Here is a 144,179-nt window from a genome sequence, read left to right on the forward strand (position 1 = left end):
GACAGACTAAAATTGGCAAAAAGGCCCAGCCACCCACATAGTTATAGCTGCCAACTAAACTTGCTATCCCAGGGTGTCACTGATAAATCCCTTATAGAACAGAAGGAGCCATCCAGTTAGTCCTATCCCCACCACTTTTTCTTTATAACCCTGTCATTATTTTTTTCCTTTTCAAGTACGTGTCTAATTTCCTTTACAAGAGAAGGAAACTACATTTGATGGTGGTGGTGGTGGGGAGGGGGTGGGTGCAAGGAAGGGGTTTGGAGGAGGCCAGCAATGCCCTCAAATCTGGCTACCTACCCATCATGCTCCACATTTAACTTGCACTTTTGAGCATGAGCAGGACACTTGGAAGAAGGAAACATGCAAAGCATGTTGGGATTTTTTTCATCCACTCCCTCACCACATTGCCACAAACAGCAGCAGTCTCCCTCCTATGGCCAGCTCCAGAATGCTTACTACCCTTTTGGAAGCCAGGCATGTCCATCAGGTGGACTCCTAGGCTTCCTGACCAAAACTCCCACCCACTTCAAAACCCATTCAATGCAATATTGGTAGTTCTTCATGAACTCTCTAATAAGATAAGCAGAAAACTCTGTGGTACAGACCTGAGCATGTGGTGACTGACTTTGTGTTATTGGAGTGGACTGGTCTGGTTTGAAGGGATCAAAGTCCAGGTCGAGTAATGACTCCACTGGTTGAGCACCAGGTTGTTCTGGCTGTAAAATGGATAAAAGATAAATTGTCAAAGCACATTTTACTTTTGGCTCCTCAGCATCTGCCATCATTTTGCTCATGCATGTCTACTCAAAATAATGATAAGAAAGTTCCAGAATGACAGTATTTTGTTAAAACATGGTTCCACTGCTAATGGTCCTGGCACCACTGGTCCTTGTACCAATGATCCCCACAAAGGTGGTTCCCACACCACTTGTCCCTGCACTGGTATTCCCATACCTGTGCTCCCCACACCACTGGTCCTCGCACTGGTGGTTCCAACACCACTGGTCCTTGCATTGATGTTCCCTGCACCAATGGTTGCAGAACTGATGGCCCCAGCAGTGATAGTCTCTTCAGTGATGTTCCCTGCACAGGGGCAATATTATCATTCCTTCCACACTATCCAATGAATGAGTTAAATTTAGGTTCCTCTCAGAACACACTCAACTTCTTGAACATTTAAGTCTGGAGTGCAAGAAGCCATAACTCCATCTTTCAATACTGCACAATGATTCTTAAAGGTAATTCAGCCAACTGCAGTCAGCAGTGCAATCTGAGCGAATTCATCCTCTCTGAGAATTAGGGAAATACTTTTTGCATGTTTTTCAGGAGAGTCATGACCATTTTTAAAAATAGTGTCCTAGAATACTTTGGGGTCAGAAATCATGACCCATCTGGTTGCAAAATGGCTGCAAATTAAGCCAGGTCATAGCATGACTAGGTCCTGACCTTCCCTGTCAGTCTCTGTGGGCCTTCCAAAATGTAGAGGGCTTAGCCTACAGCCACCGAAGGAGCATTTTACAGATGCACCATAGAAAGCATTCTTTCTGGTTGTGTCACAGCTTGGTATGGCTCCTGCTCTGTCCAAGACCGCAAGAAACTATAAAAGGTCGTGAATGTAGCCCAATCCATCACGCAAACCAGCCTCCCACCCACTGACTCTGTCTACACTTCCCGTTGCCTCGGAAAAGCAGCCAGCATAATTAAGGACCTCACACACCCCGGACATACTCCCTTCCACCTTCTTCTGTCAGGAAAAAGATAAAAAAGTCTGAGGTCACTGACCAGCCGACTCAAGAACAGCTTCTTCCCTGCTGCCATCAGACTATTGAATGGACCTACCTCGCATTAAGTTGATCTTTCTCTATACCCTAGCTATGACTGTAACACTACATTCTGCACTCTCTCGTTTCCTTCTCTATGTACAGTATGCTTTGTCTGTATAGCGTGCAAGAAACAATACTTTTCACTGTATACCAATCTGTGTGACAATAATAAATCAAAAAAATGAATTTGATTGCTGGAGAGGGAGTTGTAGTGGAACCAAAGTGTCTAGCCCACTGTTTAGCTGGAAGAAGTTATGGCATATTGAGGAATGAGTGTCAGACCAATAGTCTGTCAGTACTGAGGCAGCAGAGAGGTTGAAGAGAATATTGAGAACTGTTATCAAATGATATAGAGAGTGCTCCTATTCCACATAGAAGCACCTTAATAGACCAAACTGTGGCTAATCTCCATCAAATAATCAATAACTTAAGATTTGTGAGCTACCCTTCATCAACAAATTCAACACATGAAAAATGACTAAATGGAACAGAAGATAAAAATACTGAGTTCCTGGGTCTCCAGTAAAATTTCTGCCTGCTTCATTATATAATCCTGGCAGATATACAGATTAAGGGAAGAATCACTACTCTGGTGTGTCAAACAAGCTAAGGTGATGTAAGACACACTCTACCCTGTCTAATACAATTGGGTTTTTTTCCCCCAGAAGGATGGTTTCACATCAAGTTATATTGACCAGAAATATTTAAAGGTTTGTGGAGCAGCACACTCTGTGTCTGAGGGCTTTAAACAAGGCAGATTGAGTGTCAGGGTTCTTGGAAGCCAAGCTCACTGTGACGCCACAGGTTGATTGATCTGTTCATTACCACCCCTGGTTGTATTGCAACTGAAAGTGACTGCTGCTGACATTTATTTTACCCTGAGACAAGAGATATCTCAATCTTGGATAAAATTGTGCTCATATTCATCAATTATCTTGAAATGGTTATTGAGCGTTATGGAGTACTTTAGGCATTAATACTATTAAATCACTTTTATTCTGTCATAATGTGTTTGCATAAAATTAGTTCATTATCAATCATGTAATGGTGGAAATGAAAGAATGATTCTGTAGCAGTTTTCATGAACTTATTGTAAGTCATTACGGTCCATTCAAAAATTTGCACTGTAGTATCCAATAGCTCAATGATTTTGCAGCTGATATGATGAAGGAAAGGCCATATGCCTCTGCTTGTTTGTAAAGCAATGAACATTTGCTGCACTCCTACTAGTTTAATGTGCACTCAGCCTTTCCTTCTCTGGATTCACATGGACATTACTTTCAATGATGGATTGCAGACCAGAAATCCCTTGTTTTGATAACTGTAAGTTGAGATGTAAAGATCTTCATTAGGTGTTAATTAGGGTATCTAGAGTGCGAGTCAAGAATATAATAAAACCAACAAAATGGAGTATTGAGAGCAATAAATCTTACATTTATGAAAAGCTCAGATCAGCACTCGACTGAGACACCGCAGAGGCAATAACTCTCTATAATGGATGTGATATTGTTTTAGATTGGCAAAGTCAATTAAGTGGAACCAAGGAATATTTTGTTATCTTTCATTATCAGAACCAAATGAAAACAATAATTATAACTTGTCAGAAAATATAGGAAAAATGTTCAATAAATTATGCAGCAATAAAAAGGAAACTGGGACATGATAAAGTTACAGAATAATAATATGATAGAATGTGTTCAAATGGAGAGCAAAACAGTCCAATAAAAGCCCCAAACTGTGAAAGGTTCCTTGTGAGAGGAGTCAACAACAACAACGTGCATTCAGGTAGCAGCTTTAATGCAGTAAAACATCCCATGTGCTTCACAAGAATATTATCGGAAAAGAAAATTCCCCTGAGCCACATGAGAACAGGTGACAGAAACCTTGATCAAAGAAGGAGGTCTTACAGAGAATAGAGAGGCAGAGAGGTTAAGGGAGAGAATTCCAGAGCTGGAGGAAATACTAGTTGAGTGAGAATGAAGAAGTGCAGAGTTCTCAGAGGGCTGCAGAGCTGGACGAGGTGGCAGAGTTAGGAAACACTGGAACAGGAATGAGCCATCACAGCTCCTCAAGTCTGTTCACTATTCAATAAAATCATGGCTGATACATATCTTAACTCAACCGACCTGCGTTGGCTCCATATCCTTACATATCCCTGGCTAGCAAAAATTTATCAACCTCAGATTTAAAATTTATAATTGAGTGATCATCTGCTGTTATGCAGGAGAATGTGCACCATACTTTGACCAGCCTTTGAATGAAGAAGTACTTTTTACAATCTCCTGAATGATTTGGGTTCTGATTTCAAGATTAGGTTCCCTTATCCTAGAGCCTCTCACTTGCAGGAAAAGATTCTTTCTATTCACCCTGCCAATTCCTTCCAACATCCTTAGAGCATCAATCAACCTTTCAGATTCCAGAAAATACAAGCCTTGTTTATGTAATCTCTCTTCATTATTTAACCCTTGGAGCCCTGATAATATTCTAGTGAATCTGTGCTGCAACTCTTTTTAAAACTAATAAATCATCTCTGGGATGCAATGTTCAGAACTGCAGATAATACTCCAGATGAGGTGTTGTGAGGACTTAGTAGAGAGATTGCAAAACTTTCTCCCCTTTATATTTTAGTCTGCTACTTATAAAGGCTAACATTTCATTAGCCTTTTTGTACCTCTTTTCTGCAAATACAGTTGATGATAGCTCAATGATAAATTTTAAATCTGAGATTGATAGAATTTTGCGATGCAGAGGCATTAAGGGATATGGGGCAGGGTGGGTTTATGGAGTTAGATTGGAGATCAACCTGATCGCGTTGAATGGCAAACTACACTTGAGGGGCTAAATAGCCTGTTCCTATGTTTTTAAAAATTTATTTTACAGGATGTGGGCGTTGCTGGCTGGGCCCAGCATTTATTGCCCATCCCTAATTGCCTTCCATTTCATTTGAGAATCCACCACATTGGATTTAGAGTCACATATAAGTCAGACCGGGTAAGAACAGCAGATTTCTTTCCCTAAAGAACATTAGAACATCCTATGTACCTGACTGCCACATTTTAATGACCTGTGACTACCATTCCTAACTTTTCATCACATAGGTAAGGCTCACGTCTATTCCTTTGTTTGGATTATCCATAGAAACATACATAGAAAATGGAAGCAGGTGTAGGCCATTCGGGCCTTTGAGCCTGCTCCACCATTCATTATGATCATGGCTGACCATCAAATTCAATACCCTGATCCCACCTTCCCCCCATATCCCTTTATCTCTTTAGCTCCAAGAGCTATATCTAATTCCTTCTAGAAATTCTTTCTCACAGCTCACCCAACTTTGTATCATCTGCAAATTTGGAGATAATACATTTAGTTCCCTCGTCTATGTCATTAATAGATTCTGTGACAGTGAATTCCATAGATTTAATACTCTCTGGGTGAAGAGATTTTTCCTCACGTCAGTCCTAGAAGGTTATCCTCAAACTATGACCCCCTAGCTCTGGACTTCCCCACCATCGGGGACATTCTTTCTGAATTTACCCTGTCTAATCCCGTTAGAATTTTCTAAGTTTCTATGAGATTCTCTCTCACTCTTCTAAACTCCTGTGAATATAATCCTAACTGACTTAGTCTCTCCTCATATGACAGTCCTGTCATCCCAGGAATCAGCCTGGGGAACCTTTGCTGCACTCCCTCTATAGCAAGAACATCCTTCCTCAGATAAGGACATCAAAACTGAACACAATGTAGCCTCACCAACGCCTTATACAATTGCAGTAAAACATCCCTATTTCTATACTCAAATCCTCTCGCTGTGAAGGCCAACCTACCATTTGCCTCCTTTACTACCTGCTGTACCTGTGCGTTTACTTTCAGCAACTGATGCATGAAGACATGAAGGTCTCGCTGAGTGTCCACCTCTCTAGATTTACACCCATATAGATAATAATCTACCTTTCTATTTTTGCCACTGAAGTGGATAACCTCACATTTATTCATATTATACTGCATCTGCCCACTCACTCAACATGTCCAAATCACACTGAAGCATCTCTGCATCCTTCTCATAGCTCACCCAACTTTGTATCATCTGCAAATTTGGAGATAATACATTTAGTTCCCTCGTCTATGTCATTAATAGATAATGTGAACAGTTGGGGTTCTAACACAGAACCCTGCAGTACCCCACCAGTCACTGCCTGCCAATCAGCAAAAGACCCATTTATGCCAACTCTTTGCTTCCTATGTGCTAACCAAATTTTATCCATCTCAAGACATTACCTGCAATCCCATGCACTTTAACTTTACATAGCAGTCTACAATGTGAGACCTTATCCCTTACTAGTGCGATTAGCTGGTCAAAGGATTTTTTATCTGGTGTCTCCGGAGACATATGTCTTCTTATGAGGTTATATGTTTGAGGGCCACAAAGCATGAGTAAAATAACTTTCTGTTTTTCTTTAGCAGTTGTTTGGCTGCAAAAAAAGTATTGATGTTTTTTGATGTACTGGCACCAACTTTCAACCTCCGGATCAAACAGATCTATTTTCCTGGCACAACATTTTACCTTCCTTGCAGATTTTACAAGGATTCACTCTTCCCTTCCAGATGTTGACATCTTAGTAACTGTAGGCCAGTTTATTCTCGTCGCCAATATTGTAGCACGAGCTTTCACGATGAGGAAGCTTTGAACCACAATGGTGATTTACTGAAGGATAGTTAAACTATAAACAAACCAGCTCAGTGTAGATACAAGTCTAGTCCCACTGACTGCTGGGCTCACACTGAAGGTTCCCTCCTACCAGGGCCTGGGCCTAACACCCAATAGGCGAAGGTTTGCGTGCTTCTTTCTGATAGGCCCCAGGTGATGGAGTTATGTGATCCACAAACAACTGCCCCTTAAAGAGGCCACCCTACCACACACAGACAACATCCTCACACCGAGACAGATAATTGAAGTATAGTGGGAGTGAGAAATAAAAACCTGTGGCTGTGCATTTTTACTGTAAGCAATAGTGAACTACTGGTAGAAATGTAGAGACATGGTATCCCATTGTAAGGTGTCATCCTTTGGCTCAGCGGCAAAATCATTGCCTCTGAGTCAGCAGCTTGTGAGTTTAAGTCCCACTCTGGAGTTGTGAATGGCCTAGTTTGGAGTCTAGTATGGAGGAAGTGCTGCACTATCAAGGGTGCTGTCTTTTGGATGAACGATTAAATGAAGTCTACCCTCTCAGGTGGATATAAAAGATTCCACTGCACTATTTCAAAACAAGCAGGGAAATTCTCACTGGTGTCCTGACCAATGCTCAATTAGTGTTATAGAACAATACAGCACAGAAACAGGCCCTTCAGCCCAGCTGGTTCATGCTGACCATAGTGCCCTCCCAGCTGGTCCCAATTGCCCGCGTTTGCCCCATATCCCTCTAATCCTTTCCCATCCATGTACTTATCTAAATGTTTTTTAAATGTTGCTATTGAACTTGCCTTAACCATCTTCTCTGGCAGCTCATTCCATATATGCACCACCCTCTGCGTGAAGAAGTTACCCCTCAGGTACTTTTTAAATCTTTCCCCTCTCACCTTAAACCTACGCTTTCAATTCCCCTACCCTGGGAAAAAGACTGAGTGTTCATCCTATCTATGCCTTTCATGATTTTATACTCCTCAATAAAGTCACCCCGATTCTCCTATGTTCCAAGAAATAAAGTCCTAGCCTGGCCAACCTCTCCCTAAAAGCTCAGGCCCACTAGTCCTGGCAATATCCTCGTAAATCTTCTTTACACTCTTTCCAGTTTATCAATATCTTTCCTATAACAGGGTGACTAAAACTGTACACAATACTCCGAGTGCAGCCTCACCAACGACTTATACAACTATATCATAATGCCCCAACTCCTATATACAATGCCCTGATTGATGAAGGTCAGTGTGTCTTCTTCTCCACTCTGTCTATCTGTGACGCTGCTTTCAACAAACTATGTACTTGCACTCCTAGATCCTTCTGCGCCTCAATTCTTAAGCAACATCAGGAAAATAGATGATCTCATTACCTCTGTATTACTTGTGAGACCTGCCTATGTTCAATTCGGTGTTAGCATTTCCTAGGTGGCTAAAATTGGCTACAAAGCACCTTGGGGCATCTAAGGTCATGAAACATGAATAAATGTAAGTTCTCAATTTTTTAAAAAGAGGATTGCTGCGGGCAGAGCATGGGTATGTTAGAATACTAATACCCCAAGTATGAGGGTTTGGGAAAGGGCTCCAGCTCAGAAAAGATCATTTGGAAGGATAGAGCTGAGATGGTGAGGCTGTAAATGGAATGACCCAAATGGAAGAACAAAAATGCAGAGGAACCTGCAGGAGCTGACAGAAGTGGGAGAATAACAGCCAGGGTTGTGTGGCATCAAAGGCAAGTCCATTTAAGAGATCTGACTGTCTGGTTTGTCTTCTATCAGAAAAGGGTAAGTCATCATCCTCACAACGAGAACAAGTGAGGAATGAGGCGATTTGACATGAGGTAGGTGTAGCTAACTTATTTCATTCTTGAATCTGTGCTTGCAAGATAATTGAGAAATACCTCAAACAGTGATGGCACTTTCTTGGCAAGTGTTCAATGGTGCATAAGAAAGAGGAAATTTTAAACAAATTTATTTTGTCTTGTATTAAAAGAAATTATTCATTTTCCACTGCAGAATTTTTATTGCTGGTATCGATCATGTGACAGTTCCAATTGCAGCTAATCCTGCAGCCGGGTTATTTTGTGTTTGATGCAGAAAGCTCTGGGGCAATGGCAATAAAGGCATGCCAGATGTGGATGAGTTATGTTGGTCTTTGGTAACCATGTAACTGTTTCTATGGTAACCATTGCTCTTTGAGCTCCGATTGGTCTATGGGAAGCAGAGAATCAGAAAGCACGACATAGGGCATTTGGCCCATTGTGCCTTTATTAGCTCTTTCAAAGAGCTATTCTATCAGTTTGACTCCCTGCTCTCTCCACATGGCTGTACATTTTTTTCCATTTAAGTATGTATTCAATTCCCCTTTGAAAGTAACTGCTTCCAGTATCCTTTCAGGCGTGCGTTGCAGATCATAACAACTTGCTGCAGAAAAAAAAATCTCATCTCTCCTCTGGTTCTTTTGCCAATTATCTTAAATCTGTGTCCCAGTACTGATTATGTAATCAATGTCCCAACCAGCCAATGGTGGGGTGAAGGAAATAGTGGAAGGCCAAGAGGCCAGGATTGGATTCTCTCAGATGGCTGTCGGAATGGAGGAGATTACAGAGATAGGGAGGGGCAAGCCACAGAGTAATTTAAACACAAGAATGAAGAATTTAAATCGAAGTGTTTTGAATGAACTGTTTTTGGTCGGGTGGAAGATCGGCAGTCAGCCAGGAGAGCACTGAAATAGTCTAATCGGAAAGTAGACTTGCCCCTCTAATTCATAGATGGGAGTCCAATTGAGCTGAGCTGATAACCTGCAGGAAATCAAACAGGATCAATTATGAGAGAGAGAGAGTTAGCAGTGCGTGGATTCTGTAGCTGTTGTCCCTAGGAAGCAGTATGGAACACCAGGCTTTGTTTGTCTCCTTTGCGCAATCAGCAATCACCATGTAAGCAGCACGATGACACAGTGGTTAGCATGCTGTCTCACAGCGCCAGGGATCCGGGTTCGATTCCCGGCTTGGGTCACTGTCTGTGGGGATTTTGCACATTCTCCCCGTGTCTGAGTGAGTTTCCTCCGGGTGCTCCGGTTTCCTCCCACAGTCCAAAGATGTGGGGGTTAGGTGGATTGGCCATGCGAAATTGCCTCTTAGTGTCAGGGGCACTAGCTAGGGTAAATGCATGAGGTTATGGGGATAGGGCCTGGGTGGGATTGTGGTCGGTGCAGACTCGATGGGCCGAATGGCCTCCTACTGCACTGTAGGGATTCTATGACTCTTCCATGGAGAATTTTCACTTCATTCCAATCCAAGTGCAAACATTGATATTCTAGCCATTCAAGAATGAGAAGGTGTGTATTCAGGCTTGTTCTCAGACCATGGAGGAATCAGATATGTGAATGATTATCCATGTTTGATTGTCACAGAAATCGATGGGGTGGGGAAGTGAATTTAAAAAAAAGTAACCAATTTAGAAATGATGGAAAATTAATATTGAGCATTTGATGAAACAGAAACAGGTGACGGCAGATCACTGCTATTTACCTGTTGAGATAATTCTGGTACAGCAAAGAAGGATCCACAGCATGTCAGGGCCTAAGGAAAAAGGGGTAGATAATCTACTTAGTCTAATCAATAAGAGTAGTTGCCTCTGCCAAAACAAAACTGTCACATCCCAAAAATAGTAACATCCTTTAATAGATAAATAGAATGACATAGAGTGTACAGCAGACAGGCCATTTGGCCCAACTGTTCTCTGGTGGCATTAATACTCCACTTGAGCCTCTTCACACCTTTCTTCTTCTCACCTAATCCGCATAAATTGCTTTTCTTTTCTTCCGCATACACTCATCTAACTTTCTCTTAAACGCATCGTTATTCACCTCAACTACTCTTTGTGCTCAGCTGTTCCAGCTCAATGTTCGCTTTTAAATACAAACCACCATCTGATTTGTCAAATAGCCAAATCTTTTCATTTATTACCAAGATCCAGAAGGTCTTAACTAATGGTCTTTTCAAGATTAGCAACCCAATGGAATTGAGCGCTTTTTATATCAACCTGGATTTGGATTCACTGGACTGGTCAATACTCATAATGGCTGATGCCTCAATGCCTGAAATTCATGTCTGTATTTCTGCTGAAACTTCTCAGCTCACTGCATGGCATCCAGTGATTGTGGCTGGCTAGCGACAACTTGCTTTACTACTGTTCCACGAGACATCTGTCTTCCATCTGTACAAATCCTCTGTTAAAAGCGCTGCAATATTTGAGTGTGATTTGTCACAGATTTAAGGTCACTTTGACAACAGAGTCAGAGGTGAGATGTGGAGTTTTTTTTACGCAGTGAGTTGTTCTGATCTGAAATGTTCTGCTTGAAAGGGTAGTGGAAGCAGATTCAATAATAACTTTGGAATTGGGAAAATACTTGAATTAGAAAAATTGATAAGGCTATATGGAAAGACCACAGGGAAGTGGGAATAATTGGATAGCTTTACCAAAGAGCCTGTATGGGCACAATGGGCCTATGGGATTCACTGATTTAAATCACATCCATGTGAACTGCAGATCAGAGTTGCTAGGCATTGGCCAATATATGGAAGGTCATGGCATACCTCATTTTTAAAGACTTGCACAGTCTCCCAACCTTGCAAGTGTCCAACCCAACCTGTTTGCAAATTCTCACCGGGAACAATTGTCTTCAAGGAGAATGAATGGGGCCATTACCTACATATTAATAAAGCTCAACTGTGTGGAGGCAAACCATTAGACGTAATCAGTTGGACAATGGGACTCTGGCTGTGATAGGAATTTGTCTAGAAATTATCTAATCCTATAAGCCCTGCACCTGGAATCCACTACACCACAACCATTTGTGGGGTGACTGGGCAGGTGGGGAGAGTCATGTGACAAATGTTTGTATGCTTAAACCATTTTTTTTCTGCAGACCAGCATGAGCAAATGAGACACTGAAGAAGCAAGATCACTGTCTCTCTTTCTCTACATCATTTGCAAGTTTTGAACCCTGTCTGTTTCTTTTGACTATCCATGTGCTGCAGACAGAAATTTTTAAAAAGAACCCACGGCTGCCACCTTCAGAACAGATAAATTGTCTGTCTACATTTTTAATCTCAACACCGAGAAGGTCCAGTCCCCCAATCAGGCCACAGTCAGAACCTTTCTAATATGCAAAATTAATAAATAGGATCAGGAAATTTTACAGAGTATTTTTGAGATGTAGTGGCAGGGCTGTTGGCATCCATTTAATGCCCTTGTTATACTTGGGGTTCTCAGCATCTCCAGCTGTTATGATGAAGATGAGACAGGCATTATGCCATCTGCCTAGTGTATCTTGCCAGAAGTTGCAGGGGAATAAAATATGTTTGAAAAATAAAGTTTAACAGGAGCTTTCATTAAATGTACAATTTTCTAATATCTACAGCAGAGAAGGAGGCCATTATTTTCATCACTCTTCTGTCAGTGCCAGCTCTTCAACTGAATCTATTAGCCAAAGTTTCCTACGCTTCTTCTTGCCCTAGGTTGGGCCTCATCTCTGAGATGAGTTGTGGCCAGAGAGATGCCACACTGACCCTTTTTTAAAATTCATTTATGGGATGTGGGTGTCACTGGTTAGGCGAGCATTTGTTGCCCACCTCGAATAGGCTTGAGAAGGTTTTGGTGAGCTGCCTTTTTGAACCTCTGCAGTCCACGTGGTGTAGGTACACCCACAGTTCCAGGGTTGAGACCCAGCGACAATGAAGGAACGCCAATCTATTTCCAAGTTAGGATGGTGAGTGGCTTAGAGGGGAACCTCCAGGTGGTTGTGTTCTTATGTGGCTGCTGCCCTTGTCCTTCTAGAAGGTAGTGTTTGTGGGTTTGGAAAGTGCTGTCTAAGGAGCTTTGGTAGCTTTGAAGTGCATCTTGCAGATGGTACACACTGCTGCTACTGTATGTCAGTGGTGGAGGGAATGAACGTTTGTGGAAGGGGCTCCAGTCAAGTGGGCTGCTTTGTCCTGGATGGTATCAGGCTTCTTGAGTGTTGCTGGAGCTGCACCCATCCAGGTAAGTGGACAGTATTCCATCACACTCCTGACTTTTGGCTTGAAGATGGCAGATAGACTTTGTGGAGTCACGAGATAAATTACTTGCCATAGTATTCCTACCCTCTGACCTGCTCTGGTAGTCACAGTATTTATATGGCTAGTCCAGTTCAGTTTCTGGTCAATGGTAACTCCCAGGATGTTGACAGTGGGGGTTTTAGTGATGGTAAATGCCACTGAACATTAATGGGAGATGGTTAATTTCTCTCCTATTGGAGAATAGCCATTGCTCGGCATTTGTGTGGCATGAATATTACTTGTCACTTGTCAGCCCAAGCCTGGATATTGTCCAGGTCTTGCTGCATTTGGACATGGACTGAGGAGTCACAAATGAACCTTGTATAATTATCAGCAAACATCCCCAATCCTGAGCTTATGATAGAAAGAAGGTCATTGATGAAGCAGTTGAAGGTTGTTGACACTACTCTGATGAACTCCTGCTGTGATGTCTTGGAACTAAGATAATTGACCTCAAACAACCACAATCACCTTCCTTTGTGCTAGGCATGACTCCAATCAGTGGAGGACTCCAAAATGCCATACATAGTCAAATGCTGTCTTGCTGTCAAGGGCAAGACTGTCATCTCCCCTCTGGAGTTCAGCTCTTTTGGCCAAGGCTGTAATGAGGTCAGGAGCTGAGCGACTCTGGCAGAACCCAAACTGAGCATCAATGAACAACGCCACTTGATAGCATTGTTGATGACCTCTTCCATCACTTTACTGATGATTGAGAGTAGACTGGCGGGATGGTAATTGGCCAGTTGGATGTGTCCTGCTTTTTGAGTACAGGACATACCTGGTCAATTTTCCACATTGCTGGGTAAATGCCAGTGTTGTAGCTGTACTGGAACAGCTTGGCAAGTTCTGGAGTATGAGTCTTTAGTACTATTGCCAGAATATTGTTAGGGCACATAGCATTTGCAGTATCCAGTGCATTCAGCAATTTCTTGATATCACGTAGAGTGAATTGAATTGGCTGAAGACTGGCATGTGTAATGTTGGGAACCACTGGAGGAAGTCGAGATAGATCATCCACTTGGCACTTCTGGCAGAAGATTGTTGCAAATGCTTCAATCTTATCTTTTACACTGATGTGCTCATCATTGAGGATGAGGATATTTGTGGAGCCTCTTCCTCCAGTGAGTTTAATTGTCCTCCAACATTCGCAGGTAGATGTGGCAGGACTGCAGAGCTTAGATCTGATCCGTTGGTTGTGGAATTGCTTAGCTCTGTCTATGCTGTCTGGCACACAAATAGTCCTGTGTTGTTGCCTCACCAGGTTGTTTTTAGGCGTGCCTGGTGTTGCTCCTGGCTTGCCCTCCTGCACTTTTTATTGAACCAGGGTTGATCCCCTGGTAATGGTGTGGGGATATGCCAGGCCATGTGTTTACAGATTTTGGCTGAGTACAATTCTGCAGCTGCTGACGGCCCATAGTGTCTCAAAGTTCCCAGTCTTGAATTGCTAGATCTGTTTGACATGTATCCCATTTAGCATGGTGGTTATCGTGCCACACAACAAAATGGAGGGATCCTCAATGTGAATCATAAAATCATTGAATCCCTACAGTGAAGATGCAGACTATTCAGCCAATCAAGTCTACACCAACTCACCAGAGAATCTTAACCAGACCTATCCTGGAAACTCCACGTGTTTACCCTGCAAATCTCCCTAACCTACACATCTTGAGACACTAAGAGGCAATTTAGCTCGGCTGATAAACCTAATCTGCACATTTTTGGACTGTGGGAAAAACCAGAGCACCCGGAGGAAACCCACACAGACCCAAGGAGAATGTGTAAACTTGCAAACTCCACACAGACAGTCGCCCAAGGCTGGAATTGAACCTGGGTCCCTGGCGCTGTGAGGCAGCAGTGCTAACCACTGTGCCATCGTGCCTCCACATGCACCAAGCAGTGATCATTCCTAGCAGTACTGTCATGGACAGCAGCATCTGCAGAGAGCAGGTTGGTGAGGATGTGGTTAAGTTTGTTTTTCCCTCTTATTGGTTCCCCCACCACCTGCAGCAGACCCAGTCTAGCCGCTATGCCCTGTCGGGCTTGGCCAGCTTGCTCTGTAATGGTGCCCCCCTCCCTACATTTCCCATTCTCAATGAATCAAAGGTTATTAACAGTACAAGTCCATGGGTGTTCCTGGCATAAAAAGTCACTGTACTCAGCTACTAAGAATGAAAATCAAAGTTAATAATGCAGAATTTACAGAGCAGTATAAGCCATCCGCAAATACTTCACAATATGCTGTAACTTTAGTTAAAAGTACACAATCCAGGAAGAAGATATCATAGCACAATGTAAAAAAACATGCACTGATACTACTTAGATCATGGATCACTTACTTCTAGCAAATATATGGGTATAAGCCTTGGCTCAGTTGTACTGATCTTGCCGCTAAGTTAGAAGGTTGTGGGTTCATGCCCTGTTCCAGTGATACAAAAAAGAATTTGCAGGATATAGATGTTGCTAGCCAGGCTATAACCCTGCCCTACAGGAAGTGATGGTGAGCCTTCTTCTTAAATCACTACAGTTCATTTGGCAAAAGAGTTATAGTTCATAGAATCCCTACAGTGCAGAAGGAGGCCATTCAGCCCATCGAGTCTGCACCAACCACAATCCCACCCAGGCCCTATCCCCATAACCCCATGCATTTACACTAGCTAGTCCCCCTGACTAAGGGGCAATTTTGCATGGCCAATCCACCTAACCCGCGCACCTTTGGACTGTGGGGAGGAAACTGGAGCACCTGGAGGAAACTCACGCAGACGCGGGAGAATGTGCAAACTCCACACAGACAGTGAACCCAGCCGGGAATCGAACCCAGGTCCCTGGCGCTGTGAGGCAGCAGTGCTAACCACTGTGCCACCCCTATTCATCAGAGTGTCAGGCTCTGACTGAAAACCGGTGTGTTTCTCTCCAGATGCACTGCCGAGTTTTCTGACCATGTAATTCCAGGATTTTGAGAGTACAGTCTAAACTAGTGCCTAAATCTTCCAGTCTCGCCTGCCATGGGAATCGTCATAGGTGGGACTATAAATATGACGGACAAGCCAAAGATCCATTGATCTCAGATGGGAATTTCCTGTCCCGGGATGGGCAGGATCAGAAAACTCCTCCCTAACACTCAGTACTAAGGAAATGCTGCTTTATTTATGAGACATTAAACTGACGCCCTGCCTGCTTTTTCAAGTGGACACAATCACTTTTTGAAGAAGAGCAAGATGCTCCGACCAACACTTATCCTTCAATCACCATCTCACAAAACAGGTATCTGGCCATTTATTTCATTTCTGCTGTGTGACTTGGCTATGATGCAACCGCTTCCTACATTATAATAGCGACTATAATTAAAGAATATTTAATTTGCTGTAAGCACTTTGAGATGTCCAGAGGTTACGAAAGGCATTAAAGGTTTTTCATTCATATCATTAGCTCTGTGGATAGCAAGCAATTACCAAAAGCAAATGGTAATGACATTTCCTGTCTGTGACTGAAAAGTGACACGTTTTATCCACCAATGTAATTTCTGCCACTGACTGGAAAGGCATCAGGGAATATTGCTCATGCACACTCGGCCCACACGCATCCTACACACCTTCTGTGATATGAAATAAACCCTAGGTAGGCCTGGCTAAACAGTACAGTTGCAAAGTCAGCTCACCTGTGATGGACTGGTGACATTGATCTTGGGAACAAAGTTGTCCTCAAAGAAGTTGATAATGTTTTCCTGGTGCAGCTCCTTTGTTGGGGTGAGTTTTGGAGGTGGTGGGACCGGAGGTCCTTTTCTTAGCTAGACACAGCAGGAAGAAAGGAGAAGTTGAAGGGAGAGGAATGAGAACAAGAATGGCACAGAAACAACAGCCTAAGAAGACAGATTCCGTAATCTTGCACGCCTGGAAACCTCACTGTGAGGAATCATAGACTGAATTCTATGTAAACCAGTGGGTTGTGTTTAACTTCAGGTTGGCACATAAACTGGATCACAATACTAACATCGTTTAGCTGAAAACACCGCACTTTAATGCAGCACAAAATCGAGCTGTATAATGGCACAGTAGCACAATGATTGGCATTGCTGCCTCACAGCTCTAGGAACCCAGGTTCGATTTCAGCCTTGGATGGAGTTTGTACGCTCTCCCAGTGTTTGCGTGGGTTTCCTCCAGGTGCTCTGGTTTCATCCAGCAAGAAATCACCCCCAGGGGCTCTGGAATTTTGATGTGAAGAAAGGATGTATAGTTTATTTTTGGATGGAACTCGGGTTTGGTGGAATTCCACTCTTGCTGGGTGGCAAAACTAATGGATATTCAACCAGCTTATACCTCTCCCCACGTCAAACTATTTATGGGGAAGTTCTTCAACTGCCCAGGGAGTCCAGACTATCAGGAGGCCCAGTGGAAGTCATACCACTGAGAACAAAGTACAACACAGCACAGGAACAGGCCATTCGGCCTACCAAGCCTGTGCCAACATGGGGTTTCTATCGCTCTGTTCGCCTTCTGCTCATGTATCTATCAAGCTACCTTGAACGTTGCTAAGATGCCTGCTTCCACCACCTCCACTGGCAGTGCGTTCCAGGCACCCACCACCCTCTGTGTGAAAAACTTTCCCCTAAACTAAACCTTAAACCTGTGCCCTCTTGAGAGCTGATACATATTCTCTACTGAGCCTGAGAAAGGCCTCGTAAAGTTCCTGGGTATTTGTAATTGATCCCATCACAGGATAGATTATCTTCAAACTAAACCTCACATTTCCCTGGTATTTTCCACACTTCCATCAGGACAGCATAGCATTGTTCTCATTTCCTAGCATGCAGTCAATTCTGGGCACGTCATTAAACTCATGCGGGCTTTCATTTCTGTGCCAGCTACTTAAATGGCCCAGTCTCTGTAAATCAGAACAGGAACCAGGTCATAAGAACATAAGAACATAAGAAATAGGAGCAGGAGTAGGCCATCTAGCCCCTCGAGCCTGCCCCGCCATTCAATAAGATCATGGCTGATCTGACGTGGATCAGTACCACTTACCCGCCTGATCCCCATAACCCTTAATTCCCTTACCGATCAGGAATCCATCCATCCGCGCTTTAAACATATTCAGCGAGGTAGCCTCCACCACCTCAGTGGGCAGAGAATTCCAGAGATTCACCACCCTCTGGGAGAAGAAGTTCCTCCTCAACTCTGTCTTAAACCGACCCCCCTTTATTTTGAGGCTGTGTCCTCTAGTTTTAACTTCCTTACTAAGTGGAAAGAATCTCTCCGCCTCCACCCTATCCAGCCCCCGCATTATCTTATAAGTCTCCATAAGATCCCCCCTCATCCTTCTAAACTCCAACGAGTACAAACCCAATCTCCTCAGCCTCTCCTCATAATCCAAACCCCTCATCTCCGGTATCAACCTGGTGAACCTTCTCTGCACTCCCTCCAATGCCAATATATCCTTCCTCATATAAGGGGACCAATACTGCACACAGTATTCCAGCTGCGGCCTCACCAATGCCCTGTACAGGTGCATCAAGACATCCCTGCTTTTATATTCTATCCCCCTCGCAATATAGGCCAACATCCCATTTGCCTTCTTGATCACCTGTTGTACCTGCAGACTGGGCTTTTGCGTCTCATGCACAAGGACCCCCAGGTCCCTTTGCACGGTAGCATGTTTTAATTTGTTTCCATTGAGATAGTAATCCCATTTGTTATTACTTCCTCCAAAGTGTATAACCTCGCATTTCTCAACGTTATACTCCATTTGCCATATCCTCGCCCACTCACTCAGCCTGTCCAAATCTCTCTGCAGATCTTCTCCGTCCTCCACACGATTCACTTTTCCACTTATCTTTGTGTCGTCTGCAAACTTCGTTACCCTACACTCCGTCCCCTCCTCCAGATCATCTATATAAATGGTAAACAGTTGCGGCCCAAGTACCGATCCCTGCGGCACGCCACTAGTCACCTTCCTCCAACTGGAAAAACACCCATTTATTCCGACTCTCTGCTTCCTGTCGGATAGCCAGTCCCCAATCCACTTTAACACACTACCCCCAACTCCATGTGCCCTAATCTTCTTCAGCAGCCTTTTATGGGGCACCTTATCAAACGCCTTTTGGAAATCCAAAAACATCGCATCCACCGGTTCTCCTCCATCAACCGCCCTCGTCACATCTTCATAAAAATCCAACATGTTCGTCAAGCACGACTTTCCCCTCATGAATCCATGCTGCGTCTGATTGATCGAACCATTTCTATCCAGATGCCCTGCTATCTCCTCTTTAATAATGGATTCCAGCATTTTCCCTACTACAGACGTTAAGGGGACCTGGTCACAACTAGTAGAGAATCAGCGTGCCCGGGGCCTGAGGATATGGAAAAGTGACAACAGGCATTTGTGATGTATAGATGAAGTGTTAACATTTATCAAGAGCCTTGCATCCAAAACATCTGCCTCGCAGCTGCTGAATGAAATGTTGTGCATTTGCAGAATTTTCCATATTTGCAGCCACAATTCCAATGGTTCAAACCTGACTGTAGCGCAAAGTCTGTGCAGCAGGTGGGACACAATATATGCAAAGGAGAAAATGTTCATTTTGTCTGCGCTGTTAAGTACAACAGAATACTATCTGACTCCAGCATCCACAACATTTTGCCTTTGTTTTCAAACTTTACCTGAGATGGTGACTTGGGGCGAGTCGGAGTATGAGCTGGTGATGCTGTCAAAGGTGCCAAAGTATGATTAGGACTGGTCACTGGGCTACTGGGTGGAGACGGTTCTTCCGGTGGTGTCGGGGTCTTGGAAATTCTCAATGGTCCCGAGTCACTGAACAGCAAATGATAAATTAGCTAGTGAATAGTGTAAAATTGTTCTATATACCTGTCAGTGACATTGGTTTTGACCAAAAATCTGGATCTAAAATTGTGCCATCCTCCTCCAATCTTCTGCCACAACACCTTTCACACAAGCTTCCGGGACTGGTGCTGTTGCTATGTGAAGTACTATTCAGATTAAAGCTTCATCTATCACTTCACTGTTCCGTCATGCACACTGCAAACATCTTCCCCTTGTGAACACAGCCACAATATAGCCATTTACCCTGGCATGACGATAACATGTAAATGGTTTGGAGACATTTATCAGGAAGGGCAGTCCTGATGATAAAGAGTTTTGTTTTATGTCTAAGCTCTCTACTTTTAATTCTAAAACACAAAGAGGAACATTAAACTAATCATAAAGAGATTGGATATCTGTCAAACTAAGCACGAACACAAGCAACAGATATATGTCTAGGATAAATGCATAAGCAACAAAAGCAGGCTGATACTTACAATCAGCAGGGGCAAGATCAAACACTAATAAGATTTACCACCTGGTATTAATCTTGCTTCATCTTAGTTTTTGACAGAAGGCCAAGAGCTAAGCCTCCTAGCAGGACTAAGGCTCACATGATTTGGTATTCCTAGTCACAATCAAAAACTAATCATTGCTACTAACTGTGTCTACATCACACACACTCCAAACCTACCTCCATCTCCTTTGTAACAGTAGCAAAAAACAGTGTGAAATAACATCAAACATTTGATCATATCCAACTAGTAATCGTTTAAAACATGAAACACTCTTGACTTTGATGTCAGAAAAACCTACAGTACTTCAGTGGTAAGAACCTAGTAGTAATCAAATTAGATTTTCAGAAACAATTTAAGAACACAAGGAAGCCAGAAATGAGAATCAGGATTACATGTAACTGAACAGTTCCATTTCAAAAACTTTTTTTTTGTCACTTTTCACCCTCTGGAATTTTATATGCAGCCGCTTGAATCCTCGGTCCATCCTAAATGAGAAGCAATGTTTACGTGTGGACAGAAATCCATCCCACAGGGTTTCACCCCACTTCAAACAGCCCTTTCAAGTCTTTTGACATCCCATGGACGCCACCATATCATTGTCACCACTAACCTACTTCATCTCCTTCCAGCATGTACACTCAACCCTGTCATGGACTCTGCCCACCCATTTGAACACCTTCCACAGACCATGTACATTCTACTCTATTGTGGACTCTACCCCAACCATTGAAACTAATTCCCATAGCCTGTGTATGCTCTAAATTCTTTTGTTGACTCTACCCCACCCACTTAATTTCCTTTTGCAGCCCATATTGTACCCTGTCATGGATGCTTACTGGGTATTCTTTTCCAGCAGCAACTAGGAGATCCTGTGGCCTACCGTCAGGCCCAGAACTCAACACCTTGTGCTGTATTCCAATTCCTTGATGCAAAGCCCACTAGAAGACAGACAAGTGCCAGTGATATAACTGTAGCATGCCAACATCCCAACTAATCCAGGCATCCTTATCTTAGTCAGGTGCACTGTATTTCGATTGTACTGTACTGTGTCAACAGCTTTGTAACCAGGTAGGGGGAGGAACAGACTATTGAAATAATTGTTAAAGAAGTGCATGTATTATCTATGGAAAAACATAACAGGATTTTCCAGTCCTACTGGCCAAAGCCAACGGACCTTTTGTTGTTCTGTCAACTTTGCCATCCCACCCGCACTGATTCCCATAGCAAATTCCCAGCCTCTGTGTCATCAAATCATGAAAATGTGCAAACAGGATTCTTTTGGGCAATCAGGTGTATGATACACTGCTTGTGCACACTTACATGCATGCACACATGTTCAAACAGATATACACAGATTGGTTTGATATAGAGTGCATAGTCTCCCCCATTAGAAGCCTAACTATCCACAGTCATATCTACTAGACGATGAGAATGCATTAGTTGGAAACATGCTTTAATATGAAAGAAACTCTAAAAAGAATAAGGCCTATTAAGGGGAGGTTCAGGAGCTCCACTCTGAATGTTGCTGAATCAGTTTTGGATAATGACATCTGCCCATTAATGGCAATATGTTCTGTATACACCTTTATGCTTAGTGTATTTTCATATACTGGGGGATTCGGAACTCTTTAGCTTCAGGCATAGTGAAAATTGAGATCTCTCTGCAGCCTTTAGTTTAGGTGCTGATATTAGAGGGTCAATACTGATCCTAATTTTACTGGAAGGTTTGAACACTCAATCAATTACATGAACAATAGGACAAGAGTTAGCCATTTAGTTTCTCAAGCTTGTCACAGCTTTCAATCAGATGATGACAGATCTGATTGCTAAACAGTACCAATAAAAATGAGGTTTTTCAAAAAGGATTCCCCCCCAGTGGTAAGTGAAGGAGGTAAACAATTCCCACTAGGACTGTCAGCAGGGGCAGCATGAGCAAGGGACAAGTGTAAATGGAAAGTAAAATTGAGCAGATATAAAGTGAGCAGGTTGGCCTGATCCCATCAGTTTATCCATGGATGGGCTGCATTAAAACTACTCCCTCCATATCTACAAAATCCAAAAGTCCAAAGATGTGCTGGTTAAATGGACTGGCTATGCTAAATTGCCCTTTAGTGTCCCAAGATGTGTAGGTTAGATGGATTGCCATGGTAAAAGTGTGGAGTTACGGAGATAGGGCAGGGGAGAGGGCCTGGATAAGATATTCTGTCACAGAGTTGGTGCAGACTCAATGGGCTGAAAGGCCTCTTCTCGCACTGTAGGAATCCTATGGCCAGAATTTTACCGTCCCGCCCACCACGGGAATCGGAGCATGTGAGGGGCGGAGCATGGGAATGTCCATTGATCTCAGGCGGGATTTTACGGTTTCGGGACAAGTGAGGCCATAAAATCCCGAAATATGATTCTATAAAAATCCACTTCCATGAAGAAACTCTGATTTGTAAAACTGTTTCTTAAGTTTGTCGAGAAAGTTCTGCAAATTTATCTTAAACTAAAGCGACAATGATTTAAGTTTTCATGAGGTACAATACCTGGGTGCACCTTGGATGGTAAATGCTTTGTCAGCATGTTGCTCTCCGAGCTTACTCATTATTTCATACAGTTTGTGACAAAGCTAGAAAACAAAAAGGAACAAGTATGAAACGGTATCTCCAAACTAACATTCATAATGGCATCATAATAATGAGGCACTCTCATTTCCAGAATCTCAAAATATTCCATCAAGAAGTAACAAAATGAAACTGAAGTCTAATTACTGGTGCTTCCTCCCAATGGGGCCCATCTCATGTGAGATAATGATATAACATGCATGTTATGAAGGATTCCTCTTTAAGCCACACCAATAGGAATTGTAAGTGAAAACTATAAGACTCAGTGCATTAAGTAACAGGAGACTATATTCAGGCACAGATATCAGAGGGTCCATGAAACTCACAAGCCAGGAATTAATATCTTCAACAGCCAAATTCTGGATATAACCTCCGGTTTTGGAAAATTTTATACTAGCAGTCCCAAATCATTCAATTTATCTCAATGTTTTCAATCCTTTAACTTTGTAATATTTTCAAGGAATAGTTTTGTTTAAAATGTCAAATAAATTATATTGCCATCTAAACTGCACACTATACAAACTGTGAGAAACAAGAGCAAATTTACTTGGACTAGTAATGGAAAATTCATGGGTAATGATCCATTTGATATGTTCAAGTATAATACCAAGTATAAAAGAGATGGGATATGAAGAAATATTAGAGAGATCAGGATAGAAAATCTTTACAGGAGATAAGCCTCATGAAGGATTAAATGATAAACCCAGAATACCACTTGGCAGTAAATGAAGGAAATAGAACTGGAGTAAATAAGGGAGTGGAAAAGTACATTTTAAACAGTATTACAAAGGGCGGCACGGTGGCACAGTGGTGAGCACTACTGCCTCACAGCTCCAGGAACCTGGGTTCGATTCCCAGCTTGGGTCACTGTTTGTGTGGAGTTTGCACATTCTCCCTGTGTCTGCGTGGGTTTCCTCCGGGTGCTCCGGTTTCCTCCCACACTCCAAAGATGTGCGCGTTAGGTGGATTGGCCATGCCCAATTGCCTCTTAGTGTCCCTGGATGCGTAGGTCAGAGGGATTAGCGGAGTAAATATATGAGGTTTCGGGGATAGGACTTAGATGGGATTTTTGTCGGTGCAGACTCGATAGGCCAAATGGCCTCCCTCTGCACTGTAGGGTTTCTATGATTCTAACCTCTTTACTCAATGCCATGTATGATCAGAAAAATTTGTCAGACAGACAGTGGTCAGATAAATAGCTGGAAGAATGAGGATATTGGAGTGAGAAGTTGATTAATACATGAGGCAATGAGACACATGTTCAGGAGCCCCAGCTAACTTTGGGCTCCCTGCCAGAATTTGTGCAACCGGTGCCCAAGGGAGCTCAGAGAGCAGAGGGGAGTCAGTGGCAGCTTCATTGGGCACCTCAAATACAAAGGGTTCAGTATGGGTCATCTGAGAGTGACGTGCAGTGCCAGGAATTTTAAAAGAGATTGAGGAATTTACAAATTTGATAGTATGGTTTTTGTCACCCATTGTTTACTGTGTGCTCGGTTGAACACTAAACCCACTTGATATTAATGTGCACACACCACCCTCGCTGCCTCAACACCCCCTGTCAAGCTCAATGAAATGGTTTACTGTAGCAGAAAGTGCTTCAATTAGTTCAATGCCAACTGCTCATTTAATAGTAATATTTTCTCATAAGTATCAACACCCATCTCAGGCCACCACCTTAAGACATTTCAGCCATAGTACAACAAGGCACTAGAACTGTGTCAAGCCCCTCAGGCTTTGTGCTCGACATGTAATGAATCTTGTAAATATTAACTGTAATTATAAATGTTGTGAGTAACATGCAGCGATGGAAGAAACTAATTTTGTTTGCACCCTATGTAATGGTAACTTTGAATGTTCATGTAATTTATTTTTATAGATGTTATGCATAACGTATATTTTTGGAAAAAAGCAGCCACAATGCTTCCAGTTGAATACACCCATTCATACAGGCTAACTTAAAGATGGAGATAGACAGTAAAGGTGGATCTTAAATAATTACAAACTATTAACAGAGGATAAAAGCAAAGGAAAATATATATTTAAATATTTGGAGGTAAAAGCAGTTTTGCAGTGTTGTAGAATTGAGCAAAGAAGGTTAAATATAAGACTGATGAAAAAGCATTGTTCTATAATTTTATTGTTCTATAATTTTGAGGTCAGTGTTGATGGTCTGGTGCTTGAATGCAAAAGCACTGAAACAGAAGTAGAGTGTTTGAAGAATGAATTAATTTAGAGGATGATTGTAATGAGTCTTCAGAGGCAGAAGTCCCTTCACCAAAATCCCTTTATTTACAAACTCGAACAGCAGTACACAGAGTGCTAGCAGTCAGCAGTTTATCTCCAGGGGTAACAGAGGAACTGACGCGCCCGGTTAAGCACAAGGCAAAGACTCCTTGATTGGCCCATCAGTTGGATGCTTAATCAGGGAGTTCATACCCCAATAGGTCAACCTCAATGGCCTGATGGAAGTCATTACAATGGTAGTCTTTTAACTATAATTACAATTGGTCAGGATAAGGCTGGGAACTTCAGACTCCCAGTTATAACATTTTCAGGGGCGATGGAGAGATAGAAAACAGGAACCTCTCCTTCCCCACATGCTTTTATATTTTCTTGGCACAATCTATCTTTCTAATCACTTGTTGCCCAAGTACTATCAAGCTCAGTCTCATTGAATGCTCTTAAATTTCCTTCTTTATAATAGGAATCACCAAGGTTTTTCTTACTATAAAAGACAAGTGGCATATTTTAAAAATTTGTTCACAGAAAGTGGGCATTGCTGGTTAGGCCATCATTTATCGCCCAATCCTGATTGCCCTTGAGAAGGAAGTGGTGAACAACCTTCTTCATAGAAGAAATCATAGAAACCCTACAGTGCAGAAACAGGCCATTCGGCCCATCAAGTCTGCACCGACTACAATCCCACCCAGGCCCTACTCCCATATCCCTACACATATTATCCGCTAATCTCTCTAACCTACGAATCTCAGGATACTAAGGGGCAATTTTAGCATGGCCAATCAACCTAACCCACACATCTTTGGACTGTGGGAGGAAACCGGAACACCCGGAGGAAACCCACGCAGACACGAGGAGAATGTGCAAACTCCACACAGACAGTGACCCAAGCCGGGAATCGAACCCAGGTCCCTGGAGCTGTGAAGCAGCAGTGCTAACCACTGTGCTACCGTGCCGCCACTTGAACTACTGTAGTCCACATAGTGTAGGTACACCCACAGTATTGTTAAGGAGGGAGTTCCAGGACTTTGACCCGGCATCAGTGAAGGAAAGGTGATGAAGTCCCAAGTCAGGATGGTGACTTGGAGAGGAATTTTCAGGTGGTTGTGTTCCCATACATCTGTTGCCCTTGTCCTTCTAGGCGGTAGAGTTTCTGGGTTTTGAAGGTGCTATTGCAGGAGCCTTGATGAGTTCAGGCAGTGTATCTTTTAGATGGTACACACTGCTGCATCAATGGTGGAGGGAGTGAATGTTTAAAGTTGTGAATGGAATGCCAGTCAGGTGGGCTGCTAATTCCCAGTATCCTGTTTCTCTTTCAAAATTGTAGCATTAACTCTTTTTTAATCTTTGGGTTATACATCTGTGTTTAATAAAGCTATTTTATAAAGTACGTAAGCTGTAGGACTTCTGTATCTAGCATCAGACCCTTAGGTATTTTCTAATATATTATATTTTTTCCATCTAATCTTGTTGTTTTATGAATCTCAACTGCTTGAATATTTTAATAACCATTTATTACAAGTCTCTATTTTCTCAATGACTTCCAATGTATTTTCTCCCACCCCCACAAGCAGGGATCACCAGCATCGATAGATTTCACCAGCACCACCCTGTCCTTTGATCTCCAGGACTCTGAGAAGATGAGGAAGAGGAATATTCAAGGACTATTTTCAAGTTCCCCTCCAAGTCACAGGCCATCTTGACTTAGGAAATATATTGGCATTCCACCTTCACCATGGAGTCTGTGCCTGGAAATCCACACTTCTCACCATCGTGGGAGTACCAACCCCATCCTTGGGACATTTATAGGAGTGGCCTGGGAGGTGGTGGAGCCTTTATAATCCAGTGGGAAAGCATGGGGTGGAGAGCACTGCACCTTACTGACACCCCCTAATTAAGTCAGCGGTGGTGAAGATCTTTCTGCTGGGGGGACCAATTGAGGTTCAAATGGCTAATTAAAGGTCTCATTCTGCTGGTAATCTACTAGTGGCGTGGGGAGCCGTACGCCACATGGGGAGGCTGCTGGATGCACTCTGGTGGCTTCCCTATGGGCTTATGGTGGGTGGGACTGATGATTGGGAACTTTGTGGTCCAAGGAGGATCCTACCAGTGGCAGGTGCTGCCCCCTCTAAAGAACTCCTGTCCTCCAGAATGATCCCCCCCCAACCCTCCCAAACCCTCTCATTGAGGTCTGCTTGCCTGGCAGTGTCAAGCCTGCTCCACTCACCAGTCTTCTCGAGCCTCTTTCATGCTGCTACTCGGGGCGGGGTTGGGGGGGGGGGGGGGGGGGGGAGAGGAGTGGGGGGGGGGGGGGGAGTGGAGTGGGGGTGGGGAGTTGGGGGGGTGCATTTACTCCTCTCGGGACTCCTGAAAATGAAGATGGTGGGGATGCCATTGGCTTTCCACCAAAGGACAGTCCACTATCATGACCATTAAATTCAGCTTCAGGTGTGCCAAATAACCAATCAGGATGATGGTGCTGAGGTACATAAAGATTACTGGAACATAAAAAGCTCCATTGGTCAGTTGAGGGCGCGGGGGTGGGTGTGTTGACTGCCTGTCCCCTTGTCATCGTTGTGCTTCCATTTTGTGTTGCCCTCCCCTGCTCCATTCAGATCAGCAGCGCACAGACTTCACAGTTGGTTAGCTAGTCTCCCTTTGCCTTTGGCACTCTGATTGGCTTTTCCGCCCCCGCAGGCCACCTGGCATCCCTTCTAACACAGACACAGCCTACTAATGGGCTACTGGATGCTGAAATGTACGAGGCCAGGGCCCGGAGGAGGTCAGGACCCGGAGAAGGTCCCGACATCATGTTCTCAGTGCTCACAGCAACATTCAACCCCTGATTTCTCCTCTGACTTACTTCCAGGTCACTGGGGTCTGCTCCACTCTCCCACATTTTTCCATATTGTCTGACCTGCTGATCATTTCCAGCATTTTCTGATTAGGTTTTTGTTTTACAGACAGGTATAATTTATTCAGGAACTTGCTGGAATTGCAACAGTTAAAAGCGCACGAGGAGGATTATTTAGATAATAGGAGGACCAAGTCTGGGAAAAGAAATTGGTGATAGAAATTAATCAATATCTTTCTTTATTCAAATATCCAACTCACAACTCACATCACTATTGGAGTTGGCCAGCAACTGAAAGGTTTAAAATATTGCTGTCAGGATGTGGGCGACACTAACAGCACGACATTTATTGCCCATCCATACTTTTTTGATTTGATTTATTACTGTCACATGTATTGGGATGCAGTGAAAAGTATTGCTTTTTGCACGCTATACAGACAAAGCATACCATTCATAGAGTACATAGGGGAGAAGGAAAGGAGAGGATGGAGAATATAGTGTTACAGGCATAGAAAGATCAACCTAATACAAGGTAGGTCCACTCAAAAAGTCTGATGGCAGTAGAGAAGAAACTGTTCTTGAGATGGTTGGTATGTGATCTCAGACTTTTGTATTTTTTTCCCGATGTAAGAAAGTGGAAGTGAGTATGTCCGGAGTGCATGAGGTCCTTGATTTGATTTATTATTGTCACATGTATTAGTATACAGTGAAAAGTATTGTTTCTTGCGCGCTATACAGACGAAGCATACCGTACATAGAGAAGGAAAAGAGAGGGTGCAGAATGTAGTGTTACAGTCAGAGTTAGGATGTTGAGAAAAATCAACTTAAAACAAGGTAGGTCCATTCAAACGTCTGATGGCAGCAGGGAAGAAGCTGTTCTTGAGTCAGTTGGTACATGACCTCAGACTTTTGTATCTTTTTCCTGACAGAAGAAGGTGGAAGAGAGAATGTCCGGGGTGCGTGGGGTCCTTAATTATGCTGGCAGTGAGAAGTGTAGACAGAGTCAATGGATGGGAGGCTGGTTTGAGTGATGGACTGGGCTTCATTCATGACCCTTTGTAGTTTCTTGCGGTCTTGGGCAGAGCAGGAGCCATACTAAGCTGTGATAAAACCAGAAAGAATGCTTTCTATGATGCATCTGTAAAAGTTGGTGAGAGTCGAAGCTGACATGCCAAATTTTCTTAGCCTCCTGGGAAAGGCATGGGCTTTTCTAACTATAGCGTTGGCATGGGGGAACCAGGACCAGGTTGTTGGTGATCTGGACACCTCTAAACTTGATGCTCTCGACCATTTCCACTTCGTTCCTGTTGATGTAGACAGGGGAATGTCCTCCACTATGCTTCCTGAAGCCGATGACTATCTCCTTTCTTTTGTTGACATTGAGGGAGAGATTATTGTCGTCGCACCTGTTCACCAGATTCTCTATCTTTTTCCCGTACTCCGTCTCATCACTGTTTGTGTTCCGACGCACTACGGTGGTGTCATCAGCAAACTTGAAAATTGAGTATCGCGTACTTACCCAGAGATGGTGACATTGAATTGAGTTCACTCTCACAAGGATGTTAAGCAGAAAATTTCAGGAGGACAGAACGTCAATATATGTTAAAATCAGGATGAGTGAATTGACCATAACTTGGAGGTGATGATGTTCTCTTGATATTCCTGCTCTTATCCTTGACGATGGGAGAGCCCAGGTCCCAATATCAGGCATCAATTTCAGGGTCAGTCGAAATGATCATTGAGAGTGATCCATAACGACAGCTGATCCTATCAACCAAAGTCAAAATGACTTCACACAACACTCAACCCCATGGCTCATCAGTTGGTAAAAACTGCTGCTTTAACGGTAGCAGTGGACAGTACAACCCGCGATTGGTCAATGGCGAGTGCCAGATGGCTGTGAAGTTATCTGGCCACCTCTAAAAAGTGCCAACGTCTGCAGGCAGAAGGACATTGGGCAGGATTCTCCCATTTTGAACCAAGTGCAGTGGTGGGCAACTCCAGTGATGCCTGTCCCATCGAGTAGAATCGTGAGATCCCGCGCCAGATTCAGTGCTTGGAAGCTCAATCATTATGTCAGGTTGATTCCCTCCGACTCTCTTGGCGGGCCAGAAGCTCCCGCTTTAGCTGACAGGTTTGAAGGTCCTGGCACCATGTAAATACCAGTCTATCACACTCCTGCACTCTCTTCAGCCCACCTGTCCTCACCAGATTGTGCAGGATGTCAGCAACCCAGAAGCAAAAGGCTAGCAAACTTAAGAAGAAGTTTTGTTCTTTGATTCAATCGCCTTCCATCTGAGTCTCTCACCTGTGAGGTGTACATTTCTACTTCGATCTCCACAAACTGCATATGGAGCCTTTGTGCACTCTCTTCCAGTAAATAATGTGGAATCCTTTAATTCCTCCACTTGTGAGCTTTTAATGCAGCCTTGTTGGGGGTCCTGCACCTCTACCTTCAATCTTCTCTCTCCCTTCCATTATACATCTTCTTCAGTCCTTGCCCTCTGTATGCCATCATGAGCCCTCAATCTCCCCCACTCTCCTTGCCTAGCCCTTCTTCCACATTGCTCTCCTCGTTTTCATTAGGCCACACCACTTATTCCCCCCACCTCGCCAACTGCAGCCTCACTTTGCACTCTAAACTCAGTCTAACTTCAGACCTTTGTTGAGGTAGCAGCATGAGTCCCGCAGCGCAGAGCTGATCAGATAGACACTGGTGCGTGGCACCAGGGGCAAGGAGAGTCCTGTACTCCCCAATCCCAGACACAGTATTGATCTGACTCGGTGATACAGGAGGGGTCGTGGGTCCAGCAGTACGGTGCTGTCCACGAAGACCAGCTTGGCACGGAGATGGAGGCTGGAACCAGGTTGCCCTGGCAGAATGGTGAACAGCACATTGGCAGCAGCACAGAAATGCTTTGTTACGCTCACGCCGAAGGTTGTGGTGAACTGAAGAATACCTTGTGCACGGCATCTTTAGCAATCGGATTAGACGCAGATATAAATTCCCGCTGGTGTGACACAAGATGGAGAGACCTGAGGGGATGCCAGGGGACAGCTGTTTTAATGAGTATTCATGAATGTAAACGGAATTTGCACCAACTACCAGTGGGAAGAGCACCCTGCCATTGTGAGAATTGCAATGTGATTTTATGCCAGTTGATATCTGTCTTTTTGGCTCCTGCCGGATTCTCCTTGCTCACCTGCCACCAAACCTGCTGTGGGCTGGTTGGGAGAATACCACCCATTATTTTTATTCTTTCTACCGGGACGGCAAGGTGGCATAGTGGTTAGCACCGCTGCCTCACAGCGCCAGGGACCCGGGTTCACTTCCCGGCTTGGGTCCCTGTCTGTGTGGAGTTTGCACATTCTCCCTGTGTCTGCGTGGGTTTCCTCCGGGTGCTCCGGTTTCCTCCCACAGTCCAAAGATGTGCAGGTTAGGTGGATTGGCCATGCTAAATTGCCCCTTAGTGTCAGGGAGACTAGCTAGGGTAACCTGTCATTACAGGAAGGATGTGAAAAAGATTGAAAGGGTGCAGAGGAGATTTACAAGGATGTTGCCTGGATTGAGTGGCATGCCTTATGAGGATAGGCTGAGGGAGCTCGGTCTTTTCTCCTTGGAGAGACATAGGATGAGAGGAGACCTAATAGAGGTATATAAGATGTTGAGACATAGGATGAGAGGTTTTTTCCCAGGGTGGAAATGGCTACTACGAGAGGACACATGTTTAAGGTTTTGGGGGGTAGGTACAGGGGAAATGTTAGGGGGAAGTTTTTCACACAGAGGGTGGTGGGCGAATCGGCTGCCGTCAGTGGTGGTGGAGGCAAACTCAATAGGGTCTTTTAAGAGACTCCTGGATGAGTACATGGGACTTAATAGGATGGAGCGTTATAGGCAGGCCTAAAAGGTAGGGATATGTTTGGCACAACTTGTGGGGCCGAAGGGCCTGTTTTGTGCTGTAGTTTTCTATGTTTCTAAATATGTGGGGTTACGGAGATAGGGCCTGGGTGGGATTATGATTGGTGCAGACTTAATGGGCCGAATGGCCTCCTTCTGCACTGTAGGATTTTATGTTTCATGGGATGTGGGCATCACCAGCAAGGCGAGCAAATTGTTCTCCATCGCTAATTGCTTGGGCAGTTAAGGGTTAACCACATTGCTGCGAGTCTGAAGTTACATATAGGCCAGACCAGGTTAGAAACAGCAGAGTTCTTTCCCTAAAGCACATTAATCAACCAGATGTGTTTGAGGTTTAATGGTCATTATGAAGCTTTCAACTCCAGATTTATTCCTTGAATTTAAATGACACTAACTGCTACTGAAACCTATGACACCAGAGCATTAGCCTGGGCCTCTGGGTTATTAAGCCAATGATACTACCACTACACCATTATCTCTCTCTACCAGGCTAATAAATTAATCTTTGACTTGGTATGTATTGCAGTAGCATTGACCAAGACAGTGAAAGAACAATTAGGGATAATCAGGTCCCCTCCTTATAAAAAGGACGTGAAAGACAAGTACAAAAAAAAGACAAATGCAGAAGCTGAGAAGAAGGATGACCAATGATAATGAATCTGTGATGACAGGATTGAATGAGCTAAATTTTCGATGTCCAGATGATGAGTTTGGAGGTTGGGGAGCTGGGAATATAGTGTGGAGTTGTTTCAGGACGCATTCCTGCCACCAGATATGTTTCTCCAGGCCGGGTAAGAATGTGGATCAGCTGCCTGTTGCTTAGCAACGGGTACCCAGGTGAAGTACTTAAGTTGCCTATTCGGGGTTATTATTCATGCTTGCTGGCATTTTGCCAGGGGTGGAACAAAACCTGCCACGTAGAGCTTAGTGGAAGGAGCCTCCCTGAAGCAGCCCAGGGTGCCATCCCAGCCAGAGGCTTCACCTCCCAAAGAACAGGCTGCAGGCAGTCCCAAATCCAAACAGAGGCATTTCCCTCTATATTGAAACCCAGCCTCCTTCTCTTGTTGGGGCAGCTGAAGCCCTATAACTGCTGGCCCTTTGATTGTGCCAGCACCATTGGGATCTTATCTTTAACTGGACAGCAAAGGTGGAGAGCTCATCAAGGAATATCCCTGAGCTGTTCTCATTACTGGCCACGCTGGCTCAGCACCTCAATTTGGAAATTTATGTATTTTTAAAAATCACGACAAAGCAAATGCAGATTGCTTTTAGTGAAGACCGCTATTCTTGGAATAAAGATTGCTCCAAGTTCCACAGCATAACAGCAAAGGTTTTTTGTAAAAGTTCATGTACAAAAACAGTAGAAAAGAAATGAGCACACTTACAAAATAAATAAAGGTATAAAACAAAACCGATTTAACATTTGTGAAACTAAAATTTGCAATATATTGATAACATTCAGCCAAATCAAGCCACTCAAGCTGGAAAGAAATGCACCAGAATTTAGTTTACATCATCCTACAAATGTCCAAGTTGTTGGAAGTTAGTCAAGGATTCAGATGAAGATTCAGCCCAATGTGGGCGCTAGCTTAGAGACGTGGATGTAGGTGATGCATGTGCCAACAAATATGCAAGTGGATGGAAAATATCCATCTCATATTGTCACAAAAGGCATCCAAATCAAGTGTCAAAAATCTGATCAATTTTCTGCCTCTCCTCCAATGCACAGCCTCACCCACCACCGAAAAATGTTGTGGAAACATTAACAAATAGATAATCCAGGATTGATTTCACAATATGTGCTCTTGAAGGGTGAGGCTCCAAGGTCAATTTGAAACATCTGATGGGAATGGCGATTCAGAGGGGTTAAGATTGTCTGAGTCTATTTACAAGTCAATTACAGAACAGTAACAGACTGACCAATCCCATCCAGCGACACTGACTTTGAAGTTGGTCAAGGTTCAGCTGCAGAAACGGGTTTAATTTAAATCTAAACCTCATGCCCCGATCTCAGTGGCATCTCAACAACATTCAAGAAGTCCACATGGGGCCAACCCTGACAGCTGGAACAGATGAGTGGCCAGAGAGGCCAAAGTAAGATGAATACATTGTGTGGTAGTGAATTCCACACCTTCACCACCCTTTGGGTGAAGACATTTCTCTTCGCCTCAGTTCTAAAAGGAGTAAACCTTTTAGAACTGAGGTGAGGAGAAATTTCTTCATCCAGAGGGTGGTGAACGTGTGGAATTCACCACCACAGAAAGTACTTGAGGCCAAAACATTGTCGGATTTCAAGAAGAAATTAGATACAGCTCTAAGGGTTAAAGGGATCAAGGGATATGGGAAGAAGGGGGGGATCAGAATATTGAATTCCATGATTAGCCATGATCAAAATGAATGGCGGAGCAGGCTCGAAGCGCCGCATGGCCTACTCCTTCTTCTAGTTTCTATGTTTCTATGAATAGCATCACTGTGTAGCCAAATGGCGAACAGCTAAAGCATCCACAAAGTACGATGGGAAAAGTAGCCAAGCTTACACAAGCACAAGGACTGTGAAAACAGCTGTTGCTGTAGGACTGCTGAGTAAGCAATATGTGATAAGTTGTTCTCGACATAAGAGTTGCTGTGACTGTAAAGATTGCTAAGCAAGGGGAGCAGATATGTCCTGTTTTTGCAACTAGTACTGGGCAAACCTATGACCACAGGTCATGGGTGTCCTCGATGCTGGAAGAAACTGGATAAAAAGGGAGAGGTTAGCAGCCTCAGCTGCAAAAATCTGCAGGACCAACCATCGTGAAGACTGCCCTAAATGCGGACTCTAAAGAATGCAACCCACCAAAGGGAGACTGATCATCTCACCTTGCAATGGGCAGTATTTGACTCCAAGCTGTGAGTCTTATGATTTATTGTGACTAACAAATCATCAGTAATCTAACAAGTGAAATAGAGAGCAGTTCAGTGATTATGGTGTTTCTCTAGTGTTTTAAACATTACTAAAGAATAAGTTGCCTTAATTTTTTTTATTCATTCATGGAACGTGCGTGTCGCTGGCTGGATCAGCATTTATTGCCCCTTCCTGAGGGTATTTAAGAGTCCACCACATTGCTGTGGGTCTGGAGCCACTTGTAGACCAGACCAGATAGAGATATCAGATTTCCTTCGCTAAAGGACATTAGTGGACCAGATGGGTTTTTACAACAATCAACAATGGTTCCATGGTCATCAGTCGACTTTTAATTCCAGATTTTTATTGAATTCAAATTTCACCATCTGCCGTGGTGGGATTCAAAGCCGGGTTCCCAGAGCATTGCCCTGGGTCACTGGATTACTCAGTTAGTGATAATACCACTACGCCACTCCCTCTCCCTATATCTCATGTAAGTATTTCTTTAACCGCCACATCAGTTGATACCTAGTTTGAGGATCAACAACTGCTCTGTGGAATCCTTCAAGTTCAGGAGGAACAGGGGCTCTGGGGTCTCAATTGGAGTCAACTGGCCTACCAGCCTCAGCTTTGTCTCTTTCTTAAACAGTCAGATTCACTTCCAAAGTGACTGTGTGCCAAGTACTGTTTCCTTGGATGACCTTGGGTTTTTCAATCCAGTTTCTGCTTCGCCCACCACTGAATGCTCCATAAGTGGTTTCTTTTTTACCTGAACACATTGCGCACGTCCCCAGTTGCAATTGACACTCCCATTGCAGAATTTACCCAAGGAGAAGCTATCCCTAGCCCCCTCTAGTGACAGTGAAGTCTCATGCATGTGGTACAATTTAATCATTTCTAAAGTTACCATGACACTACTTGGGGTAGGTTAAGGTTGAATGAGTCAGATTGGTAACATCCACGTCCAATAAATTATCTAGTTGCATTATAGGTTTATAATCAACTGGTCAGGGCTTTAAATAACTAAGACACAATTTACTTATTCTGCAAGTTGCCACTGTACCATACAACTGAATAACATCCTTCAGTTGAACACAATTTGAGATTAATGAATCAAACTTCTATGCATTTCACATCATTAGTGCTTATGCTGGACCTCCAACTCTACTGGGCAAATGGTGCTAACCACTGTTCATTATCAAAAGGCACGGTATGATATATTAGATACACTAGCAATTTTACATTGTTCAAACAACTGTTCACTCATTTCAAGGTGTCATTAACAAACGTGTCATTAGATCATTGCAGGCAGTCTCGCCATCTTCAGTTTACAATACAGCAAACCTTCCGCCATCTCCTCCCTGTACACCCCATACTGCGGCTTCTAGAAGTGCTGCGATTGCTGCTTACAAACAATGGGCAGACACATTCTCTCACAGTCTGCTGAAATCTAAGCTGTAGACCATGGAGTGGGGCGGGGGGACTGAATTGGAATAAAAGCCAGGAATCAGATATCAGCATACTAGACAAATGAAAGCTGAGACAGATGGGATTATAACTGCTGCATACTTTAGCTCCATTCAGCTCTCTAACAGTACTGAAGGTGAAACTGGTCAGACTGTGTGTCTGTCTCTCACTTTGAACCATTCCTGCAGTGTGAAGAATCGCACTGGGCCATTTACATAGAGCAGCAAGTGGAGGGAGAGACAATGGAAATTCTTGTCACATTTCAAAACATTTCTCGGTTACACCAACCTCTACATATAGTGGGAAAATTGTATTGACACCAATGGATCCAGTATGAGTGGAGGAGACTGAATAAACAAACTAATAATAATCTGTTATACGAACAAAAGCCAATCTGAGAAGCTCTTTGAATGCCCGTACCATCCCGTGTCTCGGAGTCCACTCACCACTGCAATCTCCTTGTGAAATTTTGACTCTATACATGTAATGTTTCTGAAGGTGTTGACATAGAAACCAACTCGGCTGCGAAAGAAGAAAACAAATGATCAGCGAATCTCATCCTCTTATTTCAAAAATATATTAAAAAACACAACACTATGTCATGTGATTATTAATATGGGGCAAACCATTGTCTTTAGCATGCACACATAGGCCTTCACAGATGTACTGAGGACTGGATTTAACCCCAGCAGAAAAGTCAAGGGTGAGTCCATGTCCATTTGGCAGGCTCGCCCTGAGCCATTTACAGCCTCAGGGCCGTTGGCTGAAAGCAATACTTCTGGGAACAAGTCCTGCCTCTGAGAGCTCATCAAATGGTCCCAGCAGTACCATCAGGTCCAGTGACCACTGATGTGACTGCAACGTGGGGGAAGAATTGGGGGAAGGTGGAGGGGGAGATGTTGAAGGAGGCTCTAAAGGACCCAGGAAGCCAGTATTGGAGGCCTCACCCTAAGTCCCCGCAACCAGGATCAGTGGTTTTGGCTGATGAATCGCAAAAAGGATTGGGTCGCAAAAATGTTCATGGTTAGCATCAATGCGCATGGCATTCATTCCCACTGATGGGAAAGTCTTGGACAATATTCTAACCGCGTCTAACCATTACATAGCACATAGCTCTGTTAGTCTTTGTTTGGATTTTAAAATGCAACAGTACTCCATGTCCTATCTGGTTTGCTGCTGTCATGTGACCTCTGCCTGTGGGAATCTTTCTGGAAGCTGCCATTTTAGATCAGTTCAATAAAGCCCTCACACTGAGAAAGACACTAAGAAGCACTGCTGTCCGAACTTGGAACATGGTGTCAGAAGTGGAGATAAAACAGAGTTTCAAAAACCGAGAAATGCTACAGAGAGGCCACAGCTCAAATAGGCAAACAGAAATGTAGAAATCTGCTAAAAGCTGCTGAAAAAGGACAATAAAAAACAAGCAAAAACTGAAGGTTGCAGTAAAATCCCGGGTGAGTTAACATGACTGCATACTCTCCCAACCCTGCTCCAGTAGAAATAAAAGGCAACGTGTAGAAGCTTTTCCACTTGCAATGGCAAGACTACATGTTTGCAACCAGCCTGAGCTGATATGAGTAGCCATTTTTCTAACACTGCTAGGGAGGGACTGCTACAAATTGTGTTCTATCCTAAATCTAACCGACAGAAAAAAAATTGACAGCAGAGATTTTGAAAGCCTTGAATGTACATTTCAAACCCCGAGTTAATGTAAGTTATGAAAGCTTTGTATTCAACTGTAGAGATCAAGGGGGGAAAACCCAGACATCAGTATGTGACTGCAGTAACACAGTTTGTAGAATCATGTGAATTGGGACAACTAAAAGATCAAATTGTCTTGGGCATACAAAAGCCCTCAGTGAGTGTAAGTCTACTGAAAGGGGAGAAATGTATACTCAAAGTGATAGGTGTGTGTAGAAATGTAAAAGTTGTAAAACGTCATCTAAAGCACATGCATGGCAGAACAAATCAGGAGATACATTATTGCCAAGAAATATTTCAGGCCAAAAGTGCAGAACAAAAGGGCAGGATGCAAACACTGCAGAAAACATTGTACAAAGGAAAAGAAGGATTGTCCAGTTGGGGAAAGCAGTGAAAGAAGGTGAATAACTTCACACACAAGTGCTTGGCCACAAATAAGTAAATCAAACCTAAACAGATGGCCACTGGAGAGATATGAGCAGAAGAGTCTGATGAAGCCTACACACCAAACAACATGCTGCTTCCATCAAGTCAGTAGGTGATAAATGGTTTGTGACTGTTACAATGCTGACCGTAGAAGTAGAATATCAAGTGAATAAGTAGTGTCAGATAGACATTGGTGTGTAAATGCAACATCATGACCTCCACAGGCTTGTGCAAAGTGGCTCAACATGGTGATACAAAGATGAAGTCTTTGAAAGTAGTGTTGTGGCTTTATGATGGCACAATACGCTTACCGAGAGGACAAATTAGTCTGAGGGCAGTGGCAAGAACGAAGATCTAGAGTTCCAGACCATAGATGGAATGCAACAGCCACTCCCACTCATCCCAGCTTGAGCAAGCCTAAAGCTTGGACCGGTTATCCTGAATTTATAATGTGTTGCAGCAAACAAAACCACTGACTGCTGAACAGATCCTCGAGGAGTACAAAGATGTGCTTACAGTGTTGGGCTGTCTACCAGGAGAATCTAGAAGTAGATGAGAGTGTAAGACCAATTCAGCATCTGCTAAGAAGAGTTCCAGCTGCCCTCAAGTCGAGCCTAAAAGACAAGGTCAAAGAGCTGGAAAAGAAAAGGGAGAAATCAAGAAAGTGGCAATTCCTACTGACTGGATTAGCAGCTTGGTAGCAGCCTGGAAAGCTGTGAGGATGCATAGACCCAAAGGATCTAAATAAAGCATGGAAAAGATCCCACTATCTCATGCCAATAATCAAAGGAATTTTGCCACAACATGCCAAAGCAAAAATCTTTACCACCCTAGATGCAAAGGCTGGTTACTGGCAAGTGAAGCTGGATGAAAGCAGCAGGTTTGCACCTACATTCTGGATGCCGTTTGGGAGATACAAATAGCTGCACATGCTGTTTGGCAATTCCATGGCTCCAGAAGAGTATCAATGCGGACAGTATAAGAAATTCAGTTAGCTCCCCAGAGTGGAAGCCATAATGGATGATCTACCAGTCTATGGATGTGGAGAGACAATGGAAGAAGCCATAGCTGACCACAATGAGAATTTATTACAGCTAGAGAGAGATCACCAGATGAATCAGAAGCTGAACAAGAAAAACTTGCAACTGAAGATGCCTAAAATCAAGTACATAGGTCATGTACTGACAGCAAAATATCTTCACCCGCATTCTGACAAGGTGAGAGCCGTAGCAGCGAAGGAGCAATCAAACAGATGTGAAAGCAGTGCAATGATTTGTTGGATTTGTGAACTATTTAGCAAAGTTTCTGCCTTCTTTATCAGTGGAGGGTAAACCATTATGCAAGCTCACTGCCAAAGAGGTGCAGTGGTATTGGGAACAGGAGAAGCCATGTTCACTAAAATCAAACAACTAGTGTCAATGATGCCAGTGACATCAACGATGAAGTTACCTTGCAGCGTGATGCCAGTGAGACAGGTCTGGGAACAGCTTAATGCAGCAAAGACAACAAGTTGCATTTTCATCCAGGGCAATAACGCAAATGGAATGACGCTATGCTCAGATTGTGAAAGAGTGCTTTGCTATTGTTTCTGCTTGAGAGCATTTTCATCAATACCTGCTTGGGAAAGACAAAGTAACAGTGGAGTCCGACCACAAGCCACTTCAAAGCATTTTTTGCAAACTTTTCTAACTGCTCCAAAGCATCTGCAAAAAAATGTGACTGCATTTATGGAGATACCGTCTGGACGTGACATACAAGCAAGCAGCAGTTCACCATGGTCTGGAAATCATCAATCCAGCAGAGATATTGGGCGGAATTCTCCCATCCAGGACCAAGCCCCATGCCGGGTGTGGGGATGGGTAATATTTCCCGTTGTGAAGGCTGATGGGAAACCATGCCATATCTTCTGGCCCTGACGTAATTAATCATGCATCCGGAGGTTTGGTGCCATCGCCTGTGGCAGGGTGGTCTTGATGGTACATGCCCTGCCATCGTACCTGGGCACCATATTTAAAAGATACTGGACATCCACAATGTCAGGTCACAGAGAGATGTCTGCAAGGTCACCTGCCAACCCAGCTCCGAAATTGAGTGACACTTCCCTGCACATGTGTAGGTGAGCAGGAATATGCTCTACCCACCTGATGGAAGGAGGAGGCCAAGAGGGCAAACAACACTTGGGTGCATGTGGCCGATGCCATCTGTGCCCAGGGGTGCACAAGACATTGACCATTTAGTGTCAGAGAAGGATGAATGATATTAGTCGCTCTGCCAGGGTAAGTCCCATCAGATGGACGCATAAACCACAAAGATTCCAACATGTCAGGGTCCAAGGCCCAGTGGCAACGGCATGAGCTGCCTTACAACCCCACTTCAGTGTACCCAGTATAGCCAGTGAATTGACTGTGCCTCCTTCACCCTTCAGGAGAGATGGAACACTGTATAGAAGGGTAGGGGGAGGGTCGAAGGAAGGGGGGGAAAACCGGAGTAGGCGCAGATGGGACCTGCAACCTCTGCAAATCACGTGCCTGGCTGAGGCTTCTCCTTGCATTGTAGATGTGCCCAGTGCTCTGGAGGGAGATGGTCCACAACCCTTCTGCCCAACTCGCACCAGTGATGATCTGCCTCACAGAAGTGGACTAGAGTAGAATGATCATTGAACCAAATTCCAATGCTCTAATCCATGCAATGTTGAACTCCCCTCAAACATGTTCTCTTCTTTGAGCGGAAGCCCTGTCACAATAGCAGTTAATGTCTGAAGGTGTGGCTAGGGGCTAGGGTAGAGGGGTGGCCATTTTTCAAATCTCTGATGGAATTCGCGTCAAGGACATCGGAGATCACAGGAAAATGGCCTTGGCCATCCACCTGAAGATGCCTAAAGTCAAGGACATAGGTCATGTACTGACAGCAAAATATCTTCACCCGCATTCTGACATATTGGAGGCAGCTGATGCAGTTACTTGCACTCGCTCCTCTTACCAACAGAGACCAAGGCCTGAGGAGAAGCAGGAAAGGAAGACTCCCTGTCAAGCCTCAGTCCTAGCCCAAAGATGTTCTAGGAAGAGGAGAGTTCCATACCTGTATAGGTATGACAGCAGTCACTTGCACCCCCCACCAGCTCAGAAGTGCACACCTCAGTGGGCATTAGTGGTTGTTCAGGAAGTGTCTGACAATCTGACGGTCGCTGCACGGATGTGTGTCCACGGCTGGAGGAGGCAGGTTGAGCCAAGCGCCCTGGCTCTTGGAGGACTGCTGAGAAAGAGGCACCTGTGAGGTCCAAAACAGATAATGAGCCTCTGGAATTGGCCTTCCTTGCTGGAGAGTGAGCAGGAGGCAAGGCAACATTAGGCAGAGCTGTTGGAAGCCCTCAACAAAGTGGCATACGATTCACGGGAGTCAATCTGCCTATTCTCTGCTGAACACATGGAGGTGAAGATACCACGGAGACTCTGGTCCAGCAGAATGCCCAGTTTATGCCAGAGAAGCACGCCAACCTGCACACCATTGCCATGGGTGAATTCATATAGTGGCAACGCAAGAGAGGAACAAGGCACCTTGAGATCCCTTCATATGCTCCTTCCCCTCAAGGTGTCATGTGGAAGTCCTCAGGTACCTGAAGGAAGGAGCAGCAGCAATTGGACACCCCTGGGTCATCCATTCAAGACTCTCAGAGGTTGTCTGCTTCCTCCGAATCCCCTCAGCCTGTGACCCCTTCAACCTCATCCTCAATCAACACAGGGGGGATAGCCAAATTAAACTGGCGCTCTTCAGGCCTCAGAGTCATCAAAGATAACAGGGCAAAAAACTCCACAGACTGCCTCCACCTGCTGCAGATGCCAGAGCAGCACCTAGAGGTGATAGGCAATGAAACATCAAGACATTTTGATTACAAGTTGTTGCACAGGAGAACATTGTCACTGTATTATCTGCGCACATGGCAAATTGGGACATGTGTACAGACGTTGTCACCTCAATCGTACACGGTGGAAGTGAACAACCAAATATACCGGCGCAACCACAGACATATACGCACAATGAGCGAAGCTGTTCCTTCACCACAGTCATCTGGTCAGGCATAAGGGATCTCACCTGCTGTACTGAGTACAGAACTACCATCAATCCCAAAGCTCTACATGTTCCCAACAAATGCATTGGAACAACAGTTACCACGGCAACAAGTGCCACAGGAACAGCACTCTCCAGACAAGGAACATCACCCAGACAATCAACCAATGACAACACATATAGTGCCATTAGGAGATCTGTGCAGTGTAAAGACCATATGCAATGCAGGGGTAGAGACTGACTAGTAGAACAAATGGCTGTGAATGCATGAGAACAGTGTGCATGGTGGGTAACTTGGGCAGCTTAGGTATATATGAATGTGCAAGCAAATTTATATTTTGTTCCTTAACAAAAGAGGGATGTTTGCATCTTTCTTTGTTGTGAAAAGAGGGATATTTGGGTTTTGAAATGCAACAGTACAACATGTCCAATCTGGTTTGCTGTAGCTATCTAGCCATGAGGGAGTCTCTTTGGACGCTGCCATTTTACATCAGTTCAATAAAGACCTCATACTGAGAAAAACACTCTGATGCTCTGCTGTCTTTGAACTCTAAACAATACCACTTATAAAGTTCAAAATGCTACTGACTGTCTTTTGTGGCTTTCTCCAGGATTTAATTCCTTTGATCTATCTGGTCATCTACACTCTTAAACATGTTTCCATTGTGGGTGCACAACCATCTTATTTTCATCCCAAGATGATTGATCTCATATTTCTACATACGCATCTGCCACCTGTCGATCCATTTCATTAGTTCTGTTCATCCACTTGGAGATGGCCAAGAGTGAGAGTGCCACCTCCTTCTCTATTCCTCTTGTCTAACATTGGCAAGCATGAAATTGGCATCTCTGCAAGATGGCTCAGCTGCGACCTGCAACACTGTGGAAAAGCATGCACAAGAAATGTATTTCTTCCCAATTTACACCACACATATTTTTGGCCCAATGTGTTGTGTCACTGTGTGTTCATCCAGGGGGAAACATTAACACTGTCAGTCCAGGGGAAATTGGATCTAAGGGCAATTGAAATATCCCAGGTCACTTACCCACTATGGTGCCATCAGAAGCTGACCTGTGCTATTTGAACACACTCCACTGAATATATGGCAAGGACACCCTTTTTGACATGTTTGTCAAGACTGATCCATCACAGGACCAGATTGCAAGTGTTACTCAGAGGCAAGCACAGGAAGTGACTGTGGGCTCTGTGTCAGCATCAAGTGGATTAGCTTCAGAAGAGGCTTGCAAGGGTGACTTTAACTTTTTAAAATTTACTTTCTATGTTGGAGCTGGAAATGAGCAGTACTCCTCTAGCCTCCACAAGGGAATCTTCGTTCTTCACAGGACCTCCACAAGATAGTTCAGCCGCTGATCTATTTGCTTGCTTGGTGGGCAGCCTGTGAGTCACATAAATGTTTGCCACTTCCCACTGACTTTCCATTCGCAGCCGGTGGAAATTCAGCTGACAGCATCTAAAGTTTTTTAAAGTTTATTTATTACTGTCACAAGTAAGACTTACATTAACATTGCAATGAAGTTACTGTGGAATTTCCCTAGTCACCACAGTCCAGCGCCTGTTCAGGTCAATGCACCTAACCAGCCCATCTTTCAGAATGTGGGAGGAAACCGGAGCACCCGGAGGAATCCCATGCAGACATGGGGACTACGTGCAGACTCCACACAGACAGTGACCCAAGTCGGGAATCGAACCCGGGTCCCTGGCACTGTGAGGCAGCAGTGCCTCCCCAAGCACTGTGCCACCCCAAAATCTAAATGAGGCTCATGTGTTAAATTATCCCAGGTCTTTCTAACACCAGTTATTCCACCCCAAACCGATCCCTCTCAGGTAAAATCAGGTCCATAATGATGATTACTGACTGGGACAGAGCTACGTGATGTAGATGCTAAACTACTTGAAGCAGTGACTGAATCAGCTGCAATGATGTGAAAAACTATTGACTTTCTCATTAAAGATATACAAACGAGAGGGGTAAAATGTTTTTATATAACAAGAGTTAACATAAGAAAGAACAGAGTTTAATACCTCGACCACAATGATGGCAACTCATCCTGTAGGTCAGTATTAAGTTCCTCAAACACTTTCTGAGCCTTTTGAAACTCCTCTTCTGCCTAAAAGATAACAAGAATTTGGTGTTTTATTTTTGACAGTTGGAACAGTGAACACAAAGGCCTCATAATCTTTGTTTAATGCTGAGCAGATGATACGTAGCCAATCAGAAGACGTCTCTCCATCAACCTGTCGGTGAAATCAGGGCAATTGTTAGTTTCTCCAGGCCTGTATTTCCAATGGTTAAGCTGGCTGTGGGATTATTACTCTTCAATTTAACCTCCATTCAATGTTCATACAATGCTATCCCTTATACAATTGAAGCTGGCTGCTGATGACAGTAAAGTTTATATCTGAAGATTGTACATCAATGCAAATAGTGCTAGGCTTCAGGCTTTTCTGTAGTACTTTAATCAAATCTGAAACCCATGATTTGATCGATGCTTTATTAGTCCAAAGTGGGTTACCTCTCACATGGCTATATTGAAATCCATCTTATTTTAACAAACTTTAACATTTGCTGCTGTTTATGGATCTGTCTAGCATAAACTCTGGTGCAACAAATGATCCAACCTTCAAATATTTCACTTGTTTTATGGTGAGTGTGTTGAATGTATTTGATTTCACTTTGCCAAGAGGAATGATTTCAGATCACAAGCTGAAATGTTTTCTAATGCCATACCTTGGTGAGCTTGCTATCGTCTCTTCTCTTTGAATGCTGCAAAGATTCTAAGTGATGTCGCGCACAGTCATAATCGACCAACTTTCTGCTGCGTTTTGCAATTCGAGTCTGTTTGAGATGCAAAAAGACGTGAGAAAAGAATTATCATCTTGATCCTTTTTAAACAACAGCTCCAACACCACTGCAGCGAATGTTTCTCCCTCCACATCTGTCACTGAAAACACAATCCCACTTATAACTGAAAGCCATTACGGTTGGAAAAGGAAAACCTATATAAGCTTGATCACGGGACGGACTTTCTCTTTTTGCGCACATATTAGATGATTTGGAATAGAAGGCTTTTTTTAATCTAAAAAGGAAAGTTTTGACTGCTGACAGCTCACATTGGGAGAGAAAGACTTGCATTTATGTATCACATCTCAGGAGTTCAGAATGTTCCAAAATGCTTTTCAGCCACTGAAACACTGTGTGATCACAGTTGCAATGTAGGTAATACAGCTGCCAATGTTGTACACAGCAAAGTTCCACAAACAGCAAGCTGCAGTTCACCAAGAACGGTGAAGCTGGGACCAAAAGTGGAAGCACAACATGGCCAAGGAATTACTCTTGAAGTACATCCATACTGCTACGTAGGCAAACACAGCCACCAAAACAGCTAATGAGATGATTAGTCACTTACTCTATTTTTCAGGGTAGTGATTTAAGAAGGTGACCAGTAAACATTATCCTGGAGAACTACCGGATGAGATCCTTTACATCATTCTAAACAGATCTAAACCATTCCCATTCACGAAGGGATCCAGATCGACTTCCAAAAGGTGACAACATTGAGAGATCAGCATCATTCTGTACTGTGGCTCTGCACTGAAATATCATTTACTAAAATCCTGAAATGGGGCATGAATACATATCTGTGCAAGTCAGATGTAAGTGTAATGCGACATATGAGTCAGAGGGTTAATATGCAAACAGCTGACTTCAGTGGTTTAAAGAACTGTAGGGATGGCTCAGCAAAAGTTTAATTTTCTGCTGTGTCACCATTTTGATGAAAGGCAAACCTCACCTTGCAGAAGGATAGAATTACAGAATCGTCACAATGCAGAAGGAAGCTATTTGGCTTTCGTCTCTGCACTGGCTCTCCCAATGAGCAATTCACTTGGTGCCATTCCCCCTGCCCATTTTTCCTTTTCAGATAACAGTCCAATTCTCTTTTTAATGTCTCGATTGAACATGGTTCCACCACACGCCAAATCATAGTCACTCGGGGCCCGATTTAAAACAGGCGCCAAATTGCGGTAAAGTTGGGCGTCAGGCCTTTAACGCGGTGCGCACCCGATTCCTAGCAGAGCGCGGCTTTACCAACACCCGATTCGGGCGCAGGCCAGGCCCACACCCGGATCGGGCGGCCCGCCAATTTAAATGCATTTGCATGCATTTAAATCGACTTAATGAAGCATGCGCCCAAATCCCACTTTACCACCACGTCCAATCCACATCCGCGTTTTTAACAACTTGGTAAATAAAAGTCGGAAGCCGGCGCTTCCTCAGTGAGGGTTGGCGAGGAGGTAGGCGCGTTGCGTTCGGAGGCTCCCCGGTACTTACGTGTGTCCTGAGTCGCGGCCATTCCGCTGTCCCGGGTCCGTGGCGTCTCTGCGAGTGTGTTGGGGGGGGAGGGGGGGCTATTGCTCTGCACGAACCCCAATGTCCGTGTGGCAGCACGGACCTCGGGTCCTGCAGTGCAGCTGGGTCCTAGCACTGCAGCTCACTTCAGGCTGAAGATGTGCACACAGTGCAGATAGCACTGCTGCAGCCTTCCAATGTTACCAGGGGCTGTGACTGTGTGCTGCATGTGGCTGGGGGGCATGGGGGGGCTGTGACTGTCTGCTGCATGTGGCTGGGGGGGACTGGGGGGAATGGGGGTGCTGTGACTGGATTGTTGATGCTCAAATGTTCAGAGTCTTGTGGTGAACTTGGCAGAATTGTCCCCGTGGTGGAACTTGGTTGGAAATAAGATTCAAGGAGATTACTACATCTGGGAAACCAACCATAGTGAAAAGAAGCTTGTACTGGCAACTCTTCTCTCACATTCCATGGCAGATGTGCCCCTACTTATGAATGTGATTTGCATGGGCAACGTTGGGTGCAGCTACTCTGGCTCTGGAGCAGCCTTGGATCCTTTGTCATCTTGTTTTCATCTGAACATTGCACAGAATTAGAGGAATCCCCTTTGGAAGATAATGTCAAAGTTATAATCGCAGGGACTAAAAACCTGACAGTCAAAAATCTGGGATAATATTTCAAAATGTATATCCCCCCATCCATGTTCTGGAATATTATCCCAGATTTTTGACTGTCAGGTTTTTAGTCCCTGCGATTATAACTTTGACATTATCTTCCAAAGGGAATTCCTCTAATTCTGTGCAATGTTCAGATGAAAACAAGATGACAAAGGATCCAAGGCTGCTCCAGAGGCAGAGTAGCTGCACCCAACGTTGCCCATGCAACGTTGCTAGATGTGGCTAGATGGGTGGAGAACTGGCTTGGCCATAGGAGATAGAGGGTAGTGGTCGAAGGGTCTTTTTCCGGCTGGAGGTCTGTGACCAGTGGTGTTCCGCAGGGCTCTGTACTGGGACCTCTGCTATTTGTGATATATATAAATGATTTGGAAGAAGGTGTAACTGGTGTTATCAGCAAGTTTGCGGATGACACGAAGATGGCTGGAATTGCGGATAGTGAAGAGCATTGTCAGGCAATACAGCAGGATATAGATAGGCTGGAAAATTGGACGGAGAGGTGGCAGATGGAGTTTAATCCGGATAAATGCGAAGTGATGCATTTTGGAAGAAATAATGTAGGGAGGAGTTATACAATAAATGGCAGAGTCATCAGGAGTATAGAAACACAGAGGGACCTCGGTGTGCAAGTCCACAAATCCTTGAAGGTGGCAACACAGGTGGAGAAGGTGGTGAAGAAGGCATATGGTATGCTTGCCTTTATAGGACGGGGTATAGAGTATAAAAGCTGGAGTCTGATGATACAGCTGTATAGAACGCTGGTTAGGCCACATTTGGAGTACTGTGTCCAGTTCTGGTCGCCGCACTACCAGAAGGACGTGGAGGCATTGGAGAGAGTGCAGAGAAGGTTTACCAGGATGTTGCCTGGTATGGAGGGTCTTAGCTATGAGGAGAGATTGGGTAGACTGGGGTTGTTCTCCTTGGAAAGACGGAGAATGAGGGGAGATCTAATAGAGGTATACAAGATTATGAAGGGGATAGATAGGGTGAACAGTGGGAAGCTTTTTCCCAGGTCGGAGGTGACGATCACGAGGGGTCACGGGCTCAAGCTGAGAGGGGCGAAGTATAACTCAGACATCAGAGGGACGTTTTTTACACAGAGGGTGGTGGGGGCCTGGAATGCGCTGCCAAGTAGGGTGGTGCAGGCAGGCACGCTGACATCGTTTAAGACTTACCTGGATAGTCACATGAGCAGCCTGGGAATGGAGGGATACAAACGATTGGTCTAGTTGGACCAAGGAGCGGCACAGGCTTGGAGGGCCGAAGGGCCTGTTTCCTGTGCTGTACTGTTCTTTGTTCTTTGCAAATCACATTCATAAGTAGGGGCACATCTGCCATGGAATGTGAGAGAAGAGTTGCCAATACAAGCTTCTTTTCACTATGGTTGGTTTCACAGATGTAGTAATCTCCTTAGAACATAGAACAGTACAGCACAGAACATGCCCTTCGGCCCACGATGTTGTGCCGAGCTTTATCTGAAACCAAGATCAAGCTATCCCACTCCCTATCATCCTGGTGTGCTCCATGTGCCTATCCAATAACCGCTTAAATGTTCCTAAAGTGTCTGACTCCACTATCACTGCAGGCAGCCCATTCCACACACCAACCACTCTCTGCGTAAAGAACCCACCGCTGATATCCTTCCTATATCTCCCACCACGAACCCTATAGTTATGCCCCCTTGTAATAGCTCCATCCACCCGAGGAAATAGTCTTTGAACGTTCACTCTATCTATCCCCTTCATCATTTTATAAACCTCTATTAAGTCTCCCCTCAGCCTCCTCCGCTCCAGAGAGAACAGCCCTAGCTCCCTCAACCTTTCCTCATAAGACCTACCCTCCAAACCAGGCAGCATCCTGGTAAATCTCCTCTGCACTCTTTCCAGCGCTTCCACATCCTTCTTATAGTGAGGTGACCAGAACTGCACACAATATTCCAAATGTGGTCTCACCAAGGTCCTGTACAGTTGCAGCATAACCCCACGGCTCTTAAACTCCAACCCCCTGTTAATAAAAGCTAACACACTATAGGCCTTCTTCACAGCTCTATCCACTTGAGTGGCAACCTTTAGAGATCTGTGGATATGAACCCCAAGATCTCTCTGTTCCTCCACAGTCTTCAGAACCCTACCTTTGACCCTGTAATCCACATTTAAATTAGTCCTACCAAAATGAATCACCTCACATTTATCAGGGTTAAACTCCATTTGCCATTTTTCAGCCCAGCTTTGCATCCTATCTATGTCTCTTTGCAGCCTACAACAGCCCTCCACCTCATCCACTACTCCACCAATCTTGGTGTCATCAGCAAATTTACTGATCCACCCTTCAGCCCCCTCCTCTAAGTCATTAATAAAAATCACAAAGAGCAGAGGACCAAGCACTGATCCCTGTGGCACTCCGCTAGCAACCTGCCTCCAGTCTGAAAATTTTCCATCCACCACCACCCTCTGTCTTCGATCAGATAGCCAGTTACCTATCCAATCGGCCAACTTTCCCTCTATCCCACACCTCCTTACTTTCATCATAAGCCGACCATGGGTGACCTTATCAAACGCCTTACTAAAATCCATGTATATGACATCAACTGCCCTACCTTCATCAACACACTTAGTTACCTCCTCAAAAAATTCTATCAAATTTGTGAGGCACGACCTTGAATCATATTTCCAACCAAGTTCCACCACGGGGATAATTCTGCCAAGTTCACCACAGGATTCTGAACATTTGAGCATCAACAATCCAGTTACAGATCACAAATGTATCATACAGGTCACTACTTGCTCACGAGGACACTGTAGTTTAATTACCTTTCTCATAGATAATTAGGCAGCACAAAGAGGATGCTACATTATTTGCAGTTTGCAAGATTCTCCCAAGTCCATCCGTCCCCCCCTCTCTGCTCTCTCTGCTGTTTTGTATTTCGCGCCTGGGCGCACTACTTCGGATTTTTTTCGAACTGCGCATGCGCAGTTCACAACTCAGATCAGTCCGCCAGCGCTAAGCACCGCCGACAGCGCGCATCGGGCTGGAGCCGGCAAAACGCGTATGGGCGCGCTGCAAAGAGGATTCCGGGCTCGGATCCGTATTACGCCCGGATCCCGCCCTTAGGCTCCGATTGGTAAAATCGGGCCCTGAGTGCCTGAAGAAGGTTTTCCTCATGTCACCATTGCTTCTTTTGCCAGTTACCTTAAATCTGTGCCCTCTCGTTCTCGATCTTTTTAATGAGTGGGAACAGTTTCCCCCTATCCATTCCAGACACCGCATGATTTTGAATATTTCTATCAAATATCCTCTCACCCTTCTCTTCTCCAAGGAAAACAATCGCAATTTTTCCAAGCTGTCTTCGTAATTGAATTTCTTCATCCCTGAACCGTTCTCATGAATCTTTTCTGCACTCTCTCCAATGCTTTCACAACTTTCCTCATGTCCGGTGCCGAGAATGGGATTCCATAATCCAGGGGCGCGATTCTCCCAGCCCGCTGTGCTGCTCCGGTTTTTGCACAAATTCTGCACTTAGAATTTTTTTGAGAAACTTGGCCGAGATGAGGACAAACTCATGTCTTAAACAAGTTCAACATAATCTCCTTGCTCTTGTGTTCAACGCCTCTATTAATAAAGCCTAGAATATTATATGTTTTATTAACTGCTTTCTCAACTTGTCCTGCCAACTTTAATGATACAAGCACATATATACCCAAGTCCCTCTGCTCCTGCACCCTTTACAGTTGTACTCTTTATTTAATATTGTTTCTTTATGTTCTTCCTACCAAAATGAATCACTTCGCATTTCTCCTTATTGAACTTCATCTGCCACTTGACCATCCATTCCATCAACTTGTCCGTGTCCCTTTCAAGTTTTACACTATCCTCCCCACCATTCACAATGCTTCCAAATTTTGTGTCATCTGCAAATTTTGAAATTGTGCCCTGTACAGGTCATAAATATTTATTAGTGTCACAAAGTAGGCTTACGTTAACAATGAAGTGTGAAAATCCCCTAGTTGCCACACTCCGGCGCCTGTTCGGGTACACTGAGGGAGAATGTAGCACGGCCAATGCACCTAGCCAGCATGTCTTTTGGACTGTGGGAGGAAACTGGAGCACCTGGAGGAAACTCATGCAGACACAGGGATAACGTGCAGACTCCGCACAGACAGTGACCCAAGCCGGGAATCAAACCCGGGTCCCTGGCGCTGTGAGGCAGCAGTGCTAACCACAGTGCCACCGTGCTGCCCATATATCAAGAAGAGCAAGAGTTCCAACAATGACTCCTAGGGAACCACATTACAAACTTTCCTTCAGTCCAAAAAACCTCCATAAGCACTACTCTCTGTTTCCTGTCACTTAACCAGTTTAGAATCCATGTTATTATTGTCCCTTTTATTCCATGAGCTATAACTTTTCTCACAAATCTGTTGTGTGGCACCTTTTGATGTCCACGTACAGCATATCAACAGCATTACCCCCAACAGCAAATTTTGAAATTGTGCCCTGTACAGGTCATAAATATTTATTTATTAGTGTCACAAAGTAGGCTTACATTAACACTGCAATGAAGTGTGAAAATCCCTGTTACCTCTTTCGAAAACACCAGCAAGTTAAACATAAATTTTCCTGAACAAGTCCGTGCTGGCTTTCCTTAATTAACCCACACTTGTCCGTGTGACTAAACATTTTCCATCATCGACTGACCTGGCAACTTGCTTCCTGAGCCATGGTTATGGCACTGTTTGGCACTAGCCATTGAGGTCTAATTAAAAATTCATTTAGTGACCTCAGCAGAAAATATTTTGCCAAAGTTAAGAGAATTAGAAAGAAAGATTTGTTTGAAGGTTGTGCATTTTTCACTATTGTTAAATGTTGGGGGGAATTTTACCATTTTGAGTCTAAGTGCCGAATCCGGGCATCAAATAGATCCGCGCCTGGAATCCTCTTTCCAGGGCGCCCATACGTGTTTTGCCGGCTCCGGTCCGATCCGCGCTGTGGGCGGGGCTTAGCGCTGGCGGACCGATCGGAGCTCTGAACTGCGCATGCGCAGTTCAAAAAAAATCTGACAGAGCGCGCCCGGGCTCAAAAGAAAAAAAAAGCAGAAAGCGGAGAGAGCGGCTCTCTGACGATCATCCTCTGGTCGGGGGGCGGGGGTTGGTGGGAGGAGGAGAGGGGGTGTGACGTATCATCCTCTGGGGGGGGGGGAGTGGGAGAAGGGGGGGTGTGACGTATCGTCCTCTGGGGGGCGTGGGAGAAGGGGGAGTGTGATGTATCATCCTCTGGGGGGGGGGTTCTGCTGCCAGTCTGTGGCCGATCCCTCCTCCCCACCGGAGGAACGATTCCCTCCGCCGGAGTGGCCGCATACTTCAAACACCAAGACTGTCATCATTCACCTCAGCGTTCCGCTGGTCAACTGAGTGAACTTGAACAAGCAGTGGGAATTATCAATGTAAAGCTGCTTCAGCAGTGCAAAGAAAACTCACCATCCTCGCCGGGGCACCAAGAGACAATTCAGATCCAAATGAATAACTCAAGATTATTTATCCTTCTATTTACTCCTTTGGGACGAACATGGCTCATATCACAAATCTTTGGCATTTACCCTGGTCGTTTCATTCTGCATCAGTGCCCTGAACAGATGGTGCAAAGAAAGTGTGGCACTGTTGCATTCCGCTGAGGTGAATGATGACAGTCTTGGTGTTTGAAGTATGCGGCCACTCCGGCGGAGGGAATCGTTCCTCCGGTGGGGAGGAGGGATCGGCTGCAGACTGGCAGCGGAACCCCCCCCCCAGAGGATGATACGTCACACCCCCCCTTCTCCCACCCCCCCCAGAGGATGAAACATCACACCCCCTTCTCCCACCCACCCCCCCCCAGAGGATGATACGTCACACCCCCCCTTCTCCCCCCCCCCCGAGGATGAAACGTCACACCCCCCCTTCTCCCACCGCCCCCCCCCCCCAGAGGATGAAACGTCACATCCCCCTCCTCCTCCCCACCCCCCCCACAACCAGAGGATGGCCTGGGTCAGAGAGCCGTTGCAGACTCTGAGCCTGCTCTTCGGAAGCTGCAGCGACGACTTCAGACTTTTATTTACCAGGTCGTTAAAAGCGCGGATCCGGATCGGGCCAGAAGACGGTAAAGTGGGATTTGGCGGTAGAGTTCGGCGCGCAGTTCATTAAGTCGATTTAAATACATGCAAATGCATTTAAATCGTCGGGCCGCCTGATTCGGGCGCGGGCCAAACCCACACCCGAATCGGGTGATCTGCTCGGAATCGGGTGCAGATCGCGTTAAAGGCCCGACGCCCAACTTTACCGCGATTTCGCGCCCGAAAATGGGCGTGAAGTTCTGTTAAAATTGGGCCGGTTGTGTTGATCTGTAAGTGGAAGGAAGGGGCATCTGTGTAAAATTTTCTGGCTCCAGCAAGATGGGATCTTCCATGGTGGATGTGGCGATCCAGCCAAAAGTCCATTGACTTAAGTGGCTCCGGAAGATCCTGGTAGCGGAAGGGCCGGAAAATCCCACCCTGTGTCTTTCAACTAGAGATTAGAGATTGAATGGTGCAATATCAAAGACTTGTATGGAACTCATGGTAGTTTTGAAACTTGCCCATCCAACCCAGACTCAGATGGGCAGGGTCTTGGGCAGGGAACCCATCCATTCACCTATCAAGGCCCTTAAGTGGTCACTTAAGAGCCTTATCCCACACAGCTTCAATTTTTAGGCTGGCGGGAGCGGGTGCCGGTCGGGTGAGAAAGTGACAATCAAAATTTTCCCCATGTCAGGTGGGAAGTGGACGGGATGTTCCTCAATCTGAAGGCCCCCTCAGAGTTGGGACGCTCTCAGCCCCGGGATGGCGAGTGCCGGTCGTTCGTTATCCTTAAAATCTTACCCATTGTTTTTCAAGATAAAACTTCAAGTAAATGCAACAGGAAAGGAATGTGAGAACAGAAATAAGACAGCTATACTAAAATCTTGCTATACCAGCAGAAACGTAGCTTGTCAGTAAGGAAATCAAAGAATTAAAGGTATTCAGAAGGTATGGGTTGAATTAGATCCTATTTATATAGCATTGTATTGTTGCAATTTGTTTCAATATTGTAATGCAGAAAAGTACAAATTGTCATCCTGAATCAGCCTGAAAATGTGTAAAACAAGGTGCTTACATCCTCATCCATTTCAACCAACAGAAATATTGTAAAGTTACCTACTGTTCCCTACTCTATAGGTTAAAGGTATACATGTCAACAAGATGTGATCAGTGTAGTTTGCTGTACTAAGATAAGATATTTTAAGATAAAATCAATCACTATAAAAAGGGTTTAGAATCATCATGAAGTCAGCAGCAAAGCAGGGTGCTCACCGCTGACCACAGAGAGCATGTCTCACTGAAAAATCTAGTCATCTCTTTGGTGGGATTTTCACCTCCATGTGCAATGGTATTGTAGCTGATTGCAGAGCACTTTACTGGGCATTCACAGCATGAAGCAGCAATCACAAGAAAGGATTTTCACAATCACCCAAACAGAAAGCAAAAAGCACCAAAACAAAATCACTCTATTTTCTAACAATAGAGCAAATTATAGATTGGGACATTTGGGTGAATGTAGAAGCAAAACTACTCTGTAGAAGCTATCTTTAAAAACAAATTATGAAAAATGTTCAGCTTAAAAAATCTACTAATCAATCATATACCAGCTTTTCGCAAACGTAAAACCGCTTTTTCAGGGTCATTTCTGTTATTAATCACATCAGTGTTAAAAATCCAGTTATACCTGATTGAACAAGGTGTTTTTATGGGGTTTGTAGCAGAGATGTGGGGCAGGTAAGTTGAAATTGTTGCTAATTTTGGTCATTGCCAGCTCTCGGAGCAGCGTGTGGGGGCTGGGCTGGGGGAGGGGGGGTGGGGGAGATGCGGTTGGACCCACACCATAACCAGTAGCAGAGAGACAGGCTGAAACTAAAGATTTCTGCAGTACTTTGCACACACCTGACATTGCAGTCAGTTTCAGAGGGTAATGATGAAGAATGCTGAGAGTTTGCCACCAACTGCACCCCTTCCAAACAAAAATATAAGCTCATATTGTTTAATTAACCTGAATACTGAGCTGAGAAATGTTACAGGTTTTAGTCCCAATCTATAGTTGACAATACCAACTATTGTCTCAGCATTACTGCACATATTTCATATGCAGCAATACTGCAAACACTTGACCTCAATGCTTAAAGAACCTTGTCGATTTTCAGGGATAGAACACGCAATCAGAAATAGAAATCAATTATTACACAACAGTGCTGTCAACTAAACTAAACTGGCAGCTTACTGTGCCACATTTTGGGGTACCACGTTATAGGATGTCTAAGGAAAGGATAGGTTTATCAAGATGGTACCAAAGATGAGGGTTATGGTGAGAGACTGAAGAAGAAAGGGCTTTTTGCACTGAAGCTACAAAGGTTAAAGTGTGACCTTGAAGGTGATGATAAAGTAAACAGGAATTTCCACTGGTAGATTTTAATCCACCACATCTTGCAAGAGGGAACAAATTCAATTATAGTCATCTTAGAAAACTATTGCCTTTTTTAAGCTCAGTTTCGACCTGTAATAATTTCAGTTCACTAGTTAAGTAAATAATAACTGCAATGATTATTTACATATAACTCTGATGCAGAGGTATGCAGCCTCATGGCTGCCAGTCAGCTCCCAAGAAGGTTCTGGAACAGGAAGCCGAGCTCACCAGGGTGATCCCCCATCCTGCTCCCCAACTGATACCCCATATCATGTGACCTTACTCTGCAGATTGATCTTTGAAGGGACAATTGCCACATCCCTCCCCCTGTAAGCCATTTTAGAAAGATGTCACAGAATTCTACAGTACAGAAGAGGCCCTTCAGCCCATCAAGTCTGCACCAAAGCATTAAAGACCCTGACCTGCCCACCTGATCCCACTTGCCAGCACTTGGCCCATAGACCTGAATTCGTGTCCCCTCATAACTGACCCTTCAACTAAGGGGAACAGCTGCTCCCCATTCACCCTGTCCATGCCCCTCATAATCTTGAACACCTCAATCAGGTCGTTCCCTCAGTCTTCTCTGCTCCAGAGAAAACAACCCAAGCCTATTCAACCTCTCTTCATAACTTAAATGTTCCATCCCAGCCCGCATCCTGATGAATCTCCTCTGCACCCTCTCCAGTGTGTTCACGTCCTTCCTATAATGTGGTGACCAGAACTGCACACAGTACTCCAGCTGTGGCCTCATCAAAGTTCTATACAACTCCACCATGACCTTTCTGCTTTTGTAATCTATACCGATTGATAAAGGCGAGTGTGCCATATGCCTTTTTCACCACACTAAATTACTCCTTCCAAAGTGTATCACCTCACACTTTTCAGGGTTAAATTCCATCTGCCATTTATCTGCCCATTTGACCATTTCATCTACATCTTCCTGTAACCCAAGGCACTCAACCTCACTGTTAACCACTCGGCCAATCTTTGTGTCATCAGCAAACTTACTGATCCTACCCCCCACCACCCTCCCCCACATAGTCATCTATGTAATTTATATAACTTACGACAATAGGGGGCCCAGCACGGATCCCTGTGGTACACCATTGGTCACTGGCCTCCAGTCACTAAAGCAGCCGTCTGTCATCACCCTCTGTATCCTACCACTAAGCCAATTATAAATCCACCTTATCAGATCACCCTGTATCCCATGTGCGTTTGCCTTCTTAATAATTGTCCCATGTGGGACTTTGTCAGAAGCTTTGCTGAAATCCATGTAAACTACATCAACTGCAGTACTCTCATCCAAACACTTGGTTATATGCTCAAAAAATTCAATCAAATTTGTTAGGCATGACTTCCCTCTGACAAAACCATGCTGACTATCCCTGATCAAATCTTGCCTCTCCAAATGGAGATAGATTCTCTCCTTTAGAATCTCCTCCAGTAGTTTCCCAACCACATATGTGAGACTCACTGGTCTGTAGTTCCCTGGCCTGTCTCTATGTCAATGTCAATCCTCAATTTACAAAGTCCACGACAATTAATACATGAATTTAGTCAATTATAAATTAAGTCCTTCCGGGTGTTTCCAAATCCTTGTGGAGCAGCGTAATTCCTTTGTCTGGGGCGCTTCCACAGGATAGCTGTCAGTCAAAACCACGGTGACAGGTACTCTTCAGGCACAGGCAGTTCAGTTCTATCTGTTTCCATGGAGACATCGGGAAGATTTTTCTTCACAAGGTGAAGGATGGTGGTGATGAAGATGGAGAAAAAGGTGGGAGCATTGACACATCCCTTCTTGACTCCAGTCTTCACTTCGAAGGTTTCTATCATATTTCCATTGGTGAGGACTGTCGCTGACATCTTGTCCTGGAGGAGTTGGAAGATGTTGATGAATTTCTCTGGATAGCCGGCCTTTTACAGGATCTTCCACAGAACTTCCCAATTGACTGAGTCAGATCAATGAAGGCCATGTAAAGTGCTTGACGCTGCGCCTGGCATTTCTCTTGAAGTTGTCGAGCAGTGAAAATCATGTCCATAGTTTGGTTGGAAGTCACACTGGCTTTCCAGAAGGATTTCCTCAAGAGACTGGGTGAAGGTGGCTAGTGCGGATTTGGGCAATGATCTTCCCAGCGATGGAAAGTAGGGAGATTCCTTGGTGGTTCCAACAGTTCGCTTTGTCTCCTTTCTCGGAGATGGCAGTATCTCTGAGGTTAGCAGGGATTTCTTTTCTGTACCAGATTTTCAGTAACAGCTGATGGAGATGACGGGTAATCTCTAATACAAGTTTGAAAATCTTTGCTGGAATCCAGTCACTCCTGCGACATATTCCAGGTGTCATGCTTGTTCCCCCTTTGTTGTTTGATGTGTTCTCCTCTTTGCCTTGCTGGTGATACCGTTAGTATACCGGTTCAGTGATGAACACGTCACTTAATGGACAGCGTCAGGCACACCATGGAAGCCCTGTTTGATAATGGAGCCCAAGAAGATGAAATGATAACCCTCACAGTACAATTCCAGAGCCAGTCTGAGTGACAGAAATGATAGAACGTACAAGTCCTTTTACTGCACTTATCAGACTGGGTGCTTTAAAAACGGCTGAACTGTAACACTCTGCCAATGGTTGACAATATGGGGTGCTTTTTCATTCCTGGTGGAAGTGCTCAGTCGTCCAATGTGAATTGGTGGTCTGACTGATAGTGGGTGCCAGGCCATGTTTAAATCATGTGGATAAGAAACTACAAAGGGTTGGGGTTGTGAACGTAGCCCAGTCCATCACGCAAACCAGCCTCCCAGGCATGGACTCCGTCTACACTTCCCACTGCCTCAGAAAAGCAGCCAGCATAATTAAGGACCCCACACACCCAAGACATACTCTCTTCCACCTTCTTCCGTCGGAAAAAAGGCACAAAAGTCTGAGATCACATACCAATCAACTCAAGAACAACTTCTTCCCTGCTGCCATCAGACTTTTGAATGGACTTACCTTATATGAAGTTGATCTTTCTCTACACACTAGCTATAACTTGTAACACTACATTCTGCACCCTCTCCTTTCCTTCTCCCCTATGTACTCTATGTATGGTATGCTTTGTCTGTATGGTCCAACAATACTTTTCACTGTATACTAAGAAAAATGCTGCTCGTCTCTTTCTGTCAGAAAATAGCAGCGAAAGGCAAAAAGTGGGAAATCCAAAGGTAGCAGAAGAAATACACCAGCACCAAGACAAGACTGGGGACTTGGGGGGCAGTGTAGGCATGGGGAGCTGTTGCGGTGTTCTGAGAGTTTGGTATATGGGGTGGGAAGCCTGGGCAGCAGAGGCTTGAACTTATTTTTTAGGGTCCAGAATAGCACTCCTGCTCCATAGAATCCAATTTATTAATGGCGTTTATCCCATCATCCAATGGGAGCTTCATCTGCCACCATAACCAGCAGTGCTAACATAGAGGGGCTGAATTTTAACATACTGCTCACCACACCGCCTATACCATCCAAAAGGAAAGTCGATGCTGCACCCACTGACCTTAAACAATGCCATTCTACAGCCATAACACACTGTGGGCAGCCTTCAGCAGGTAAGGGTCAGCCATCCACCCCTCAGTAGGGGCAAGACCCGTCTGTGGTGAACCATAGATGGTCAGCACTATGGGTACTTGTACATATGTTACTGTTGTCACTGTTGGGGTTAGGGTTGGGGTGTTCTACCTGTTGGTATTGTTCTGTGGTACACTCCGGTTGGCTCCGCCTACCTGTAGGAGTATAAAGGTCACTGCACTGCCTGGTGACCCTTTAGTCTGGGATTGTATTGTTATATAGTATGCTCCATTCTTGTTACTCATAAAAGTCTTTATTTCCCGGGTACGATCCAGCCTCCCGAGTGATTTAATCGCGCATCAATTTTATTAGTAACAATTTTGGTTAAAAAAAAACCATGGAGCAAATGTTAAACCCGCGATCAGCTTACCTTAGATCCACATGCAGCTGGAGCGTCAAACACTTTCGACCATTGGTTGAAGTGTTTTCAAGACTATATCGATGCCTCAACAGCCATTCAAAACGACGCCGATAGACTGCGGGTCCTCCACGCAAGGGTAAGCGACACTGTATATTCATCAATCCACGATGCCCAAGACTACAAAGGGGCCATTGAACTACTTAAGAAACTGTACAACAAACCGCCAAACGAGATCCATGCTCGACACCTTCTAGCCACTCGACGGCGGCAGCCCGGTGAAACGACGGGACAGTACCTGCGCGAACTTCAGCAGCTAGCCAGAGCCTGCAATTGCAAGCCAGTGTCGGCGACCCAGTATACTAACGATTTGATCCGAGATGCGTTCGTGGCGGGAATCGGCTCATCCTATATTCGCCTGCGGCTGCTAGAGCAAGGTAACCTAGACCTAGCTAAGACGGTGGAATTGGCTGACACGATGGAAATGGCCTCCAGAAGTCTAGAAACTTACCCCACCGACCACGTGGGAACATCGTGGCAAGTACAGCCACCGACTCAACTCTACCCTGCGGCTCCGAGAAACTGCGCGATCGTGCTTTCAACCTCGGACCTGACGACGGCGGCAGCTCCAGGAGGCCCGCGGTGCTATTTCTGTGGATTGGCGAAACACCCTCGGCAGCGATGTCCGGCCAGAACGGTATTTTGCTCCGCGTGTGGGAAGAAAGGGCACTATGCCAAGGTGTGCAGAGCTAAACATCCCTTGAAGCCTAGCACTGCGGCGTGTGATTCTCCAGAATCTGTCTCCTTGTCTCCGGCTTCATCGAGGTCTTCCACCACGTGCGATTCACGAGCGCCGCCATTCCTGACGACGACGACGCAAGACACGTGCGACCTGCAGGGGCCGCCACTTTCAGCGCCACCGACTACGTGCGATCCATGGACGCAGCCATTTTGGTCGGCACCGACCGCAGATGACCAGCAGGGGTCATCATCATCAACCATCTCAGCTGCCTGAAGTTGCACTCAAGACCCAACGGTGGCGTCAATCATCCTGGACCAGGCCAAGCCTCACAGACTCGACAAGTCCTTGATGGGCATAGAGGTAAATGGACACCTAATACATTGTCTGTTTGACAGCGGGAGCACGGAGAGTTTCATTCACCCTGACACCGTGAAATGGTGCGGTCTCCGAGTACAGACTGTCAGACAGACAATTTCTATGGCGTCGAGGTCCCAATCTGTTACCGTTCTTGGGAGCTGCGTGGTCAACCTAACGGTGCGGGGTACAGTTTATGAGAACTTCAGGCTCCTCGTGTTACCGCACCTTTGTGCTCCGATACTCCTGGGACTAGACTTTATGGTCCACCTGAGGAGTGTGACCCTGCAGTACGATGGGCCACTCCCTCCACTTTCAGTGGGAAAACAGCAGCCTCCAATTTGCCCAGCGCGCTCCACGTGCAGTCTCTCGACACTCAGAATCACCCCGCCATCTTTATTCAAGAATCTCGTGCCAGGCTGCAAGCCCATCGCAACTAAGAGCAGGCATTACAGCGCTGAGGATCGGATCTTTATTTGATCTGAGGTTCAGCGGCTCCTCAGGGAAGGGATCATTCAACCTAGCACTAGCCCATGGAGAGCACAAGTTGTGGTGGTTAAAACTGGAGACAAACCCCGGATGGTCATAGACTATATATAGTCAGACCATTAATAGATACACGCAGCTGGACGCGTATCCTCTCCCGCGCATATCTGACATGGTCAACCAGATTGCGCAGTAGCGGGTGTTCTCCACCATTGACTTGAAGTCAGCTTACCACCAGCTCCCCATTCGCCCAGAGGACCGAAAATATACGGCCTTTGAGGCGGATGGTCGTCTCTACCACTTCTTAAGGGCCCCCTTTGGTGTCACGAATGGGGTCTCGGTCTTCCAGCGTGCAATGGACCGAATGGTGGACCAAAACGGGCTACGGGCTACCTTCCCGTACCTGGACAACATCACTATCTGCGGCCATGACCAGCAGGACCACGATGCCAATCTCCTAAAGTTTTTACGCACTGCGTCTCGCCTGAATCTGACCTACAACAGGGAGAAGTGTGTATTTAGCAAGCGCCGCCTAGCAATTCTCGGATACGTGGTGGAAAACGGGGTCCTTGGCCCTGATCCAGACCGTATGCGTCCCCTCCTTGAACTACCCCTACCCACTAGCATCAAAGCGCTGAGAAGATGCTTAGGCTTCTTTTCGTATTACGCACAGTGGGTTCCCAATTATGCGGACAAAGCCCGTCCGTTCATAAAGTCTACCTCTTTTCCCCTGGCAGCAGAGGCTCGCTTAGCCTTTGAAGGGATAAAAGCTGACATCGCGAAAGCCACGATGCACGATGTCGATGAGTCCATCCCCTTCCAGGTGGAGAGTGATGCATCTGATTTCGCCCTGGCCGCCACACTTAACCAGGCGGGCAGGCCCATCGCCTTTTTCTCTCGCACCCTCCAAGGCCCTGAAATTCGGCACTCCGTGGTGGAAAAAGAGGCTCAGGCCATTGTGGAGGCCGTCCGGCATTGGCGCCATTACTTGGCTGGAAAACGATTCACCCTGCTCACGGACCAGCGGTCCGTGGCGTTCATGTTCAACAACACGTTACGGGGTAAGATCAAAAATGATAAAATCTTGAGGTGGAGAATCGAACTCTCCACCTACAACTATGATATCATGTACCGTCCGGGGAAGCTCAATGAGCCCTCAGACGCCCTGTCGCGTGGAACATGTGCCAGTGTGCAGGAGGATCGGTTACAGGCCCTCCACAATGATCTCTGCCATCCGGGGATCACTCGGCTCTTCCATTTCGTAAAGGCCCGGAATCTACCCTACTCAGTAGAGGATGTCAGGTCAATAACCCGAAGCTGCCAGGTATGTGCTGAATGCAAGCCGCACTTCTACCGACCTGACAGGGCACACCTCATTAAGGCCACTCGCCCTTTTGAAAGACTGAGTGTGGATTCCTTCGACAGATCGGAATGTGTACTTTCTCAACGTGATTGACGAGTACTCCCGATTCCCTTTTGCCATTCCCTGTTCAGACATGACCGCTGCCACGGTTATCAAAGCATTGCGGGATCTTTTCACCCTCTTTGGTTACCCCAACTATATCCACAGTGATAGGGGCTCGTCGTTTATGAGTGACGACTTGAGGCAATACCTGCTCTCAAAAGGGATTGCCTCAAGTAGAACTACGAGTTACAACCCCAGGGGTAACGGGCAGGTTGAAAGAGAAAATGCTACAGTCTGGAAGGCTGTCTTACTGGCGTTGAGGTCTAAGGGTCTTCCAGTCTCCCGTTGGCAAGAGGTACTTTCTGATGCGCTCCATTCAATCCGGTCCCTCCTGTGTACGGCAACCAACACTACCCCACATGAGCGGATGTTTACCTTCCCTAGGAAGTCTTCCTCTGGGACCTCACTGCCATCTTGGTTGATGTACTCAGGACCTGTCCTCCTGCGGCGGCATGTTAGGACCCGCAAGTCCGACCCTTTGGTTGAACAGGTCCATCTCCTCCACGCCAACCCTCAATATGCCTATGTGGCATATCCTGACGGGCGAGAGGACACGGTCTCTATTCGAGATCTGGCACCTGCAGGGGACTTGGAAACCCCTGTCGCTCCCGCACCCCTGATTAGGGACCCCTTGCCCTTTATCTCCCCTCCTGACACGACGCGGGCAGTATCGGGACCACCACTTAATCCTCTTACTCCCGTGTACAGCTTGCCTGAGTCCAGGAGATTGTCGCCACCTCGGGGCGTGCTCGAGTCCAGGAGATTGTCGCCACCTCGTGGTCCACCTGTACGTGAGGCACTGGAGGAGTCACTGGAACCGCCTTGGAGAGAGGGTCATCAGGGTCACCAGAACCGGCGCTACCGCCAGTGTTGAGGAGGTCGCAGAGACGGTGCGGCCCTCCAATACGACTGAACTTGTGAATATATGGACAGTTTATACTGTTTTTTTTGCCCCACTGGCCTTTGTTTTAAAGGAGTGGTGAATGTGGTGAACCATAGATGGTTACCACTATGGGTACTGAACCATAGATGGTTACCACTATGGGTACTTGTACATATGTTACTGTTGTCACTGTTGGGGTTAGGGTTGGGGTGTTCTACCTGTTGGTATTGTTCTGTGGTACACTCCGGTTGGCTCCGCCTACCTGTAGGAGTATAAAGGTCACTGCACTGCCAGGTGACCCTTTAGTCTGGGATTGTATTGTTATATAGTATGCTCCATTCTTGTTACTAATAAAAGCCTTTATTTCCCGGGTACGATCCAGCCTCCCGAGTGATTTAATCGCGCATCACCGTCCTTGAGAGATACCAAACAATCTGATTGGACAGCAGCTTTAGCAGTGCAAGTAAAGTGAGAACTCTGTAATGGGTGCTGCTGGGACAGCAAGGAAGCTCCAAGAGAAGAGCAGTGGATACTAGGACCCAAATTAGGCTAAGTCCTGGGTGTTGAGGGCAGGAAGGGATCAGGGAGCTAGGAAGGGGGTGGCGAGAGTATGGGGGGAATGGGTTTTGAAGGCCAGGTGGGGAGAAACAAAGAGGGGATATCATCTTGGGAGATGCCCCGTTTGTGCACAGGGAACTCTCCAAAAGATGTGTGCCCCTCTTTCTTCCCTGTCTTTTCTATAGTTATTTAAAAATGACCTTAATCTCACCAGTCTGCCCACCCAAACATTCTGTGGTGTTGGTAGCACATTATTCAGATCAACTAGGTCAATTGCCCATGAATAATTTTTGGAAATGGGGCAGGGGCTGCTGATTCTGCGGCCTGCCTGCCTCCTGTATTGTGGAGACCAGGTTGGGCGTGGGCAGGAAGGCTAGCCACCCATCATACTTTATGTGCCCCACACCACAACCCCTCCTGCAGAAAACACACCTGGTAGGGAGCGATAAAATCAGTCCAGAGATTCAGGGGAAGGGAGCAGGGATTGGCATTTCTCTATTTCAATATCTCTGCCCCTCCATTTCTATCAAAGGTCAAAATTGCCCCTAATTTCTTTGCAAATAAGTTTGTTAAACAAGATATGAACTAAACTTCCAGATAACAAATACACCTTAAATAAATGACATGTACCCTATCTATGTATGTTAAGTATGTGGTATCAAACATATTGGAATAGATGTTGTCTCCAACATTCCTGCCGTAGCTGCCATAGTTTCACACACAGGGGGGCAAATTGTCCTGTTCCGCCCACCACGGGAATCATAGCGGGCAAGGGGCAGACTATGGAAAGGTCCATTGACCTCGGGTAGGATTTTCCAGTTTCGGGGAAAGCACAGCCGGAAAGTCCCGCCCAGGGAGTCTGCATGGAAAAGTCAGTTTGCACCCTCCCTGCCACCATTAGTGGACCTCCTGTTAAATTCACAGCAAGCAGAGTTCTGTACTGAAGATGAAAGTTTGCCCCGATCCTATATGTGTAATAGGGATCTAGTTCCACTTAACACAGGAGTCCACTTAAATATCGATTGAGTGGGGATCATTTTGATCAATACTAGATCACTTACCATTATTTCCATTGACCTCCTAAAATCAAATAATGGTCAGTTGATCTAAAAATCATTCAATATTGTCCAAAATCAAAACTCCTCTCAGTAAGTAGCGTTATGTGCAGCGACTAATATAATTGAACATTTTACAAGCACATGATACCTTAATATCAGGAAACTGGCCCAAGTATGTGTCCAAGGTTAACAAGGCCTGATCCACCAGCTTCTGGTGAAAGTCTGCCCACAGTAAATCAGAATTCTGAGGAGCAAGGAAAAGATCATTTCAGAGTGTAACAATAGTACCGTTCATCATTTACATTAAAAAACCTGCAGCAATCAGAGAAATGGTCAAATCAATAGTGGAAACTACTACAAGAATGTACAAACAGATGGTAATACATTAACGATTAAAAGTAATTGATCTATAAATGGCTTGACCTGATTCATTAGCACACAACAAGCTTCCAGGTAGAAGATTGCATATTCATTCATTCCCTCCCTCCATCCCTTCCTCCCTCCCTCCCGCTCACTCACTCACACACTCTTACACACGCATGTTGAGCACTTGGGTGGGAATGTCTGCGAATGAACATCAAACTCCTCCTTGCAGATATAAATAGCACATAACTGGGAGCCAGCAAAGTCAGATGAGAGGAGGAATGGCAATGTCAAACCTTGAGTTCCTTTGAAGAGGCTACTCTCCAAGCTGACTTTTTCAGAAGACAAGGTTTGAACCCCGCCACCCGGAGAGTCAGTGGGGAACACATCCCTGTGGACTCCGATATGCTATTTTAGGCTCTAATGAGTGGTGATTGGCAGAAGGCAGGATTTCTACCCTCAAATAGACATAAGCCCTGCCTTGTACAGCTGCGGGCCAATAAGATTGGATTGGCTGACAATTCTTAGTACAATGCTGCAGCGGCCAGAAGATGAACTGGAACAACGTACCTGGGATCAAGCATCGAGACATGAAAGCTAGGTAAGTGACAAGGTCCCAGGGAGGGAAGAGTAGAGGATCTCTGGTGGGTGTTGCCAGGTGGGCAACTGGGGAATCTGTGGATAAGCTCGGGGATGTGTGGAAGGAGGTCCGAAGGTACATGGTCCTTGAGGGGAGGGTGCCCCCTGTCAGAAGGGGACTTCTAATGGAGGGCACTCCCACATCTTTCCACTGAGATTTAGGGTTTAATTTTTCTTACTTCCCTCTGTGATTTATCCGGTGATAAATTTATGTGTCCACCAGCCTAAAAATTGAAACTGGGGGCCAGAAAGTGGGAGTGGGGGTTGGTGGGGGGGTGGTGGTGGTGGTGGTAATGGTGGAGTATAACATTCAGGCCATAGAGAAAGAGAACTTAGAAGGGATGGGGATGATGAAATCAGAGCCCTCTGTCAGTATCCTTTGGAGAAGGAAACCTTTCCCTTACTCATTGTGACCTTTATGTGACTTCAGTTGACTAAAACGGTTGACTCTTAGCTGCCTTCTGAATGACATGGAGATGCGGCGTTGGACTGGGGTGGGCACAGTAAGAAGTCTCACAACACCAGGTTAAAGTCCAACAGGTTTATTTGGAATCATGAGCTCGTGATTCTAAATAAACCTGTTGGACTTTAACCTGGTGTTGTGAGACTTCTTACAGTGCCTTCTGAATGGGCAAAGCAAGTTATTCATTTGTATCAAAATGCTTCTAAGAAGATGACTCATCGCCGCCTTCCCAAGGACTACTAAATGATGGCCAATAATTGCCAATTTTGCCAGGCGACATCCACATCGTGAAAATGAATTTCTTTAAAACTCAGGATTAATGCAAATAGTCCTGTTATTCTTCGTTCACATGCACAGACATTGGGCTGAATTTTTGGGACTCCCTGAAGTCAGGAGTTGAGGTGAGGGTGGCTGAAAATACTGACTCCGGGCAGCGTGTTAATCTCCCGATCCCGATCCCAGGACTGTCAATAATCTCCAGGGAGGGGAAGGAGAGTGAGGCAGGAATTCCACTCCATTCCCAATTGCCCTCCAATTAAATGTGTTTAAAAGCTTATTCAGAGCTTGTCAGGGGCTGAAGTTCAAATTTTACCCATGCCATCAGAGCCTGACCAGCTGAAGGTAGGCAGGTGAACAGTGGGTCCATCCTAGCTTCTTAAGTGTGTCAGCAGGGAAAAGTGGGACTGGACACTTGGTAAAGAGTGTCTTTGCCAATGCACAGGTGATAGGGGCTGAATAATACATCCCAACATGGTGCATGGAATATGTACCCAAAAGTAGGTGGCTCTTTGACTCCCACCCTTTCACCATCAAAGAATGCCACATAAATAACAATTAGCCAATAAAAGGTGGTTTTCAAGGCCTCAAGGCTGACTACCTTTCTCCCATCCACCCAATCGGAGCTGGAGGGTGGAATGTGCGATGTCTGGTACTTAGCTGCAATCTAGAAAGAGGTTATGGCCACTCATTTAAAGGATCACCTCCAGCTGGCTTACAATTCTGTCAGGTGACCCAACAAATGTGTTCGTCTTCATGCAAAGTCAGTATTTATTTGTCAGAGATGATATCAGGAATTGCTCAAGGTGAGTGTGATTCTTATTTAAATTGCCTTGATATCTGCAAAGTTTGAGTTGTTTCTTGTCACTGAGCACTGGTAGCATACAATCTGATCATGGAAATGCTTTCAAGATTTGAACATCAAGGAGCTGTTCAGTTCTAGCATGTTTTCCTCCACAGATAGCTGAGACAGGAGAGCAGGTGGAACAGGGTGAACATCCACAGGTGAAGGCAAGCTGAAATGGAACGGTGTTGATAAGAAGGTGGCTGAGGAATTGGAATGCAGAAACACAGGGAGGGAGAATGACAAGCGGCAGCTGGAGAGAGGTAATCTGTCATTAAGAAATTGAGTGGTTAACCCATCGAATTGTGGTTAAAGGACTGAATGAAAATGAGAACGGAAGTAATTTGGTTGTAGTTAATTCTGATTTAGTGTGGGTGTGTGGGGAGGTGACAGGTTATGTCGATTTCTGTATCGACGTTTCTTGTCTTATAAACATAATGACCACTATTAAAACAGATCAATGAATTGATCTTGCATGAGGATTAGTTCAGGCAGAATGTGGTGGATTTTTGTTATTCTTTGAGTAAATAATGGGCACTTCTTTCCATGCTTATACAGCTGGAATTTGAAACGCAGCATATTTCTTTGGTGTGCTTTCATCTCATTGTTTGAACTATGAACGAGCACCCAACTCATTCATTATAGCTTATTGCGATGGTTTGACAATTTCCACCACCAACATTACCCGATTCCAGAGACTTCTATGGTTGGCTGATTGTGGTGTTCATAAGATTGAACAATGATATTCTCCAAAGATCAGTGCCTTTCTAAAGCTGACCCATTGTAAATCAGAATATTCCCCACACAATGAGGAATGATGAGGATTTCCCGTTAGTCAGTGGATGGCTTGTTGTGAACAACTTTGATTGTCGAAGGTTTCGGGAATGAACCTGCGCTGTTCTTTGCGGATTATTGGCTCCCAGTCATGGTACAAATTCTTTATTTTTTTCAAGCACTGGATCCTGAACTTCCTAACCCGCAGATCACAATCAGTAAGGATGGGCAACAACACCTCCTCCACGATCATCCTCAACACCGGTGCCCACAAGGCTGTGTTCTCAGCCCCCTACTATACTCCTTATACACCAATGACTATGCGGCCAAATTCCCCTCCAATTTGATTTTCAAGTTTGCTGACGACACTACTGTAGTGGGTCGAATCTCAAAAAATGATGAGACAGAGTGCAGGAATGAGATAGAGAATCTGGTGAACTGGTGCGGTAACAATAATCTCTCCCTCAATGTCAACAAAACGAAGGAGATTGTCATCAATTTCAGGAAGCGTAAAGGAGAACATGCCCCTGTCTCCAACAACGGGGATGAAGTAGAAAGGGTCGAGAGCTTCAAGCTTTTAGGTGTCCAGATCACAACAACCTGTCCTGGTTTCCCCCTGCCGACACTATAGTTAAGAAAGCCCACCAAAGTCTCTACTTTCTCAGAAGACTAAGGAAATTCAGCATGTCAGCTACAACTCTCACCAACCTTTGCAAATGTTCAAATAGAAAGCATTCTTTCTGGTTGTGTCACAATCAGTGCACCTGCAGGAGCTGGAAGTGAGCGAAGAAAAGGAATTGGGTATGATGCTGTGCAGAGAGGAATCCCTGCTGCATGGTCCAGGGAGAGTGCCTCCCATCTCTGCCTCACAGTCTCCAGCACCAGATATGATTCAGTGTTGATGAAGCGAGAGTCTGCCCTGCCCCGGATGCTCAGTTACCAATTGTTCCATGGCATTTTCCTCTTCTCTACTGCAGTGGAAGGCTTTGGCACGAACTGCAGTTCTCCCCTTTGGGAGAACCAGTAGCCTCAGTGATGGCTACCATGGGGTGTCTACATTAATCATACACTTCATCTGACCCACCTCTACTCCTGCCCCACAGGGTCGAAGTGGATGGAAACCAGTCTGTATATCAATGAAGGTGCTCAGTTTCCTGTCAGAGCTGGTTTCTGACCCAAAAACTAAGCTGGGTCTTATTTACCGTTTCCACATGAAAATACAGCCCACACACTCAAGCATATCTTGAGATACACTGGCGGGGTTTTCAGTGCAACACGGTGAGTGGCGATGGCCTGCCGTTGACCATTGACAACTGGTGGGATTTTCTGGTTTTGCTGTTGTCAACAGGTTTCTCATTGAATGCATCACTTCCTGCCAGGGAACCCCAGCTCAAACTGCCAACTTTTCATCTCTGAAGCGACAGCACAGTCAGGAAACATTAAAAAGCTGCAGAAACTGTTGTAGAAGTTTTCCACCAGCAAAAAGATAAGTTAACAAAGATAAGTTTAAAAAAGGGTCCAAGAAGGCGCTGTAGTTTCCCGTCAAAACTCCAAAAAGCGACAGAGATGTGTAGTTAAAAAAGCTGACAGTCCTAAAGCAGTAATGCATCTAAAGTTGTACAACTTTTAATGTAACAACCAGAAGAAGGAACAAAGGACAAGAGACAGAAAAAAAAAAATCAGGGAAGATCCGAGAAAAAGAGCAACTCTAAAAATAAAGGGTTCCATAAACAATAAAATAGGAAAATAAGAACTCAAAGAAGAGGCAATGCTGGAGCTCAGAAGAGATAATAAGCCTCAAGCAAGAGGCAACTTCAGACTCAGAGGCGGAGCAAAAGTCCTCTGAGAAGGGGGTACTGAAAGACCCTAGGAGGGCTATGAAAGACCCTAGGAGGGCTATGAAAGACCCTAGGAGGGCTATGAAAGACCCTAAGAAGAGGGCATCGAAAGACCCTAAGTGACTAACTGAAGAACTGAAATCAAAACTGAGTTGTGTCCCATCCCTTTGTATTATAGATTCCTTGAAAATTTTAACAATAAACTACAAGCATACAATAAAGTGTAATCAGCCAGAAAGTAAGACAAGCCACACAGCAGAAATAAGAGTGAAGGAAAAGAGTTGGATAAACTTCACCAAGAACTACAGCAAATAGAAAATGAGGTAAACTTTATGACACATAATCTAAATGTGAAGTGGCCCAGCTACAGTGCAGAAGGAGGCCATTCAGCCCATCAAGTCTGCACCAACCACAATCCGACCCAGGCCCTAGTCCCATAAACCCACATATTTATCCTGTAAATCCCCTGACATCAGGTTCAATTTAGCACGGCCAATCAACCTAACCTGCACATCTTTGGAGTGTGGGAGGAAACCGGAGCACCCGGAGGAAACCCACGCAGACACGGATGAGAGTGTGCAAACTCCACACAGACAGTGACCCGAGGCCGGAATCGAACCCAGGTCCCTGGTGCTGTGAGGCAGCAATGCTAACCACTGTGCCACCATGCCAATCCAATTGAATGATCAAACCACCATGTGTAGAATGTACAAATGAGCTGGAGAAATTGGCATTCTGCAGAAAGGCAGAAACTGCCCAGTGTTTGAGGCTGCTGAGGAGGACTTAGCAATGGACAAGCCCAAAGAGAGAATACAACTGTTGTTATAAGCTAGCAATTCATGAGAACTGTCCAGTTAAAAGACAAGAAGAAGGAAGAAATGTTGAACATAGAAGTAGGATCCGATGCAACTACAACAGAAGAATGTGGCAGTTGTCTGAAAACATGCAAAGCATGAGAAGGGAGAGATCGTTATCAAAATGTTTTTGGAAGAGAATGATAGATTCACCTTGGAAGAAACTCAGAAACGGATGAATTGAATGAATGGCAAAGCAGAAGATTGTTTAATGCAAAAGATGAAAAGAACAGATTGGAAAATGAAGCCACCCAGTTGAAGCAGTGATGCTAGAGAGAACCTGACAATTCAAATAGAAAAGGAAACTGAGATTATATACTGGAACAAGATGGCTGAAATGGATACGCTAACAGAAAAGCAGAAAAACCAATATGAAAACATGCCAAATAGAAACACATGATCTAAGTACCAGAAATAAAGTACCACGACCATTTCATTCACAAGTGATGATCTGAGAGTGTGTAAGAACTGTCAAGATTTAAGACTGTGTTGCACTGTGATGATGGCACCTGTAGGTCTTGTAGAGTAAGGTGTTTAACAGAGAAAAGGATCAGTGGAGAATTGGAAAGTGACACCATCTGCAGAGTAAAGTATGTTGTCCTTGGTCAGTGCAGTCTAGGACAGAACTCGGAAAGCAGCAAGCCTGTATGGAAGAATCCCACACAAGACTATATTTGGAATTGTGCATAGTTGAAGCTTTCTAAGAAATGGTATGTCAAAAATGTAAGCCTCAATCCCTCCAATGAACAATCACTACATTGATTTAAAAGTGTCTAACTTTTGTGTATAATGTTTATTTAGCATGTGGGTTGAGTAAATCGATTTTGAGGATTGTATAATAAAGTTAAAAGTTGGGGATGTTGTGTATGTGGTGTCTGTCTCTTTAAGACAGAACAGCAGAAGAGGCACCTGACTTGAGGGACCAATGGCAACAGAGAGAGTCATCACCTCAGAGGATGGAGTCCTCTCTTGGAGAGAATCTTCTAGCAGCCATGTTGTGAGCATGTAGAGACTGGAGTTCTGCTCCAGGGCAGCCCAAGCTGCAACTTGTACGGGGTTTCTCTCATCAATAAATACCTTTTGTTCCTAATATAGTCTGAAATGTTTTGACGACAATAGAGCGCCACAACATAACACTATGTTACATTTCTCGTCTCCAAGGAAAATAGTCCTAATTCATCCACTTTACATTCATAATTGAAGTTCCTCATCCTTGGAACCATTCTCGTGAATCTCTTTTGCTGAACTCACTCGAATGCCTTTACATCTTTCCTAAAGTGCGCACCCAGGACTAATTGTACTCCAGCTGAGACCGAACAAGTGTCTTGTACATGTTCAACATAACCTCCTTGCTCTTGTACACTATGCCCTTTTTAAAAACCTAGGAACTATATGCTTTATTAATTGCTCTCTCAACCTGTCCTGCCACCTTCAATGACTCTTGCACATGCACCCAGGGCATTCTACTCCTGCGCCCTCTTTAGAATTACACCTGATATTTTCTCCATGTTCTTCCTACCAAAATGAATCACTTTGTATCTCTTTACATTGAACTTCATCTGCCATTTGTTCACCGATTCCACCACCTTGTCTACATCTTTTTGAAATTATATTATCCTCCTCACAGTTCACCATGCTTCCATGTTTCATATTATCCACAAGATTTGAAATTGTGCCTTGTATACAAAGGGCTAGACTATTAATATTAATCAGGAAGATCAAGGGTCCAAACACTGGAATCTGGGAAACTTTACTACAAACTTTCTTCCAGCCGGAAAACCATCCATTAATCACTAGCCTCTGTTTCCTATTGCTCAGCCAATTTTGCATCCACGTTGCTACTGTCCTTTTTATTCCATGGACTTTAACATTGCTCTAAAGTCTGTTGTGTGGCACTGTATCATACGTCTTCTGGAAGTCCATGTACGCCACATCAACTGCATTCCCCTCATCAACCGTCTCTGTTACCTCTTCAAAAAACACGTTAATTAAGCATGATTTTCCCTCAACAAATCTGTGCTGGTTTTCCTTACTTAAACCATATTTGTCCAAGTGACTCTTAATTTTGTCCCGAATTGTTGTCCCTAAGTTAATTTGATTTTGTTTATTTGGTTGGGGAAAAAAAAGTTCCTGAATTATTGTTTCTAAAAGTTTCCCCACAACCAAGGTTAAACTGACTGGCCTGTAATTGTTGACTTATCCTTAGATGTTTTTTTTGAATGAGGGATTTAAGATTTGCAATTCTCTAGTCCTCTGGCACCATCTCTGAATCCAAGGAAGGTTGGAAATTGCCAGTGCCTCTGCAATTTCCACTCTTATTTTCCTCTTTATTCCTTGGATGCATCACATCCGCACCGCTCTGTTACTGCCCCGCAAATTTATTCCTCTACATCCTTCTCTCAAGGTCTTAGCAAGTACAGTGAAATGATTGGGTGGTAATAAAATAGAACAGGGAATGAGTGACCTGTTGAGGTTTTCAGGCTTAAGGAATATGTGTTTACAAAATATAATGTTAAACGAGCAGCTCTTGCTTTGTTTAATTCTTGTACACTAAAAGGTTTTGTTTAAACGTGGAATTTTATGGTGCAATTCTTTCAGTTAACAACTGGGAGTTTGAATTTCTTGTTAAAAATTAATGGTCTCCCCGGAGACCATAACACTGGAAACTACAATGCAGGAATAGGCATCTGATTTCTTGTCACTTACAATTTGGTGACAAATGGTCCTATTACAACAGTCCAATATCTTGCTCGGTAGAATTGTTTGTATTTGCGTTACTTAAGTGTTTCCAGATACAAGTGAATCTAACAGTTTATGAGCGGGTAATGTGGAAGTTAGCAATCTTTCCCCGATCATAAAAGATTTGTATTTCTATAGCACTTTGTCAGCTTAAAGTCTCTCAAAGCATTACTAATAGGTTAGTACAGATTTTTAAACCATTAGACATTGAGACAGTGACAGAACCACCAGCTTGAGTTAAATTACTTTAAAACAGACTTATAAGCTAACAAGAAAGCAGTTTACACACATGTCGAATGCAGTAAGAGATTAAAACAAGTGATTATGATTTAAAAACACATATGGTGATATTTTGAATATATTAATGTATTTTTAAGAATCATTGTTCATGAGTAATGTCATTTAATTAAAATGTAGCACCCAAGCTGCATCAATTTCCCATATGAAGAGCAATGGGATGAACGAACGTTGATGTTTGAGTGTTTGTTAGTGGACCTCTCTCATCATCAGTCTTCCTGAAAGAGGTAGCTTAATCAATGTACTCTAGATCTTACCTGCCCCACAGCTTTAACGTCATCTCTACCATACCATTCAGGCTCATAGACCTCATGTAGTGACTCTGTGAGCTTCGTGGAGGCTTCCTGCATCCCTGAAGAAAATAAATAGATCAGACTGTTAGAAGCTTTAAGGGTGTGCACTTGCATACTGATTTTGGACAGCAATGCAAGCATTCCCGTTGACTATTCTTTATTTCAGTGTAAATGCATTATTCCACCTTCAAATCATAGAGAATAGAAATAACTGGCAGGAGAGGGGACTACTGGGTAAAGTAAAGTTTATTTATTAGTCACAAGTACATTAACACTGCAATGAAGTTACTGTGAAAATCCCCTAGGGGATGACAATCTAAGGTTCTTGGCCCAATCAAAGTGTAAAGATTGAAACTTAACTTTGGTTCTTTCAGAATTTGGACTGGACTAGAAAATTGAGCACAAGAATGAAGGATAAATGGGAGTCGATTCTAACATGAGTAAACTGGTGAAAGCAGCAATGGTGTTGGAGGCCTGGGACCAGGAGGCAAAATATCCATCAATGTTTGTGCTGCTCGAGGATCAGGAAATGGCGGATTTACTCACACCTACCATCCCCCTCCAACATGTCCACCTCGCAAGCCGACATTTTTTTACAGTCCACTCGGAATGTATGTTTCTATTTAACTCGGGCGATGAGGCCAGCGACATGCAGCGTTCTTCATCATTATCAACTTTCCAAAACTGGACTGCAACAGACACGCTGTACACCGGAGCCACCATTGTTGCTAAGGAGAGAAACCCAGCACACAAACCACCGAACAGTGGATTTAGGCGCATCGGAGTTATAGTAGCAGATTTTTTTCATTTGGTGCACCAGGGTTTTTTTTCCCTACAAGGTAATTTGTTTTGTTAAGTTCCCCCTGATTATACCCAGAAAGTCACTTAACGGATATGAATTACTTCAGATGAGGTAAGAACTTGGCTAAGGGTGGCTACTGCTGGAGGCTAAGAACCATCAGGCCCAGCAGCCAGAGGGTGCAGTGGGGGAGACATTGGTGCGCACATCGATGATCTCATCCCGAGCCTCCCATCCACAAGCCCACAACTAAAAATGGCACCAGAATCACCTGTGCTTGTGACTATAATGGCTTAATTTCAAGTGAAAACTACTGAACAGCAACTGAATCAAAATATATACTCTTGGCTTGTCATTGCCTTTTAGACTCCTGCATTTTGCGGAATGACTTTTAAATGGTTCTTCTGTCTGAACCCAATTGGATATAAAGTATGAAGCAGTGGATAAGTCAGCTTGGACTGTCTGGTATAAAACTGGACAAGTAGCCATTTGAAAATTTTTGATTGACAATAAAATTACCAGGCCCATTCAGTAATATGAAATAAATTGTTCTGCAGATCTAAGCTTTTCTTGAAAATCATTCTAATCATTTAAATTGTTTGCCATGTTACTAGTGCAGATACAAGAGCTAGTGTTAGTTAACAGCTGCATTAATGCTGTATAATAGACACTGGATGGCAGAAGGTGAACTAGATAAACTGTTGTTTTCATCCAGCAATTTCCATATTTTTAGATATGAAAGCAAAATACTGTGGATGCTGGAATCTGAAACTAAAACAGCCTTTATTCTCCACAGATGCTGTTAGACCTAATAGGATTTTCCTGCATTTTCTGTTTTTATTCCATCTTTTAAAAGTAGTTTAACAAAAGTGGCCCTTGTGATGGTTTACCAAATAAACTTCTTTGAAGGATTAACAGAGGTATTTAGGTAACATCACTTGTGATGCGCGATTAATTCACTCGGGAGGCTAGGACGTACCCGGGAATAAAGGCTTTTATTCACAACAAGAATAGAGCATACTGCTTAACAATACAATCCCAGACTAAGGGCTAATAGGAAGTAGCAGTGACCTTTATACTCCTGTAAGAAGGCGGAGCCAAACGGAGTGTACCACAGAACAATGCTAACAGGTGGAACACCCCAACCCTAACCCCAACAGTAACAAGAGTAACATATGTACAAGTACCCATAGTGGTAACCATCTATGGTTCACCACATTCACCCCTCCTTTAAAAACAAAGGCCGGTGGGGTAAGGAGACAATACGAACTGTCCACATGTTCACAAGTTCAGCCGTATCGGAGGGCCGCACCGTCTCTGCGACCTCCGCAGCACTGGCTCCAGTGCCGGTTCTGGTGACCGTGGTGACGACCCTCTCTCCGAGGTGGTGTCCACTGACTCCTCCAGTTCCTCACACGCCTGTGGACCTCGAGGTGGCGACAATCTCCTGGACTCAGGCAAGCTGTACACGGGAGTAAGAGGATTAAGTTGAGGTCCCGATGCTGCCCGCGCCGTGTCAGGAGGGGAGAGAATGGGCAAAGGAATCCTAACCAGGGGTGCGGGAGTGACGGGGGTTTCCAGGTCCCCTGCAGGCGCCAGATCTCTGATAGAGACCGTGTCCTCTCGCCCGTCAGGATATGCCACATAGGCATACTGAGGGTTGGCATGGAGGAGGTGGACCTGTTCAACCAAAGGGTCGGACTTGCGGGTCCTAACATGCCGCCGCAGGAGGACAGGTCCTGAGTACGTCAACCAAGACGGCAGTAAGGTCCCAGAGGAAGACTTCCTACGGAAGGTAAACATCCACTCATGTGGGGTAGCGTTGGTTGCCGTACACAGGAGGGACCGGATTGAATGGAGCGCATCAGAAATTACCTCTTGCCAACGGGAGACTGGAAGACCCCTAGACCTTAACGCGAGTAAAACAGCCTTCCAGACTGTAGCGTTTTCTCTCTCGACCTGTCCGTTACCCCTGGGGTTATAACTCGTAGTCCTACTTGAGGCAATTCCTTTAGAGAGCAGGTATTGCCTCAAGTCGTCGCTCATAAACGACGAACCCCTATCACTGTGGATATAACTGGGGTAGCCGAACAGGGTAAAAAGACTCCGCAGGGCTTTGATGACCGTGGCAGAGGACATGTCAGAACAGGGGATGGCAAAGGGGAATCGGGAGTATTCCACGTTGAGGAAATACACATTCCGATCTGTCGAAGGAAGGGGGCCCTTGAAGTCGACACTCAGTCGTTCAAAAGGGCGAGTGGCCTTAATGAGGTGTGCCCTGTCAGGCCGATAGAAGTGCGGCTTGCATTCAGCACATACCTGGCAGCTTTGAGTTATCGACCTGACATCGTCTATGGAGTAGGGCAGATTCTGAGCCTTTACAAAATGGAAGAGCCAAGTGATCCCCGGATGGCAGAGATCATTGTGGAGGGCCTGTAACCGGTCCTCCTGCACACTGGCACATGTTCCACGCGACAGGGCATCTGAGGGCTCATTGAGCTTCCCCGGACGGTACATGATATCATAGTTGTAGGTGGAGAGTTCGATTCTCCACCTCAAGATTTTATCATTCTTAATTTTACCCCTTAAAGTGTTGTTGGACATGAAGGCCACGGACCGCTGGTCCGTGAGTAGGGTAAACCGTTTGCCAGCCAAATAATGGCGCCAATGCCGTACGGCCTCCACAATGGCCTGAGCCTCTTTCTCCACAGAGGAGTGCCGAATTTCAGGGCCTTGGAGGGTGCGAGAGAAAAAGGCGACAGGCCTGCCCGCCTGGTTAAGTGTGGCGGCCAGGGCAAAATCAGATGCATCACTCTCCACCTGAAAGGGGATGGACTCATCGACAGCGTGCATCGTGGCTTTCGCGATGTCGGCTTTTATCCCTTCAAAGGCTAGGGGAGCCTCTGCTGTCAGGGGAAAAGAGGTAGATTTTATGAGCGGACGGGCTTTGTCTGCGTAATTGGGAATGCACTGTGCATAGTACGAGAAGAAGCCGAAGCATCTTCTCAGTGCTTTGATGCTAGTGGGTAGGGGAAGTTCAAGGAGGGGACGCATACAGTCTGGATCGGGGCCGATGACCCCGTTTTCCACCACGTATCCGAGGATTGGTAGGCGGTGCTTGCTGAATACGCACTTCTCCTTGTTATAGGTCAGGTTCAGGAGAGCCGCAGTGCGTAAAAACTTCTGAAGGTTGGCGTCGTGGTCCTGCTGGTCATGGCCACAGATAGTGACGTTGTCCAGGTACGGGAAGGTAGCCCGTTGCCCGTTTTGGTCCACCATTCGGTCCATCTCATGCTGGAAGACCGAGACCCCATTAGTGACGCCGAAAGGGACTCTTAAAGAGTGGTAGAGACGGCCATCCGCCTCAAAGGCCGTGTATTTGCGGTCCTCTGGGCGAATGGGGAGCTGGTGGTAGGCTGACTTCAAGTCAATGGTGGAGAACACCCGGTACTGCGCAATCTGGTTGACCATGTCAGATATGCGCGGGAGAGGGTACGCGTCCAGCTGCGTGTACCTATTAATGGTCTGACTATAATCTATGACCATCCGGGGCTTGTCTCCAGTCTTGACCACCATGACTTGTGCTCTCCATGGGCTAGTGCTAGGTTGAATGACCCCTTCCCTGAGGAGCCGCTGAACCTCAGATCGAATAAAAATCCGGTCCTCAGTGCTGTAACGCCTGCTCTTAGTCGCGATGGGCTTGCAGCCTGGCATGAGATTTTCGAATAGGGAAGGCGGGGTAATTTTGAGTGTCGAGAGACTGCATGTGGAGCGCGTTGGACAATTTGGAGGCTGCTGTTCTCCCACTGAAAGTGGAGGGAGTGGCCCATCGTACTGCAGGGTCACACTCTTCAGGTGGACCATAAAGTCGAGCCCCAGGAGTACCGGAGCGCAAAGGTGCGGTAACACGAGGAGCCTGAAGTTCTCGTAAACTGTGCCCCGCACCGCTAAGGTTACCACACAGCTCCCAAGAACGATAACAGATCGGGACCTCGACGTCATGGAGATTGTCTGCCTGACAGTTTGCACACGGAGAGCGCACCGTTTCACTGTATCCGGATGGATGAAGCTCTCCGTGCTCCCGCTGTCAAACAGGCAATGCGTCAGGCGCCCGTTTACCTCTATGTCCATCATGGACTTGTCGAGTCTGTGAGGCTTGGCCTGGTCCAGGATGATTGACGCCACTGTTGGATCCCGAGTGTAACTGCAGGCAGCTGAGATAGCCGACGATGAGGACCCCTGCTGGTCTTCTGCGGCCGGTGTCGACCAAAATGGCTGCGCCCACGAATTGCACGTGGTCGATGATGTTGAAAACGGCGGCACCCGCAGGTCGCACGTGTCTTGCATCGTCGTCATAGGAAATGGCGGCGCCCGTGAATCGCACGTGGCTGAAGACATCGACGAGGCCGGAGATGAGGAGATGGATCCTGGGGAGTCACACGCAGCACTGCTGGGCTTGGAAGGGGTCTTTGCTCGGCACACTTTTGCATAGTGCCCTTTCTTCCCACAGGCGGAGCAAAACACCGTCCTGGCCGGACATCTCTGACGAGGGTGCTTCGCCAATCCACAGAAATAGCACCGTGGGCCTCCAGGAGCTGCCGCAGCCGTCAGGTCTGAAGTTGAGAGCATTATCGTGCAGTTCCGAGGAGCCGCTGGGTACAGTTGAGGCGGTGGCTGTACTTGCCACGATGTTCCCATGTGGTCGGTGGGGTAGGTTTCAAGACTTCTGGAGGCCGTTTCCTTTGCATCGGCCAATTCTATCGTCTTAGCCAGGTCCAAGTTACCCTGCTCTAGCAGCCGCAGGCGAATATAGGATGAGCCGATTCCCGCCACGAACGCATCTCGGATAAGATCGTTGGTGTATTGAGTAGCCGACATCTTGCAATTGCAGGCTCTGGCTAGCTGTTGAAGTTCGCGTATGTACTGTCCCGTAGTTTCGCTGGGCTGCCGCCGTCGAGTGGCTAATAGGTGACGAGCATGAATTTCGTTCGGCTGTTTATGGTACAGCTTCTTGAGTAATTCGATGGCCTCTTTGTAATTTTGGGAATCACGGATTGTTGCATACACAGTGTCGCTCACCCTTGCGTGGAGGACCCGCAATCTGTCGGCGTCGGTCTGGACTGCTGTCGAGGCGTCGACGTAATCCTCGAAAAACTTCAACCAATGGTCGAAAGTATTCGACGCTCCAGCGGCACGCGGATCCAAGGTTAGCCGATCGGGTTTCAGCATCTGCTCCATTTTTCTTCTAACAAAATTTTTGGTATTTTGTTGTGAATAAAATTGAAGCGCGATTAATTCACTCGGGAGGCTAGGACGTACCCGGGAATAAAGGCTTTTATTCACAACAAGAATAGAGCATACTGCTTAACAATACTATCCCAGAGTAAGGGCTACTAGGAAGTAGCAGTGACCTTTATACTCCTGTAAGAAGGCGGAGCCAAACGGAATGTACCACAGAACAATGCTAACAGGTGGAACACCCCAACCCTAACCCCAACAGTAACAAGAGTAACATATGTACAAGTACCCATAGTGGTAACCATCTATGGTTCACCACAACTTGACTGAATGATTAACATCAAGACATAATTCACTGTCTGTGTGGAGTCTGCACATTCTCCCCGTGTCTGCTTGGGTTTCCTCCGGATGCTCCATTTTCCTCCCACAGTCCGAAAAATGTCCTGGTTAGGTGCATTGGCCATGCTAAATTCTCCCTCAATGTACCTGAACAGATGCTGGAGTGTGGCTACTCGGGGATTTTCGTAGTAACTTCATTGCAGCGTTAATGTAAGCCTACTTGTGACACTAATAAATAAAACTGAAAAACTAATTTTCAGGAAAATGGAGACTCAGAGTGCCTTATCCAAAATGGTGGCAGGATCATAGGCCTGTCTCTATTTCCAACAGATCTTATTTTTGTCAGGAAGGTGGGTCCCTCGGAGTTGTTTCCAGGGATGGTGGTTTGACTCCAGATGTACCTGCCTCTGGAACGAAAATCTTTCCTTTTGGGACTTTCTCCTGTGCTGAGTTGGGAATTTTCTGCCTAAATTAATTCAAATTGATAAAAACGCATTTAGCCAGCGTATTCTCAACACTAACAACCTTTAAGACTTTTTAAATTTATCGTTTCATCCTTTGCATGTGAATTGGAAAGAATCATCTTAATCTATTAATAATTCAGTTTTAGGGGAATTAATTAAAATGAACTGTTTACAAACTGCACCTTTTTCATAATGATTTTGAACAGGAAGAAATCTACGCCCTGATTTGACAACATATGGGATTTGTGTTTTTGTTCCCTGGCAACTGCAACTTTAGTTCTTCCGAAGTGTTACAAAAATTATTTTCTCCTAAACCCTGGAAACCAAAAGATGAATTTAACATGTTTTGATGCCCAAATGTATCTTACCTTCTATTTCAACAAAGCTACATGAAGTTCTGCAATTTCTTGCACCTAATATTGAAGAATAGGCAGAGAAACGGGTCTGCTAAGCTTTATCAGCATCCTACAGGCAGCTAAACTAGGTGGGATTGTGGGGCTTAACCTGGTGGCGCTGATTCTACAAACCATGATTCTGTTGAGTGGAAGTGCAGGAGCGCTGAAAAACCACATATATATTAAATAAATAAACAAATGGACCAAGCATAACTGTGAAGATTTTATCATTTTTGAAATGATAGGTATTGGAACCAACCCACTAGGCGGAAAGAATCACTGAATAACTGCATCAAGATCCATGTCCTGCCCAAAAATCATTAAACAAAATGGTGTTACAACCTTTCACTGCGGTTAAATAGCCCCGTAGTTCCCTCTGTAGTCGACTGCCTTCAGCCTGAAAAAAAAGCACAAGAATAAAATATTCTCCAGTCAGTGAGCAATATGTGGAAAGCATGCCAATTTATATGATTATATACACAGTTCACTAATTAAAACAAAAAGTGACTCAGTGACTATTTGCCTATCACATCCTCCCAAGCCCTGAAAAATTATCAACAGATCACCAATGATGTTTTGCACAATCCCCCCTCACTTCCCCCCCCCCGCCAACCGCCCCCCTGTTCAAACACTGGGGCATGGATTTTTGTGGAGTCATGGAGACTCTATGGATATTCCAAAATGGTGGATGTGTCCTGGATCCAGAAGTCTAGTTCCCATTTCCATCAGATTCTTTTTTCACTTAGGGGAAAGGGGGCAGGCCTTTCGATTCTATACTGACCACAATCCAACCCAGGCCCTATTCCTGTAACCCTGCCCATTTACCCTGCTAATCCCCCTGGCACTAGAGTCAATTTATCATGGCCAATCAACCTAACCTGCACATCTTTGGACTGTGGGAGGAAACTGGAGCACCCGGAGGAAACCCATGCTAGACATGGGGAGAAAGAGCAAACTCCGCACGGACAGTTTGCTCCTGCACTGTTGAATGGAAGTGCAGGAGCGCTGAAAAACCACATATATATTAAATAAATAAACAAATGGACCAAGCATAACTGTGAAGATTTTATCATTTTTGAAATGATAGGTATTGGAACCAACCCACTAGGTAGGAAAGAATCGCTGAATAACTGCTTCAAGATCCAGGGATCTTGAGGGAAAGCCAATCATTAGGGCCATTTGAACAGACTGCTAAGCTCAGTGTGCACTGCAGTGTAGAAGTTAGATTTTAGAGTAGTCATAAATGCTCTTGTAGGATGGAAAAGATCTGTAAAACGATCAAGTTATGAAGTTCTTTAAATCAACAATCCACCTGCCTATATCAATGAGAGGTTTTAAAAAAACCTCAAGCTGTAAAGTTAATTAAATCTCCAGCTCTTTAAAAAATATAACATAAGTAAGCTGCCTGTATTAGTGAGAGGTTAAAAGAATCTGGCCTAGCAGTTACAGTATCTCTTGGCTGACATTACTCTAAGGACTATCATTATGTCACTATTAATGCTTGGCTACTTTCTACAATCATAACTCCCAGTGAAGGTCCTAGGTTCAGTTTCATAGCTCAAAGAGGGCATTAAAGGATTTACTGTGTGAGGGACTAAAACTTCACTCTGTGTATTTTCTAAATTAAATATATAGAGATATGCTCATTGCTATCTCTAAAAAAATTCAAACTGGACAAAAACATATAATGGCTGAATCCATGGTTGTTGACCATCAAACAAAAGGAGCTATCTGGCAATATCAGGGAAACTTGAGCATCATCTATAAAGAGCAACTAATGACGCATTGCGGGTTGCACAGACCAAACTCAAAGAGAGCTATCCAAAGGCCATCTGCATTTCATCACTCAGACTCACCTGCTAAGATAAAGGGCCCCACAATCTTCCTTTCAGTTCTTAATGGTTGAGACATTCAACAATATTGGGAGCCCAGATGAGGGGCTACACACCCTTTGTCAAACACAGTGCGAAGAATGGAAGTCATGTGACATGGATCTCTGGTTTGTGGAACCAGTAATATTTGCTTGCTGTACTGCACAGTTCCAGTCTGCCATTTTATCATCTAACTAGCAGCTTCACAGACAAGGAACTCTGGCCCAGATTGGACATCTGGTCCCATCTACACTTCTTCTATTGGAAAGCCTGTACCATCGCCTACAAGACATCTCTGCATCCCCATCTCATCATGTGAAGTCAACACCATCATAGAAAAGTGAATTATCCAGCAACAGTTTTCAGTGCATCTACCTTCAAGAAGGAATACGTACCTCATGGGACTTTGATTCTGGACTCTGGAACCCAGGTGAAACATTATTTACTTTCTCTGTGTACTGTAAATCTTTCTTTTCTATCCCTATTTTACTGTATGAATACAAAAAAACAACATTGTGATCCTCCTGCTGCATTTTGCATGTGTGCAAATAAACTAAGCCTTTGAGTTCATCCTATCTTGAGTTTGCCTTGGGATTGTTAGTAGAAATTGGATCACACCAAAGTCAAGATGTTGGAAAATACACCCCCACCACTGCTTGAAAGGGAGAAGCAAATCAAAAGCACTTTTTGTTTAGGGACAGTTGGTGAGAAGAGAATTAGTGCTGTTCAAATTAACTTTTCATCTGTCCATAACAACTGTCTTTGATGTGGCATTATGAATATAAGTATGTTTTTATAAGCGATTAAATGTTTGGGGAGGTTTATATGTTTTGAATGGGCTTTCATGAATGAGAGTGTTTCTTTAATATAGTGAAGTCTATGATATATATTTATAACTGTATTTTATTTAATTTCAATATGACTCCTGAGGTCTGCCCAGAGTAGATACTGTGTGAGTTGGCATGTTGAATGTAAGAGCAAAGGCTTGTGGTGGGGTTGGCATTGGGGTTATAAAGAGCCCTGGGGGATGTGTGGGTGGCACAGTGGTTAGCACTGCTGTCTCACAGCACCAGGAATCCAGGTTCAATTCCGGCCTCGGGTCACTGTCCGTGTGGAGTTTGCTCTTTCTCCCCATATCTGAGTGGGTTCCTTCCAGCTGCTCCAGTTTCCTCCCACAGTCCAAAGATGTGCAGGTTAGGTTGATTGGCCATGCTAAATTGACTCTAGTGTCAGGGGGATTAGCAGGGTTACAGGAATAGGGCCTGGGTTGAATTGTGGTCAGTACAGAATCAATGTGCTGAATGGCCTCCTTTTGTACTGTGGGATTTTATGATCTATGATTACTGTGAATCTAGACTAGCCTTACTCAGATGGTGGGGTTTCTCTTCCAGCCAGCTGAAGAGTTGGCCAACACCCACTACCCCACAGCCATTTAACACTCCAACAAGCGTTAATTGGCTAGAGGCAGGTTTCCACCTCTCACTCGGGAGGAAGTCTTGCCTCAGAGAGCTGATTTATGAAATATATGAAACTTGTATGAATTGATGTTCAGAGAGAATTGGGTGTGCTCATGTGTGAAACGTGCAGGTAAAATAGAACATGACTGTTGTTGAAGGGTTTGTTTTAGACCACCATTATTCCTATCATTTTCCGGCTTATCTGATTGATCAGCTGCTCTCTAGATCCTGTCTGGCTAGCCGCTTTCCCAAAGTAAATTTCAAAAGTATTTCTTTAAGTGTAAAGTGCTAAGGGACATTCTGCGACCATGAAAGGTGTTGTAAAAATACAAGTCTTTTCCACCATTATTCCTATCATTTTCCGTCTCTATTGAAAAGTTTCATAGTGGTCTAAAACAAACCCTTCAACAACAGTCATGTTCTATTTTACCTGCACGTTTCACGCATGAGCACACCCAATTCTCTCTGAACATCAATTCATACAAGTTTCATATATTTTAAAAAACACTCTGCTTTGTTATTCTTCCAACAAAGACTGCCCCACATTGCACTCCTTCTGCCACTTTGTTGCCCACTCACTGAACCTGTCTATAGCTCGATGCAGCCTCTTTTTGTGCTATTTGCAACTTGCATTCCCAGCTAGCTTTGTATCATTAGAATTTACAATTAATATAGATTGTAAATAGCTGAGGATCTAGCATGGATGCATGAGGCACTCCACTAGTCACAGCATGCCAACTTAAAAATGGCTCATTTTTCCCAGCTATTAGCTTCCTGTCCATTAACTAATCCTTTGTCTATGCTAATATATCAGCGCCAACTCCTTGTGCTCTTATCTTGTGCATTAACTTTTTGTGTGGTACCTTATGGAATGCCTTTCAAAAATCCAAATACACTACGTCTACTGATTCCTCCTTATCCATTCTACTAATTACATCCTCAGAATTTGCCAAACAGCATTCCCCTTTGGTAAAACCATGTTAACTTATTCTAATTGTGTTTTTAGCAGTGTTTTGTTAATGCTTCCTTAATAATATTCTATCACTTTCCCAATTACGGGTGCATGGCTTTCAGTTCCATGTGCGCACTCTCCCTTCTTTCTTGAATAACGATGTTATTTGATAACTTCCGATCTGTTGGGACTTTTCCAGAATCTAGGTAATTGTGGAAAATCATAGCCAGTGCATACACTATCACTTCAGCTATCTCCTTTGGAACCCTAGGATGTAGGCCATCAGGTCCTAGGGATTTGTTGGATTTTAGTCTCTTTAGTTTCCCCAGTACTTTTCTCTGCTGATATTAGTTACCTTAGAACAAAGAACAGTACAGCACAGGAACAGGCCCTTCAGCCCACCAAGACTGTGCCGACACAGATGCCTCTCTAATCTAATATTTTCTTGCCTCAATGTGGTGCATGTCCCTCCATTCGCTGCCTATTCATGTATCATCAGATGCCTCTTGAACGCTGTATTAGAATCTGCTTCCACCACTTCCTCCAGCAGCATGTTCCAGGCATTCACCACTCTCTGTGTAGAAAATTTAATTCTTCACTCTCATTTGCCCTGAGGTGACCCTCTATTTCTGGTTTGTAACTTGTGTCTTTTACTGTGAAGACAGACATAACATATTTGCTCAATGCTTCACACTTCACACCCGTGATAATTTATCATGTCTCTGCTTCTAAGCAACCAACCTTTACTTTAGCTACTCTCTTCCTTTTTATAGACTTGTAAAATCTCTAACAATCTGTTTTAATATTCCTGGCTAGTTTGCTCTCACGTTGTGGCCGGATTCTCTGGTCGTGCACATCCCACTACCAACACCAACGGGAACAGAGAACTTGGCACTCAGCCAAATCTCCATTCATAGCAGTGGGACCGGAGAATTCCAGACGTAGGTGAAGTCAGGGAATCTGGCCCCATGTCTTCTCCCTTTTTATCAATTCCAGTGGCCCTTTGCTGATTTGTGAGTGCTTTGGGAATGATATTTTGAACATTTCAAATCCCACTTGATATTTTTGTTATACAATTAGGAAGTACTGGTTAGACCCTTTCATGGGAGAGATCTGTTGATTTAAAATAAGGGGGGATAACCATTTCCTATCACATTTCTACTTCCAACCGGTGAACAATAAAGCTTCCCAAAGAATTGGTGGCAGAATCTTGTGATAGTGGCGGAGGTCTTGGCTACTGGCTAGAGAGCTGGCGGGACCTCTGTGCCATCTCTTTCCGTGAAAGTCCGGTGCATTTTATGCTCCTCAGGCACTTTACTGGCCAGCAGTAAGGACACCGGGGCAGAAATCTGTCCGATCACGAGCTATTGGCCAGTCAGAGGCCAGCAGCTCTTCTGTAGTGGAGGAGACTGTAATTTCTTCCAGTACTACAGTCATGGAAGGCCTAGGATCGAGAGGGGCCCAGGCATGGGTGAGTGATGATGAGATGGAGGTCATGGGATGGGGTGATGGAGGAGTGTTGTGTCTGGGGTTGACAGTGAGGCCAGGAGGCCGGCTCCTAGTGCATCCCCCACTCCCCTTCCTTCCCAATGTTGTCGGATACTTCATTCAGACACGTGCCTTTGAATGAGGGTTCTCCTGGCATCCTGCAAGGGTTTGCTTGTTGCGCTCCCTGCTTGGTGAACCCCTCACCTGCTATTTGATTAATATCAGTGGTGGTGAGATGAGGCCCTTAAGTGGGCATTCACTGCTCATTTAAAGGCCTTAATTGGCTGCAGTGCAGTCTGACTGTCCATGGACCTTCCCGCCATGGTCTTTATCAGAGTGCAAGCAGAAGATGCAAGGCTTCCCACCTACCACCTTTCAGTCCAATTAAATACTCCCCCTGTCAACAAACACTCCACAGAGAAAGGCATAAGGTTCTGCTCTGGGAGAACAGAAAGCAGTCATGCTGAGTGACAGAGGGTGAAACCTTCCCAAATCTGCAGGGAGCCTGGTATACCGAGGATGCAAATCGCAAAGGTTAGCACTTTCTCTGCAAGATTTTCCATTCATATTTGTAAAAATCAAATGCTGTGTGCGTCTGATGTTCCAACATGTACTCCCTACATGTAAGGGATCTTGAAGGAGTGCTTGGTCGGAAAATAACACCTTTGGGTATTTTGGCATCAGGTGCTTGATGTTATTTTTGGCATCACATCCTGACTGCATATTTATGGAACAGAGGTGTTTTTATTTTGTTAAGTATTCTCATTGAAAGAGGATTTAAATATGTGCTGTCAGTGTTCCCAAGTCCCTTGGAACAACTCCAATATCAAAGAGCTTTCATGGAAAAATATATGTATTCTACATTTAATTTAAAATGGAAGTAGATAATTCTTTCTGTCCCTTGACCAATGACTGAGTAACCAGTCAAAATATAGCCAGGTAAATAAATGTAATCTCATTCACATTATTATCCTTAAAGTATATCAGATTGAAAGGCAAATCTCGGATCACCCCCATTGCTACAGTCAATCCAGCAAAATAAAGTCTCCCTACATGATGTGCAAATAGGTGCCATGGCCTGCCTGCATGCTCTGAAACTCCTGACACATTACTGCAACAAAGGTACAGGTAGTTATTGTGGGGGTCTATCAATCTATGTTAGAGCAGGTACGAATCTACTTTCCTGTCCTATTTTCTGATATATTTGTCATGTCCATGGTGAAAAAGCAGCCAGCATAATGAAGGACCCCATGCACCCTGTACATACTCTCTTCCATTGGGATAAAGATACAAAAGTCTGAGGACATGTACCAACCAACTCAAGAAAAGCTTCTTCCCTGAGAATAATAATGTGAATGAGATTACATTTATTTACCTGGCTATATTTTGAATGGACTTTTGAATGGACCTACCTCGTATTAAGTTGATATTTCTCGATACCCTGACTATGACCGTAACACTGCATTCTGCACTCTCTCCTTTCCTTCTCTATGAAAAGTATGCTTTGTCTGTATAGCGCGCAAGAAAAATACTTTTCACTGTATACTAATGCATGTGACAATAATAAATCAAAACAAATCAAAAATGACCTTGGTGTCGTTTTCTAAAAAGGGGTTCACCTCAGTCACCAGCCTTTATTACTGTTGCAAACAGCTTCCTTAATTAGTATTGAAAATTTCATGCTGGGTGTAATTAAGACAAAAGTTCTTGCTGTTTAGGGATTTGGTCTAGGACTATCTATGATTGTAAATTGCTTTGGCAGAGGTGTCACCTTACTTGTCTCCTCAACCTCAGTTGTTACAGTTTGACGTAGGTGATAGCCCAAGCCCAGGTAACATGGGGGGAGGGGGGAGAAGCTATGTTCCTGACCTTGCCTGATGTTACTGAAACACCTGCAAACACCTCAGCAATTAAACCACGAGCCAAAAAGCTGAGCATATTCGGACAAGAATAAAATTGGTGCAGCCAAAACCACTTGGATGCTGCCTTGCCAAATGGCAATCACTCAGTTTGGAACATGGATCTGAAAAGCAGATGACTAAATAAAAAGAGTAAGCTATACACGGAGTGAGGGGCTGCCCAAAACAGAGTTCAACAGTGAAAAATATTAGAAGACCCAAGGCCCACTTTTAATTCAAGGCATGATGGGGCTGGGTGAGCATCGTAACTGTGTGAGGCCTGGAGAGATTTGAACTCAGTAAGAGTTTTGACAACACCAGGCTAAAGTCCAACAGGTTTATTTGGTAGCAAATGCCATTAGCTTTCGGATGGCATTTGCTACCAAATAAACTGGTTGGACTTTAACCTGGTGTTGTTAAAACTCTTACTGTGTTTACCCCAGTCCAATGCCGGCATCTCCATATCGAGATTTGAACTCCCAGGCAAGCCCACCAGGAATCACTGGGGGGCCAACAGGTATATAACATCCTGAATGGTCTTGACAAGGTGGATGGGGAAAGGCTGTTTCTTCTTGTTGGTGAGTCCAGAACTAGGGGGCACTGTTTTAAAATTAAGGATCGCCCTTTTAGTACAGATATGAGGAGAATTTTTTTCTCTCTGAGTGTTGTGTGACTTTGGAATCTCTGCCTCAGAAGACGGTGGACGCGCGATCACTGAATATTTATTAAGGCTGAGGTAGACTGATTCTTGTTAAGTAAGGGAATCAAAGGTTATCAGGGGTAAATGGGAATGTCAAACTCGAAACACAAGTTGATCTTGTTGAATGGTAGACCAGGCTCAGGGGGCCAGATGGCTGACCTCTGCTCCTATTTGGTATATTTCTATGTTTTAATTTGTCATGCTACCTTTAAACATTTGTGTACATACATCTCTGTTATTGCAGCCCCTTTCAAATTGTACCTTTAGTTCAAATTAATGATTCTCTTTTTACATATTAGTGAGTCCCTTGATCCCTGCAGTGAGGCCTCTGACACCTCTTGAAAACCAAGAGTTAAAATGACCCTGAGTAGGAGCACAAGGTGAATGGAAGGGCCAGTATTCTTACAGTGCAGAAGGTGGCCATTTGACCCATCGAGTCTGCACTGACCACAACTTCACCCAGGCCCTATACTCGTAATCCCTCATATTTACTGTGCTAATCCCCTGACACTAGGGTTAATTTATCATGGCCAATCAAGTGGACGATGTTCCTCCGCACATCTTTGGACTGTGGGAGGAAACCGGAGCACCCAGAGGAAACCCAATGCAGAGGCTGGGAGAACGTGCAAACTCCACACAGACAGTGACCCAAAGACAGAAATGAACCTGGGTCCCTGGCGCTGTGATGCAGCAGTGCTTACCACTGTACCACCGTGCCGCCCCAATCAGTGCAAGAGATAAGACTGAAGTCTTTGCAGTCACTTTCAGCCAGAAGTACCATGTGGATGATTCACTTTGGCTTCCTTCTGAGGTCCCCAGCTTCACAGATGCCAGTTTTCAGCCAATTCGAATCACTCCATGTCATATCAAGAAATTGCTAACTTCACTGGATGTAGCAATGGTTATGGACCCTAAAACCATCCCAGTTGCAGTACAGAGGTCTTGTGCTCCAGAATTAGCCATGCCGCTAGCCAAACTGCTCCAGTACAGCTACAATACCAGGATCTACCTGACAACATGGAAAAGCACCCAGATATGTCCTGTCCGCAGTAAGGGGGACAAATCCAAACCCATCAATTAACACCTGGCAGCCATCTCTCCGTCATTAGCAAAAGAAGTTGTAATTGACAATGCTACAAATCACACTCATCAATAACCTGCTCACCAATGTTGATTTGGGTTCCGCCAGGGTCACTACTCAGCTTCAGGCCTCATCCACACTGTGTGCAGTCTCAACATGGACAAGATAACTGAATTCCAGAGGTGAGGTTTGGATAACTGCCCTTGACATCAAGGCAGCATTTGACTGATGTGACATCATCATCTAGCAAAACTGAAGGCAATGAGAATCACAGGGAAGATTCCCCGCTGGCTGGAGACAGATTGGGTTGGATTGTATGGTCAATCTCAAGGGAATATGAAGTTGGGATGCTAAAAAAGATAGCAGGACTGAGTAATAATTTCTGAAGTGCATTCAGGAGAATTTTACTGATCAGTACTTATCTGACTAAATGAAGAAGGAAGTATTGGGGGAACTGGTTCTGGAAAATGACAAGTCAATTAAGTGTCAGTGGGGGACATTCAGGCAATAGTGATCATTTTATCAAAATAGTGATCATAATATCAAAAAGTTTAGATTAACTGTGGAAAAGGGCAAAGAGTAATCTAGATTAAAAATGTTTAATTGGAGGATGAGACTGTTATATATTTGGGGTCATTGTTGCATTGTAGTGCCGTCATTTTAAGGGTCTCGCCACGTGTATAGTTTGTGATGTCATAATGTGTAGTTAGTTTGTATCCAACCCCACATGCTACAGCTTCACGTTCTTTTGTCCTGGGAATGCAGGATGTAACATAACAAAATGAATACTGGCGACAAGGAATGGATTTAATTCTTTTTCAGGCAAGAAAAGAAAGTTGGAGCTGCACTTATCAACTGAAAACTTTGAAACTTTCAATGTTGGGGCAGAATCAATAGATCAACCAATTACACCTGGCATCGGACTGGTAAGGTTGTTGGACAGAAAAAAAATGGTCCATACCTAAAATTAAAGCTGACACCCAGAGGAGTTCAGACTGCGTAATTCAATTAAGGCACAGAGGTAGAGTGGGTCAGAGAGATTTCTTGCATCATATTAAATTCAAGGCAAGCTGCTATAATTGGCTTATATTACAATTTACAAAATAAGCCAGAAGATTCATATAAAGGAAAGCTCCTGGAGAAACATTGCTGAGCGGATTCCGGTGTCATTGTAAAATGTCAGGACAGTTTGGCGCCATTGGCCCATTCGAGGAAGAATCCAAGAATTGGAAGATTTCATTAATATATCTTATGTCTGATGATATCATCGTCCCTGCTTTACTTCGCACCATTGGCAGTAAATCTTTTAATCTACACTAGAGTCTGGTCCAGCCTGAAAAATTGTATAGCAAAATATATCACGAATTAACTAAGATACTAGAGGACCATTCTTCACCCAATCCATTAATTATTGCAGAATGTTTTAGATTCCATAGGAGGAACCTCTCCAATAGAAGGAGAGAATATAACACAATTTTTTGCGACTAAAGTGTCTTGCGGAGCATTGTGAACTTGGTGACTCTCTGAATACCATGAGAGACCATCTGGTTTGTGGGCTAAGGTTTGAGGCTCTGCAGCAGAGATTGCTAACGGAATTAAATTTGCCTTAGAAATAGCCATTTTGATGCAACTCATTGCTAAGGAGGCTTCTCAGCTCAGAGCAAGCACGAGGATCCATAAATTGGCCTCTGCCAGAGAAAGTCTACCCAGCAACAGGCATATCATGGTGTGCAAAAGCAAGCCAGTCACAGATTGAGTGCTGATGCAAAGACAGCCAATGCAAAATTTGTAGCAAAATTGGCCACAAAGCACAAGTTTGCTGGAGGAAACCAGTTTCTTCAGAAAAGAATGTCCAAAGGAAGAAGCAGGACACACCTAAAGGGAAAAACAAAAAGGAACTCCACCAAAAGAATTTATAGTGTGGAAGAGAAAAATAATAACAATGAAGACAGGGCACACGAACCTGACGAGGAATTGAAGTTAAATATATTTTCTGTTTAAGGTGAATCACATCGGTTCTGGGTCGTTCCAAAGGTAAATGGGCAGCCAATCAGAATGAAGGCCAACATGGGGGGGCTGCCATTTCCCTAATTCCTAAGACCCTTTATAAGCAAAAATTGAATCACCCCCTGCCATTAAAGCCAGCAGGACCTACACAAGGAAATAGTGGGCCTGATTTTACCAAAACTTTGCACCCGTTTTCAGGTGCAAAATTGCGGTAAAGTTAGGCGTCGGGCCTTTAACGCGATCCGCACCCGAATCCGAGCAGATGGCGCCTTTACCGATACCCGATTCAGGGGCAGTCTGGCGCGCGCCTGAATCGGGTGGCCCGACGATTTAAATGCATTTGCATGCATTTAAATCGACTTAATGAACCGCGCACCCAACTCTACCGCCAAATCCCACTTTACCGTCTTCTGGCCCGATCCGGATCTGCGCTGTAATCAGCCTGCAAAATAAAAGTCTGAAGTCGCCGCTGCAGCCTCCGAAGAGCGGGGTCAGAGACTGCAACGGCTCTCTGACCCAGGTCACCCTCTGGTCGGGGGGGTGGGAGGAGGTGAGGGGGTGTGATGTCTCATCCCCTGGTGAGGGGTGGGGTGGGAGGGGAGGGGCTGTGACGTCTCATCCTCTTGGGGGGGGGATGGTGGGAGGAGAGGGGGGGTGTGACGTCTCATCCTCTGGTGGGGGGAGAGAGCTATCTCTCCCGCTCTCTTGCCCCTGCAGGGAAGAGTAATCTGTGTCTGGTAGTGTACCAGTGATGGTGTATCCCTTTACAGGCCCAGCTTGGTCCTTCTCCAGTGTCTCCTCTTAGACTTGTACTGATCTTCTAGCTGGTTTTCATGCGGATCCACTGTGGAATCGGCCGGTTCCGCTTCATCTTCTTAGTGAGGAATCGCTTCATCCTGAAGGTTTCGTGGGATGGCATGGCCGCGCATCCACTCCGGCAGGAGGCATCGGCCGCAGACTGGCAGCCGACCCCCCCCCCCCCCCCCCCCCCCCAAACAGAGGATGAGACATCACACTCCCTCTCCTCCGCCCCCCCCCCACCCCCAGGAGATGATCCGTCACACCCCCTCTCCTCCTCCCGCCTCCCCCTCCGGGGATGATCTGTCACGTCCCCTCCCGCCCCCCCGACCAGAGGATGAACGTCAGAGAGCCGCTCTCTCCGTTTTCTGCTTTTTTTTTCGCGCCCGGGGGCGCTCTGTCAGATTTTTTTCGAACTGCACATGTGCAGTTCAAAGCTCCTATCGATCCGCCAGCGCTAAGCCCCGCCCACAGCGCGGATCGGGCCGGAGCCGGCAAAACGCACATGGGCGCGCTGGAAAGAGGATTCCAGGCACGGCCCTATTGGACGTCCAGATTCGGCACTTAGACTCAAAATGGTAAAATTCCCCCCAGTGCTTCTAAGAGAATACATCATAGTTAGAGTTAAGTGGGCAAACTGTGGAGCTGCCCCCCCATGTTGTCCAAGGAGGTTTTTGAGCTCTCTTTGATTGCTTTTGGCTAGAGAAGACAAAGGTCATTTGGAGTTCTGTGAACAGATTAGTTGTTCTAAAACAGATCTACAGAGCATCTTGGAGAATTACAGTAGTGGATTTGAGGTCACACAGGTCTATGGAAGGAGTGCAGATGGCATTTAAGATCAAACAAAACATATTGATCACTGATACCAATTTAACAGGGCCACTTAAATAACCTAAAACTCACATTGAAACTCCCTCAGACACATGAGCCGGAAATGGACTGGTCTCGCCGGATATCCGGTGCTGGTAAGGTGGCAAGAATCAAGGCGTGAACCTGATTTCTCGACTCTCTAGCAGTCTTACCGGCTTACCCCACCCATTGGCTGGCACGGCGCAATGGTAAGAACACCTCCACGGTCTTTGTATCAAGTAAGATAATTGTGGTGTCTTTCAAACGTCAATACAATGCTTAGGCCATGTGATCAATAGCAAAGGTTTACACAAGGTACCTAAAAAGATGGAGGCCCCACAACCAACAACAGTGAAGATCATTCCTGGGGTTAATTAATTATGGGAAATTGGTTTTGAATCTAGCAACCATGCTTAAACCATTCCATAACTTGATGTGCATAAAACAAGCATGGCAATGGACACCAGTGTGCGAAAAAGCAGATCAGTCGGTTAAAGAAGCTCTAAAGAACTCAGAAGTGTTGGTACATTTTACTACAACCTGCCTGTGATATATCATCGTACAGAGTTGGAGTGGCAGTGTCACACATACTGCCTTTAGGGGAAGAAAGACCAACAGCTTCCGCATCGCATACCTCAACAAGTGCTGAATCAATTATACGCCCAGTTGGAGAAGGAGGCACGGAGTATTATCTCTGGAGTGCAGATATTTCACATATACCTCTATGGACTTCACTTCACATTGCTGACGAATCACTGTCCCTTAACTATTTTTGGGGCACATAAAGTTATTCCATAGTTTGCTGTGAGCAGACTCCAATGATGGTCTTTAATATTATCAGCACATTCCCAAAGAGATCAAGTACTGTCAGTCAGAGAGCTATGCCAATACTGATGCATTGTCATGAGTGCCTTTGCCTTTGTTCAGTATCACTCGGTATTTTTTCCATATTTTCTGTTTTTCACAGTGCAAGTCTGTAGTTGTACTGCAGCTTGTGTCCAACTACAGACCAAAAATGATGGGGAAGGTACTGGAAATGGTGTTAAAAGGGAGGACAGTGGGAATGCAACCCGAATTAAAGCCATATGTTTCCAGAAAGCATGAGTTAATAAGACAGGGCGAATGCCTGTCCTGAGTGAATAGAACATAGAAGAGTACAGCACAGAAGAGGCCCTTCGGCCCACGATGTTGTGCCGAGCTTTATCTGAAACCAAGATCAAGCTATCCCACTCCCTATCATCCTGGTGTGCTCCATGTACCTATCCAATAACCGCTTAAATGTTCCTAAAGTGTCTGACTCCACTATCACTGCAGGCAGTCCATTCCACACCCCAACCACTCTCTGCGTAAAGAACCTACCTCTGATATCCTTCCTATATCTCCCACCACGAACCCTATAATTATGCCCCCTTGTAATAGCTCCATCCACCCGAGGAAATAGTCTTTGAACGTTCACTCTATCTATCCCCTTCATCATTTTATAAACCTCAATTAAGTCTCCCCGCAGCCTCCTCCGCTCCAGAGAGAACAGCCCTAGCTCCCTCAACCTTTCCTCATACGACCTACCCTCCAAACCAGGCAGCATCCTGGTAAATCTCCTCTGCACTCTTTCCAGCGCTTCCACATCCTTCTTATAGTGAGGTGACCAGAACTGCATACAATATTCCAAATGTGGTCTCACCAAGGTCCTGTACAGTTGCAGCATAACCCCACGGCTCTTAAACTCCAACCCCCTGTTAATAAAAGCTAACACACTATAGGCCTTCTTCACAGCTCTATCCACTTGAGTGGCAACCTTTAGAGATCTGTGGATATGGACCCCAAGATCTCTCTGTTCCTCCACAGTCTTCAGAACCCTACCTTTGACCCTGTAATCCACATTTAAATTAGTCCTACCAAAATGAATCACCTCACATTTATCAGGGTTAAACTCCATTTGCCATTTTTCAGCCCAGCTTTGCATCCTATCTATGTCTCTTTGCAGCCTACAACAGCCTCCACCTCATCCACTACTCCACCAATCTTGGTGTCATCAGCAAATTTACTGATCCACCCTTCAGCCCCCTCCTCTAAGTCATTAATAAAAATCACAAAGAGCAGAGGACCAAGCACTGATCCCTGTGGCACTCCGCTAGCAACCTGCCTCCAGTCCGAAAATTTTCCATCTACCACCACCCTCTGTCTTCGATCAGATAGCCAGTTACCTATCCAATCGGCCAACTTTCCCTCTATCCCACACCTCCTTACTTTCATCATAAGCCGACCATGGGGGACCTTATCAAACGCCTTACTAAAATCCATGTATGTGACATCAACTGCCCTACCTTCACCAACACACTTAGTTACCTCCTCAAAAAATTCAATCAAATTTGTGAGGCACGACTTGCGCTTCACGAATCCGTGCTGACTATCCTGGATTAATCTGCATCTTTCTAAATGGTCGTAAATCCCATCCCTAAGGACCTTTTCCATCAATTTACCAACCACCGAAGTAAGACTAACCGGTCTATAACTACCAGGGTCATTTCTATTCCCTTTCTTAAACAGAGGAACAGCAATCGCCACTCTTCAGTCCTCTGGCACCATCCCCGTGGACAGTGAAGACCCAAAGATCAAAGCCAAAGGCTCTGCAATCTCATCCCTTGCCTCCCAAAGAATCCTAGGATATATTTCATCAGGCCCAGGGGACTTATCGACCTTCAGTTTATTCAAAACTGCCAGTATATCCTCCCTCCGAACAACTATTTCCTCCAGCCTATTAGCCTGTAACACCTTCTCTTCCTCAAAAACATGGCCCCTCTCCTTGGTGAACACTGAAGAAAAGTATTCATTCATCACCTCGCCTATCTCTACTGACTCCATACACAAGTTCCCACTACTGTCCTTGACCGGCCCTAACCTCACCCTGGTCATTCTTTTATTCCTCACATAAGAGTAAAAAGCCTTGGGGTTTCCCTTGATCCGGCCCGCCAAGGACTTCTCATGTCCCCTCCTAGCTCTCCTAAGCCCCTTTTTCAGCTCATTCCTTGCTAACTTGTAACCCTCAATCGAGCCATCTGAACCTTGTTTTCTCATCCCTACATAAGCTTCCCTCTTCCTTTTCACAAGACATTCCACCTCTTTCATGAACCATGGTTCCCTCACTCGGCCATTTCCTCCCTGCCTGACAGGGACATACCTATCGAGGACACCCAGTATTTGTTCCTTGAAAAAGTTCCACTTTTCATTAGTGCCTTTCCCTGACAGTTTCTGTTCCCATCTTATGCCCCCTAATTCTTGCCTAATCGCATCAATGAGGGTAATAATTCCTCCAAACTTGTGACAAAGAATATTGGAATAATTACATGTAGGATATCCAGTTATAGTTCTAATGAAAGAACTTGCAAGGTGGCCTGGACTAGATACCAGCTTGAGGGAAGAAAATAGGACTGTGTCAGTCATGTGCGTGGGTAAGGAACGCACCACTTTTGTCCCCATTGCACCCAATGCTTTGGCAACATCTATACATGGACTTTGCAGGTCCACACGAGGGCACATGTTCACGGTTTTCATAGATGCACATTCCAAATAGCTGGAAGTTGTCCAAAAGAAGTCAACAACAGCAGAACAAACCATCGAAAAGCTCGATGCGATTTTTGCCATATTTGGGAAACCAGAGAAGGTTGTGAGTGATAATTGGCCACAATTCATGGCTCAGGAGTTTGAAGACTATCTGAAGCTGACTGGTATCAACACACAAAATCAACACCATGGATTAACCAAAAGATTTGTCCAGTCCTTGAAGCATTCACCGAAAGCTTCCAAGGGCCAAGGTTCATTAAATTGCCCTCTAACAGTTTCTTGGCGATGTATCACAACATCATACATCACCTACTCAGACTTCCCCAGCTTTATTACTGAAGGGAAAGTTTAGAACTATATTTGATCTAATCTTACTGCAGGAGATAGCTGAGATAGTAGAATGCAATCAGCAGTCACAGATCTTAAGAGAAGGTAATCCCAAATTATGCTTATTTCGATAAAGAGAGCATGTTTAATTGCGCAGCTATACCACCAGCAAGAAGTGGGTTCCTGCAACAGTATTGGCTCAAACTGGCCCTATGTCCTATACAAAACAAACTGAAGGTGAGTTAGTGTGGAGACAACACACAGATCAGTTGTTAGCTGCACGCATCAATGTACCAGTGCTGTGTATGCCTGAACTACCTCAGGGTGAACTGCCAGCCATACTATCAGATACTGTGACTGCAACTTCTGCTCCATCAGCCGAAAATGAGATGGCAAAAGAATCCCTTGCTGCTACAAGTCTGTGTTTTGCAAAAGAGACTGTTACACTTTCCAGGGTAGAGGCATCCTCTGAAGACCCAGAAAATACCTCTAAAGTCAAGAACAACCAAATCCCTGAAGAGCACAGGCAACCAGTGTGGAATAGACGCCCAGCAGATTGTCTTTCCTATTAACTATCATTATTATGTAATGATTCATTGCCTGCCCTTGTGTATATGTTTTGATGACTTTGTAGAAGTACTATGATTATTTGTTGTTGCGTTGTTGCACTGTCATTTTGTAGAATTAAGAGCAATGTAATAAATCTGCGTTGTTGTTTGCATCCAAACCCACATGCTACATCACATTCTTTTGTTCTGAGAATGTAGTACAGAATAGAACCAATTTTTGTGGGTTGAGAACAGACTTGTTCAATGTAAATTGGAATCAAACATTGACAGACAAAACTGGAATCAGACAATGGGTGGCACTTAAAGAGGAGCTAATTAGGGTACAGTTGAGGTTAGGACATCAAAAGCCAGAGCTCCCTGGATAATGAAAAAGATAGAGAGTAAGATGAAGCAGAAAATGATAGGATAGATGTCAGGCTGATAATACATGTGAGAACGAGGCTGAATGTAGAAAGTTCAGAGGTTCATTGGAAAATTAAATAATAGGCAAGAAGACTATATGGGAAGAAACCGATAACTAATATGAAAGGGAATGCAAAAGTCTTCTACAGGCATATAAATAAAGGGTAACAAGAGGAGGGGTGGAACTGAAAGGGTCTGAAAAGGTGATCCACATATGGAAGCAGAGGGCATGTTTGAGGTGCTATATGAACACTTTGGGGGGCATTTTCCCATCCTGCCCACCGCGGGAATTGCAGTGGGCGGGGGCGCAGACCATGCAAAGGTCCATTGACAGCGGGCAGGATTTTCCAGTTTTGGGGCGAGCGCGGCTGGAAAATCCCATCCTTTGTGTCTGCCTTTACCTAGGAAGAAGATGTTTCCAGAGTCATAGTGAAACAGGAGATGGTTGAGAAACTAGGTAGGCTAAATATGGATAAAGAAGAAATTTGACTGTGAAGTTAGTAAGTCACCAGGATCGGATGGGATGCATTCAGGGATACAGGTGGAAATTGTGGACCAACTGTCCATGATCTTCCAATCGTCCTTAGACAATTGGGGTGATGTAAGAGGACTGGACAATTGAAAATGTTACATCCTATTCAAAAGAAAGCATCAGGATAAACCCAGCAACTACAAGCCAATCAGTTTAACCTCGGTGGTAGGGAAGTAGTTTGAAATTATAATCTGGGAGGAAATGAACAGTCACCTGAACAAATCCAGATTAATTAAGGAAAGCAAGCGTGGATTTGTTGAAGGCAAGTTGTGTTTAACTAATTTGATTGATTTTCTTTGAGGTGACAGGAAGGGTTGATGAAGGTAATATGAAAGGAAGAAATTGGAACTGGAGTAGGCCTTTGACTCTTCAAGATTGCTTTGCCATTCAACAAAATCATCACTGATCTATCACAATTCCACCTCCCCGCATGATCCACAGATCCCCAATTCCATCAGTTTCTAAAAATCTATTGACCTCTATCTTTTATATACTCAATGATTATTTTTCCGACCAAAGTGGATGACTTCACGTTTTGCCATATTGTATTCCACCTGCCATATCCCTGCCCCTCACCCATCCTGCCTCTATCCCTTTGCATACTCTTTGGGGCCGATTTTACCAAATCGGCTCTAAGTGCCGGGTGCGGTCATAAATCAGACCCACGCCCGGCAGCCGCGCTCCAGCACCCCCACACGCCTTTTCTCGGCGCTGGTCCAGTGGGCGAGGCCTAGCGCATTTGCATCTGTCAGAGCACCGAACCGCACATGCGCAGTTCGAAGCCGACAGCACTCAGCGCGCCCGAGCGCGAAAGTCAAAGGCAGCGTTGACAGCACTGCTGTCTGCGCTGCCTTTGACTTTCCCTGGTGGGGGGGGGGGGGGGGGGGATGTGACGCCTCTTCCCTGGGGGGGGGGGGAGGATGTGACGCCTCTTCCCTGGGGGGGGGGGGGGGATCTGACGTCTCTTCCCTGGGGGGGGGGATCTGACATCTCTTCCCTGGGGGGAGGGGGGGGGGTTAGGGGGGGATCTGATGTCTCTTCCCTGAGGGGGGGGGGGTGGGGGAATGTGATGTCTCTTCCCTTGGGGGGGGGGGGGGAAATAGGGGGAGGGATCTTCCCTGAGGGGGAGGGGGGGTCTGACATCTCTTCCCTGAGGGGGGTGGGGGTAGGGGGGGATGTGACATCTCTTCCCTGAGGAGGGGGGGGGGGGGATCTGATGTCTCTACCCTGAGGGGGGGGGGGGGGGGGGGGGTGGGAGGATGTGATGTCTCTTTCCTGAGGGGGGGGCGGGGGATGGGGGGGAATGTGACGTCTTCCCTGAGGGAGGGGGGGGGGGAATGTGGGCTGCCGGGGTGGTCCGCGGGGGCGGTCCGCGAAGGGTGGTCGGGGGCGATTCAGCGGTTCAGTTGCTGAGTTGAAGCCCTATCGGACTTGAATTCAGCAACACGCTAAATGCGCGGGCGCCGATCGGATCGGAGCCTCGTAAAGTGGGAATCCTTGGGTAAGTTGGGCGCGGGCTTCATTATGCCGATTTAAATCCATGCAAATGCATTTAAATCGGCCCGCTGGCCGATTCGGGCGCGCGCCAGATCGGCGTCCGGATCGGCCGTTGGTAAAGGCGCGATTGGCCTTGGGTCGGGTCTGGACCGCGTTTTAGGCCCGACGCCCAACGTTACCACAATTTCGCGCCCGAATTTTGGTAAAATCAGGCCCTTTGTGTTGTCCTCACTGCTTACTTTCCAACCTAATTTTGCACCATCAGCATTCTTGGATATGTTACACTTAGTCCACTGATTTAGTTCATTAATATAGTTTATAAGTTGATGAGGCCCAGGTATTGGTTATTGCAGTACCCTTCTAGTTATAGCCTGTTAACCCAAAAGTATCACATTTATTCCTACTCTGTTTTCAGTCCATTATTCAATCAGTTATTCGTGCTAACATATTACCCCCAGTTGGATGAATCTTAATTTTGAGAAATAAATCTCTTGAATGGCACCACATCCATTGGTTTTCCCTTATTCATCCTATGTGCTACATCCTCAAAAATGCTTAACAGATTTATTAAACATGATTTCCCTTTCATAAATCTGCGTTGACTCTGTATAATCATGTAATCTAATGAAATTAAAGGTATGGTGACAGCATGGATGCAAAGTTGGCTGAACGACAGGGAATGGAGATAGTGATGAACAAAATAAAATCAGAAAGCCCTGGAAATACTCAGCAGATCTGACAGCATCTGTGCAGAGAGAAACAGTGTTAGCATTTCGAGTCAAACACGACTCCATCTACTCTGTTTGTCTTTTCACGGATGCTGCCAGACCTGCTGAGTATTTCCAGCACTTTGTTTTAATTTCAGATTTTCAGTGTTCGCAGTATCTTGCTTTTATTGTAGTGGTGAATGGTTATTTTTCAGAACTGAGGAAGATATATGGTAGTGTTTCTCAAGGGTCGGTACCGAGTTCACTGCTTTCTTGATATATGTTAATGGCCTAGACTTGGGTACAGGGCACAATTCTAAATTTTTCAGATGACACCAAGCTTGTGAAGTGTGAAGAATATGTAGACAGGCTGGTGAAAAGGACAGGCACGGGACAGATGAAATTTAGTGTAGAAAAGTGTGAAGTGATACATTTTGGTCGGAGGAATGGAGAGAGGCCAGAGAAACTAAAGGGTGCGATTCTAAAGTGGGTGCAGGAATAGAGCGACCTAGGAGTGCACAAAAAGTTGAAGGTGCAAGGGCTGGTTGAGCAGGTGATTAAAGAGGCTTGCTGTCCTGTTGACTCTATAAATAGAGGCATAGGCTGGGATTTTCCAGCCTCACGACAGCACAGTTCCATCTGGTGGATGTGGCAAGCCATTCGAATGTACATTGACTTTGGCAGGACTGGGGAGACCCCCATGGCAGGAGGAGCCATAAATCTCTGACCATGGAGTGCAAAAGCAAGGAAATCATGATGAACTTTTATAAAACACTGGTTTCGTTTCAACTGGACTATTGTGGGCAGCAGCCATTAACATATATCAAGAAAACAGTGAACTCGGTACCGACCCTTGAGAAACACTACCATATATCTTCCTCAGTTCTGAAAAATAACCATTCACCACTACAATAAGAGCAAGATACTGCGAACACTGAAAATCTGAAATTAAAATAAAGTGCTGGAAATACTCAGCAGGTCTGGCAGCATCCGTGAAGAGACAAACAGAGTAGATGGAGTCGTGTTTGATTTGGAAGGACATGAAAGCTAATTAGAGAGTGTGCAGAAAAGATTTACAAAAATGGTTCTAAGGATGAGGGACTTCAATTGCATGGATAGGTTGGAGACACTGGGGTTGTTCTCCTTCTAGACAGAGCAGATACAGAGAAAATGTTCCAGATGGCCAAAACCCAGGAAACATAGATTCAGCTAAAAAGGCCATAGGTTCAGAAATTCTCTCCATAAAACTCTTCCCCCATACCTCTCTGTCCTCTTAGATATGTGACCAAGATTTTCCGTTTACACAAATGTGTTTTTTAATGTTCCTGCCACACGCACTGGAACGTTTTACGATGTCAGGGTGCGCTATATAAATGCAAGTATCATTGCTGCTTTTCATATTAACCAGGTACTGGTGCAGAGTGAGAAAACCTTAAAAGGAAAGGGCAATTATAAAACAGAGGAGGCGAGAACATCAGACAGTTTCTTAATGAATTCAGTAAATATTGGTAAAATGATTGATTCTCGAATTAACTATGGCTGTTTCTGTACAGCTTGTTAATATTCAACATCAGCGAGTTCTAAAAGATTTGCTGCATTGGCCTCAGTTTCGGTGGCATAGTGGTGATGTCACTAGTAATCCAGAGCCCCAGGCTATTGCTTAAGGACAAGGGTTCAAACCTCACCACAACAGCTGGTGGAATTTAAATTCAATTCATAAGTAAATCCAGAATGATGAATTAGTGACTCCAGACCCTTACAATGTGGTTGATTCATAACTGCCCTTTGAAATGGCCTAGTAAGCCACTCAATATAGGGGGGTTAGGGATGGGCAACAACTGCTGGCCTGACTCCCACATTCCATGAACAAATGAAATAAAAAACAACAGTGACCACACCCCAAAAGTAATTCATTGGTTCAGATATACTTTGTGGAATCCTGGGGATATGAGAATGTCCTATATAATTGCAAAGTCCTTACTTACCTCTTGCTTTTTGAAGTTCTGTATAAATCCTTCAAACTGTTCATCTCTTGTTTCATCTGCTTTACCAAGTTTCTGAAGCACCTGCAAATTGAGAATAAAAAATCTGATGTTACTTAACATTGGATCATACTCAAAAGCTGCAGTAGTTAAGAAGACTTTCAGGGTGATGCTTGACTATTACTTCAATCAAGAAGATTGTTAGTCATAGAATTATAGAATGTCTATTATACAGTATTGGCCTCTTCATTTGTTGCATACATGACACAGCTAGTCCTACTTTGCCACTCATTCCCTGTAACCCTACAAACTGTTTATCTTCAGATAATAGTTCAGCTCTCTTTTAAATGTCCCAGTGGTTAGGATCTAGAGAGTGCTGCCTCCAATCACACTCTTAGACAGCACTCTCTAGATCCTAACCACTCACCACTCCTCATGTCGCCTTTAGTTCTTTTGCTAATCACTTTGAATCTGTACTTGACCATTCCACCGGTGGGAACAATTCATCTCAATTTATGTTGTCTAGGCTTTTCATAATTTTGAACACTTCTTTCAAATCTCCTCTCAAACTTCTCTTCTCAAAGGAGAACAACCCCAGCTTCTCCAACTTATCCATTTAACTGAAGTCCCTCAGTAATAAAACCATTCTTGTAAATCTTTTCTGCACCCTCTCCAATGTCTTCACATTCTTTTGAAAGCGTGGTGGCCAAAAAAGGATACAAACTTCAGTTGAGGCCAAACCGATATTTTATAAAGGTTCACTATAACTTCTTTCCTTTTGTACTCGATAGGGACAGTGTTCTGCCCCTAGCGGTCATGCGCAGATTAGCTGGGGCCGTACAGGGTCAAAGAATCATGGGGAAGGGGCCTAGTGCATTTAGCACTGTTGAGAACCTCCTTTGGGATTTCCCCACCTCCACACTCCGACATAATCTGGTTCCCGCCCGGCAATTTAATAGATATTTAAATATGCTTAGTCAGTTTCACACCAGATTCTCCCTATTCCTAGGATTCTCCTACCCTCGGGTGCAGTGGGAGCCCAGAGTAAATCACCACTGGTCTTCATAAACGGAGACTAGTTGTGGTGGCCATGCTGGAGAGCTCGGAGGCTCTTGAAGCTGTCAGGTGGTTGAGAATATAGCTAGGCAATGCCCTGGAACTTCCCCAGTAGTGCCAACCTGGCAGTGCCAAGAAGGTGGGGCATGAAGTGGGACCAATGGGGAGGGCCCCAATGCCGGCACTCTCTGTTCAGAGGGGGGAGGGAGATTGGACTGGCTATGTGTTGGTGGGGGGATGGGGCATGCCATCAATTGTTGGGAGGAGAATGCGGTGGGAGAGGGGGAGTCTTCAATTTCACTTTGAGATTGAGATGCCCTTGATCTGTGTGAAATTGGGCTGGCTGACATGTTTAGGCCCTGCCCGTTTTAAACTGTCAGATTCACACTGCATTTCCCACCCAAAGTGATACTTGTTTTTTGGGAAAATACCACCCTATGCCTCTATTTATAAAGCCCAGGATCTTGTATGCTTTATAATTTCTCAACCTGCCCTGTTGCCTTCAATGATTATATGCATATACACCTCAAGATCCCTCTGTTTCATCACCACTTTTTGAATTGTATTCTTTATTGTATATCGACTCCCCTCATTCGACCAAACATGCTGAGCATGTTCCATCCCATCACTCCTCATACCCAGTTACATTGTAAAAGTAACCATGGTTCACTTTCTATGTATTTTCTTACCTCCCCATTTAATCATCCCAACTGCCACTCACCTCAATCCTTTTGCAGTGGGATGTATCTGTTGATACTCTCACTAACTACACCACATCCACTGGGTGCATATCTCATCTTCACTCTCTCACATACCCCTTGGCTTTTTGCTGTTTGTATCACAACACACAAGGGAAAGCACAGGAGGTGGGCCTCCCCCATATAGTCCAGATACAGTGGAGGAGGCCATGGATATAAGTTCCACTGCATCTGTGATAGAGATAGAGAGGTCGAAGCTCACACATGGCAGTTGACAGAATTTTTAAAACCTTGCATATTAATTTTATGTCATTAAACACTGAACTATGAGAAATCTAAAGGTGCTGATTGGCAAGATGATGACTTTGCTGGGACGAATTCATATATTTTCTTCTGTCTTCCAGAGCTTTCACCTGTACAACAAGTCTGTCAGGTCTGACAACAATTCCTCAGAGGAGTTCATTTTTCATTGCACTGTCACAGGATCTACAGCAGTGCGCCAATGCACATCTCCCCATTTCAACTTGACAGCTGTGTTGTCACCCGATGATTCATACCTCACAAGTGATCCTGAGCAGACTTTGGTAACAGGGACAGGTTTTTTCTTTAATCTTTCCTGGGCTGTGGGCATTGTTGACAAGGCCAAAATTTGTTGCTCATCCCTAATTGCCCTTGAGAAGTTGGTGGTGAACCGTGTTCTTGAACCACTCCAGTCTATGTGATGTGGGTACACCAACAGTGCTGTTCGGAAGGTTCTTCCAGGATTCTGATCCAGAGACAGTGAAGGAACGGCGATATATTACAGGATTGTGTGCGACGTGGAGGGAAACTTGCAGATGGTGATATTCCCATGTATCTGCTGCCCTTCGTCTTCTAGGTGGTAGAAGTAGTGGATTTGTAAGGTGCTTTAGAAAGAGGCTTGGCGAGTTGCTGGAGTGCATCTTGTAATTGGTCCACACTGCTGCTACTGTGTGTCAGTAGTAGAGGGAGTGAATATCTAAGGTGGTGGATGGGGAGCCCAACAAGTGAGCTGCTTTGTCCTGTATTGCATCAGGTGTTGTTGAAACTGCATTCATCCAAGCAATAGAGAATATTCCATCACACTCTTGACTTGTACCTTGCGGATGTTGGACTGGCTTTGGGGAGTCAATAGATGAGTTACTCACCTCAGATTACCCATCCTCTGAGCTGCTCTTGTAGCCACAGCATTTATATGGCAGGTTCAGTTTGGTTTCTGGTCAATGGTGACCCAGAGGATGTTGATAGTGGGAAATTCAGCAGTGGTAATGTCATTGGATATCAAGGGGAGATGAGTAGATTCTCCCTTGTTGGAGATGATCTTTGCCTGGCACTTGTGCAGCATGAATGCTACTTGTTACATATCAGCTCCAACATGCACGTCGTCCAGGTTTTGCTGCATATAGGCACAGACTGATTCAGTATCAGAACTGTCACGAATGGTGCTGAACATTGTGCAATCATCTGCAAATATCCCCATTTCTGACCTTATAATTGAGGAAAGGTCATTGATGAAGAAGTTGAAGATGGTTGGGCCTGGGATGTTACCTGCAGTGATGTTCTGGGACTGAAATGGTTGGCCTCCAACATTCAGCTTCCTTTGTACTAGGAATGACAACAAGCTGTGGAGATTTCCCCCTGATTTTCATTGATTCCAGTTTTTCTAGAGCTTCATGATGCCACACTCAGTTAAATGCTGCCTTGATGTCAAGGCCTGTCACTCTCACTTCACCTCTTGGGTTCAGCTGTTTTGTCCATGTTTGAACCAAGGCTGTCATGAAGTCAGGAGCTGAGTGGCCCTCGCAGAACGCAAACTGAGCACCATTGAGCAGGGCTTGCTGTGATAATGTGTTTTATTAGCACTGTTAATGACACCTGCCATCACTTTGCTGATGATTGAGGGTTGGCTGATGACGTGGTAATTATCCGGATTGGATTTGTCCTGCTTTTTGTGAACAGGACATAACAGGTAGGCTGGCATTTTCCACTCCTCTTCCCGTTGGGCTGGTTTGGTGATGGAAGCAGAAAATATTGCGAGAATTGCAAAGTCACATTTTACAATGGCATAAGCGAGTGTTGTGATTGTTCCTTCCCCCATCAATGACAGGGCATGTTTCCCAATGTTCAACATCGGGAAAATCATGATAATAAATTACCACATTATTAGCAGGCTTCCACGCTGAAAGTTTCCCTTTGCCCATCAGACAATCCATCCAAGGTGGCACAATGGCAGAAATCACAACGAGTCTCCAATGGCAAGCACCTGGTGAGCAGACCTACCCGGGGAGCTTGGGTAAGTGGGTCATCTCTGGGTACTACCTGGGCACCCCCTGTCACATGCTGGGCATTGTACCCTGGCACTGCCTGGGCACTCCTGGCACTGTCCAGGTAGTGCTAGGAGCAGTGTGCTGGTAGTACCTGGGCATTGCCCAGGTAGAGACATGGGACAGCACCCAGACTGTGCTTGAGGGGTGCTGGGGCAGTGCCAGGCGGGGTGCCGGGGGGGGGGGGGGGGGGGGGGGGTTCCATGGTGAACTGGTTTACTCGCTCTGCATTTGGGCGGCCTTCAAAAAATGGCCTGATCCTCGGCTGTCTAAATTGTTGGTGGAGCAGGCAAATCAGAGGCCACCCTACCAGGATATGTCATGGAGCCCATGAACTCAAATTACCTTTTCTAAGTGCTGCACTATACGGCAGAGAAAGCCATCATTGCCATTGCCAGCTTCAATGCTGCTTTTCCTACCTGACATCGGCCTTGGCCAGTTATGAGAAAAATCCTGTCCGTAAACTTTCCACATTGTCTGATAGATGCCAGTGTTATCATTGTATTGGGACAGCTTGGCTGAGGGTGCATCTAGTCCTGGAGCACAAGTCTTCAGGACTATTGTCAGGAAGTTGTCAGGGCCTCTAAACCTTGGCAGTGCCTTCAGCTATTTCTTGATATCACAAGGAGTGAGTGGCGGGGTTTAATACACTTCTGCACTGTAGTTTCTATGATTCTAAGCTCTGCTCAGCTGGACTTGTGATACGGAACCATAACAATCTTGAATCTAACGGAGTTATGATCGCTGTCTGCAAAATGCTCCCCCATTGATACTTCAGCCAATCTTCCAGACATAGAGGTCATAGATGTTCACAGCATGGAAACAGGCCCTTCGGCCCAACTTGCCTATGTCGCCCGGTGAATATTTAGTTATATAATTTGACTGGCATTGACCAAGAATGTTTAAAAACAACGTAGAAGAAGAAATTTGATTTTCAACAATAATATGAAGGCAACATTTTGATCAACAGCGGTCATGATTAGAACAGTAGCTGCCTCTCCAGCTGGGAGTGCTATACATTTTCAAATTTGTGCAACTGGGCACATTAATCCATGGAACAGGGAAGGTGCTGAAGATCAGTTTAAATGCCGGAGTGACAGTATTTGGAGTTTGGGGTGAAGTCTGTTGGGTGCTATATGAGTTTCTTATACTAGTTTTGGGATGGGGCCTTTCCTGATGTTTCCTTACAGCATTAGCATTTGCTTAAAATACCTTTCACAGTTCTTGTGGAAACAGCTTCAAGAGCTGATGATTAGCATCACTGCACCTGGTCACTGCCTGCCCTGCCACTTGCAATGAAGTCATGGAATAAAACAGTACAACTGCACATGCACCATTTTGGCAGCAAACACATCCTCAAAAATATCGAGTGGCATTGCTTCCATGTCTTTCCTGCTAGTGTCTCCTTTTACTTGTTTTATCTTGCATGTCAATATATAATGGAACCCAGTGGGAAAATACAGTGGATGGATGAGTGATTGAAGGACTGTTCAGTGCAAAGTGCAGGGGTGGCGGGGGTGCGTGTGGTGAGTGTTAGAGAATTTCATTTTGTTCCCAATCTGAGCCTTTCAATTAGGATTTTGCTGCACTTGGCTACTTTTGCTCAGCTGGATGACTCCTTCAAGATTGCTTCGCAGACACATGCGCATCTTAAAGGAGACAGTTGTATGCAGCCTGTTGGTTCCCTGTGCACAAAGTCCCCAATTTCCACTTGCCTTTCCACCCACGCAGCTTAAAGGAAATGTTTCCCTGTACCTGTGGAAAGTCAGTCAGGGATGCAAATCTGACTGCCTGCTCATTTTGCTTATTGCCTTTGTAGGGGAACTGACATACATTGATGCACTGGAAGACAATTCCATGACCTGTTGCAAACATTTATATGGTACCAACTGTGAGACCTTCCAGAGTGCCACTCAACAGTGATGACTTTGACAATAACTGGCAAAGTCGTCCATATTCTCTGATTATTAGACTGAAGAGTAATATGATCAAATAGACTGGTTGTTTAAAGGAAGATTTTTGATTTAGCTGTTTTGCCAAAACAAATAGCTTCAACTACCATTTCTCTACTATTGTTAATCAATTTTATGCCAATGGCCTGGCTCAGCCATTGCTTCTTGCCTCTAAGAAGGTTGTGGGTTCAAGCACCACCACAATCCTTGAGTATGTAGACTTTGAGGGCACAAGCACCACAGCTACTTGAAGTGCTCCTTACCCCCTGAAAATTTAAGGGGAGAGTAATAAATATTTGAAACAGTGGAAGAAATGGGGCTTTGGGGAGAAAGCAGAAATGGGATTTTTTTATTATTATCTAGCAAAGAGCTGACACAGACACAAATAGATTCCTATGAACCTGCAAAAACTACTGCTGATTCAGTTGTGTCAGCATCACAGACTAATATCCAAACTACTTCAACATTTATATGAGTAGCACGAGCTAAACCAGGCATGTAATTGTGTGGACTGTCAGGTTGGCCTTGGTATCCAGTTTCTTGACAAGCATCCCTATTGCCCAAAGCTTTGAAATGGGAGAATGTAAAGTTTATCCGAATTTTATTAACACACCATTGTACAGAGAACTATTTAACAGAAATAAGTACAAGGTAAGTAATATATCCTGTAGTTAATAACTCATTATCTGGGATGCGAGAAGATTTGTTTAACTTGTATCCTATATTTTTGAAAAGTACAGAACTTTTTTATGACCGTACATTCAGCATGTGTTATATTATTACAATATTCCAAAGTGATTTAGGAACTACATTGTAATGTGTAGGTACGTGTGTATTTTCAGAGTGCCACAATAGTCATATTGCATAGTGTACCAAAACAACAATGTATCATTCCACAGCACATGGTGAGATCTGGAAAAATACATTTGATGAAAGCTCCAATACTTATGTCTAAAATAGTGATCATTTTGAACTTCTGGGAATCACTAAACTGGTGGCAGCATCCTGGGGATTACCATTAACCAGAAACCTAATTGTACTAGCTATGTAAATATTGTGGCTATAAGAGTAGATCAGAGGCTAGGAATCCTGCAGTGAGTAACTCACCTGACTCCCAAAGTCTGTCCACAGTCTACAAGGCACATGTCAGGAGCTTAATGGAATGTTCTCCTATTGCTTGGATGAGTGCAGCTCTAACAACACTCAAGAAGCTTGACACCATCCAGGACAAAGCAGCTCACTTGATTGGCATCACATCTACAAACATTCACTCCCTCCACAACAGATGCACAGTAGCAGCAGTGTGTACCATCTACAAGATGCACTGCAGGAGTGCACCAAGGCTCCTTAGACAGTACCTTCCAACCCCATGACCACTACTATTTAGAAGGACAAAGGCAAAAAATACATGGGGACGCCACCATCCAGAGGTTCCTCTCCAAGTCACTCACTATCCTGACTTGGAAATATATCAGTGTTCCTTCACTGTCGCGGGGTCAAAACTTCCTCCCTAACATCACTGTGGGTGTACCTCACCAGATGGACTGCAGTGGTTCAAGACGGCAGCTCACCAACACCTTGTGAAGGGCAATTAGAGATGGGCAGTAAATGCTGGCCTTGCCAGGGATGCCTACATCCCATGAATTATATTTTTAAAGAGCAGAGAACATTGAAAACTAGGAAATCACTTTAAATCATACAATCACAGTAGAAAATATGGGTTTAAACTATTTATGACTGATAGTAGCAAAGTCTTTGCACAGAGTGATAAAGTGGATTTCTAGTCAGAGTAGTGGTGATGGAAAGCCTGAAATCATTTACACATATGAAAATCGTGATGGGCAAGTGTGAGAAGGAGGAGGCTGAGGGGAGACTTAATAGAGGTTTATAAAATGATAAAAGGGGATAGATAGAGTGAACGTTCAAAGACTATTTCCTCGGGTGGATGGAGCCATTACAAGGGGGCATAACTATAGGGTTCGTGGTGGGAGATACAGGAAGGATATCAGAGGTAGGTTCTTTACGCAGAGAGTGGTTGGGGTGTGGAATGGACTGCCTGCAGTGATAGTGGAGTCAGACACTTTAGGAATATTTAAGCGGTTATTGGATAGGCACATGGAGCACACCAGGATGATAGGGAGTGGGATAGCTTGATCTTGGTTTCAGATAAAGCTCGGCACAACATCGTGGGCCGAAGGGCCTGTTCTGTGCTGTACTGTTCTATGTTCTATAGAGTCTTCCAGAAAGGATGAGCTATTGCCATTCATATTGATTTGGTGATCTTATCTGTGTGGTGAGTGGAAAGATCAGTAAGCAGGGTCAGTGGCAAGTAGGATTGGCAGTGAACAAGTGGTAAGTAGAAAGTTACCCTACTTCTTTAATATCTTTGAATTAATTTTATGTTAAAAGTTACATTATTTATCAATATAGGAATTTAGCAATGTGAAGTATTTCAACTTACAAGGTATAATGTTTTATTTTTTCTGGTGAGGGGAAAGATCCTACAGAGTCTAACTACAGCTTTAACATTAGTTTAATTGGAAAATCTGATTTGCTTAAGTTGCACTTTTCAGGAACACAGCTATAACTTTAAGCTACTTTTGCCGTTTTTATTATTAATACTATACAACAGTAATACCAAATACATGTAATGCCATGAACTCTTAACATTGTGCAACTTTAGCAATGTGTATCTTTAATGTATTATACCTTTTAATATGTGCACCTTTAACGCCATGCTCCTTCAGCACTGCACACCTTCAGCTTTATGTAACTTTAAAGCCCTACACCTTCAGTGCATGTATCTTTAATGCTTTGCAGCTACAGCAGGACTCTTTATAATTAATAACAACCGAAATTGCTGGAAATACTCAGCAGGTCAGGCAGCATCTGTAAATGAGAAACAGAGTTAACGGGCCCGATTCTCCCATTGCGACCCGCAATTTTTCTGGCGGGTCCGGTCGAGAGAATCATGTGTCGACCATTTCGCGGGATTCGTGCACGTGCCGGGAATGCATGTGTGTCTCCCCGAGCCGGTGAACAGTCGCAGTCGAGACTGTGCTGCAAACCGGCGGGAAGAGAGGTAAGTTATTTGAATCTTTTTTTAATGTAGTTTAAATATATTTTGTATTTGATTATCCGGGAACTTGCTGGGCCTTATAGCTTCTCCCATCCCACCAGGAGTACTTCATTCTGGTGGGGTTTAGAGTAGCTCCCCACGTTCGGGGAACTAGTGGGAGACCCCGCTGGAATGAAGGGGGCAATCGGGGCCCCCCAGGGAGATGGGCCCTCTGGGCATGGGCAACCTGGCAGTGCCAGCCTGTGCCCCCTGGCACTGCCCTAGGGGTAAAGTGTCTGTGCCCAGGGGCACCTTGGCACTGCCCACCGGGCATCGAGCAGTGTCAAGGGGGCAGGGCCTATTGTGGGCGGGGTCTAGGGGCAATCAGTGGGGGTAGGGGGTCCCGCTGCCACTCTGCATGGCAATTGGTCTGGGCTGGAGGGAGGGCAGGGATTGGGGAGGTGGTCTGCCAGGGAGGCTTGCCTCTCTGCGGGGGGGTCTGACCCTGGGGGGGGGGTCAGCATGGGGGGGAGTCTGCCGGAGTGAGGGGGGTGTGGGGTGGGGCGATTGCCACTGCTGGGGGGGGGAGGTGCGGGGGGGAGGTGGGCTGGACATTGGGGCGCTCTGGAGCAGGGGGGGGTCAGGCCTGGCCCGGGAATTGTTGTGGGGGCCGTGATTAGGCCATGGGAGTGGGGGGGGGGGGGGGGGGCTGGAGGGGCAGCACTGCAGGGGTACCGGGCTGGCCAGCGATCGAGCAGAGTTCTAGAGCTGTCAGCCTCCGGCACGAAATGGCCCCGCCCCCCCTGGGTTTTTAATGAGGTTCACGATTGTGACCTCTGCAATGCAGAGTCTGGAGATTCAGGTCTAAAGCTGCACTGAAAAAACAGTTGTGATCTAGAACAGTTTTCTCACCAAATCAGTACTTTTGGGAGAATCGCACCCAACGTTTCAGGTCATAGCTGAAGGAAGATCAAAATGTAATAAGTGAAAGGGGAGGGAAGAGACATTAAAAATGCAAAGTACTTGATATTAAAACAATGGCTGCTACAGCCAGATCTACTCAAAACCCTTTGAAATACACAATGGGTGAAGTATTTCAAGACAAGGCTACACAGCCACTTGGGAGAGGTTGCCAGGGACACAGACAGTGTCAAGAGAGTCTTTAGCAGAGGAAACAGGCGGAAGACTGCTCTTTCTCCCTATTTTGGAATAAGGGTATCACCCAGTTCAAAAAAACCAACGCTACGAGAAACCTACCAGCAAACCGAGATCTCAAAATAATTACAACATGTTCTGTATTTGAATATGTCCAAGAAACCAGTGAACCTAAAATGGCCACAGTGTTTAAAATTTATATGTAATAGACAATCAAAGGACATTTAACTGTATGTTATTTTGCCTTCTTTATTGGACTCTTTATTATGTGTGTGTGTATGTGTGTGTGTGTGTGTGTGTGTGTATATGTGTGTGTGTGTGTGTGTATGTGTGTGCCTGGATCATGAGGGCTGAATGCTTGAAGTTACGTTTTTATTATTTTTCTTAGGTTTAGTGGTTAGTAAATTTGGTCTTTCGTTGACTGAAAAGAATCTTACTCGATTGGCTCCTATTACGCAGCTTAAATAGTTAAATACATTCTGATTTTGGAAAATACATGTTCTTGTCAAACAAATCTTAAACCTTTGTTGTCACCAACAAAGGAGGTTGAATAAAGGGGAGCCAGTTCACCCCCTCTCACCCAGTCATAACAATATATATATACAGACCCTGGCAGTTAGAACAGGAAACAGTCAAGGGAACCACCTCCATTGCTCCAGGTCTGTACAGAGGTAATTGCAAACCACTGCCAAAGGGTGAATATAGCCTTTTGGAAGTTTTTTAAAAATCTCTCTTTAAAAAGCCATAAAACTAGTCTGGATCAATTGAAATATGCAACATTAAGATCAGAATATTCCTGTTCGATAAGGATATTAGGAGATGTGGAGGAAAGACAGTTAAACAGTGTGAAAGTACCGATCAGCCATAATCTAATAGAATGATAGAACAGCCTCAGAGGGCTGAATGACCTACTCTGATTTTATATAAATGAGGAGATAGCAGAATATCTGGGGAAATCTCCCTAGTTTGCTGTCACTGCGATATGCATCAGGGAAAAATGTAGTTTTGCCATCGAGCGTCCGGAGTGGAATTATAGCCCCACTGCTCTCAACAGAATGGCAAATACGATATAAGCTTAAACCTGCTTGTCCTACAAATAATAACTTGTGCCTGGATTTAATGCAGTTTGCTCTGGTATCATTAATGCAAGCATCATTTACAGCTGCTATGGTCCCATCCAACACAATATAGGAGCAAGTACAACATTGCAGATAGTGTTCTTTCATTTCATTAAGCAGACACTGCTCAGAAATACGTATATATATTATATATTTATCACCTGCCTCAGGCCTTGCAAGGATACTGGGATTAACAACTGCAGTGTGTTCCTTTATGACAAGTACCTACAACAGGGAAATCTAGTCTTTGACAACGAGAGACTGCATGCACTGACAATAACTAGGGAGAGTTGCTGCTGATTATACAGATATGCAAGACTTCTTACACTGAAAAACTAAGCCCCAAACATAAAGCTGTTCATAAACCAATTTCCACCCTTCTGAAAGATAGCATATCCTTTAGCACCAAAATCTGAGCTTCCATACACAAAAGTGCAAGACTCACACATACAAGATATTCAACATGCTCTCGTTGATAATCAGATGTATTTATGTGGCATCGTTGCCTTGGTAAAACCTGTCAAGGAATGTGTCAGGAGTGTAATCAGACAAAAGTTGACACTGAACCAAAAATCAAACATTAGGATAGATGATCAGAAGGACCTTGGGGTCCGGGTCCATAGGACTCTTAAATCGGCCTCGCAAGTGGAGGATGCGGTCAAGAAGGCGTACGGCGTACTGGCCTTCATTAATCGAGGGATTGAGTTTAGGAGTCGGGAGATAATGCTGCAGCTTTATAGGACCCTGGTTAGACCCCACTTGGAGTACTGCGCGCAGTTCTGGTCACCTCATTACAGGAAAGATGTTGAAGCCATTGAAAGGGTGCAGAGGAGATTTACAAGGATGTTGCCTGGATTGGGGGGCATGCCTTATGAGGATAGGTTGAGGGAGCTTGGTCTCTTCTCCCTGGAGAGACGAAGGATGAGAGGTGACCTGATAGAGGTTTACAAGATGTTGAGAGGTCTGGATAGGGTAGACTCCCAGAGGCTATTTCCAAGGGCTGAAATGGTTGCTACGAGAGGACACAGGTTTAAGGTGCTGGGGGGTAGGTACAGAGGAGATGTCAGGGGTAAGTTTTTCACTCAGAGGGTGGTGGGTGAGTGGAATCGGCTGACGTCGGTGGTGGTGGAGGCAAACTCGTTGGGGTCTTTTAAGAGACTTCTGGATGAGTACATGGGATTTAATGGGATTGAGGGCTATAGATAGGCCTAGAGGTGGGGATGTGATCGGCGCAACTTGTGGGCCGAAGGGCCTGTTTGTGCTGTGGCTTTCTATGTTCTATGTTCTATGTTCTATGATTAAACACTTCGCCAAATAGAGAGGATGTGATTTTGACTGGCCTGAGAAATGTTGGGCTAAATTTTATGTCACCATTGGGCATGGTCTCTGGAGCGGGAAGGCTGGTAAAATGGTGTGTGAAGGCTTCAGCTGACATGCCCAATGCCCTCCTGCCACTTTTCCAGTGGCGGGAAAGTTGGCATCTGGCCTGCCCGCCCAGAACCCAATAGAGCCACTGAAATAATTAATTGAGGCGGCCTGTGTTAGCATTTTACCAGCATCTCCAGATTCCGTAACCAATCAAAGTTTGGTCAACCCCCCAACTCTGCTTCTGACCCCAGAGGCAGGACCTCTGCCATCTCAGAAAAATCCCATTTCCAAGGAAGAGTCATACTGATTTCGAAATGTTAACTGTTTCTCTCGCCACAGATGCTGGATGAGTATTTCCAACCATTTCTATTTTTTATTTCACATTGCCAACATCAGCAGCAAGAGGTTGAGTTAAGCAGCATCTTACAAGAAGAAAGAAAAGTGGAGAGGCAAAGATTTGAGGTAGGAATTCCAGCACTTAGGCCTAGAATGCTGAAGACACAGCCACCAATGTTGGACTAAGGTTGGGGGATACACAAGAGGCCAGAGTTGGAAGAACTCAAAGAGTTTTCAATGGATTGTAGCTGGAGTAGGTTGCTGAGATAAGTAGGAGCAAGAACACAGGACAATTTGAATATGAAAATAATTTTTTAAAAATTCATTTGGCTGGCCAGCATTTATTGCCCATCCCTAGTTACCCTTGAGAAGGTGGTGGTGAACAGCCTTCTTGAATCGCTGCAGTCCATGTTCTGTGGGTTGACCCACAATGCTGTTAGGGAGGGAATTCCAGGATTTTGATCCAGCGACTGCGAAGGAACAGTGATATATTTCCAAGTCAGGATGGTGAGTGGCTTGGAAGGGACCTTGGTGGTGTTCCCATTTATCTGCTGCCCTTGTCCTTCAAGATGGAAGTGGTTGTGGGTTTGGAAGGTGCTGTCTAAGGATCTTTGGTGAATTGCTGCAGTGCATCTTGTAGATAGTACACACTGCTGCTACTGAGTGTTGGTGGTGGAGGGATTGAATGTTTGTAGATGTGGTATCAATCAAGCGGGCTGCTTTGTCCTGGATGATGTCAAGCTTCTTGAGCGTTGTTGGAGCTGCACCCATCCAGGCAAGTGGGGAGTATTCCATCACACTCCTGACTTGTGCCTTGTAGATGGTGGATAGCTCAGGGAAGTCAGGAGGTGAGTTACTCGCTGCAATATTCTGAGCCTCTGACCTGCTGTTGTAGCCACTGTGGTTATGTGGTGAGTCCAGTTGAGTTTCTGGTCAATGGTAACCCCAAGGATGTTGACAGTGGGGGATTCAGTGATGGTTACGCCATTGAATGTTAAAGGGCAGTGGTTAGAGTGTCTCTTATTGGTGATGGTCATTGCCTGGCATTTGTGTGGTGCAAATGTTATTTGCCACTTGTCAGCCCAAGCCTGGATGTTGTCCAGATCTTGTTGCATTTGAACATGGACTGCTTCAGTATCTGAGGAGTTGCGAATGGTGCTGAACATTGTGCAATCATCGGCAAACATCCCCACTTCTGACCTTATGACAGAGAGAAGGTCATTGATGAAGCAGCTGAAGATTGTTGGGCCTAGGACACTACCCTGAGGGACTCCTGCAGAGATGTCCTGGAGCTGAGATGACTGGCCCTCCACAACCACAACCGTCTTCCTATGTACCAGGCATGACTCCAAACAGCAGAGAGTTTGCCCCCTGGTACCTACTGATTCCGGTTTCACTAGGGCTTCTTGATGCCACACTCGATTGAATGCGGTCTTGATGTCAAGGCTGTCATTCTCACCTCACCTCTGGAATTCAGCTCTTTCGTCCATGTTTGAACCAAGGTTGTAATGAGGTCAGGAGCTGAGTGACCCTGACGAAACCCAGATGCTGATTGATAACATTGTTGATGACCCCTTCCATCACTTTACTGATGATCGAGAGTAGACTGATTGGGCGGTAATTAGCCGGGTTGGAATGTCCTGCTTTTTGTGTACAGGACATACCTGGGCAATTTTCCGCATTGTTGGGTAGATGCCAGTGTTGTTATTGTACTGGAAGAGCTTGGCTCGGGGAGCGGCAAGTTCTGGAGCACAAGTCTTCAGTACTATTGCCAGAATGTTATCAGGGCCTTTGCAATATCCAGTGCCTCCAACTGTTTCTTGATATCATGTGGAGCGAATTGAATTGGCTGGGGACTGGCATCTGAGATGCTGTGGACCACTGGAGGAGGCCGAGATGGATCATCCACTCGGCACTTCTGGCTGAAGATTGCTGCGAATACTTCAGCCTTATGTTTTGCACTGATGTGCTGGGCTCCTCCATCATTGAGGATGGGGATATTTGTGGAGCCTCCTCCCCCAGTGAGTTGTTTAATTGTCCACCAGCATTCTCGACTGGATGTGGAAGGACTGCGGAGTTTAGATCTGATCCGTTGGTTGTGGGATCGCTTAGCTCTGTCTGTCACTTGCTGTTTTTGCTATTTGGCATGCACGTAGTCCTGTTTGGTAGCTTCACCAGGTTGGCACCTCATTTTTAGGTATGCCTGGTGCTGCCCCTGGCATGCCCTCCTGCACTCTCCATTGAACCAGGGTTGATCCCCTGGCTTGATGGTAATGGTTGAGTGGGGGATATGCCGGGCCATGAGGTTGCAGATTGTGCTGGAGTACAATACCACTGCAGTTGATGGCCCATGGTGCCTCATGGAGCTGCCTCTTGAGCTGCTAGATCAATTCGAAGTCTGTCCCATTTAGCATGGTGATAGTCCCACACAACACGATGGAGGTTATTCTCAATGTGAAGGCGGGATTTTGCCTCCATAAGGACTGTGCGGTGGTCATTCTTACCGATACTGTCATGGACAAATGCATCTGCAGCCGGCAGATTGGTAAGGATGAGGTCAGGTATGTTATTTCCTCTTGTTGGTTCCTTCACCACCTGCTTGAGTTTCTATTTCTGGAAATATTCCTCCTTGCTGTTTAGGCCCCATTTAAGGGAAACTCTTATGTTGTTGAAGGCGGCTGTTTCCAAGGCCAGATCATCACACATGCAAATTTTCACAACTTGTTTGGCAACACTGAAAGTCATTATCATGACTACCAAGGGTTATGGCAGAACCTTGTTAAGGAGGTGGAGCAAGCTAACATTGTCATCCAAATGCACACACAGTTACCTCTTGCTCATAAATGCAGTATTTTGAAGTAAATTATTGAGAGTTTCAACATTCATCCTTTAATCCAGAACATGTCATAGGCTGATGACAGGTCTACAAAGGCTGCAGCAGTTCTGATTTCTTCTGGAATCCCATACTGATATGTACTGCAGGAGTCAATACTTGCCTTCAATAATAGTGATCAGACTGCCTGTTCATCAGTGATTACTCAACCATGAGAGGACTGATTCTCCAGAATAATTTGTGCAGTGTAATTGATGAAGAATTTCTTGTTTGGTGTTTTTGTTGAGTAGTCTTGTTGGTGTCTCCACTCTTTTAGTGTCAGTGGAGTTAGGCCAGACTTTAGAGGTCCAACATTGTGTCATATTAGTGTCTACACTAAGATTTGTTTAAGAGTCTGGGCACCACAACTAGAGTGTGTGAAGTTCAGTCCAGGCAACATAGTAGAGACGTAATGGCACAGTTCTAAAGAGTGTGCAGGGAGAAAGTGAACTGGGGATCCATTTGCAGAGACCTTTGAAGATCCCATATGCTTTATTAATTACTGAGAGAGTAATTAATAAAGCTAATGGGATCTTGGGTTTCATAAATAGAGGTATGGAATATAAAAGTAGGAAAGTTATGTTGAACTATTTAAAAAATATGTTCAGACCACACCTAGGCTATTGCATCTAACTCTGGTCACCACAATTTAGGAAGGATATGAAGGGCCTTGAAGTGAGGTAGAGGGCTTCTATCAGAATGGTTCCAGGGATGAGGGATTTCAGCTGCAAGGTTAGAATGGAGAAGCTGGGGTTGCTCTCGCTGGAGAAAAGTGAGGGGATAAAAACAGAAAATGCTGGAAATACACAACTGGTCTGGTAGCATCTGTGGTCAGTGGAATATTGTTCACTGTCGGGATTTTATTATGGCTGCAGAGCAGGATCTTTCTGGGGGTGTTGGCTGCCTGGCCAACTTTCCTTCTGGCAGGAAGGAGGGGCGGGCAGTCTGTCCCCCACTCCATTGTTTCATCTTGATGGCCCTTCATCAGAACATTGCTGAGGGGATATTTGATAGTTATACAAAATTATGTTGTGTTAATGATGCAAAGACTACAGGACATAGATTTAAAGTTTTTGAGCAAAAATTGCAGGAGGAGTGTGAGGAAGAATTTTTCATAGTGAGTAGTAATTACTGGGAACTTGTTGTCTACGAGGATGTTGGAAGGTGAGGCAATTGATGATTTCAAAAGGGAATTGGATGGATCTTGAGGGAAACCCAATGGGTTATGGGGTTAGGGTGAGGCTTTACTGAGAGCTGACTTGGAGCTAATGGGCTGAATAATCCCCTTCTGTGCTGTAATGATTCTATAAGCTATGTTTCACAGTCCCTTGCCGATAGTTTGAGGATTATTAAAATCCAGTAGATGGCCTCCTGATACTTACCACCAATGAAGCAAATGAAGCTTCAGATCTGCAGAAGATCTGTAATGGGCCTCTGAATGAAAACAGAAAACAACATTCCACCCTGCTCAATGACGTTGTGACGAGACTTCACCATTGTTTCTGAAGCTCAAAACGGGAGCCACTTCATGTGTTCTGCAAAATGCTCCCAATTTCCCTAAAAGTTAACATAACCCCACGTTGACATCAAAATAGCTCTGATTGTGTCATAATGAATCCTGTGGTGGAATCTGTCCAAAGCCAAATGGGAATGGGACTGCTATCGGGCAGCTATTGAGGAGATGGTGATCCAGGTCCCTGCGATATCAGCATATTATCATCAGTCCATTGCCTTTCACCAACTCATAGCAAATACACACCCACTGCTGGACTAAAGGGCGCCAGGACAAATATTCCACCCAGTCAGGCATTCCACTGCTTACAAATGCCCTGCTAATATCTCTGGTTTCAGCCAGAGTCTGGTGATGGATTGAGTATGTTCGATAAGTTTGGACTCTACAAGGCACCAAGCTCCTCACCTCCCTGGCTAAAAAGCTGGAACTACAAGCTATCCCCAATGTTGAGGAGCCTAGACTGAAAGGGAATGTGTTGGTTGAGTGTTGTAGCAAGGAGTATAAATGGGGTTGAGGGGGAGTTAGGCAATCATGTTCAAGAGGCTAGGGTGAAGTATTTAAAGGGAGGAGGGTGCCCTTGGGAGGGCTGGGGTCCTTCATAAACCCACACAGTCAGGTAGCCATTAAAGTCCTTCAACGTTGAGCTGGAGGAGGATCCTTTTTCCAGTTTCCAACTGGGTGCTGCTTGGCTCTCAGGAGGGTCATTATAGTGGCTGGAGTTCTAGCTCGGTAGACCAGGAGATCATTCATGTTTGATCGCTGGGTGATGGCATTAGTTGTGATTTTTCACTTAGCAAAGTGGGCCTCATGAAGGCCTTTTCCACTCTGGATCTCCCTCGCGACTGGATGGCTCGATAGCACAGCAACACTCAAGCATAGATCCTAGTGTTGAAAAGAGAATGCACTGCTAACCCATTGCATTACCAGCTCTCGATCAACCCTAAACCATGGGAGTTTCAGCCAGGGACCATTGTTCAGTTGTGAGAACAAGTGACTTGAAAACTGAGTCCACAAACCTATTCGCATTTGGTCTTCACTGTGCTGTCTAATTATTTCCTGGTTACACATTCTCTTCCAGTGTGTTTGAGAGGTTGATTGTACATTGAAATTCTATGCAAGGTAGTTGCTATACAGAACCCTGGGAATTGTTTTCCCAACCATTTCTCATCACCTTTGAAAGCAGTCAGCTTCTTGGACTGATGGCCTTAAAGCAACATATTTCGTCAATTCTTGCTGTTGAACAGCGAATTGTATAGCTCCTCTCCAGAAAGGGGTTTCTGATACAAATATTATTGCAGGGAAAATCTAAAATAATTGGCACAGTTACCAAAAGAACCAGCGGGCAACCTATTTATACAGTCAGATGCTATGATTTGGATTGCACTGCCTGCAAGGCTGGAGGGAACTGATTCAATTGGAACGTTTGGCAGCTAATTAGAAAATCTATAAAGCTATAGGAAATGAGCAGGAGTGTGGAACTAACTGAATAGCACTTTTAAAGAGCCAGCATAGCCAAATGGCCTCCAGTTTTGTACTATAAAAATCTGTAATTCTGATAATGCAACCTAGTTGGTCTTGAATATATTCTGCAATGGTTCACTTTCCCAGTCAAATAAAACTTGGACTCTTCATGAAGAAACATGACTCATACTTAGAATTGAAGATAACACAAAGTGCAGAGTTTGGAAAAGAACAATTAGAAAAATGAATTTAAAAAATTGAAAGACAGACTGGGAAATCTTTCCGAAGCAAGGTTACAGTCTGAAATTATCTGTCAAAAATTATTGTTGAAGCACGGTCATAGGGGGGTAATGATGACCCCCAAAATGGTTGCATTTGGGTCGAGTGAGAAGTTAAAAATATCAAACGCGACCCAAATGCGCCCACCTCTGGTGTGAATGGAGGGAGAACAGAGAGGTGTGCGATCAACCTACTCTCAGGAGCCAGGACAGCTGGTAACAGCTTTTAAGGAGGATGTGTGCTTCCATTCTTATAAGCTTTTTATTTTTAATGAATATCAGCCAGGTTTGCTGGGCCTCAAGTTACCCTGCAGATAGAAGGAGATGAGAAGGTAGGGACTAAATAAGTTAATGTTTTTGCAGCACTTATGTGGGCCAGGAGGAAAAAGAGTGTTTACCCACCAAACCTGTAAACTCCCCACGATTAACAATTTCATGGGTAAAAGTTTAAGCATAAGGAGTGATCAGTGTTCGCCATCCTAACAGGCGGCAGATAACATGATACCCGCCGACTCTCGGAAGCCCACTGCCATTTAACACTCACGTGAGCATTGGCAATGAGCGGGTCTTTCATCCACCCTTGGAAGGAAGTCCTGCCCGCGAGAGCTGTCAGCCAATTGTTTTGTCTGTTTGGCCCCTTCCCCCACTGCCAGCCTAAAAATTGAGGCTCGGCACAAAAGGGCCCTTAAGTGGCCATTTCCAGGCCTTCATTGGTGAAAGGATGGGTTTCCCAGCTGAGGCCATGAAATTGTGCTGGGGAGGTGGGGGGACAGGGGGAGGTGGGAAAGAAGGTGTGTGCACTGGTTCTGGGGGGGGGGTGGGTGGGGGTGGGAATCTGTCCTTTCAATTCTCCCCCCAGCTTCAGAATCCACTGTGGTGGGACATAAAACTCTACCCTATATCCTGACAACTATTTCCCCCTCAGCACCCAACGCGCAGCAATCACCATCTTGTCTCACCCAACCCTGCTATACCCCGTTGCAGTCTCTTCCACCCAGACCACCATCCGACTTCCCCAACAATCACCTGTGAAGCTCTGACAGCCACTCAAAGTCCCCATTCCAACTCTGATCTCTCACTACCCCCCTAGCAACCAGGCAGCCTACTGGACCAGAGCCCATATTAAAAAGTCAAAATGTCCTGTAATTGAAAGCTATATATGTTTGGGAAACCTGTACTTTCCCCATCTGCCATTACCTCTCCTCCCCATTATGAATGCAAGGCATTGCTGATATTGGGGCCATAGAATTACACAGAACGGAAAGAGGCCATTCTACCCATCATGCCTGTGCTGTTTTTTTTTGAAAGGGTCACCAATTAGCCCCACTCCTGTTTTCCCCGTAACTTTGCAGATGTTTTTTTTTCCCTTCTGAAAGCTACTGTTGAATCTGCTTCCACCCCACTTTCAAACAGTACATTCCAAATCATAACAACTCTCTGCACAAAAAAGAATCCCCTCTAGTTCATTGTCAGGTACCTTCAGTTTGCGTCTTTTGGTTACCCACTCTCCTGCCAGCATTGTCTCTGTCGAAATCTGTTATTAATTCTTTTAAAGAAGACACAAGACTGCCTGAGTGAGATGTAGATTGAGTGAGGAATTGTGAGTTTAGTTTAGCTGGGAATTCAGTGGAGGGGGTAAAGAAGTACTCTCTTTTCTATTTCTTTCAGCCTATAGTGTTGGTGAGTTTCATTCCTTGTCTCCAAGCTAGGTGGGATGCAACTTTCTATCACTTTATCTTTGTAGATAATTAACTAATTAAATAAACAGGGATAGACAGGAATGGCGAGGTTGGTGGTTTCTCATGGTTGCAGCATGTGGGATCTGTGAAACACATGACAATCTTGGACAACTACGGGTTAAGTGGATTGGCCATGCTAAATTGTCCCTTAGTGTCAGGGGGACTAGAGTAAATGCATCGGGTTATGGGGATAGGGCCTGGGTGGAAATGTGGTCAGTGCAGACTCGATGGGCCGAATGGCCTCCTTCTGCACTATAGGATTCTATGATCCTATGAACTACATCTGCAAAAAATATCTGCAGCTGGGCAACTTTGGGGTTGACATTATGGGGTTTCAGGGAGCAGGAGAGTTACCTGGACACTGTGTTCCAGGAGGAGTCACTTCCCTTAGAGTTGGTCAATGGTCAGGGACATGGAAGTGCAACTATGAATCAGGCAAGTAAGGGAACCAGCATGTAGTGATGGAGGAGCCTCAGTCCCTGACTTTGTCCAACAGGTACGAGGTCCTTATACCTGTGTGGATGAGGAGAAGAACTACAACATGGATGAGTGGACTGACAATGGCACCATAGTGAAGGATGTCATTCAAGTGGGGAGTTGTGAAGATGAATGTGGTAGTGATGGGAGCGAGTATAGTCAGAGGGACAGATACTGTTCTCTGCAGTTGTTAGCGTGAGTCCAGGTGGCTGTGTTGTCTGCCTAGTGCCAGGGCTAAGGACATCTGCTCTGGGCTGGAAACAAACTTGAAGTGGGAGTGGGAGGATCCAGTGGGGTCATGGTCCACAAAGACAACAATGGCATAGGTATAACTGGAAAGAGGTTCCATATAGGGAATATGAGCATCTAGATGCTCAATTAAAATGCAGGACCTCAAGGATAATAATTCCTAGATTATTACCTGAGCCATGAGCAAATTGGCACAGGGTAAATAAGATTGGAAAGATGAATGCGAGGAAAGATTGGTGTGCGTTGGGTTTCGAGTCATGGGGCATTGGCACCAGAACTGAGGAAAGTGTGAACTGTGCTGTTGGGATGGTCTACACTTGAACCATGCTGGAACTAGTGTTCTGGTGGACCGTATATTGAGGGTGGTAGAGAGAGCTTTCAACTAAATAGTGGGAGGAATGGATCATGTAAGAGGTGATTGTCACAAACCACACTTGTGTTATCTGTGGGGGTGTCCCAACTTGAAACACCAGTGTGGTGGTTTCTGGTTTTGTTTTTTGAATGAAGTGAGGAATCATGTGGAACGCCAGTGAGAAGAACCAGTCCAGTCATCATATGACAATTATTAAAGGCTACTAGTTAAACTAAAGACTATTTATTAAATTAAAGAAAAGACCAATACACACGAATAGGATTACAATACTCTAACACAATTAAGTATATGAATTACTAAAACACACACACTGTTTATGTAGAAATTTCCAGAATATATCTACAATCCCTGAACTCATTAAGACTTCTCCATTCCCAAACAACATCCAAATTAAATAAATCTATAAATCAAATCCATCTTATTGTTACAATACGGCTGAGGATCAAGTCTTTTCCTGATCCAACAAAGATCCAAACAAACTGCTTTTATGACGGTTTCTGCACTGCCTTGGCCCTAAGACTTAGATGTGGGCCTAGCCTCCTGGCTGTGAGTTGTGGACTGGCTTCTCAGGCTGTTAGATGTGAATTGGCTCCTTGGCTCCAACTGGCCTGCCTGTTTCTGAGGGTTCTGGCCATTGGTCCTCGTTGATTCTTCCTTCTGTGTATTTGGCAATCTTCATCTCTCAAATTCCTGGACTCTAGAAATTGGCATGTGTACACCACTGCTGATCTCTCAGTCACCTAGATAAAATGTTTTCCACTAATAGGGTGATTATAACTAGTTTTGTCTAGATGCCTGGTAATCTTGTTACTGGGAAAATCACATCTCCTCATGCCTTTTGAATGCTTGCTACTGCTGTCACTCGGCAGATTTCTACCTGTTGCTGGGCAGACCGCATCTTGAAATGCTTTGCTAATTTTTTTGTTACTTGGCAGATTCATGACAAGCTATAGTAAAGTAAAGGAAAACAGCAAAGTAATGCAGCAGAGCGACAGTTGGTAATGAACAATGGATAATGAATTTCATCCTGTGATAGGAAGGGACAGAACATATAATCGTAAGAGTGCACTAGCAGATGACGCCGAAAATGGTTAACAAGAAAACGGTTTAAGGCCTTGCATCTGAGTGCATGTAGCATTTGTAACAAAAGGGATGAATTGTTAGTGCAGGTGGAGATAAATATGTGTGACCTGATAGGCATTACAGAGACATGGTTGAAAGGTGACCAAGGCTACAATCTGAATGTTGACGAGTTCTGAGATCTCAAAATGACAAGAAACTAGGAAAGGTGATGGGTTAGCTCTGTTTATTAGGATTGGAATTTGTCCAGTATTGAGAGAAGACATTCACTTGAAAGAACATGATGTAGATTGGATTGAGATAAGATATCATAAGAGATCACTTGTGGGACTAGTTTATAGGCTGCCTGAAAGTAGTTACATCGTAGGACAGAGCATAAGGAAGGGATAAACAGGGCGTGTAAGAAAGGTGCAGTGATAATAGTGAGTGACTTTAATCTACATGTAGGTTGGGGAAAATCAGAATGACAAAGGTAGCCTGGAAAATGAGTTCATTGTGTTTTTGGGAAAATTTCTTTCAGCAGTATGTTCTAGAGTAGCTTGTCCAAACTCAGGCACGCGGGCTGCATCTTCATCCGTCCCACCAAGTCTAGTTTCACCCCAGTGAGTCTATCAGCAAACAATGCAGGGAGGGACCACCCTGTCATTGGACAAGCCACATGCAATCAGTTATTCAGTTGCCAGTTAAGTTTTATTTCACTCCTGAGGAGCAGAGAGTTGAAGAGCTGGAAGCACAGGCTGAGGAGGCAAGGAGGGAGCAGCCTGAGAAACATGGAGCGGAGATGCCAGGTGTCCTGAGGGGTGCCCAGACAGGATGGAACAGGGCATGAGAGCTGGAACTGGGCCCAGGTGGGTCAGGGAATGCAGCACGAGGCAATGGAAGAAGGGCCCACTGGCACCCAGTAGATGAGTGGCTAGGGACTGCAGGAGAGTGAGTTGGAGGATGGGGCTAAGTGAGAGATTGAGGGGAGAGCAGGAGGGCTAGAGAGGCTGAGAGAGGAGAGAGCCTAAGGGAGGTGTCAGATGTGAGAGAGTCCGATGGTGGGAGCATGTGTGATGGGGAAGCTACAGTGTGAAGGGTGTTGTCTGAAGCCCCAGACCTCACCATGGTTCTGGACCCATCCCCGCCCACCGTCACTGCCACCATCATCTCTCAGCCACCAAGGCTGTGTCAGCATGGGTGCCCGGAGTGGCCCAAGAAAGTGAAGAAGGAGAAAAGAGCAGATGGAGGAGAGCAAGTGCCAGAATCCACAACAGGAGCAGATCAGGGAGGATGAAGAAGGAAAGGAATTTGAGCAAAGGAGGTTGACCTGGAGCAGCTGATCAAACAGGTAGGCCAGCTGCTAGAGAGTGGTACAGAAATGTCACTGAAAGAGATGTTTCAAGGCGGGTGCTGGTTCAAGCTTTCCTGCACCATTGCAGCCCTGGCTTTTGAGGCAGTGTCCTCCTATCTCCTACTCTGTTCAGTTAGACCCCTGGCTGTAAACCAGTTAAGTCAAATTTATTTGAAGTTCCACTCATTATCCTTCGAGATGTTGTTCCTCTTTAATGCTATTTCTATTTTTTAAATTGAACACATTGAAATCTTGTTGTCTCTGTTCTCCCTGGTTCTGCAGTTGCCTGTGTTTCATATCTAGACCAATCTGATTTTGTGGGTTCTCAAGTAAAGAGGAAATGAATTTCTTTGCTAATTGCGGACAGCATGCATTTTTGCCAGACTTGCACCCATTTTGTGCCAAGCTCCGAGGAAATTAGGGTTCCCGCGTTTATTTGCAGCCATGTGTTAAGGCAGTGATCAATTTGGCACACAGCCTTACAATGAGACCGAACAGGGGGAGGTGATGGCCTAGTGGTTTTATTGCTGGACTATTAATCCAGAAACTCAGCTAATGATCTGGGGACCCAGGTTCGAATCCTGATATGGCAGATGGTGGAATTTAAATTCAATAAAAATATCTGGAATTAAGAATCTACTGTGTCGATTGTCAGAAAACCCGTCTAGTTCACTAATGTTCTTTAGGGGAGCAAATCTGTCCTTTTTGTGGGATCACAATGTCATTTTAAACTAGCATTTACTGTCCAATCAAATGAGATGTGTTTGACCAGTGTTGACCAGAATTCTCCGACCTCGCATGCAACAGGAATTTTCCAGTCCCATTGCAGTGAATGGAGATTTGGCTGGCAGCTGTGTACAACACCAGAGAATTCCGGTCTGTTGTTCCTTTTTTAAGGCTATGTACCGAATTCTCCTTAATATTCTGGTATAATTTGTTCACACAACAGGTGAACATTGGTTCAAGTAAGATTAATAACTATTTAGCATTTGAAATGCAAATATCATGGGGCAGGGCAAGGTGTGACATCATGGGGCAGGGCATGATGGGAGTGAGGCATTACATCATTGCGGGGAGGGACATGACATCATTGGGAGGGGGTGCCAGAAATGAAAGTGAGCATGGGGCCCCACAAAGTACAAGTCGACAACTGGTGGGGCGAGAGAGTGTGAGGGGGATGAGAGAGCCATAGAGGTCTACAGCACAAAAAAGGCCTTTTGGTCCATTGTGTCTGCACCAGCCAGAAACAACCACCTAACTATTATAATTCCATTTTCCAGCACTTGTCCCATAGCCTTGTATGCCTTGGCATTGCACATTCACATCGAAATACTTCTTGAATGTTGCGAGTTCCTGCCCCTCCCAGTGAGGCAGTGAGTTCCAGATTCCCACCCCCTCTGGATGAAAAGGTTTTTACTCACATTCCCTCTAAACCTATCCCTTACCTTAAATCTATATCCCCTGGTCATTGATCCCTCCACCAAGAGGAAAAGTTTCTTCCTGTCCACTCTATCATAATAGGCCCCTCATAATTTTATACATCTCAGTCATGTCTTCCCCCCCGTCTCCTCTGCTCCAAGGAAACCAACACCAGCCTATCCAATTTCTCTTCATAACTAAAACATTCCAGCTCATGCAACATCTTGGTAAATCTCCTCGACGTCCTTTCCACTGCTATCACATCTTGGGCAGCACGGTAGCACAGTGGTTAGCACTGCTGCTTCACAGCTTCAGGGACCTGGGTTCGATTCCCAGCTTGGGTCACTGTCCGTGTGGAGTTTGCACATTCTCCTCGTGTCTGCGTGGGTTTCCTCCGGGTGCTCCAGTTTCCTCCCACAGTCCTAAAGATGTGCGGGTTAGGTCGATTGGCCATGCTAAAATTGCCCCTTAGTGTCCTGAGATGCGTAGGTTAGAGGGATTAGTGGGTAAAATATGTAGGGATATGGGGGTAGGGCCTGGGTGGGATTGTGGTCGGTGCAGACTCGATGGGCCGAATGGCCTCTTTCTGTGCTGTAGGGATTCTATGATTCTATGATCCCTCCTATAATGTGGATTCCAAAACTGTGCACAATACTGGAGCTGTGGCCTAAGCAATGATTTATATAGTTCCAGCATAACCTCCCTGCTCCTAAACTCGATGCCTCGGCTAATAAATGCAAGTACACCATATGCCTTCTTAACCACTTTATCCACCTGCTACCTTAAGGGACTGGTGTATATGCATACCAATTGATCATGTATTCCCTTGCCTTGTTAATTTAAAGGGGAGAGAGTGTGAGCGAGGTAGGGGAGAGAGAGTGTGAGGTGGGAGAGTCACAGAGTCATAGAGATATACAGCACAGAAACAGGGCTTTAGGCCCAACTCGTCCATGACAACCAGGTTTCCTAAACTGAACTAGTCCCATTTGTCTGCGTTTAGCCCATATCCCTCTAAACCTTTCCCATTCATATACCTGTCCAAATGTATTTTAAGTGTTGTAACTGTACCTGCCTCTACCACTTCCTCTGGCAGCTCATTCCATATAGGCACCACCCTGTGTGAAAAAGTTGCACCTCAGGCCCCTTTTAAATCTTTCCCCCCTCACCTTAAACATGTGCCCTCTAGTTTTGGCCTCCCCTATCCTGGGAAAGAAACCTTGGCTATTCACCATATCCATGCCCCTCATGATCTTCTAAACCTCTATAAGGTCACCCCTAAGCCTCCTACGCTCCAGGGAAAAAAGTCCTAGCTTCTCCTTATAATTCAAACCTTCCAGTCCTGGTAACATCCTTATGAATCTTTTTTGCACCCTTTCCAGTTTAATAACATCCTTCTTATAGCAGGGCGACCACAATTGTATGCAGTATTCCAAATGCGGCTGGAGGCCTGTGACTTCCGGCTGGAGGCCTGTGACTAGTGGTGTTCCGCAGGGCTCTGTATTGGGACCTCTGCTGTTTGTGATTTATATAAATGATCTGGAAGAAGGAGTAACTGGGGTGATCAGTAAGTTTGCGGACGACACAAAACTGGCAGGACTTGCAGATAGTGAGGAACATTGTCAGAGGCTACAGAAGGATATAGATAGGCTGGAAATTTGGGCAAAGAAATGGCAGATGGAGTTCAATCCTGATAAATGCGAAGTGATGCATTTTGGTGGGAATAATGTAGGGAGGAGCTACACGATAAATGGAAGAACCATAAAGGGTGTAGATACGCAGAGACACCTGGGTGTGCAAGTCCACAGATCTTTGAAGGTGACGTCACAGGTGGAGAAGGTGGTGAAGAAGGCATCTGGCATGCTTGCCTTTATAGGACGGGGCATAGAGTATAAAAGTTGGGGTCTGATGTTGCAGATGTATAGAACGTTGGTTCGGCCGCATTTGGAATACTGCGTCCAGTTCTGGTCGCCACACTACCAGAAGGACGTGGAGGCTTTGGAGAGAGTACAGAGGAGGTTTACCAGGATGTTGCCTGGTATGGAGGGGCTTGGTTATGAGGAGAGATTGGGGAAACTGGGGTTGTTCTCCTTGGAAAGACGGAAGATGAGGGGAGACTTAATAGAGGTGTATAAAATTATGAAAGGCATAGATAGGGTGAATGGTGGGAAGCTTTTCCCCGGGTCGGTGGTGACGTTCACGAGGGGTCATAGGTTCAAGGTGAAGGGGGGGAGGTTTAACACAGATATCAGAAGGACATATTTTGCACAGAGGGTCGTGGGGGCCTGGAATGTGTTGCCGGGCAAGGTGGTGGAGGCGGACACACTGGGAACGTTTAAGACTTATCTGGACAGCTATATGAACGGAGTGGGAATGGAGGGATACAAAAGAGTGGTCTAGTTTGGACCAGGGAGCGGCGCGGGCTAATTGTTCTTTGTTTCTCGTTTCAAGGCTTCATTCTATGATCATCTTGCTGGTGCCAGTACAGAGCGAGACTGCGGATAGTTGGGAACCTGTCTCGGGGGCAGGGAATTCAGATGGTGTTCGTAAAGCAGAAGTGGAAATGAATAGGGTTGGGAAGCATTTTCTGATCAGGGCCAGTGTGATCTCCTGGACTCGTTTCGATCGCCACAGGGGGTCGGAGAGGAATTTCCCAGATTTTTTTTTCCCCATATTGGCCCTGGGGTTTTCACTCTGGGTTTTCGCCTCTCCCTGGAGATCACATGGTCTGGAATGGGGGGGTGGGGGTGAGTTAATAGGTTGTGATGAACAAAGCATCGTAGCTGTGAGGGACAGCTCGGTGGATAGGATATTAGGATGTAGATAGGCTGGAAAATTGGGCGGGGATCCTGGATTCAGGATTCAATCCTGGACCGGGGAGCGGCGCGGGCTTGGAGGGCCGAAGGGCCTGTTCCTGTGCTGTATTATTCTTTGTTCTTTGTTCTTATTACCAATGTCTTGTACTGTTGTAACATAATGTCCCAACTCCTGCACTCAGTGCTCTGGCGATGAAGGCAAGTGTGCCAAATACATTCTTCACCACCCTATCTACCTGTGACGCCACTTTCAATGAACTATGTACCTGCACACATGCATGCGCGCGCGCGCACACACACACACACAGATACCTTACACCATGTGCTCATACCTTGTGTAGTATACTTTGATCTGATGAGCGCATGGTTTAGGAGGTAACATATTAGCATGGAGAAAGATTGATTAGCTAACAGGAAGCAGAGTGTAGGGATAAATGTTTTTTTTAGATCAGCAAACTGTAACTAGTGGAGTGTCACAGGATCAGTGCTGGGTCTTCAACTACTTGCAATTTATGTCAATGACTTGGATGAAGGGAGCGAATATATGGTAACTAAGTTTGCCAATGACACCAAGATAGGGAGGAAAGTAAATTGTCAAGAGTAGAGGCAGCACGGTGGCACAGTGGTTAGCACTGCTGCCTCACAGCGCCAGAGGCCCGGGTTCGATTCCAGCCTCGGATGACTGTCTGTGTGCAATTTGCACATTCTCCCCATGTCTGCGTGAGTTTCCTCCGGTGCTCCGGTTTCCTCTCATTCAAAAATGTGCGGGTTAGGTGGGTTGGCCATGCTAAATTGGCCCTCAGTGTCAGGGGGATTATCAAGGTAAATACGTGGATTATCAGGGTAAATACATGGGGTTGTGGAGATAGGGCCTGGGTGGGATTGTTGCCGGTGCAGGCTCGATGAGCTGAATGGCCTCCTCCTGCCAGTAAGGATTCTATGATTCTAGGTGGAGAGTCTGCAAAGAGATATTGACAGGTTAAGTGAGTGGGCAATAAATTGGCAGATGGAGTACAATGTGGATGAATGCAAATTTGTTCACTTTCATAGGAAGAATAGAAAGGCACTATACTATTTAAATAGAGGACTATTACGGAACTCGGTGTTTGAGAGGGATCTATGCGTCTTAATACATGAATTACATAAAGTTAGTATGCAGGTACAGCGAGTGATTAGGAAGATCAATGAAAGATATAGGGCAGGATTCTCCGATCTTGTCCAGACCCACCCCGCTGGCAGCAAGAATAGAGAATTTGGCACTCAGCCAAAACTCCATTCACTGCAGCGGCACTGGAGAACCCCAGCTGTGTATGAGGTCAAAGAACAAAGAACAGTACAGCACAGGAACAGGCCCTTCAGCCCACCAAGCCCACGCCAAACATGTTGTTCAAGGCTGAGTTAGACCGATTATTGTTAGGCAAGGGAGTTAAGGGTTATGGGGAAGAGGGGGGGGGGGGGGAGTTGACAGGAAAATGGAAGTGAGACCACAACCAGATCAGCCATAATGTTACCCAGAAGGAAAAAACAGTTCAGACAAGTATTCTTATTTCCCCATTTCATTGGAGTTCTATTTTAAAGTATACATGACTAGTTCTGACCAATATTCTTATTTCCCCGTTTTACTGTTTTTTTCCTTCTGGGTATTGATGAGTGGAGCAGGCTTGAAGGGCCAAATGGGCTACTCTTGCTCCCATGTTCCTTAATCGCCGAATCAGATTGCGGATCTGAGAAATAATGATTTTGCACCTTGTCTGGCCTCACAACACTTCACAATAATTGAAATACTTTTGAAGTGTACTCACTGCTGTAATGTAATGAAACCAGGAAGCCAATTTGCATACCACAAACAACAATGAAATAAATAACCAAGTATTTGGGGTAAACATTGGCCAGGAGACCAGGAGAATGCCTCAGCTCTGGGATATTTTACATCCATTGAGGGAGCAGACAGGGCTTCAGTTTGAAACAATACCTCTGACAATGCAACACTCTCTCAGCACTGCACTGAAAAGCCATGCTAGAGTCTGCAGTGTGGTGTTGAGCCCCCAACCCTTTGATTCCAAGATGCAGGAGCTACCAGAGCCACAGCTTGGCACCTTAACAGAGAAATTATTTACTTGTTATAATACTGCAGGTTTGGATATTTAGTTTAGATCTTTAGTTCTGATGCAAGATAATCAATCTAAAACATTAGTTTTATTTCCCTCTCTACAGATACTGCCAGACTGAGGAACATAGGAACATAGGATTTAGGAGCATGTGTAGTTTTTTTGGTCCTTTGTGCCTGCTCCGCCCGCCATTCAATAAGGGCATAGCTGATCTGCTTGTGGTTTCCACTCCACTTTCCTGTCTGCTCTGCCACAATCCTTGACTCCCTTCTTTATCTACATGCTAAGTATTTTCAGCATTTCCTGTTTTTTTTCCAATTTCCAGCATCTGCAATATTTTGCTTTTATATTTCTCTTCAGCCTTTGGAATGCTGCACAGACTTGCATTGCGTAAGCTGGTGTTGAAAAGCCAGATGGTCAAGTTTGGAGTTCCATGTTGGGTATTGTACATTAATGTCTGTATGATGCATATATTATAAGCCCCAAACCAGAAGGACATATGCCTTAACTGCACCAATTCCTTGGATAATCTTTGGAAATTATGATGAGAAATTATTCATATCACAGATGAACAGAGCACAGTGAGCAGTTTGAAGGAACAATGTACATATTACAGAGCTAATGAGTACTTTTAGTTGTGAATATTGAGTGACATTGAATGTGCAAGGGTATTTCTAAAATCTCTGATAATGTGCAATGTCAATGTAAGTTCTCATCTTACTCCAATTTCCACTCCTCCATAGACTATAGGATACTTAACAACATCATTCAGCCCATTGATTGAAACGTTTGCAATTATAGTTTATCATAAAAAGATTCTTCCATAATCTTTAGGAAAAATAGGAGAGAAAAGGCAATTGACAATGCAGTATTTATTATAATCCATTTTCTTCCTCATGTCCCTTGGCAATATTTTAGCTGCTTGTAACATGACCAAATAAGCACACCAGCTCATTAACAAATACTGCTTACCAGGTCACCTGGGGATAGGGTTAGATTATGAACAGATGTAGACTTCATGCTGGGATCATAATCTGAATACATGCAGTGATGTTATGGCAAAGTCAGACACAGGCCTTCATGTAGAACGACAATGAAGGAAAAACAGTAAATTGCCATCTGATGGATTAGCAGTCTCAATGCTAAGCACTGCACAATGGGAGCACAAGTAGAAATTTGGGCCGAATCTTCAATTAATGGAGGGCCAGATTCAGGGGCTGAATGACTTCTCCTGTTCCTAGAAAATCACAGGGCCATGAACCAGGCACGGTGATCCCAACAACCAAACTTCTGCTGTGCGAGGGTTGCCAACTCTAGATGGATATATTCTGGGGGACGGAACAGAAAGCCTTTGGTGTGTTTCTTCACTGGCCCAATTTTTCATCCACCCTGCCATCTCACCCCACTTCTCTTGGCCACTCTCCCAGTCAGTTTTTTGATATTTATTTCACTTTTTGGTTGCTCCTTTCTCTCCTCCGCAGATAACCACCTCAGTGTCTTTTACATGTTTAATTCTGGGGTTCTAATGCGAGTTGCACTCGATGACTCAAGAGGCACCGACAGTAATCCCATCCAGGCCCTATCCCTGTAATCCCACGTATTTACCCTGCTAATCCCCCGACACTAAGGGGCAATTTAGCATGGCCAATCCACCTAACCTGCACATCCTTAGAATATGGGAAGAAACTGGAGCACCTGAAGGAAACCACTCAGACACGTGGGAGAACATGCAGACTCCGCAAAGACAGCCACCCAACGCTGGAATTGAACCTGGGTCCCTAGCGCTGTGAGGTAGCAGTTCTAACTACTGTGCCGCCCTGCACTATAAATGCTGGCAGATGGGATTAGGTGGGAGTTCAGGTTTTTCTAATATGTCGGTGTGGACCTTGAAGGGCCGAAAGGCCTCTTCTGCACTGTATGATTCTATGATTGGAAGAAAACTGAATAAAACAATACCACATTAAAAATCTGCAACACTCCCATCCACTAACTAGGGATTAAAGTAACATGCTCCAACCTTAACGACTGATATAGCGCAGGGAAGACCCAGAGCCTAGGTCGTCACTTCCTGCCCAGTGGCTGCCATTTCACTGCATTCCTCGCACTCAATAAATTACTGAGACAAACATTTTTTCAGCAAAATTAATGTGACTTCACAAACAAAAAGTTGCTATATCAGCAACTTCGCCGACATCACCATCTTACGACAGTGACACTTTTAGGCCTTTTTAATCAAGGGGCGGCACGGTAGCACAGTGGTTAGCACTGCTGCTTCACAGCTCCAGGGTCCTGGGTTCGATTCCCGGCTCGGGTCACTGTCTGTGTGGAGTTTGCACATTCTCCTCGTGTCTGCGTGGGTTTCCTCCAGGTGCTCCGGTTTCCTCCCACAGTCCAAAGATGTGCGGGTTAGGTTGATTGGCCAGGTTAAAAATTGCCCCTTAGAGTCCTGAGATGCGTAGGTTAGAGGGATTAGTGGGTAAATATGTGAGGGTAGGGCCTGGGTGGGATTGTGGTCGGTGCAGACTCGATGGGTCGAATGGCCTCCTTCTGCGCTGTAGGGATCTATGATTCTATGATGTAATTATTTGAGCAAGCAGCACTCTCTTTTATCTCGAGTCTTGGGACTTTCAGCCACAGGTAAAAGTGAACTCAAGGCTCAGACAAAGCCAGCAGGACAAAAACAAGCAGCGGCAGCAGCAATGTTTGTGAGCACAGCACGGGTATGTCACTCACCGCTAGATCATCACACTGCCACTGCGTGGCTGCTGCAAATGCAATAATCAATGATCATAAATGAACTGTGGCAGGGGAAAAGCAAGTTACAGATTGGAATCACGGAATTATCGGGTAGAATTCTCCCAAGTCCCCACCGAGTTCAATGTTAGACGTGGAGGAAGGGGGCAGAGAATTCAGTGGGGGGCCAAAAATCAGTTTTACGCTGGCGTGGTTTTCCAGCGGGATCTTCCACTGGTGCCCTCCATGGCAAATCGGGATACCCACTGGAGGCCGGTGAAACCTCAGTTACATCCCACTGATGGGATGCAGATGAAGGCCGGAACACCCATGCCCGGTACTTGTGGTACCAACAGGAAAACATGGCAGCGCAAAATATGTTTGGAACAATGTGGTGTGCAGATGTCGGGACTGACCTGAACAATGTTTGGGGCTGCTTCGGGCTTCAGGATGGAGGCCAATGGCAACCCTGGACCCCAGAACACCACAGCAGTGGGATGGGAGAGCATCTACAGGTGGATCTTCCAGATTCATTGTCCTGGAGAGAGTCCATCTTCCAGCCTTAGAATGTTCCTGGAGATCCAGCTTCATTCTGAGGAGGTCCATCTCCCGGTCTCAAAGTGTTCCCAGAGATCCATCTTCTTTTTCAGGAGATCCATCTTTTTTCAGTAGTGGATCAGTGATGCTGTGTGCCTTTTCAATATGGCATCTGGATAGCACAATGGCTTATGTACCATCAGATCTTTCCCACCACAGAATACAGTGGAGAACATCTGATTGCATAATTAATGAGGTCCAGCCCGGAAGATATGGTGTGTCTTCCCACTGCCTTCCGCAGCAGAAAACGCTCCACGTTCCTGCCCCAGCCACAGAACTTATTCCCACATGGGGGAATTCCGGCAATCATTTCAAAATCTCCTGGATTGTTTTTAATAGTTGCCAGGAAATTGATGGGGAATCCGGTAGTCTCCCAGCCATTGCAGCTGGGTTGGGACTCTTTGCTCTGCATGTGCCATCTCCTTCAGAACTGCGTATACATTTAAAATGCCTGCTCATTTGAATACACAGCTAGCTTCATTGGTCACACAAATCAAGACTGTGTACCTTCAATTGAGTGTCAACTCCAAACCTCACAGGCTCTGAGGCAGTATGCAGATGGCAGAAATACTTACTGTTTGGACTCAACAGGCGGAGTTTTAACTGCCAGGAAAAGTGGGTTGGGGTACAGGTGGGAACTTAAATCATGGAAAAGTGGCATCTGGTGGGATGTCCACCATGGTCCTCCTGCCTCTTTTATAGAGCTGAGTTTGCAAGGTGACAGGAAACCTCCATGCAGCTGTAGAGAACATTACAAGATGTAAACAGAATTAATTTTGAACTGAACTCAATGTTCTGGCTTTAACAGTCAGTGCACCTATTTCCCAAGCTGTTTGCAACTCAACAAGGTCAACTTATTATTCTAAACGCCCTCTCTGATTGGCTGAAAAGCAGGATGCTAATTAATATCTTGGCTGAATTAAAGAGCCACAACAAAGCCTGTTCCAATTGCAAATGGATTTCCAACCCATTATCAACCTCCATGCTATGTGTGGGTTTATTCAATTAATATTCCACCCAATTAGGGGGATTTTGACTTTGAGCATTGTTAAACTAGTGACAGCAAATCAGACATTCTCTTTACCTCTCTCCCGATTTTTATTTCCATTCACATTAAGTTAAAATTGCCCCTTTGAGTTTAAGAATTTTTATTCTCATGGTGTAGACAGAATAATGCATCACAAATCCTAAAGATTTGAAGCAATATTGAAAATAACAACTTTGAAAACACAACCTTCTGACTGAGAGGCCAGAGTGCTTCAACTTAGAAATTACAACCTGGAAATAGGCCAATTGGCCCAACAATCCATGTTTGCGCTTATCGTCCATGTGAGCAGTAGTTCTAATCGCATGTGCTTGTCCAGTTCATATGTCCCCTTCTTTCTTTTTACTTCAGGTGTCTACTTAAACTGTTGCAAAATCTATGTTGAAGGGTGCATATGCTGCTTAAAGGTATGATATCACTTAACAAGAACCTGGGTTCAATTCTGGCTTCAGGTGATTGTTCGTGTAGAATTTGTACATTCTCCCCGTGTCTGCATGGGTTTCCTCCACATGCACCGGTTTCTTCCCATATAACACCCTCCATGCTCACCTATGGGGTTATGCTGCAACTGTACAGGACCTTGGTGAGACCACATTTGGAATATTGTGTGCAGTTCTGGTCACCTCACGATAAGAAGGATGTGGAAGCACTGGAAAGAGTGCAAAGGAGATTTACCAGGATGCTGCCTGGTTTGGAGGGTAGGTCTTATGAGCAAAGGTTGAGGGAGCTAGGGCTTTTCTCTTTAGAGCGGAGGAGGTTGAGAGGTGACTTAATAGAGGTTTATAAGATGATGAGGGGGATAGATAGAGTGGACGTTCAGAGACTATTTCTTCGGGTGGATGTAGCTGTTATTAGGGGGCATAACTATAAGGTTCATGGTGGAAGATATAGGAGGGATGCACGAGGTAGGTTCCTTACTCAGAGAGTGGTTGGGGTGTGGAATGGACTGCCTGCTGTGATCGTGGAGTCGGACACTTTAGGAACTTTCAAGCGGTTATTGGATAGGCACATGGAACACACCAGGATGATAGGGAGTGGGATAGGTTGATCTTGGTTTCGGAAAAGGTTCGGCACAATATCGTGGGCCGAAGGGCCTGTACTGTGCTGTACTATTCTATGTTCTATGATACTTCCATGCGTATCCATCCAGTATATACTTTGTAAAGAAGCACTGAACCCTATAGTATCAATAAAATGTGTGAAAAATACTTTAAAAAGTCATTCAATCATGACATTTTTCACAAATAGCATACTACAGCCTATTAAATTGTCAATAATCCAGATGCTTTAAAGTATCAATAGGTGAAGCTGCAAGCACTTGACACCTCTTTATCTTGTGTAAGTATACATTGTGAAATAAACAGAATAAATCACAGAGGAAAAAGTGATTGTTCCCTGTGAAATGAACAGGGAACTGCCCTGGGGGACATTAGTCTTGTTTCATCAGCCTAATGGATTTCTGGGCTGTTAGCCAGATTCCACTAATACTGTAGTGGACTAGGAAATGCCTATCCCCATAATGGAGTCGGTCGGGTTGGGTGTATACAGTGCGGGCTTATGACCTGTACCAGTCCAGATTTATTCACTTTGGTAAAAATGGGGAGGTGCCAAGAATGGACCAGGAATCTTGGAATCAGGTCCTGGTCACCATTTGTAAAGGTCCATGAAATAGTTTCGCAACAGTTTAAGTAGACATCTGAAGTAAAAAAGAAAGAAGGGGACATGAGAACTGGACAAGCACATGGGATTAGGACTACTGCTCACGTGGAAGATAAGCACAAACATGGATTGTTGGGTCGACTGGACTGTTTCCAGGTTGTAATTTCTAAGTTGAAGTACTCTGGCCTCTCAGTCAGAAGGTTGTGTTTTTAAGTCTCATTCTAGAGGCTCGAGTACAAAATGTAGGCTAACACTCCTCAGAGGGAGTGCTGAACTGTCAGTGTGCCACCTTCTGGATGAAGCTTTCAATTGAGTTCCCATCTGCATCTCAGATGGTAGTAAAAGGTCCCCTGGAAATATTTGAAGAAGAGCTGATATCCTGAACAACAGTTATCCCTCAACTTATATCACTAAAACAGCACCAGGCACTCGAGTTCAATCCCCAGCTTGGGTCACTGTCTGTGCGGAATCTGCATGTTCTCCCCATATCTGCGTGGGTTTCATCTGGGTGCTCCGGTTTCCTCCCACAGTCCGAAAGACATGCTGGTTAGGTGCATTAGTCATGCTAAATTCACCCTCAGTGTACCCGAACAGGCACCGGAGTGTGGAGACGAGGGGATTTTCACAGTAACTTCATTGCAGTGTTAATGTAAGCCTACTTGTGACACTAATAAATAAACTTAAACTTATCTTTGCTTTTAAACAGTAAAAGAGGGATAGATAAAAGAAGGTTTTATAGTGCAGAGACCACAGAGAAAGTAAATATTGGTTCTCATGGGTCCAGAGTCCAAAATCAAATCCAATGAGGTATTTCTTCATGGAGGTCGGGGGTGGGGATCGAAAACCAATGCTGAATAATTCATTTTTCCAGTGATGTTGACTTTACACAATGGGATAGGCATGCAGGGAAGAATCAGTCTTATAGGCAATGGTACAGAGTTTCCAACAGAAACAATTGTAGATAGGGCCAGGTGTCCAGCCTGAGCCAGAACTTCATATCTGTGAGGCTGCTAGTCAGATGATAAAAATCAGACCGAGATGTTGCAGTTCAGCAAGGCAATATTACTGCTTCCATGAATTAGAGGCCCATTGAAATGACTCTCACCTCTCCACACCATCTATGACAGTGTATCTCTCATTTGGGACCTCAAGATTGTTAAATGTCTCAACCATTAAGTACTGAAAGGAAGGTTGTGGAGTCCTTTATCTGAGCAGCAACTCCTATTGGCCAGCCTGGGTTATGAAATGCAGATGGCCTTTGAATAACTCTCTGAATTTGGTCTGTGCAACCCACAGTTAGTGGCTCTTCAGGGATAATCATGTGCGAGTTTCCATAATACAGTCAAGTAGCTTCTTTGGTTCGGGGCCAAAGGCAGACATTGATTCAGCCTTTTTGTGTCTTTGTGTTGTTTGCAATTTTTAGAGATAGCAATGCATATATCTCTACCTGTTTTACAAAAGAAGAATACAGGGTGAAGTCTTAGTCCTACTCTCAGATTATCTGGTTATCATCTTGTTACTGGTTGTGTGTCCCTGCTGTATGTAAAGTGGCTGCATGTTTCTTACATTACATTGGTGGCGGCATTTCAAAAGGATTTAATTGGTTGTAATGCACTTTGGAATGCTCTGAAGTTGTGAAGGGCTCTGTACACATGCATGCCCTTTCATCTTCATTCTTCCTAAGTAATCAAGCTGCACACAATGTCATGACAAAATCTGGTTAGTTCTGCTTCAGATTATCACTAGAGCCTTTAGGACTCAGAGTTTTCTGGACTGGAGACAAATGCAAATATTTTAGCCACACATTTCCCACTTTCTCCTCCTAGTTTTCTTCCCATTTGTTTTGGAGATCGCATCTTGAATTGCCTACGCATGCTGCCCTGTATGAAACTCTAAAGTCAGAAGTTAACATTTGTCCCATTCTTCACTTATTCATCAACACTGATGTCAGCCTCACACTTCAAAAGCATTGGTGGTAATTATGCTGAGTCATGTCTAACTATACATCAAATCAGAGATGAAAATGATATTACAACTTATTAATTAGAATGCTATGATTTTTTTCCAATTTTCATGATTAGGCTGCCTGATTTCCAACCATAATCTAGAAAGTCTTGTGGGTGCTACTGGGCAGTTAAGATGCTTAGATGTCAAAGCAGCATTTTCACTACTGAGTCAGAATGTGAAACTCCAAAGACTGAAACAAGTTATCCTGGGTCGATCTGTGCAGTGCTATAAAGGTGCTGCACTGTCAGAGGTGTTATCTTTCTGATAAGATATTAAACTGCGCTCTGCCCTGACAGGTGGATATCGAAATATCTCATGGCACCATCCAAGGGAGAACGGGAGAATTTTCCTGGTGTCCTGGCAAACGTCTATCTGTCAGCCAAGAACTAACACAGATCTTTCTCTCTCAATACTGTTTGTGGGAGCTTGTTACAATTCCTACACTGGCTGCAGCAGTGACATTGAAAGCACGAGTGGCTGTAAAGCATTTGCAACATCCCATCGGTGCAAAAGGTGCAAGTATTTTTTTACAATCATTTGCACTATTTTACATGTAATTGAGGTGCAACTAATGTGTCTGTAGCTGTCTATGCCTATATTGTTAAATTTAAATGAGGCCAGAGTCTCCAACTCCTGGGAACTATCTTGCTGACCAAAGATCAAAATGTAAACCAACATGTCCAATCAATGCAGAGGATTAATCAAAAAAGTCAGTGCAGAACAATGTGAGGTGATACATTTTGATATTAAGCATGAAAAAAAGATACAAGCTAAATGGTACAGTTGTTAAGAGAGTGCAGAAACAGACAAACCCTGCAGTGTTTATGCACAAATCATAAAGCACATGGAATCCTGAGCTATATAAATAGAGGCAGAAAGTTATATTAAACCTATATAAAACATGAGGTCAGC

This window comes from Mustelus asterias, chromosome 7 (assembly GCF_964213995.1).
Source record: "Mustelus asterias chromosome 7, sMusAst1.hap1.1, whole genome shotgun sequence".
Classification (NCBI taxonomy): Eukaryota; Metazoa; Chordata; class Chondrichthyes; order Carcharhiniformes; family Triakidae; genus Mustelus; species Mustelus asterias.